This window comes from Zeus faber, assembly GCF_960531495.2.
Source record: "Zeus faber genome assembly, chromosome: 1".
Classification (NCBI taxonomy): domain Eukaryota; kingdom Metazoa; phylum Chordata; class Actinopteri; order Zeiformes; family Zeidae; genus Zeus; species Zeus faber.
In genome coordinates, this window is record NC_137193.1 from 55,006,887 (window position 1) to 55,151,065 (window position 144,179).

A 144,179-nucleotide genomic window follows, 5' to 3' on the forward strand; every position below is an offset into this window, starting at 1 on the left:
TAATATGAGTAGTATGAGTAGTAATAAAGTAGTATAACTCACCTTACTTATAATTTTGCTTTATTTTATATGGTTCTCTCATTGAAATTCAAATCTCTTTTTCAATTTGATCACCATTAGCAGCATGTAAAAGGCCGGCGGTATTGGCAATATGAGATCTTGTGAATATCATACATGTGTTGTTTTTTAGAGTTTGTGACACGTTTAAGTTTATTTCTAGATGTCTGGAGGTTGGCATAAAAACAATGGCATCGAGTAATTTGAAGAAGCCCTGATTTGCGGTGCAGCCGATGCCATACAGGATTGTGTCGTTCTACATATTAATGCATCTTACAATGGAAATTATAGCCATCCCAGGACACCTTTGTGGACAGCTTTGGGGCCACCTGAACTGCTTCTCATATAAGGGGAATTTTACCGGTTGGAAATGTCAAATTAAAGATGTTTTCTGTGCTAAGTTAGGTAGTTAGGTAGTACCTTAGTACTTGTAGATCCTACAGTGGGCCATGATTTGCGCAATACTGGCCCCCCTAAGTAATGCAAATAAATATTTTGGAGTAGTGTAACACCAATGCTGGTTCAGGGCTAAAGCTTAAGGTTCTTTGAATGTTGGATTGAGATACTGTAGTTAGATTGTACAGAAAACCCTGCTCAGCAAAGTGGTTGAAATGTCTTCTTGTGATGGTTTTTGGTATTTTTGCCACAAACTAATGTGCAGTGATTGCTTACAACCTGAGGTGGAACACCAGAGAATATTTATGAGGCTGGCTTGGTAGAACAACATCTATCAATGTAGGTTGAGAGGGAATCCGTTTATTTGGTCTAGTTGGTTTGGATATCATCACAGAAACCAATCACGGATACGATAATCCATAATAAACAACTCAACGAAAACATAGGGTGACCATAGCTTCCTAACCTTTCCATTCTTCCCCTTTTGGCTGAGGGAGGGCAGCAAATCTCAACATCAATCATGAATACATCCAGTACATCCAGAACAACCTAGTCGTATCTCTGAGGCGCCGGAGAAGAACAGAGTGTACGCAGCCTATAACAATCCTTTACTTAATCAAAACACTCCCAAAACACTGCTTCCTTTCTGACGCACGCTCCCTCCCAGCACTGGTGCCTGGATATTAATCCATTATGGCCTGCCTCTCCCTCTTCTATATGAGTGCTTTTGGTAGAACTAAGGGTGTCAGTTAGAATTGAGGGTTAAGGGTTAGGGGATATTATACATTTCTGTGTGAAATGTGCCGTTGTGACACCCTTTGAGACCATCAGAGACCCTCACCCTAACTTAAGAAATTTTACAATGTTACAACCAAGAAATATGTCTTAATTTGGAGCTTTGTCAGTAAGGACGGGTCATTGTAAGAAATGAACGGGCATAGTTAAACTTAATAACACACGAGTACAGTCCAGTCTAGGTAATGGACTCTTATTATTCAACTACAGGAGGTCAAGCCCATGACAGATCCTGAAGTCAAAAGGTGTTTCAATCTTGTAAATGTTAGATGTGTTTGTTGAGGAAATGGTATTGCGGGTAGAGTGTTGGTATAACATTCTCTGAGGCAATACTGTTGGGTGTAGAATTCTGACTGGGAAGCTGTGCACTGGAAATGACAGTGGGAATGTTCTAATCAGATTTCGATTTAGGTGTGAGTAGTAGGCATAGTTGGCAGAGAGAAACAAGGAGTCACTCTTAATAGACTCAAGCTCACTCATCAAACGTCACTTGGAAATGCAAACATAATTTGATATAGATAAAGCAATAGGGTGCATGTTAATCGAGAAGCTTTGTGCCTCCCCTGTTGGGGTGAAGTCCAAGAAGCCAGTGGATTCTTATAGGATAAGAATGAATCATTCAGAATCACAACAGATTTCTTAACTTCCTCAATAAGGTTCTATATTCATATCAAACAGTCAATACCCACCGACTCTCTGAGAGGAGTTAAGAAAGGCATAGTGATCTGTATATTACTCAAAAGTGGGTGCTGCAGGCAGGAGAAAAACAATCTTGTAATGACTTTACTACAGTGCTCCTCAAGACCAGGTCAGAGAAATGCCCTGCTGTAAATATATAACAATCTTACTGAACTGAGCAAGGCCCCCACGTTTTGATCAGCGGGACATCCCTTTCAAACACATAGTTCAGTGTTGTTGTGGCATGGTCATGGGTCATTGTGTTAAGGAGGAATGGGTCTTTTCCTGAGGGCTTTCTGGCTGAGTTCCATTGGCACAAGGCAGGCCCTCTAAGCTGCACATGCATGCCGATAAAAACTCTCCCCTCTGTTTCTCTACATACCGAGTGTCCTGCCGTTAGCGCACGTCCTGGATTCCACAGCACAAATGCAGTCCGGCTGGCCCACACACCGACAACTTCCAAGCCCCACGCGTGTGTGGATTTAAGAACAATGGATTCATTTCACTTCCATTTAACAAGGCATAGGGTTAAAACATGGAACTGGAAGTGGGACATGAGCAGGCACAAAGCACGACAGGCATGCTCTGAGGCCCCGCCATGGAATGTGCGATAAAGAATGCATGCAGGCAGCAACAATTGTGGGAAAAGACGCTTTCCCTTCTTATCTTGTTAAGGAAGTTCAGCCATTCGACTTTAAGGCATGCTTATCATACGCCAATCAAGACAACCTTGCCTGGTATTGGAGCTCATCTCTCAGGCGCAACATAAACAGTACTAAAGGAATATTTACTGTACAATTTGCAGGGTTCTATATTTGTGCAAATATTAAAACAATGTCAACAATAGAAAAATTGATTGTCACACATCCTTCTCTAATCCTAAACACATAGGGACCTGTTTGATGAGCCAAGACCATATGTTAAGACTACAGCAACCACTCATCCATCAGCGCGTTAACAGTTGTTTTTCATTCTCATATTTTGGGTAATTCTTGCGGTCCCCGGCAGACCCCACCTCCACGGTCCACACGGACTGCAGATCCTCGTGGTTTCAGCACTTCATGACTACTTTTAATTTTGACGATAAGGTAAATTGTTTGCAGATTAGGTCACAGATTCTTCTACAGTAAATGTCGGTAATGCGAAGCCTTCTAGCCCCCACGTCTATGACTGATTCACTCTCAGATTTTTCATAGCAATTACAAGATGCAAAATGTCAAGGTTTGTCAAATGGATGTACATTTTTTCCAAGTTGATCATGCATTCACATTCTGCCAAGGGATTTCTGCTGTGAAGCGCAAATGGCACACTAAGCAGGGCCACAAGCCATTGGTTGTTCCAGAAGAGCTTTTATGGACCAGAATACCAAGAGCCTACTAAGCAGGCATCCCACCTCAGGCCACATCACCCTGAACATCCTCCAACAGAACTGTGTTCAAAGGAATGTAAACTATTTTCCACAGACTTAACGACGTCAGGTAAAAATGTCAGCTGCAAAGCAGAGGTTTAGAGGGTACAGTGCGGTATTCTCAGTGTAAAGCAGTTTGGGATGACTTGAATACCGCCAAGTTCTTCCAGTGGCTCCAAGTTAACCATATTACAAGGCAGATGGACAACATCCCAAACACAGTTGAGAGGCAATTAATTAATTCCATACATACTTTGGAAAAATCTAGGTTTGGGGCCTTTAAGAGTACGCTAACCTGCTTTATTAAATACCTGTTGAGTTTATTTCTTAGTTAAAAGTAAAGTCTTCAAATAAAGTTGTCTTCAAGTTTGCATTTCATTGTAAATACAACTTATTCTTGAGTTGTGATTGCATTTTGGAAGGCAATGGTGTTTAGCACCAAGTATTTGAGGGAGAGTTTGGGGGATAAAACTGCCTCACTGTTGAGCCGACTATAACAATGGGCATAATTGCGCCCTCTGCAGCTCACTATGGCAGTCTGGCAATTAGCGATTTCACAAATACATCTGTTCTTGTTTTGATCGTTCTCGAGTGAAAAAATGTGATAACGTGGTGAAAAAAGAACTCCCATGGATCCTGATAGTAATTCTGAGGATCTAAGGGTCATTTTTTGACACTTTTAACAACCTTCATTTGTGAGGTTTCTGAATATCTGCACGATATGGGAAGTGCCTAATGAGAGCAATTTCATTTAGTAAAGGACTCAATTGGGCAATTATTCAATCATTGAGTAGCCTAAAGGAATTTTCCCCTCAGGATAATTACAGTAAGAAACTGCAGTGGGTCTGTTTCCTGTATGGCATCTAAATCTGCCTTATAACCCATTACCCTAGGCCTCTTAAAGGACTCTACACAAATCAAATGTTTTCTTTTGGGGGGGGGGTTACAGAGAAAGGAAGACAGACAGTGTGAAAAAAGGAGGAATGTCTGCCTTAGTCAAATCACTCATTTTTGTTTGTTGGCCCTTGCTAATAGCAAGGATTACCAAATACCAGAGAGAACCCCACTGGACTGGACACCTACAAATACCTCCAGAAAAGACAGAGCATATTTTTTAGGAAAAAGTTTATTTCCACATCCTTGCACTACCAGTGTCTTGTGTGATAAAGTATTAGTTAAAACAACAGTACCCCCCAACCCCTTCCCTTTTCAGCGTTGCTGCAGTCTTGTGTCCCACATGGTTGATATTAACATTCCACAGATTTCTCATGACGAAGAGGCAGGCTGGGGGGGAAGTTTCCTGACAGCGTTGGCATGGCTCTTGCATTCCTCTACTGAATCTGCTTGACAAAGTGTGAGGGTCTGAGGAGGGTACGAGGAGCCTGAGGGGGAGCGCTGGAGGAATGGACGGCAGCAAGGGAAATAAGGACTCCTATGCATTTTGTGTCCACCCTGGGATCCCAGCGCATGTATAACCACATGATATCACTTCTTTGGAACGCTGTGGCCTCCCCTTTTGTCCAAGCGAGAATCAGATGAAAAACATGTTCCGACACACCATCCCCCAGACAACATCTTCACACGAGTTGTTATGAGATGTATTTTGTTTTGGGACTCTCTGAAACACTAGCGATAACATGTTGGATACCTGCTACTTTTACACCTTCTACTGTAGGTCCAATACTGATTTCAGTCAAGTAATGGTGGAAACTGTTTTTTTTAAATGAAGGCAGAAAGTAAACGCACCCCACACACACACACACACACACACACACACACACACACACACACACACACACACACACACACACACACACACACACACACACACACACACACACACACACACACACACACACACAACTTGACTACTGTGCGGGGAGGCCTGGGTCTGGGCCGAGGCCTGAACCGCTGGGCAGGTACTTTGACACGGTCCTGGCGTTGTCCTCCCTCATGCCCTTGATATGACTGTCCAGACGCCGGAGCAGCTCCTGAGAACGTATGGTCTCCTCCTCCAGGAAGTGTGAAACCCCACCGATTGCAGGTGTCACTGTCAACAGCTCCTGGGAGAAGGACAACAAAACTGTAGGATGCTCTAGTGCAAATGGAACAGTACAACACAGTAGAACCTACCTCTTACAGATCTCAAAATATGTCACCAGTGTATGAGGAATAAAAGCCACACTTGTAGAAACGTAGAAATGTCTCAGAGTGAATGTTTGCTTTCATTTGAAAGAAAAAAAACCGCACAGAGCATCTTTAATTCATCATGAAAAATAAGAAACAAAACTAACTGAATCAACAGACAGCATGACATTCTGCCATCATCAGTCTCTTCGCTCGTGAAGTCTCACCCCCAGCTTGGCGTCTTCTCTGGCCAGAAGGTCCAAAGCCTCCTCAGAACTGGAGCATGGCGCTTCAACGACACACTCTTTTTTCCTGTCCTGTCTTTTCTCCGAGCTGGAGAAGGAAGAGGAGGGCAGAGTACAGTGCGACTGGTTCTCCTGCACTGCGGCGGCTTGTTGGGAGCCAAGGAGGCGCTGGATCTCCACCTCGTAGCGGGTGGCGTTCTCCTGCATCTGGGCCCTCACAAACTGCATCTCCTCCAGGTGGTTCTGATGTCCCGTATCCTCATTTCTGTGAGTACACGTCGTGTGCGTGAGAATTCAGATCGTGTGTGTGTTTTTAGCGTGGTTGAGCGTGCATGGGTGTAAATTGTGTACCGGTTCTGTGCAGACTGTGTTTGGCTGGCCCTGGCCTGGTTCAGGTGGGTTCTTTCATGTTTGTCCTGCCTGGTGTTCATCGACGCTTCGAGGCGGGCGTGTAGCTCCGCCAGCTCCTGTCTCAGGTGTTGGTTCTCCTTCTCTAAGATGTTCTGAGACCCACGGCTCTCCCTGAGTGATGAGGCAAGGGAGGGCTCTCCTCTCTGAGGCCAACAGTAAATAAGAAGAGGTGGAGACATATGGGTCAGAACAGAATACAGAAAGCAATACAAACAGTATTGTATTATGTAACAGTAAATGGCTGCTACCAAAGCGGCCCCCACCTTAGGCTGGGTCTCCAGGAGGTTGCTGAGATTGTCAAGTTGTAGAGTCTCCAGCTGCACCCGAGTTGCCTCAATGTGTGGAAGATGGATGACATGTAACAAAAAAAACACACAAAAAAACATTCTCTTGTTAACTGCCAAAATAACAGATATATATTTTGTTCAGGCCCCTTAAAAAGACAGTGAACACAATCAGACATGGAGCCATTTTTCTGCACTGTATGATTTTCCGGTGATAAAGGATCACCATTCTCAAATCACTAGCATATGGCAAAGTAACGGTGCTCTCTTGAAGGTTTGATTGCGATAAAAATGTTCAGGATTTTTGGTAGCCTATTCAACCCCTGGGCATGAAAATTTGTAATTTGGCTAATTCTGACAGAAATGTGCTCTAATAACCATCGTCCTACAAAAATAAACCCGATGTCCTGTCAGCATTTGAACACCTCAAACACCTGACTGTGACAGCAATCTTCCTGATGCACTTTCTAATGGTACGAGAGAGTTCGTCAGAGAAGCTGAAAGTCCGACGCAAACCAACCCAAACCCGCCCGCTCGCTTGCTGGTGTTATGTCGTTAGCAAACTATAAGTTCAAAATAACTAATCTTTTGGGTGAACGAACTGAACTGAATCATATCCTGAAACAATTTGTCCATCAGTCAGTTCAGTTGAGCTCTCAGTCAGTTAAGAGTGAACATGATTCGTAGTAAGATAAACATAATAAAATTACATGACATTACAAGGCAATACATAATTTAAAAATGCAACACAGTGCACAGCATAACATTAAAAAAAATAAACAACAGCCTACGTGGAACTCTAATGAATGCAAGACTAGTTCTCTCAGCCATTTTATCATGTAAGATTGAAAGTACTGCACTCACACCACCTTTCGGAGTTTAAAATGCATGGTGAGGCCTGCAAAGTGAAAAAATGCTCTGGCTGAGATGGTCTCAGATCCTTTCACTGCGAAGGAAAGGTGCACGTTCAGTGATTCGTTCACTGAACGTGCACAACGAACGTTAATCCTGAGTGACAGACAGTCGCTCAAGCCCACCCCCTCTCCCGCTCCCTCCCTCTCATGTCTTGAAATCTCGAAGTAGGAAGTAGTATCAAATAGTTTATTTAATAATTAGGTGTCGCGAGAATATACCTGCTGTAAATAGCAGCAGTAGTTTCAGTAGTAGTTTCAGTTGGCAAACGGTATCTTTATCCAACTAAATTCTCTGCTCACTGGCTTGTCCTTCACGAGTGGGACTACGCAGTCGGCACTCCGCTCAAGCACTGAACGATTTGACGAATGAATCCTTTGAACAAGTCTTTTTAATAAACCGATTCTAATGATTCCGTACACTGAAAATAACCGCTTTGCCCGTCACTGCCGCTCGCTCTTCCCCTCACCTCCAGCTCTGTTGCGTTGCGCTCCGCCCGCTCCACCTCGCCGCGGAGCTGGCGCTCGGCGCTGGAGGCCGAGCCGCTCAGCGTGGCGATGGTGATGTCCCGCTGGTGCAGCTCGCCGGTCAGCTTGGAAACCTCCCTCCTCATCCCCTCCACCTCCCCGCTGTGGGTCTGCCTGGCCCGCTGCAGCTCCTCCCGCAGCTGAGCAGGGAGAGGAGAGATGTCAGGTCAGGTCTCACCAATAAAACACGGTGACAACGTCAAAAACAATCAAGATAATAATATTAATAATATAACTTTTTATTTATACAGCACTTTCCAAGACAAGTTACAAAGTCCTTCACAAGAGGAAAAAGTTAAAAGGAATTACAAGTCAAATTACTGTAATACAGTTAAAAACGAAAAAATAAAATATGTATATTATTTAATGGTATTAGATATATACTAAAAAAGGGAAAATCAAATGCCACTCACATAAAACCAAAGGCAGAGTTGGATGGTCAGATTTAAAATTGTTAATATAAAAAACTATTATTTAAGTGTTCAAAGCATGTAGCAGAATGTTCCAGACTCCTTTGACACTGCCCGCAACATTATTAACTCTCACCTTTTTTACTTCAGCAAGAGTGCGCTCTTGCTCCTCCTTGATGTGCTTCAGCTCTTGCTCTTTCTTAGACTGGTCTCCCTCTTGTCGACTCACGCTCTCCAATCTGAGTAAAGAGGCGTCTCGATTGGAAATGCCCCGAGCGGAACACCGAACAGAAGCCAAAGAAACTTCTATGCGAACAATGGTGGTTTCAAAACCATTAGAAAGAACAAACAAAGTCCAGCACGTAAATGTAAACAAATGAGCGCTCACCTGTCTTTGAGTTGTGCTAGTTCTGCCCGGAGATGAACCTCATTGGCGAGGGCGCACTGCAGCTTGGTCACTGTCTTTTCCAGATCCTGTCTCAGGATTCCCACCCCACCACACCCCTGGGCTGCCACACAGTCCTCCAGAGAGCTGAACGCACATACTCATCAACTGAGTCCACAGAAAACTGCTGTTTCCCACTTTTGCATAACAGCGAGCGCCTGAAACGTATATCACAACGTATTAATCCTACTTATCGACAAGGAAATCATAAACACACCGAATTACTTGATCTTTAGCTTGCAGCGCCTGTTTAAGTCTGAGGACTTCTTTATTGAGCCGTTGCTGTTGAAGAGGACTTTGCAAGAAGGTGTCATGGAAGTCAAGCGAGGCCTGAAGCGGTTCTTTATCCTCCACGAGCACCTGTGTGACAAGAACATTTGTTCTACAAGTGATGGATAGCAGGTCAGCGTTTAAATGTGCAAACACAACAACAATTAAGTTATATTTTTAAGTTATAATGTATTGTATTCTTATAAACTTTGCTCTTTTTACCATTAAAATAGAACCGATTCAGACAAAAATGAGGAATAAATATATGAAATACAGTGATTGTGTATTTTAAATAGGCAAATGAGGACAAAAGGTTGGGGACCCCTGGTGTAGAAGGCCGCCTCTAGCTCTAGTCAAATTAAACTGCAGTTTGGTTTAATCTGCCTTCTTATCCCAGGTGGGTGAAGCTCGTTCCTAACTATCTCAGCTTGCTGTCGGTCTGGTGAGGTCGGAGTAGTACCTGGAGGTGTCGGAGACGCTCCAGCTCCATCTCCTGTGAGTGGACAGTGCCCTGAGCCTCTTCCAGCCGTGAGCGCAGATGCTGCAGCTCTAAACAGCACTCCTTGTCCCGCCTCTGCTTTTGCCAGGATTCATTCTGTGACGGGGGAGTGTGAAAAATACACCCAAGTACTTTCACTTTCATATACTATATGACTTAATTTCCTGTTCTTCACACCGGAGCCTCCTGCTGTTACCACTCTGGATAGCGCTGATGACACAGCAGACTCATAATTGTGCCCCGCGTTACAAGTAGATGGCATCAGAAAAACAATCAAAGGCTTATGTGGAAGAGGCTCAGTTATGGATACTGAACCTCAATCTTGCCGGTGAGACGGGTCAACCCTGGATGGTTCCCCTCTTGAGCCTTCACTCCTTCACTGGCCTCTTTGACTTGTTTACGCTGAAGTCTCTGATAGCTGCGTTTCAATTTACATAACTGGAGAGAAAGAAGGCATCACAACTTGAGTCGGTGTGTTTTGACTGGATTCACCCGTCATGGGTACACAACCAGAGTCATCAGCAAGGTGTGTGCCTCACCTCCTCACAGACAACCTGCAGTTGTCCTTCGTACTTGGTGACTAACCCTTGTCGACCAGCCTGGATATCCTCCAGCTGCTTGCGAAGCAGCTGAACCTGCGACATGATAGAAAAACACGTGGAAGCTTTATACAAGTACAGAAAAACAGAAGCATAGTGGTCATGTTTTTTTGATTAGGAAGGTAGATCGGTAGACAGACAGACAGACAGTCCGTCTACCAATCTACCTACCCAGACTGTTTGTCTGTCTACCTATCTACCTACCCAGACTATCTGTCTATCTGTCTACCTACCCCGACTGTCTGTCTGTCTACCTATCTACCTACCCAGACTCTCTGTCTGTCTGTCTGTCTGTCTACCTACCTATCTACCTCAAACATAAAATAGATATAGGTAAAAGACGAAATAGACAGATTTACAACAAAATTACTGAGTTAAGATTTGTTGATTGATAGATTTGTCTCCTGCCATTTATTCCGAACTTAAAAACAACAATAAATCACACAAATATCAATCCTGTCAAGTGTGATGAAGGAAAGTGTTTATCGTGGATCAGCTCAACTCTCACACCTGCCTCATTATTTATTTACCAATTCAACTTTTGGTTTCGAAATTTCCATGCTGGGACATTGGAGATTGGACGGGGTTAGTACACCCTGTCGAAATTATTGTTTATTGTTTATTTGGGGGGGGGGGGGTTATTGTATGTTGGTAAATGTTTACTTTTTTATTACTTGTGTTATTACTTCATACTTGTTTTGGTTGTGCTGCTATGACACCACACTTTGCCTGGGGATTAATAAAGTAAGTACCTAACTATCTCTGGATCTCTTTCTTTAAGTCTATTTTTGTGTAGCCTTCATTCCATTTTTTTATTTCCAGTCTCCTCTGGGTTGACTATGACGTCATACGGGACGGTCGCCCGCAGTGCGAGGTGCGGAGCGCTGTCTGAGAAACGTCCGGCGACGGACGCCACTGAGCGGTCAAGCGTTTTAAAGTAAACCCCGGCACTCCTCCTGCACCTCCAGGTCCTTCTCCTGGACCAGCCTCCTGGACGCCAGCAGCTCCTGCTCCCCGCCCCGCAGACGGAGCTCCAGGCCCCGCAGCTCAGCCTCCCACTCGGTCTTCCTCTGGTTGATCATGATGTCGATCTGCCGCATCAGCTCCTGGAGCTCCGGCTCGCACGACGACAGCACGGAGCTGGGGCGCGCACACACGGGCGGCCGGGGGAAACGAATCAACACTCGCTGCATCGCTCTTATCCTACACGAGCGTAACGCTTCGCCTATTAAAGGCAACGAACTGTCGCTGCTTACCTCGGCGATTTAAAATGTTCAGATCAATCACTGACCGGTCCCCGACATTAACTTACCTCATGTCGTGGTTTTGCAGGGACTCTAAAGAGAAAGCCATGTCTAAAGCAAATGGGGTAACGCTTAACTTATAATGACGAAAGAGGGTGTTGCCTTGATCCAACGCTAGCTTGGGCTCGTTAGCCTAGCTGGAGAATCGGGCTATTCGGTATTAACGAGCGACGGGCGATTAACGAGGGGAAGGGACATGGCAGTTGATCGGCAAAAGTGTCTTCACGTTGATTTATAAGGAAGTACAGTAACCATGTTTAAAATGTCCACTATGGCCACCGCAGAGCGACAAAGTTGGCTAGGCAACGCCGGGCAGCGAGCTTCCTCGTCATAGAAATGTCACAATAGAACCCACCGTTCTCTGTTTATATGTGGGGGCTGGTGTTTTCCCAGTTCCTCCAGTTCCTTCCGGTTTTCCTGATAGAGAATGCCCTTTTCAAAATGTTTAATTATTATATATTTTAATACTATAGGAGTTAAAGATCAAGAGATTTGGATTAATATTGGCATGTACACACACACACACACACACACACACACACACACACATATATATATATATATACGCACACACACACGCATATATATATGTATATATATATGTGTATGTATATATGTGTGTGTGTGTGTGTATTTCGTTATTGATTGATTGATTTATTTATGTAATTTATATAATACATACATATTTACATATATTTTTATTATAGAGTCACTACAAAATGTTCTTGAAGTTAGATCAGCCCAGAAGCCCTTTGGGAACCGCCGTCGCCCCTGTATAATCTATGCGCCTCAGTTCTATGTTCCCGAAGGCCCGCCTTGCAAATGCCCGCGCTAACGTCAGTTCAAGCGCTTGAGCGAAACTCGACCAACGTTAGTTCCCTTCATACGCATTTCCTATAGCGGTTGTATATTTAAAGTCGCAACTTGGAATAATAATACTTAATAAAGTCCAAGAGAGACTTCAATAAGAAAACTGAACACCATGTGACGTTGCTACTATATATATATGGCAACCAACCGTCTCACAGTTCAGCGACCTGTCCCTTTATATTGGGGAGGGCTGTTTTACAGTGCACGTGGCTCGTTGGTCTAGGGGTATGATTCTCGCTTCGGGTGCGAGAGGTCCCGGGTTCAAATCCCGGACGAGCCCAAATTTTTTTTTCCCCCCCCCCCTTCGATTCCAGTGCGTAATAAATACAACTCGCAATCCCCTTGAATCCACCACGAGACACGAGGAAGCGTAATATCATTCAGACAACACTGTCATAGTCATCACTAGCCACGCTGCTCTAGCGGAACAGTGGAATGGCTATCTCTAACAAGGTGTGTCTGCACGCTTATATGGCTCGTTGGTCTAGGGGCATGATTCTCGCTTTGGGTGCGAGAGGTCCCGGGTTCAAATCCCGGACGAGCCCTCGTTTTCGTCACGACATGTAGAAATCCATATGGCGGTAAGGGTTGGCCATATATGTCAAGATTTAAGATTTTTTTTTATTTGTCACATACATATACATACTTTCATACATATATGCAGTGAAATGTAATAAATAACCCTTTAAGATCCTATTTTATGCTCCAGCTCGCTACGCTGCGTTCATTGCAAACTCAACAGAGGTGAACCCCCGCCACCAACAACGCGTAGAGAGGATCACATGCGCCAGGCGAATGCATCGAATGGCTGCTTCTTAAAAAGTCCGGACTAAAAATATGTATCATATGCTCATTTGTCGAACCAAAGTCAACGTCAAACGGCTGCATCAGCAGGTTTGACATCGCTTGTCGCAGCCCCAGCCCCTGCCCCAGCCCCTGCCCAGCTGCCCCTGCCCCTGCCCCTGCCCCTGCCCCAGCCCCTGCCCCTGCCCAGCTGCCCCTGCCCCTGCCCCAGCCCCTGCCCCTGCCCAGCTGCCCCTGCCCCTGCCCCTGCCCCTGCCCCAGCCCCTGCCCCTGCCCAGCTGCCCCTGCCCCTGCCCCCCTTGCCAGCTGCCCACGGTCAAACACAAAACAACACCACAAACAAAGGAGCGCCAGGCGGGGATCTCCTCCTTTGTGCCCCTCCGCTGCAGAGGACCGGTGCGTCCCGCTCCCACAGCTGCTGCGCCGGTTGAGCAACGGGCCCCGAGCCCCGAGCTCCATCCCGCCCCCGCGGAGCACACGAGGCTTTAAAAGACGCGGTGGCTCCTGCGCCCTGCTCGCCGCCTGTTACCCCCTGGCCTCGCGGCTCATTCGTAAACCTGAATTTGGACGCACGCAAGACGACCCCTGGGGATTATTTCATGTCTGCAAAACTGTAAGTATATTATAGTTACATATAGTTATTACAGTGTTATACTGTATACATTTATATTTTTTTCCTTTGGTGCCTTACTTGAATGATGATATGTGTGTCCCTATAGTGCTGTTTAGAAGTACACCACATAAAGGGAAGTCAATGCTCAAGTATACAAACGTACATATCTAATGAGACATGCATAACATTTGTATTTGTATTTTTCTTATCAAACAGCCAAACAGGGACCAGTGTTGTAAACGATCATCACATCCAACCCTCTCGATTGTCAATAATCGAGCGGAGAGCAGCTCTCCCAACCGCCCGGGGAAGGGTCGTCGCCCCCCGGCAGTACAGCCCGTGACAGTCGGCCTATTTCCGTGGGGTCGCTGCCGCCATGGTTCTCTGCGAGGAGAAGGAGTGCAGCGTCTGCTACCTGTCGTACTCGCGGCGGGACCGGGTCCCCCGGGTGCTGCACTGCCGACACACCTTCTGCACGCTCTGCCTGGAGACCATGTCCCGGAACGAGGGCCACCTGCTGACGGTGAGCTGCCCGCTGTGCCGCCGGGTCACCTGCGTGCGCCCGGACCTCAGCCTGCAGGAAGCGCTGTGGGTGGACACCCGACTGTGGGACAACATACGAGAGGGCGCGGGGGAAGGGGGCGCGGGGGGAGAGCGGGCTTCGAAAGAGGCGGCGGCGCAGGAAGGCGCACGGGCTTCCGAGCGAGGCGCTCCGCCGGCAGAATGGTGGGTTTTGGTGAAGCGCACACTGATTCACACCCGTGCACAATGACATTGTTTTGCGTCCTTTCCCCAACGCTAACCCCAACCCTAACACCATCCCCGACCCTAACCACTGATCTAGATATGAAGACACGTGTAAGATAGAAAAGGGCACTATGAAGTGTGCTCAATTTGAGATCACTTAAAAAAAAAAAAATTCATTTTGGGAGTTTTGTTGTTTAAAAGCCTAAAAATAACCAAGCGGTGCGACCATGTTTAAGACAGTGAAAGGGCCTAGAAAGCTTTATTCAAGGCTCTACCGCCTGACATTTTTTTAAACAAATCATGTCAAAAATCTTACAAACGAACTCTCTCAGTGTAATAGACATACGTGAATAAACAAAATGCATATTTTTTTACAAGATAAACAAAATAAATGCGTGTATCTCAACATTCTTTCCCCCCCCCTTTAAAAACCTTCTTTGTCATTCACCGACACACAGAAGACAACACAGGACATTCTCATCAATAACTATTTTAATTGATAACAGTAATGTCTTGACTCTTTTGCAAACAAATGAAAATAAATGCTTATATCAGTCAGAAAAGCCTGTCTTGGTTCATGCAAAATTGGACCAATCTAACCCTAAAACCTATTGTAGCCCCTACCCCCAACATCAAAATTAGGAAATTCGGCTGTATAATGTTTGAACTTTTTCCTTTCCCTTCAGCCCGAGTCTGAGGCACTCGAGAGCAAAACTGAAGCTCCCAGCCTTCTTCAAAAAGTTCAGGCTAACCAGACAGCAGCAGGAGAAGATTGTGCCCGGCTGCAACGTGTAAGTAGCTAAAGAACGGCTGATTATTTTAGAAGGGTATTCACTGATACACTCAGTTGTCACACTGAACGTGGAGAAAAGACGAGGACCGATATTTGTATGAAAGCACAAATACTAACTTTTTATTTTTGTTTGTGTCTCTTTTTTTTCATGAAGGGAGATGAGATCCTGGCGTCGGCTGGCCCCTGAGGACGCTCTGTAGGGGCCCGTCTAAAAAAGGGAAAATTGACCAACAATTATTTGCCAAATCCCACTTCTTCTCAGGACAGAACCGACCTTAGCGTGAGCACAGATGCTCCATGTGGTCAACCTCTCCGTATTCCCAGAGGAAGGAAAATAAGAGCGAGATATATCTATGCACTGTGCGCTATTGTTTTATTGTTTGTGGAGTGAAACCGTTTGGGCTTAATTCTTATCCCAGCTGCTGCTGTGGGATTTGGTTCAGCTGTCCCAGTGGAGCCAGCATCCCACCAGTCAGGACCCCCTTGTAACAGATGGCCTCACGAGACAACCCCCCCCCCAGAATATTTAATATATTACCATGTTTTTGTATTTATTACAACTCGGACGGGTGTGTAATTGTTTTTAATAAACCTATTTTTTAGAGTATGTGTAGTCAGACTATTATTAACTTGCGCTTTGCAGGCTGAAAAAAACCCAAAAGAAAACATCGTCTTGGGAGAAGACATTGATATTTCGCCCATTTTATGACATGTTAAGTACTAAAATGGGTGACAATCAGTGCGATACCAGCGGGAGATTGATGAAAGCTACAATGTGGTGTAGTTTGCTTTTGCGGACAGGATTGAAAAAAACAAAAAAAACTATTACCTGTCACAAAAGAGTCATCTACCCGTGAAAGTGGATTAGGAACTCCATTCACGAAGCATCTGGCAAGTGTTTTTTTATTTTATTTTGTTTTTTAATTGAGAATGCCAGAATAATCGCACGTAGGAATTTAAAAAATAAACGGTCACATCTATAAACAAGGGGCTGCTTTGGTTGAGCTTGAAACAAAGACAGAAGAAGAAGGTCAGCGTTTGGGACGTTTACGGTCACGTTCCAAGGCCTTGTTGTTTGTGCGTGTTACAGAAGCGCTGATAAGCGGGGAGACGGTTTCCTGACAGACGAGTTTGGAAGCCAACAGGCTGAGACAGGCGCTTTGAGCTGCTCAACTGTAAAGATTAGAACACTGAAGGGGAAAATAATTCACGTTTTTGAATTCGCTTTTTAAGCTGCATATTCATTTTATGATTTTATCGAGATTCACAAGAAGTTTATCAACTTGCCATGAATCACGGAGGCCATTTCACCTCCACCCCCATCCAGCAGGTACAGTAGCTGGAGGGGGGGGGGGGGGACGGGGTGAGCAACACTTAATTTGAATTATAAGCTACAGACGCAGAAACAGCCCGTCGAGAAAAGCACTGAAATAGAGGTGTACAATATAGAGGTATGTTAGAATGGCTAGAATGCATAATCTGAGTGGTATTTTCAGCAAAAAAAACTTAAAAGACATGATTTGGGGACCTCAGAGACCTACACCAATCAGACACAACATTAAAACCACCACTAATAACCACTAATATAGTGCAGCTCCCCCTCGTGATGCCAAAACAGCTCTGACCCGTGGAGGCATGGACTCCACAAGACCCCTGAAGGTGTCCTGTGGTATCTGGCACCAAGACGTTAGCAGCAGATCCTTTAAGTCCAGGACATCCCAGAGATGCTCCATTGGATTGGACCCCAACCCCCACTATCCACATGATGTTGAAGAAAACGTGATTCATCAGACCAGGCCACCGTCTTCCATTGATCCATGGTCCAGTGCTGACGCTCATTTTCCCATTGTAGGCACCTTCGGTGAAATTGTCTTCACTGTCACTGCACTGTTGTCACAGAAGACTCGTCTATCTGTGAAAGTGGATTAGGTACTCCATTCATGAAGCATCTGGCAAGCATTTATATTGAATTGAAAATATCAGAGTAGCCCATGGGATCATCATACTGAGGGGGTCTGTCTTCCATTCTACCACATCCATAAATAACCCGCTGCTTTGGTTGAGATTGAAACAAAGTAAGAGAGAAAAGGAATAAAAGCTAAGAAACTCTCAAATCAAGTTCAGTGTTTGGGATGTGTGTTTGTGTGTGTGTGTGTGTGTGTGTGCGTGTGCGTGTGTGTGTGCGTGTGCGTGTGTGTGTGTGTGTGTGTTGTCTAGAGAGCTGACAAGCAGGGAGACGGTTTCCTGACAGACGAGTTTGGGGGGTGAGACAGCCGCTTTGGGCTGCACAACTGTAAAGAGCAGAACATAGAAAGGGAAAAATACAGTTGAATTCTCTTTTTTTCACACTAATATAACGGGCATTCATGTAAAAAAAGCAAAAAAATAAAAGCTATTATCAGGACTAATCCAACAATGATGGATCCAATGTGGATCTATACCCAATGTGTTTATCTGTGTCCTCAAAAATATTTTGTGTATTTACTTGTATTTTATTGGAATATATACAAAATCATGTGGATTGGCGTTCCACACACAGGGTTCCGTCTCTCACAGGAATCATTTTCCAGGACACTTTTCAAGATCTGCACCTGTATTCATATTAAAAACCCTGTCCACTCACAACTTTTCGCTTTATTTCTGCTGTTTGGTCCTCTTCTCGACAGAAACTGGGTGTGCACACACTCCTCACCCAACAGGTAAAACAAAAAACACCCAGAAGTGTGTGTGTACACACTCTTGAGTGTGTACACACACGATACTTAGTAATTTCCAAATTTCGTCAGAATGTTGCGGTGTAGTTAAGTCGGGCCAAGTCTAATTCCACAAAACACCTGACAGAGGCTTCCCAGCAAAGAACTTCTCTTTCTTTATTAACCTGTGCTGTCAGCATGCTGGGCATACAACAGAGTATTTGTGCCATTGCATCTAGGACAGAGTTGAACTGCAAGGGGAGTTCAATTTTTCAACGTACAATGAACCTCTATCAATCATCAAGCACTGCTGCAATAACTCTGTCCTGTGGATGATCAGTAGGATGACAAGAGCACAGCTTTTTGTGACACAGAACGACCACCAATCCTGCTTTTTAGAGAACGATCTTACCATGTTTTTGGTCTTTAAACAACTAATCATCATTACTACTCCAATAGGGGGAGGCAAATAAACATAAGCCCCTTTCCCACATGTAATCCGTAACAGTGCTGGATAAAAAAATATCCGGAGGTCATTCCCACAGTGGCTTACTTTACGGAAAAGTTGCTAATGGAGTCTGTTCCCATATGACTGTTACGGTACATTAAGTAATGCTTGCTGGAGAGGTGTCTAATAATCATGCGAGACAAGGCAACAGAATCGTTTTTTTAGAACAGTGCTTTGCTTCCCATCTCCCCACCCCGCCTACTCTTCCCTCCCCCGATGGGCGGGGGGGGGGGGATACAACAACCCTAACCCCATGTTATTAAATCAGTGTGATTATCTTCAACCTGTCCTACACTCTCTGCCACCGGAGAATGAACGTTCTCCACCCGTTCTACCTCTCCCTGTCCGCTCGCTCCCTCTGGCTCCGCGCTGTGGTGCAGCCGGCGGGCAAGCGAAGCGTTTTGGCTGTAAAATTTAGAATGACCGATCTCATATAGTAGCTAGTATAGTAGCTCTCATGTTTAATCTCCCAACATCCCATCATCTGTGTTTACCTGTGTCTCCTCTCTGAGGAAGTCACTTTCTTCTTATGATTGATTGGGGTTTTTTTTAAACCCAATTCACCGCGGCGGCCTTTCACGTCTTGCCTGAGCTTTGCATTCTTGCCTGGAAAGGCGGATACCGCCACCAACAATGGAAACAGCATATAGAGGAGCACTTGCACAACACAAACTAATTGAATGGCTATTTTTTATAGAATGCCTTCTAAAAATATATTTAGTATGGCATTGCTTAACAAAATAATCTTACCATTTCAAAGAGTACTACAACATGGCCTAATGTCGATGTTAACAGCAATATCTTGAACACAAGCAGCAAAGGAAACCTAATTTTAGTGCATGATTTGTATCACTTTTAAACAGGACGTAGGGTCATATGCAAAACTTACTTTTCAGTGCTTGTGCACATACATTTGGGTCTCTGATGGGTCGACTAACATACAAACTGATAAGACAACCCAGTCAGTTTTTTGGGGGCTGTCTCGGTCAGAAAACATTTGATTCAACACGCCAGCCAGATTTGCCTCCCCCTACGTCACATGGGGCCTCATTAGAATAATACTACCCTCCATCTCAGTATCTCCACCCACGGTTGGAAAGCTAAGTGTGCGAAGGTGCACCATTTTTTTCTTGCAAGCGCCGCCCGCTAGCATTATGTGGAAGGTAAGAGCTAAGCACGAAGTGCTCTGTTGTTGAGTGCACAGACCAGCACAAATCTCTACATCGGCCCCCAGACTCAGAGGACAGAAGAGCTGAGTGGATAAAGTTTATTTTTGATGGCAACGTCCAAAACTGTGACAAAAATGTGACAAAACTGCAGACAAGGGAAATGTAAGTACTTAAAAAACAATTGTGCTGCGTGTTTCTTTTGCTGTTTTGCACTAGCTAATGCTAATAGCTGAGGTCATATATTATATGTAATTTTCTAGAGTTTCTAAAGTTACTGGCGTTACTTGCTGCAGGATCCACAATAACATTTACGGTATTAGTTTATTAGTTGAATCGACAAGACGTGACGCCAATACGGAACATTGCCAGTAGATTTACGGTTTTCAGTGCAAGCAAGAAAGAGGCTTAAGTATCTGATACCATTGGTGTTATTAAAATACTAAAATGATAATCCTCATAACAATTGTGATTGGTATAGTTCGCCCTTGCCTTGCAGTTCCTAACAGACCTCCTCCAGCCCTACGCCCCGTCCCGGAAGCTGTGGTCCTCGGACACGGGTCTGCTCTCCACCCCTCGCACAAGGCTAAGAACCTTTGGGGACAGAGCCTTCAGTGTGGCAGCCTCCACCCTCTGGAACTCTCTCCCCACTGACATTCAAAATGCTCCATCCCTGGCCACCTTCAAAAACCTCTTCAAAACCTGTTCAACCAGGCCTACTGCCCCTGACCCTTTATTGGTTTCTTTTTTCTGTTCGTTATTTATTTAGATTTATCTACCCTATCTTGTTTTGGTTTTTTTGTTGTTGTTTTTTCCATTGTAAAGTGTCCTTGGGTTTGTGAAAGGCGCTAAACAAATACCAGTTATTATTATTTATTATTATAGCCAATAGGCGTTTTCGGACCGAACAATTGTGGGGACTCCCTGAGGAGAACTAGGAACTGGGCAGGTCCCCCTGAGAACTAGACTTTTTTATGATTGTATTCACACTGCACTGGAATGCTGAAGTGACTTAAGCCAACAAGGTTTCAGTGTGAGTTCCGTGTTGTATTTAGTCTATAAACCTTCGCTTATGTCACCTTATCAGTACACTAAAATCTGTTTCTGAACAAATTTGAGGTGAGAAATAAACAATCCAGTTGCTGCATCTTCAATCGTATCAGAGCTACAAGGACTCACTTAAAAGTTAGTTCCGACTTTCGTAAAGCAAGTGTTTGCATCGGCACCGCACGCAGTTTAAGTGGCGCACGTTAATTCATTCAATTGTGTGTGTGTGTGTGTGTGTGTGTGTGTGTGTGTGTGTGTGTGTGTGTGTGTGTGTGTGTGTGTGATGAAGTTCAACCATTCTCATGTAAACTGATGAAATTGCAAGTGTATAATGACATAGTATATACTATTTCCACTGTGCTCAGTGTCATTTTGGAGAGGTCCCATTACATTATATGCGTAATACAGCAAGCTAATGTTGAATAGTGTCTGGGTGATGCTGCAGAACAGCAATTACAGCACGTGGCCCCTTCCTGTGGCAGTAAGGAAAAGTACACTTTGAGTTTAATCTGATAAAAGAACATGGTATGGTACAATTCCAATGAAGTTGGGACGTTGTGTAAAATGTAAATAAAAACAGAATATAATGATTTGCAAATCCTTTTCAACCTATATTAAATTGAATACACTACAAAGACAATATATTTAATGGTCAAACTGATGTTCTTCCTTGGAAACACTTTCACAGAGCATGACATTTGATGCAGGACTGAAAGTTGTTTCGAAAATAACAACATTATGTTTATATTCGTATTTATATCAGTAGTAACAGTATCCTTCCAGTAAAAATTAATTCTCACAAAAATCTGCTATTGGCAATTGTTATCATGCAATCATTATAACATGGATGTATTCATATGTCTCATAACTATATTTAAACTATATTAAAAAAAATACAGTTCTCTCCAGAATGTGTGGCAACCCAGACACTCCTAAATTTACAGTTTGGCAAAGGATGGAGCAACAAGTCAAAACAACCCTGTGAGTTACTTTGTACAAGTCTGTTCCATGGAACCTGTGACTCACAGTTCAATAAACACAAGCTTTCCTCATATACAGAGAATGGGTTCATGAAGGGAGTAAGTGATTAATTAAGTGATTATGTTACATATAGTTGACTGTATGTATGACTTGTGTGTTTTCTGGGCTGCCATGCCATTGTGTCGGCTGTTGCACGGTGTTCTGTGTGTGTATGCGGAATGCTAGTTAAGCTATTCTATTAGCCATTTATGTTTATATAGCACTATAATAATAATTTCTATATCTTTTATTCTGTCTTACAGAAACCATTCATCCATTCATTGAATCATTTCCCTGTGCCTGCATCTACTCTCTGATTGGAGCTGCCATCCTCGATAAAGTGGTCCCAGCACTACTCGTCATAAACTCATTATCTATAATATTGGTCCTTCAAGCCGGATATACTGTACTACACCCACGACGGCGCCATGGCTTTTCCGCTGCAGGTGACCATCTGTGCGCGGTGCTTGGGCCCCCTCCCTGTCTCTCCTCGCTGGGAGCAGTTGATTTGGTGAGTCAATAGGACATAGCATCATCTGCTACTGTAGTAACCTGCTTGGCCAACTGCACGTGTGTGCGGGACCCCAATTGCCAGCCCCTGAGGGAAGGATCTGAATAACTAGAAAAGAGCAGCACTTACCCATTACAGCTGCTCTCCAGCCAATGGGCCAAAACCCAGCAGGCACGCCTCAGCAGTTTACCTATCAACCAACCAAATAGGCAGTGGCGCCGTCACCATACACACATGTGCCGGTGCAGACAGCGTATCAACCCCCGCTAGTCATCCCTGCACAGCCAGCGTATCAACCGCCGCAATACCAGCCGAGCTATCATCCATAACCGGTGTATCAGCTCAAGCCTGCTCCATCGGCTCAGCTAGCCTATCAGCTGGTGCCTCCAACACCTGATCCAGCACCGTACCAGCCCTGCCGGTCCAGTATTCCCTTAGCCCCAGTATACACCACAACAGACGCCATATGCTCTCCAGCCTCCCAGGCAGCGAGTCCCAATACCTTAACTACCTAACTTGGTCCATGACAGTGAAAGAGACTTCCTTGACCTGAAAATGGTGATGGATAACCGACTCAGTCCCCAGACTGAACTTTCTGAACACTTCAAGTACCGTGTACTTATGGAGCACCTGGTTCTGGATAAAGCCAGGCAAATAGCCCAGTCTTGCAGGCATTAGGCACAGTCCTACACTGCCGCTATGCAGACCTCACAGCAGAAATATGGGTAGCCACATCAACTTGCGCAAAGCAAGATTGCAGTGATCCTGAACTCTCCTGACCTCAAAGCAGGAGATTTGAAAGCCTTCCAGAGCTTTGTCCTGAGATTCAACCAGCCATGTCGATCAACTCCCGAGTAAGCTCCCTAAGCATTCAAGAGACGGCTTCGTGGAGCACCTACAGGCTCAAGGTCGCCTCAATACAAACAGCCTAAACCTTGTTAGGAGGTATGCTGAGTGAACCCAGGTGCAGAGAACAAGGCAGAGGCGAGGTGGCAAAAATAGAGGTTTACTCAAAACAAGTACAAAAACTGGGCAAAAACAAATAAGAAGTCTCGGGAGCTTGGAACAAGAGCGTTGTCATGAGGTTAGACAAACTCAAGACTGAGCGCCCGAGGACACAAACGACAGGGTCTTAATAGGGACGACCAAACGAGACACAGGTGAAACATATAACCTAATGAGGCAGGGTAATCAGGAACAGAAATAGGTGAAGCAGAGCAACCTTGAGAAGGCAGTACTGGCGGCATCTAGTGGCCGATGCCGGTAGGACCCCGGCGAACCCTGACACCCGTACAACCTTCGAGACCTCTCCCGCTGGCTCAGGGTAAAGGCAAAAGCTCAAAGACTCAAAGTCAAAGCTCAAAGTCCGCGGAAATGGCACAGCGCCATTTGATCGAAGGCCCACAGCCCCCCAAGAGAGATCAAGTTCCCGCACCCAGGCCTTGCAACCAGCCTGTCTCAGTTTATCATGGATTCAACAAGCCTAGATCTGACAGCTGTCAGCCTTCAGAGATGTTTCTGATGGAGGCCAAGCAGCAGGTGTCCAGACATCATCCAGTGCTCACCGGAAGAGATGCGGTTGCACCAACCACAAGCAAGATGCCTGCACCCTGAAGAGAGCATGCAATGAATGCCAGGAGGTTCACCTCAGAGTTCTCCATGCCATCGCAAGTGTGCAAAGCAAGGAGGAAAGGTGAGCCTCAAGGTGGCTGCGATCATTATTAAATGATATCAGAGCAAGTCACTGCACATCTACATGATCCTGGAAGGTGGGGCTGAACGCCCAAAAATACTTCCAGCTGCCACTTGTCACCAGGAACTCAAAGGTAAAGCAGAGTCCCTCGCCAAAGATACTGGCGACACTGGCGTGTCGGGCAACTTCCATGTGGCCTCCCTGACGCAGCCTTCAGAACAGCAGATGGTTAAGGGTGCCTTCACAGTGGGTCAGCCAGCCCAGTCAGAGCAATATTACACCTGTGACCGCACTTCAGAAATGCTATTGCGACCTGGGGGGCCTCCAACTGCAGAACTTCAGTACGGTGCTTCCCCTACGACTAATCAGTGCAGATTACACCCACCTCATCACAGCCAAAGAGCCTATCAGGTTTGGCTCCAGAGGTGGACCCATAGGACTGTACCAACAGGCTGTGAGCATCGTGGAACCACGCACAGAGATGGTGAAGGTCGGCGACACACTATGGTACGCCACGCCTCTGCTTCACGCTAAGAATGTGCTATCACTGAAAGCCAGTTTCAGCGGTGGCACTGAAAGCGGCTTTCAGCTGCTGAAGCCGCGCTGCAGCACAGTACACTGACTGATAAAAGAACCAGCTAAGGATAAAGTCTACAAAGCAGAGATCCAAAGGCTCATGGATGGAGGGTGTGTTATCAAGCTCGGTGCAGAAGAGGTGGATAAGTCCAGCAAGTCAAGGTTTATTCTCCATCATCTCATCTGTCACGACGGCAAGGATAATCTGGTCTCCGATTGCTCCTTTGCTTACTGCAGTCTCTCCCTCAACAAGACCATCGCTCATCGGGGTCCTCCTGCGATTCTGGCTGTACGCTGTTGCCATCATTGGAGATATCCAGGCGATGTTCCATCAAGTTTGTCTCCTACCTGAGAACTGGCCATTGCTGAGGTTCATCTAGAGAAACCTGCAAAGATAAGTGCAACCTAATGTCTACCAATGGCAGGTCTTGCCATTCGGTACAAAAAGCAGCTCATGCTGTGCAATGCTTGTGCTACAGAAGCCGTCAGAGACTACACTGATGGAAATGAAGACATCCTGCTACATGGACAACTGTCTCCAGAGCCTTTCAACACCCGAGTCTGCCAAGCTCTTTATGAAAAAGAGTGTGTGTTTAGCCTCGGGAGGATTTATGATCCGGCAGTGGGCGAGTAACTTCCCATCTGTTGTCTCCCATCTGCCTTCTGCTGCCAGATCGAAGAGCACATAGCTATTGCTAACCGAGAAGTGCAGCGAACCTCAGGACCGGGGTTTGGGCCTATGGTGGCATTGTCCAACTCTCAATTTGGCTCAAAGCCCAAGCCGATGGAGAAGGATATTCCCACCATGCGCCATGAATACAAGGTGCTAGCCAGCCAATATGTTCCTCTTGGATCCTCATCATTTCCTACACAATACGGGGCACAACTGGGATGACCCAAACCTCTGTCCTGACATCTTCGAGGCCTGGTCCATCTGAGAGAGGGAACTCCCTGAGCTGGCAAACATCTCCCTACACGAACATATGCACCACTATAGTCACAGACTACACTGCAAATCTTCTGTGATGAAGAGTCAACAAGATGACACAGACACAGAATGTTTCATTTATAACGGTGGCCTCAAAGCGCCAGCCGACGATGCCATGATAAGAGTTTTGTGCAGCGTTGACAGGATCCCTGCTGTCCTCCCTTGTTCATCGAGAGCTCACCATACAGTATGCATCACCCAGACCTTTCTCTGGATTGACTACACCACAGTCTTAACCTGGCTGACCAAGATTGCAGATTCAAGGTCCTGTAACAAGAGTCTCTGGACACCTGGAGGTATGTGGACACATATCCAGCTACCAACCAAGGGCCAAGGTCTCACCTGCGGCAAGACCTCGGCTTAGCTGGTGGCACCAGTTCGGCAGATTCAAGGACCTCCGTGGTCCACCCAACAAACCTCCAAGCTTTCCACCTCCACAGAGCCAGAAGATGCTACTGAGGACAAGAATCATCTACAGCCTCACACAGACAACTCTGGCACCTCTGTAGTTTCTTGATGATTTTGATGTATTGATGAAGAAGGAATGACCGCTGACGCTGACTTGAGTAAAATAATAGGTTTATTACAAAAGAACAGCATCAGACCAGACTTTCCAAGGTTCGCCTGGGAGAGAACCGAGCCGGATGGATTCTCTGTCGAAAGAAACTCGGCCAGGTGCTTTTAAGCTTGACCAGAGACAACGTTGACCATCTGATTCCCCTATATAGGTCACCATTCACATTTCACCTCTCTTATCACCGGGACCCCTGACAATGGGCTCTCCCTCTCTCTTGAGACCCCTAACACCATCTGTTAATAATTATCTTATACAATGGGTACTGTCTTGGGATGCCATACATTCCAAGACACCGCATATTTCCCCCCTTCGAGACTACACAAAGTCTCGACAGCGAGAAGAGTAATTGAACTTATGTCATTAATTGGCTTAATAGAAATCACATACTAACAAACACACTGATTATAATATACCCTTCTGAACATACTTAGTCGTAGCAATACAATAAATTTGTGGAGTGTGAGAGCGAAAAACCCATCTGGCAGCTTCCTTTCTTAGTTCTTTCATCAAACAATCCAGGCAGGAAAATTCTCTCACGGTCCCTCTGCCCCAGGCAACCCCCTATTGCACTCCAAATCAATTAACCGTAAAGAAGAAGGGTTTAGAAAACTCTACAGGACGTTACATATAAATGCATACGTTCAGAACCTCAGAAATAAATCAAAAGTTTTGTCCAAAGTCAGGCTGGTCGACCCATCGGACCTTCCAGTGAACCTTTCCCTGCCTACCATCAATGTCCCTCAAAACCCCACAAAAAAAGAAAACACCTGAGGTCCCAATGTATTCATTTCACCCTGTTACAGAAAACTTCAAAGAAAACAATATTAAATCAAAGTAATATGTCTTGCTAAAAATATCTACTGTCGAGTACAGACTTTTCATCAATAATACAGGTTACATTGTAATAAACAAACTCCAATTTTATCAAAACATGCATAACACATATGTATGTATTGAACTGTTGCAATTTAACACCATCAATCTTCAATGCTATTTCACTCGACACTCCTGGTCATGATGTCCTCATTCAGGGTCCGTCGTCCATTTTCATCCTCCATCTTTGAATGTCCATGTTTGAGTGTTCAAGTCCATTAGGCTGTTAGGATCTCTGGACACAGCCACCCTCTGACTGGTCCTGAAAGAAAAATTCACCAGCAGGTATCTTGCACACACATCAAATACAGTATAATAATTTCACTTTTGCATTACATTTTAACATCATTCCAATATATGATTAACATTTTCCTTTTTCCCCTTTGTCCATGCATTTTCGCAGTTAAAAAAAGTTTTGATTATATGACGGAATCAGATATTCAGAATGAATATTTCTCTACTAGTGTTAGCTCCTAACTACACACCATTAATGCCAACGGAAGCGCCTCTACCCAATTCAGACCTGTGTGCTGACAGATATTAACAATGTGATTTTTCAGCACACCATTCTTTTTTTTTTCACAAACACCTTGGCTTTGCGGATGATAACCATCTCCTAGACGTTGTTTAATTCCCAATTTTTGCAGAATTAATTTTACTGTTTTATCCACAAACTCTTTCCCATTATCTGAAGATATGCAATCTGGAAGTCCCCACCTTCTTATGACCTCACGACACAAGAACTTGGCTTGGCAACTGACTGAGCATCTTTACGCTTGGTTGGAAGTGCTTCAGTCCACCGTGAAAATCTATCCACGTCAACTAACAAGTATCTTTTACCTCCTACTGGTCTTATCATGTCAAGAAAATCCACAACCAACTCACGCATTGGACCTGTCGGAGTTAGAATTTGACCAGGTGGACTCTTCACACCCCTCTGAACATTGTTTTTAAGACCGATTGTACATCTTCCTATGACATAATCAATTTGCTCAAACATATACGGTGCCCAAAAACCATACTCTTTCGTGATTTTTCTTATTACCTCCCCCCTTGCAACATGGGCTAACCCATGTGCTTCCTGAATCGTCAGACCTAGTAGGTCGGGGGGTGCTACCATCAGTCCTTCATGATTTCTCCACAGACCAGTAGGCTCTTGTGTGGCCCCTCGGTCCAACCAAAATTTTTTATCTATGGCTGACGCCGCTTCTTGCATCAAGATCATATCTCTGAGCGTGATTTTATCGTCCAAGTCCACTTCATGGGTGACAAGAAGAACTTTGCCTCCTTTGTTTGCTCCTGTAACGGCTTTTGCTCAAATCCTTCAGCCACCATACATTTACATTTATATTTAGTCATTTAGCAGACGCTTTTATCCAAAGCGACTTACAAGGGAGAATAACATTCAAGCTACATTGCGACAGAGATTAGTGTAACAACAACATTAGTGTAACAATAAATACTGCTAGGTAGTGCTAAGTAGGTAGGTAGTGACATTAAAGTCATATGTGGCACACTTTTCTCAATGTCACGCTCTTTATCAAGATAATCATCAGTGTTTATCTTCATAGCTGCTCCTTTACTTCCTCCCTTTCGCTGCTCCCCCTAGGGGCGCCACAGTGCATTATCTACCTATAATTCTTTCTATTCTGCTCATCTATAAACCTTCTCTTTTGCCTTCTTCTCCTCATTCTTCTTATCCACCAACTGTATTTGGTTGAGTTTTCTGAGAGTCTCCTGGTCCTGTTCCATATGGTCATGCTCCTTTTTCCTCCGCTTTAGCCAACATCCATCTGACGGCTGGGTCGTATCCTCCAATAGCTTTGTCCGAGTCACTCACACTCTCTTCTCCTATTTCCAGGCTTCTGACTTGTTGTCTGTTTCCCAAACAGTTCCTTCTCTTGGTACTGTTGGAGCTCGGATAAATCTTTATGGTTGTTGTAGCCTTGTCCCTCTCTAATATTTGCTCATCCTCATCTTTGAAGAGATAGTTGCCCTCCGTTGTCATCACTGGGAGCTGGGGATAAACATCAGTGAACTTCACCTCCTTCTTATAAGGCGGGGGCTTCTTTACAGATACTGTATGTGAAAAAGGTTGCGGTAATCTTCTCCATCAATTTTTCTGCTTCCTTTTTATTTTTTACTTTATTTCTTGTCTGTGCCATGTCTGTGTCTCCTTTATGAACAGCTGCAGAATGCCAAGTTCTGTTTGTCTTTTCTCCGTGCGTCTCATTCCTCTTTTTCCTTTCTTCTGATTTACTTTATATGTGGATACAAGCACCTGCATTGTTTTAATCACATCCGGGTTAAGAGTTTCTTCAGCTGGCCAATGCCAGGCCACCGCTTGCTCCCTTTTCCTGATATTTTTGCAATATCTTTAATAAGGGGATTATTCTTTCGCACTACATCAATAGGAGTGATTACTTTTTAAATTTTTGTATCCATTTCTTTTATTGTAAATTGAATTGATTTTACCAACCCCAAAGGAGACCAATGGCTTCCCACTTATAAAAGCAACTTCACTTGTTCATCATCTGATGCATCTGATCATACTCATTTATCTTAAATTACAACCTTTCTTTGTTTATGTGACTTACCAGCTATCTGGAAATATGCAAGCATTGCTCCACTCCATAAAGGTGGCGAAGGTGTCCTGTGGTATCTGGCAATAAGACGTAAGCAGCAGATCCTCTAAGTCCTGTAAGTTGCGAGGTGGGGCCCCCATGGATCGAGCTTGTTGTTCCAGCACATCCCACAAATGTTCGAAGATTGGCCCTTAACCCCGCCCATCCACATGATGTACAAGAAAACGTGATTAATCAGACGAGGCCACCTTCTTCCATTGCTCCATGCTCCAATTCTGATGCTCACGTGCCCATCGTAAGTGCGTTTCACAGTGGACAGGGGTCAGCATGGGCACTCTGACCAGTCTGCGGCTCCGCAGCCCCATACACAGCAAGCTGTGATACACTGTTCTGACACCTTTCTACCATAGCCAGTATGAACTTTTTCAGCAATTGGTGCTACAGTAGCTCTTCTGTGGGATCGGACCAGATATGGTAAACTTCCCACGTGCATCAATGAGCCCATGGGCACCCATGACCCTGTCGTCGGTTGTCCTTCCTTGGACCACTTTTGGTAGGTACTAACCACTACATACTGGAACACCCGAAAATACCTGCCATTTTGGAGATGCTCTGATCCAGTTGTCTAGCCATCACTATTTGGCCCTTGTTAAAGTCACTCAGCTCCTTACACTTGACCCTTTTTCCTGCTTCCAACACATCAACTTCAAGAAATGACTGTTCACTTGCTGCCTAATATATCCCACCTCTTGACAGGTGCCATTGGAACGAGATGATCAATGTTCTTCACTTCACCTGTCAGTGGTTTTAATGTTGTGGCTGATCAGTCTAAATACATATAAACATTTATAATGAATGAATAAATAAATAAATAAATAGTCTTTTAAAAACAGGCACATCAAACATTCCAAACATTTAATTTTCATGATTGAGATCGGTGGTGTTTGTATCACAAGACAGACATAGATATTGACATATCATTAACTATACTTTGTCACCTATCAGTGGTTTTAATGTTGTGGCTGATCGGTGTATATTATCACCATTGCAGTCTGGTTTCAGGCCTAACCCCTCCACAACTACTGCCCTACTTAAATTCACCAATGTGTTCTCTGCTGAAGATACTGGTGAACTCACAGGTGCATTTTTATTGACATAACTAAAGCTTTTGATTTTGTTGATTACAATCTGATATTAGATAAACTCCATGCTATCGGCCTTTCTGAAAATGCGAGTTCTGTGGTTCAATTCATGCCCTCATAACAGAAGAAGAGATTAGGTGTCAGGGCTGGCAAACCAGAACCGCCCTGCAGTGAGCTTAGTACGCTCTCACTAGAGACAGATCCCACAATGGGTCTCATCCGCGTCGATGGGCGCTTTTGTCGCATGGACATCTCCTGTTCTACATGCGGCCAGCCCATAGTTCCCGATCCTTTCCATGCAGTGACAAGACTCCTCATCAAGGACGTGGACGCAGGCCTTCTCCTCAGGCCTCAGTTTTTCTCGACGAGAGACGACTGCTTCGGGCCATACGTCGTCAAGATCAGATGGCGCAGTGCGAAACGTTAGGTAGTCATATTTAAATGTCTCACCACTTGATGTGTCCACGCCAACACCTTCCTCCTAGCATTGAGGCCCCTGGAGGCACCCCTTCCGAGGTCCTCTCTGACCAGGGAACGACTTTCCCCCTCCTCCATAAATAAACACATTTCAACGAATTTAATTAGTCATGTGAAATTAGTGCCTACTAAGGCCTAATTTTGTTACATTTTTGAATCATTCCTTTTCTGCCCCCCCCCCCCCCCCTTGCAATTCATCCATGTTTTCCTTGTTTAACTCAAAGGATTTTAGAAACAGAACAGATGGTGTAAAGCCAAAGAGAGAAACAAAGTGCAAAACTTTGGTAATAAGACATCTTTATTGATCATTGGGAGAGGCATGCTCGATATCTGTACAGTGTGGATGGAAGCAGTCTGTTGCTGGGAACACGTCGCCCGTTACACAGTGACATTCAACGCTGCGCCACCCCAAATGTCGGCCCGTTTCTAGGAATGTTTTTTTCGCGGTTTCGCTCCTGTCGCAAACACATGGAAATTAAATATTCTAAATCAGACGGGGTTACCAAAGTATACAGGGAGTACAAAAACAAAAAACAAAGACGTTTTCAATGGCAATTGTTTCAATGATAAAAAGAAATACCCCCCCCACTCCCAAAAAGTGCTCTCCATACAAGGCTCCATCATTGATATGAGCAGTACATTCCTATGTTTGAGGGTAATAAATACACAGAAACAGAACAGAAACAAGACAAGGCAGCCATTTAAAAGAGGTTCCATACAGTCACATATCCTTTTCGTTTTGGTACAGGTGATGGTGTGTACGTTGAACATGAGCCTCAGATTAAATATTATCATCCATATTCCCACAGCACAACCCCGAACGGAACCAGCTGAGCCCAGAGCCAATGTCGATGTGAACCCAATTTAGGCCATTTACTCTCTCGTACCGATGCTCGTATCACTGCAGAAGACACGGTGTAAATAATCAGGGTCAGGGAGGGGGTAACAATGATATTTGGATATAATTTAGCAACTTATCCTGTCTTTGTAAATACTAAAACCGTCCACAGGTTGTGTACCCTAGTCTAAGAACAGCTGTGGTGGGAAAGTGTCCCCCTGCTGTAAAACATGTGAAGTATTACTCATTTATCCTATTCTAAAATCCAAAGACACGGCACTCTAAATGTTATGAGGATGATTTTTTTTTCTGTAAGATTTGCATCATCCCCTAAATTTTTTCCCAAACATTACGTTTAAAAAGTGCAGTCAGATTATCACGTCAAAGACAATAATCAAAATGAAATAACAAAAAGCAGCGTTGATCTGATCACTGCTAACATACGACGCCTCGGTCCTAAAAACAAAACAAAAAAAAAACAACAAAAAGGACCAGATTCACTATAAATGTCAATGTTAACAGCGAATATTTAAAAAACACAAACAGCAAAGTAAACTTTTTTTTCATTTTTTTTTTTAGTGCGGGACACGTCACTTGACGTTACATCACATGATGTTTTACAATTAAACAGGTCTGGGATCATGTGTGTGTGTGTGTGTTTATTTACAATGAAGCGTTTTCGTAACGTCCTATTCACCTGAAAGGTCTACTGTACGTGTGCAAAATTTGACATTTCATCTTCTCTTTGTTCTAAAGGAATGTAACCCTTCTCTCAAGATCACAAGGTCACGCTGTGCACGTCAGACTATACCGAGGTCTGGACTCACAAAAAAACCCCCCAACAAAACAGAATTATATAGAATACAAGTCTGTAAGTCGCCACAGGGTGAACGCTCAGCATTTTAAGTGTTCCTCCGCTTTGTTTACTGCGCTGCACGTGGATGACTGTTCCTCACAAACCACCCAGATGATCACAGAATCACACGCTGGGGTGAGCGTGTCTCATCCATTCCACCTGCTGTAAAACAAACAACGCCCTCAACGCGGTTCTCTATTACCAAACTCAAAACGTGGCGAGGACATGAGTCGGTGACACGCCTTGGCACTGGGCCTCTACCGACCACTGCATCATAATGCTGCATGTACAAAAAGCCACACACTTACACAAGTGAACACACACACACACACACACACACACACACACACACACACACACACACACACACACACACACACACACACACACACACACACACACACACACACACACACACACACTCAAAAGTACAAATCCAGTTCGATAGTATTGTGAAGCAAAGGACATTTAACTACTTTTGTCTTTTCTTAAGAGAGTGCATTCGATCACTGGTGGAATATTAGCAATGACATTATCAAACTTGTGTACACCGGTCGACAGTGCAATGCAGTACTATGCCCAAAAACTATGTTCACGCATGCGTTAGGATACTCAGATGTTAGTTATTTTAGCTTGACCTCAGTCACAAGGAGAGAGAGAGAGAGAGAGAGAGAGAGAGAGAGAGAGAGCTCGGTAGGTGACATCTTCAAAAAGTAACCTTCCAGAGAGGGATTTCCCTGAATTTATAAAAATACATAAGAAACAAAAGGAGGCCTACCGTCCTACCTAGAAAGTGTGTACTGTATATCCGTATGGTCTTTTCTCAGGTCTTTCTCTGTCTTGGAGATTTTTAAGACTTTTTGGCAATTTCATGAAACAAAGCAGATTACAGACATCTCTGAACCCAATTTCATACGTGTGATAATTCCAACCGGTGACCGATGTTCAGATTATAAAGGCCAAATTCCAACGTGCAAGCTAATCTCAACGTAAACCAATTGGAAGAAAGAAAAAAACAACAAAAAATAAAAATAAAATAAAATAAACAAGCATATGGTGTGAAATATGTGTTCCAGTTTGCTGTCAAGTATTAACAGGAGCATCCTCCTTCGGTGGTTGGGGGCTCCTGCGGTTTGTCCAACTTGATGTCGATCACTGGAGAAAAAGGTTAAGGTTTCACATCAAACATAAAATCAGAAATATCGTAAGAATGAAGAGTCGTAGACAGAGCGACAGAGCCACATTCTTTCAACAATTTTGCAAGAATGCATCTTATCTTATGTCATCCAAATGAAATGTCCTGAATTGTTCACCAGGCTGAGCGTGTCAACAGCCTGTAGTTTCGCATCACTTCCACTAGATGGCTCCATATAACTACTGCTGCTCCGCTCCAAAAGACACATTTGGGTGTCAACTGGGCTGGGGGATCAGTTATTAGTATTATTTCAGCGGTATCGTCATGAAATAATACCATTGTTATATTGTATTAAACAATTATTTACTCCATATTTTTTAGTTTCAATGATTTCTAATGAGAAGATATGATCTATATTATGTAACAATTTTATCTGAATTATTCAACCTTAATAATTAATAAATGAATCAACCTCATTTGAATTTGTTAATATAGTAATTCTGATTTTAAAGCAGATATTTGGATATTGAATAAATAATATATGTAATTAAAATATATTCTCTTTATATTTTATATAGTGTATATTTTTACTTTGTTTTTTATATAGTATTTCCTTTTTTGTTTTTACAATACAATATTTTGCTTTGCTTTTTGCTTCACCATTTGATTTTTATTCTGGGGATTTTCAGATACTAAAATAGAAATTGCTATGGGATTGGGAATATTCCCAATGCAAAAATCCAATACCAAGAGCCACACCAAATTTATGGTAGAAGTTTCTTCCATCCAGTATCCAGCAAATGTAATGGATCGGCATCAGCCCCCAGTTAAGGTCTTGGACTCTGAATCGCATCAATATTGGAAAAGTGCCATCGGCCCTAGAAGCAATAGCTGCCGTCTGAATAGTGAGAAATGCATCTATTCACACCGTTCTGTCTGAGAATTAATGAAACTATGATTCGGACGGAATGTGCCGGTGACTCCTGAAGAATTCCATTTGGGAAGCAGTTACAGTCTCGGTGGGGTTACTCCGAGGATTACCTCCCCTCCCTCTCAGTCGCTCACTAGATGGTCTCTGCAGTGAAGATAATAGGCCGAGTCCAGGCACCAAATTGTTCCACCGTAAAAAAACAAGAAAAAAAAACCCAACAGAAAAGGAGAAACAGAAAAGGACCACAGGTGAAGGGGACTCAATGTCGACTGTAAATCAATATGAGCCACCGAGCTCCAATTTGAAAACAGGCAATTACGAGAGAGAGAAAGAGTAATAAATACTGATTAAAAATATCCGTTGAAACTCCCGTCTCTACGCCAAATAATCTTTCTTGGAGACGTCGGGGAGTCGCAGTATGATGCAAACAAGGGAAAAACACAAAAGAACAGAGGAACCCTGAGGTGACCCGCGATGACCTGTCCTTGCGTGACCCCGCGCAACAATGTTAACAGCATCCCCGTGTTGTAAATATATATACAAACATTTTAGATTTACTTTCCATCAGCCCTTTACGGCGGCATAAACGTTGCGGGCTGACGGTTCCCTCTTTTCCGGCAAGATCGATACCGGTCAGAAAAGCAATAACAACACAGGAGCCGTTCCATTAGGGGCCGGGGTCCGCTCCACACCGTGCACCGCCATCCCTAGAAAACAGTCGCCGGCCCCTCTAAATCACCTTGATAACGTCGTAAACCTTAAAGGCTTCCCGAAACACCCACCACACACACACCCACCACACACCCACACCCACACACACACACACCAATGAATTATCTCTCATTAAAACGTTGATAAAAAGGAGGAAGTGGTCATGGAAGCCGGAATATGGGGGACACTGGGATTTTTTACCCCCCCCACTTTGAGGCATTACAAAGAATGTTTTTTGCCGAGAACGTCTCCACCAGGTATGACGGTAATAGAACGTTGTGATAACGTCTAAAGCCTATCGCTGTTGTTTGTGGCCACACAAAGTGTCTGTTGCTCGCTCAGCTCCACCTCCAGCAATTTGTGCCGTGATCTCCACGTCCACGTGCCTCGTTCCTTACACACTGACACACTGTCCGTATAAAGACAATGTGTTTTTATTTTACATGTAGTTTATCGGGTTCCGTTTCCTTATTAAAGGTTTCCTTAAACAAATAAAGGACCGTGCGTAACGGGACCCTCCCCCCACCCCCACCCTTTTCACTTTGTGTCCCCCCACTACAGTACGTAGTACAATCTGGCGCCGGTGACGATGGTAATTGGCTGAATGTGAGCGACTGGAGATGGGGAATATTTGGGAAAATTTGGGAAAAATGGGGACGATGAGGTCAAACAAATCAATAAATTCAGTGTCATGGTGGAAAAAAAAGATCCACCAAGGTTCACAAGACAGGAGACGAATGCGGCGCTGCGTTTCAGGAGACTATCTGGCGGCTCGACACGGATGGAGTAATGAGCTCTATGAACTGAGAGATGTTTTGATAAGTCGCCCACCGTTTCCATGGAGACGGCACCGACATCTAGGATCTATGGAAGTGAGGACGGGTGTTTTTGTGAAGTCCGAAATGAAGCATGCACGTGTCTACCCCTGATGAGGCCTTTAAAACTCTTAATAGTCTTAATTTACATAGTGATGGGGGTGTACAGAGTAAATTTGTTTTAATTAGTTCCAAACCGGGAAGAGGAGGAGGCAGAAGAATTTCCTAGTCCTAGAGACCTGAATGTGAAATGCCTTTCATAGTGAAAATCTGAAAAATCACATTTGAAACATTGGGGGAAAACGCAACATGGTGCTGAAACGTTACCTTAACAAATTGCTTTTTTTTTTTTTTTTGTTATAAACTTGACTGCACAGCATCAATGTATAGAGCTGTTAGAATTCCAGGGCGAAGCATAAAGAGGCAGGTATTTAATGAACTAAAGACCAAAGCAAAAGCCTTTCCCTTTGGCGCATTAGAGAAAAAGCTTCCGGTAAATACTGACTGGCCCATTCAGTTCTCAGACCTACCTTTCAATAGAATTACATATATTTGCCTTTTTAATATCAATAAAGTCTCTGAGGGTGAAAGGTAAGCACTGTTTGCGAGGTTGTTTTGGGATAATAAACATGGAGAAAAGCTAAAAAAAAAACAAGCGAGCCGTGACCCCAGATATGAGCAGATGGGAGATAGAAGAGCAGGAAAGATGTCACCGGGCCGACTGGAGACAGACAGACAGCAGCACCAGATCCTGGTTATTCATCACAGAGAGAGACACTCAACCTGAACATGTCACATATCTACTGCACCGCTTCCAGACGTGGATTTACAAACAGGTTCAGATAATCCTCCCCTTTTTCAAAATCACAAAACTTTCAAAAATACATTACATTATCATGATTATTATTAGTAGTAGTGTTTTTATTTGACAACTGCATGGAGTTGTTCAAGACTAATAACTGAGATCAATAATTCAAGAGAAATAATGAAATGTATTGGAAAACATGACTCATGAAAGGAACAGCGCTGGGAATGAACGATCAATTCCCCTGGGAGATCAACGAATGACGGAAAGTGCTGTATCCTGTCCTGAAGGAGAACAGGCAGAAGGGTAAACGCGTATCGATGGTTGTTGATAAATTAAATATGGATGGTCTGTAATACTGAGACTCCTCCACCACACCCTGGTTATTCTGATCATAATGTATGCATTCTTGTAATTCTGGTTATTATATACTGCAAGATGTAGGAATAGGCATGCTATCTATGTCAGGATTTAAAATATCGCTCACTCTCATCTCACCTTCCTAATTCCCCCCCCTCCATACTTCTCTCATCATCTCACCTCCCTAATCCCTCTCTCCTTACTTCTCCTATCACTCTTACTCTTTAATGTCTTTCACTCTATGTATGTCTAATCCCGCAATGTTCTGTGTTTTTCTTTGTCTACTTGTCATTTGTTTGTGTAGTTATGTATCCCCACAAACTTCCTACAATACTATGGCAGTTAAAAGGAATGTAAAGGAGGAAATCCCAGACTTTTCGATGGGAAAGCATGGGAACGGTAGTATAGCTATTGCCTTGGATGCACTGTGCCATCACCCCCTAAGTAGCTTCAATGACACCCATTAAGTTTGTAAGTTGGAATGTGAGAGGCTTGGGCTCACCTGCTAAACGTAGCAAAATCCTAACTCACCTCACCAAGATGAACCCCAGCTTCTGTCTACTGCAAGAAACCCACCTCACTGCATCTGAGCACCTCAAACTCAAAGCTAAATGGGTTATTAATCAGATGTTTTCCGCATCATACAACTCAGAAAAAAGAGGTGTATCTATATTGATCAATAAAAGTATCCCATATCAAAATAAAACCACAATATCAGACCCAGAAGGGCATTACATAATGATTAATGGGATTTTAGGTAACATCAAATTAACCATAGCTAATATTTATGGCCCCAATGAGGATGACCCAAATTTATTTCACAATATATTTTCAAAACTCTTAGAATTCTCTGAATCAATTATCATATTGGGAGGAGACTTCAACACAGTACTGGATCCAAATTTAGACCGTTCTCAAGCCAGAAATATTCCCAAATCCTGGTGTTCGTCGGACACTATAAAACAATATGAGTGATCTTGCTCTTGGGGATTGTTGGCGATCAAATAACCCACATTCTAGATAATACATATATTATTCACCACCCCACCAGAGTTTAGAGTCTAGAATCTACCTTTTCTTGACAAGTAACTCCGCACTGTCCAAAATCACTAATCCAGAAATCTACCCTTGTGTAATTTCCGATCACGGGCCGATAAGTTTCAACCTGATAAATGAAACAAACTGGAACCCTCCCAGCAGGTGGCGGTTTAACACCTCACTTTTGACAGATAAAGAATTTAAGCATTTCTTTTCAAGAGAATGGACTTCCTTCATTGAACTGAATGACTCCCCAGAAAAATCACCATGCTTACTTTGGAAAACAGCTAAGGCAGTTCTAAGAGGTAGTATTATTTTATTCTCCACTCACAAGAAAAAGAAAGGACAAGAATGCCAAAATCAACTCGAACAGCGACTAAAGGAGTTGCACTCCCAACAAGCCCACTCATCTTCTGAGCAAATCCGTAATGAGATCAGGACAATTACATCTCAACTTGATACTATCATCCATCAAAAGACACAATTCCTTATGCAACGAACAAGAGCAAATTATTTTGAATTAAATGACAAATCCGGTAAATTTCTTGCCAATCAATTGAAACATGATAGAGAAAAAAACACTTATAACAGCCATCAAAGATTAACAGGGTAGAATAACATACTCTCCGCAAGACATTAATAACATATTTAGAGACTTTTATAATAACCTATATCACTCAATAAATCGAATATATATCAAACATTCACTCATTCCTTTATGATATTGACCTTCCTAAACTTTCAACGGAGCAGGCTACCACCTTAGATCAACCACTTACTCTTGAAGAACTCAGGAAAGCGCTTTACTCTATGGCCAACAATAAATCACCTAGATCAGATGGCTACCCAGTGGAATTTTACACTTCACAATTCAACAATTCACACTTCTGGCCACCTATCTCCCCATTATTCTTCAGAATGGTTACATAGGTCAAGTCAACCTCCACCATGCCTCCACACATGAATACTGCTCTCATTTCAGTTTTGCTCAAACCCAATAACGACCCAACCCTCACCTCCAGTTACAGACCCATAAGCCCTATTAATTGCGACCTTAAGATTATAAGTAAAACACTACAACAGAATTGAAAAAGTAATTCCATTTATAATTCACCCAGACCAAACAGGCTTTGTCAAAGGCAGACACTCATCCAGCAATATGCATCATTTAGTCTGATCAGAATATCTCAAAGGAACAACTTTAATACTATTATTGCCTCTTTGGATGCCGAAAAAGCATTTGATAGAGTTAATAGGACATATCTCTTTTCAATCCTCAACAAATTTGGCTCTGGAGAGTCCCTCATTTAATGGATCAGAATCCTCTACAACTCTCCATCTGCTTCTGTCATCACCAATGGTTACACTTCACAGCGTTTCACTCTACAATGGGGCAAGACAAGGATGCCCGCTCTCCCCTTTACTATTTGCCATCTTTATTGAACCCCTCGTGGCGGCTATCTGTCAAAACAGTAATATTGTAGGCATACAAACAGGAAACTGTTCACAAAATCAGTTTGTGTGCAGACGATATACTGTTGTACATACGGAACCCAATATCAATCCTACCGGAGGTGTTCAATCTTATATCTAAATTCTCAGCTATCTCAGACTATTTAATAAATTGGACTAAAACCACAGTCTTACCACTCAGTGAGGGGGACTGTAATGCTGCAACCCAGAAACTTCACTTAACCATCACAACGGGCAATATTAGATACCTTGGTATTGATATCTCCTCCAATCTATCAGATTTGTTTACCCCTAACTTCACTCCATTGCTCAAATCCACTGAAGAAGACCTCATTTGATGGAACAACCTACCCATCTAACTAATTGGTAGGATAGCAGCAATGAAAATGAATATACTTCAAAAATAAACTATATATTTTCAATGACCCCAGTGCAACCAACAGTACATTGGTTTAATACTCACTCAATAGCCAACAAATTTTATTGGAAATACAAGAAATCGAGAATTCAACTAGCAACACTTCAGAAAGAAAAAGACTGTGGAGGCCTAGCAGCCCCAAACTTTAGATACTACTACCTCGCAAACCATCTTCAATTTATAATTAAATGGTTACAAACAGAGCAACAATTGGCCCATGGATGGCGAGACATTGAACAATCTGAATGTCAGGAGTTATCATTATCCGATCTCCCATTCCTTACTGAATCGATAAGGAAACATAATTGCTTTAAAAACCCATTTATCGCAACAACTCTGTCAGCCTGGTGGAAATTCTTCAAACTCAGTGGTCACACTATCTCCAAACAAATTCAAGCCAATCTGGCACAACCCAGATTTCTTGGTTAAAAACAGACCAATAATCTTTAGGTCTTGGAAAAGACAAGGAATTACTCATCTGGAACACATTTTTGAAAACAATTCGCTTATATCCTTCCCAACCTTAACCCAAAGGTATAATACCGGTGGCCACGGCTTCCTTCTATTCCTTCAATTACAGCAGTCTCTAAAAGTTAAAATCAAATTGACGAACGACATCCTACAATCACCTGAAATGATTGAACATCTCACTCATATCGGTCACTTGAAAAATCAATTTTCCAGAATATAAACTTATATTAAAAACAGATGACACCTTATCTTTACCTACAAAGAAATGGGAAAGAGACCTTGCTTTTCCCACCGATATCAACCTGTGGAAGCTTACACCTTTTCTATGACCCGCAACTCCAAAATGAAACTCATCCAATATAAGATTTTGCACAGAGCCCATATCACGGAACACAAAATGTTCAAAATGGGTTTTGTGGATGTAGACATTTGCTCCCCCCGTTCCCTTGATACCAGAGATGACTCATGCCTTCTGGCTCTGCCCACCTATCCTAGCATTCTGGACCAACATCACCAAGAAGCTATCAACCCTTCTGGGTCGCAGCATTCCAGTCTCCCCATCCACATGTCTTCTCGGTGACCTCTCCTCAGTCGACCCGCCACTGAAACACCACCAACCCATCTTGATCGCCTTAACAATGGCCAAGAAAACAATATTACTCAATTGGAAAAAGAGAAATAATCTCACCAAATCCCAATGGTTGCAGTTATTAATAGATAACATCTCAATGGAAAAACTATTGGCAATATCCCAAAACAATGTTGATTCATTTAATGAAATATGGGCTACTTTTATCACTGACATAACTCCATCATTTAATACTTGAGTCTTCCTAAGTCGTGCAATCTCGTTGTGCTTTGGGGCATGTGGGGGTCCTCCTGGTCTGCCAGGGCTCCGAGGTTGGGTGGATGCCTGGGCTGCTCTGGGGACATCCGTGGTGCGTGGGCCTGTGTTCTTGGGGGATCCTGGGGCCCCACGGGGGAGTTGGGTAGTCTGGGTGGTGGCGCCTGCTCCTTTACCTCCTTTTCCTGTCATTACACCTGGCTGCCAGGGTACCTGCCCTCCGACGCTCTCGGTGCGCGGGGCGCTCGTCGCTGGGGGGTCGGGCTGTGGGTGGGGGTGCCGTCTGCCGCACGCTGTTCTGTAGTCTGCATGCTCGGCGGCTCGGGGCTGACCAGGGGACGGATGGGGGTGCGGAGCTGCTCTGACATGGCGGAGGCGCATGGCGGACGCTCTGCTCCCTTGGCTGTCGCTGTAGGTTGGTTGCCACCAGGTACGGGAAGTGGGCGCACTGGGGCGCGGTTGGGTCCAGGGGTAGGGGGTCTGCGTTGTTGTTCCCCGGCCTGCTGCGCCCCTGGATCGATCCGGTCACGACTCGCCTATCTCGCCCAGTGCCAAAACTCATACTCAGCACATACACAATAGACCGAGGGCTTGCGGGATGGGCGGGGTGCAGGCTATGTGCATAGGGATGCGGCAGGCAGCTGCCATCTTGCCTGTCACGCTCCTGCCCAAGCGTGCTTCTCGTCCGTCCCAAAATTTGAATCCCTCTCACATTAGCTTAGAACACATACACTCGCACACCAATCCTACTCCGAACACTCCATCGGATCAGGGTCTGTGGGACAACAGGAGTGCGAATGATTCGGGTTTGACTTGCCTGAAGGACTCGCACCCCCAACCACGCAATTTTAACTGCAATTACCAACAGCACACATTGAGCACTGGGGTTTTTTCCGGGGTGGCCGGTCGCCGGGGTGTGGTTGGACGGGGTGCGGTCGGGTGGGCCTCAACTCCCGGCCTGGCTGGAGTCCTGGCGGCTTGTGCCTGGTGGCTTGGGATGTGCTGCGACCTGGCGGGGCTGTGGAGAGCGCTGCCAGATGCCTTCCGGGGCCCCTGGGGGGACTGCTTGCCGTTGTGGGTGTGGGTTGGGGTGTGGGTGGTGGCTGTTGGCCTTTTGCTTCTGCGGCGTGTTCTCTGCCGCGGGCGCCCTGGGTTCTGGGGGTTGCGGAGGGCCTGTATACCTGGCAGCCTGCCGGCATTGCCGGGGCGGGTGTAACATTGAGGTGCCCCGCACTGGGCACACGCTGCTACGTGTATGGGCACTTGGCACTCACGCCCGGTCACGTCTGGTCGGCTACAATGGGACGGGCCTCCCCCTTGTGCAGGCCGTGGGTGGGCATGGGGGTCCTGCCGGCTCACCCGTGGGGCGGGCGGCTTGGGCGGGGTGTCGGTCTGTCCATGTGGGGCCGTGATCCGGGCCTTGCGCCCCTGGCCCTGGTTCTGTGCCGGTGGCTGCGTCTTGTGCCTGCACCCGGGGGTTGGTTGTATGTGTGTGCCCCTGGGGTGCGGGGTCTCCTCGTGTTCCCTGGGACTGGGTCATGCTCCTCGGGGCTGGGTGTGGGGGTTGATCCACGGCCCTCTGGCTTCTCTGGGGGCCCGGGGGTCTTTGTGGTCACAGGGCAGGGTACTCGGGGCTTTCCTGCAGCCGTAGTGTGTCCACGGGACTGCGGAGTTCGGGGGGGCTTCGGGGCCCCTTCTGCTGCTTGGAGGCGCCGCGACATATTACCGACCTTCTACACCAATGCCAATCGGGATAAGTCATGTACACTCACCGGTGGACATCTTACTCACACACACACACACACACACACACACACACACACACACACACACACACACACACACACACACACACACACACACACACACACACACACACACACACACACACACACACACACACACACACCTGCTTCAAGTGCACCCCAGCAACCTCCCGGTTGCATTCCTCTCCTTTCCTCCCTCATTTGCTGCCATAATAACGACAGGAAGAGGCCACGTGACCAGTTGTAGTTAGTTTTCCTGGACCTAATTCACTGTTTTTCAATACATGTTGTCATCCAATGTTGATGTTTTTGTGTAAAAGTTGTTTGTTTCTATGTTTATTTGTCTCACTGTGGTGTTTCTCCCGATCTTGGAGTAGTGATCAGTTTTTTATAGACCCAAACATAATCAATAGTTCTCCAAAGAGGGGGGTTGGTGGTGGCTCTCCATAACCAAAAACTGTGCTCTTGTCATTCTACAGGTCGAGCACAGGACAGAGTTATTGCAGCAGTTCTTGATAATTTAAGAATTAATAAAGAGTTGCATTGCAGGTTGAGAACTTGAACTCCACTTGCAGACTAACTCTGTCCTGAATGCAATGGCATTCAAGTACTCTTGTGTTGTATGTCCAGCATGCTGACAGCACTGGTTAAAAAAAAGAAAAAAGAAAAAGAAAACATGACTCATGTCCCATAATTGAGTATAATATTTACTTCTTTTTATGAAATGCATTAAGATTGTTTGTGTTTTTATTATTAGGTTTTGATTGCTTCCTATTTATGTGAAGCACTTTGGGTTGTATGTTGTTTGTGAAGACTATTATTTAGTTATTATTATTTATTCTTTGCCGTCCCCCATAATCCATGTGAATACAGCGCTAGAATAGGTTAGGCTGCATTCACGTGGATTTGCAGTGTGACAATCGGTGAGACAGTGGGAAAACAATCTTAATAAGGATTTGGTATTAAAAAACATAGTAAAAATAATATGGTATGGTAATAATAATAATAATAAACTGAAATGTTTTCATACACCATGCTTTTCATTCCTTAATAAGATATTACTAGTAGCCTTATTTTAAAATGCATAATGGTTTGATGTTAGAAAGGGAAGTGGCTCTTGCGAAAAGTTTTTGTTCATGTGGCTCCTGAGCTGGCAAAGGTTGTGTACCACCGACGAAGACAGACAACCTATCAATTGATGCTGCGTTTAATGCAAACTCAGAAAACTGTAACTCGTGCTGTGTTTCACGAAACCCCGAAAAACAGTAAACGGTCACAGAAGGAGTTTTCGCACTGCAACAAGTTTTAAGAACCTCTGGAGGAACCGTCCCTTTCTTTTGTCTCTGCACTGCATGATCCTGGAATGATCGTAATTGTTAAAACACAGCTCTTGAGGGACATAATTGACGTAAGTGCACAGTGATGGGTGCAGACGTAAGTCCACGGTGATTGGACACATGAGCCAATGAAGCACTGGTAACCAACATACAGTACGTACTTAAAAACATGTTTAAAACGTTAACAATATCCGACAAAAATAATATGCTTGATTTAAAGTAAACATGTCTTTATTTAGCCCTTTGATAGACTGGTGACCTGTCCAGGGTGTACTTCGCCCAATGACAGCTGGGATTGGCTCCAGCCCCCCGTGACCCCAGGAGGATAAGCGGTATAGATAATGGATGGATGGGATCGGTGTCTTTATTTATACACAATTTATTTCCAAAACATTAAATCTACATAAAAAAAAAAAAAAAGAAGCGTCCCTCCACCCCAACCTCGATGTGGACACGGCGGACTCGGAGTGACCTTTGATCACGACAGGTTTTCCAGCCACGGAACCTTGGAAAACTGTAATACGTACCTAACATGACTAAACTGGACCCAGTGTATTGCTGCCTGCAGCTATATTTAGGGGACATGCAGTGTTCAGTCTGTTGAATGGAACCTTGTTGTTGGGAACTTTTACACGGAGTGATTTCCTTCCACAGAGACACCGTAAGGCAGGTCTCTGTGGACTACAGGTACCAGACAGCCACATTCTAACTTTTTAGGAGAAAGTAATAACACGCAACAAGTGTATCGGCTTGTAGTAGTAATTCTGGACCTGGACCCACAGTGCCATTACGTCAGCCAATGCTGCGTTCAACGGAAACTCGTTTTAGTAGTAATGCTGATGTAAAGACGAGCCACAGCATGAACTGATGCTACGTTGCATGGGAACTTGAAAATTTGTAATTGGTGTCGATGCGAAGGGAAAACTGCATGGACCCCGCATATTGCTGCCTGCAGCTATTATTATTATTGATTGCTTTCTTTGAATGTTAAGCACTTTAAGTTTCATGTTCTGTTTGTTGTTGTTCATTCTCGATAAAGGACTCCCTTTTAAATTTTTGTCAAAGGATACTTCCCTCTTTGCTGGTCTCTTGCATACTCTCCATCCCAGGGAGTGCAGCCGCCACGCGTCGAAAAAGCTGCCGGAAGAGAAAGAGACGGAGGAAGGTGTGAGAAGTTCTCCACAGAGCCAGGGACTGCACACCGAGAACATTCAGAAGGAAGGATCTATCTCCGGCTCCAAGCCCAAATCACCTCCCTCTGATATAAAGCTCACAGCGTGCATGCCTCCTAAAAGCCTCCTGGCAAAAACGTGCACACACGTGCACGGGCGCGCACACACACACACACACACACACACACACACACACACACACACACACACACACACACACACACACACACACACACACACACACACACACACACACACACACACACACAAATTATCTCTCATAAAAACGTTGATAAAAAGGAGGAAGTGGTCATGGTCATGGAAGCCGGAATATGGGGGACACTGGGATCTTTTACCCCCCCACTTTGAGGCATTACGAAAAATGTAGGACGGAGGCTTTTTCATCACAGCTACTGGGAGTCCAGGCCATTAGCAGCTCCATTACAAACTGACTGAAAAGTCCATTTGGTTGAGGGGGTTGAAAATGTAGATCGCATAAGAACCTACTGTGAGGAAACTACAGTATGAAGAATAATGTCATTGCCCAAATCAGCCTCCTTAGTTTGAAAGGCTCGTCTTCTTCTTTGACCTTTGTGTTTTTTTTATTCGTTTTTACTCTCTGCTCAGTGCTTGTGCTTTCTCACTACGGGTTCTTTGTGACATCTGTTATCAGTTGCATTATGTCAGGGATTATGCTCATTATTAAGATAGACCCACAAAAAAATACTGTAAACTGTAAATTTGTAGAAGGGGTTCAATATGATCAAAGTCCTGAAATTGGACTAGAATGCCTTGTTATAATGCATTATGTAAGAATGCCACATTTTGTAATAACTTGCCACAGTGTTATACATTTGCCCTTCATTGTGTAATTACACCCGACTTTTGTCACACTTACTACTCTTGAACGCAATAAGTGATACTTTTGCCACATTTAGACATAAGCTATTAGATGCTTACAGTATTCATAGGTATTGCGGGGGTTGATTGATAAAATACTTAAGTGAGACACATACAGTACATTAAGACAGCAGTTTTGGTGTGTTATTACAAAATACGTTGAATTATTGCATATTCATCATAAAAAGCTGTAATACCCCCATAATACCTAATAACCGCCACATGCACTACCATGTGCACAATCTTACAAAACATTTCTACAAAATGTATGACATTTTGGCAAGTTATTAAAAAATGTGTTGTTATATTGCCAAATAAATGTAAAAATAATACTAAAGCTTAATACTTAATCCTCTCACCTGTTTGACGTTGTACCCCGTCTTAGCGCTGGTTTCGATAAACATGACGCTCAGCTCCTTGGCTCGCTGCTCGCCTTCCTCAATTGTGATTTGCCTGCGAACGAAGAAGGAAGGGGAAGCAAAACAAATAACCAGTTTAAGAGTTTATTATTCCTCATTAGGCTTGAACGCTGGTGAAAAACCCCTGTAGAAACAGACTCATTGCACTGTTTTGTGAGAAATTATATAACAGCCAATTTGCACGGCATGGCACTTGATTTTTATTCCATTTTGTGTCGGGTGTCCGATGCTACGAAGTAATGGACAGAGAGATGAAGTCGTGCTGACGACGCAGCCCCCGAAAAAGCAGGTTGAGTGTGAATAAACGCAGCAGCTGGTCTGGTGGAGACGAGTGTGGTGCTGTGGAGTCTGGTGGTGATGTAATCGCTCTGCCTCCTTTGTTCCTCCCAAGACAAAGAGAACCTCAGCAACTACGTCGTCACTCTAATTCCCTAAAGTTGCCCCGACGCTCGCTCAAACCCAAACACATGAAGGTAGGACACGACACGCGGCAGCGGTGATTTGATCAATCGGAGAAGTCGGGGAACGCAAGGAAAAACAAAGAAAGAGTCAGGCGTTCTGATGTGTTTTCTGCTGCAGCGTTGAAACTTGAAAGTATTTATTGTACCTAACACCACCATGACGGAGACGTGCAACATGCTGCGGATATTTCTAGACGCATGTCCGCACGTTCTAACTTAACGGCCACTATGGCTTATTTACCTGTCCCAGCAACACTGTCGCAAGAGCAGCGGCTTCATCCCACACTCTCATCCTTCATAGTTTAGACAGTTATACCAGGGTTGGAAAGTAATTACATGGATTTAATGGCATTACATGATTAATATGACAAATAAAGGGGACTCTCATCCATTACAGTTACAGAGAACCCTAGGGTAATTGGAAGTGAATTTAATTTTGCTTGGATTACTGAAGGTTACATACTTATGTCGCATCTAAATATCAATTGCGTTTGTGAGATAAAAATCTATTCAAAACTGGACAAAAGAGAGTCACTAAGTTCCGCTTCAGAAGCAGTTTGGAAGCAACGTTTTATATTAGAAATGAATTGGTTTGGATGGTTGGAACTACAGTAAAGATGTGACTTTCAAATGTGTAAAGTAGAAAGGTGGCCGACCCCGCCACCAACAATAGAAGCAGCATAAAAGAGGAGCACATACAAAATCCAAATACATTTAATGGCTATTTCTTGTAAAGTGACAGCTAAATAAATATGGGATGAATATCAAATATGGGATTTTTCCCCGCTAATTAATCTTATGGATTGGCAATTTAAAGGACTAAATACATAGAAGAAACCTGACCCTCCAAAAATATTTAGCAAATACTTTGGCCACATGCCCAGGTTTAGAATTACTGCACATTTTGAATGTAAAATAATTCCAGTAAAAGAGTAAAGAACATTCCGCCGGGTGAGTGAAAGGTACCCAAGCTCTTAAACAGAATATACAATTATGTTAGTGGGGGGGGGCGCTGAGAACAGCGCACCGTTGCACCTCTATCTTATTTTGGGATTGGCTTTGATGCTTCTGACAGCACCATCAACACACAGAAATAAACAGTGAAAACATATCAAAGGGAAAACAAAACACTCCGCTCCACCTACAGACACCTACAAATAGATTGCACTCCGTTTGTCAGGGAAACAGAAGAGCATCCCGCACTGATGTCATCTTAAATTTACCCAATCACTCCTCGGGAGACCCACAACGTGACCCTTTTTCTGGGGGACACTGAGATCGCTTTGCATGTCAAATTATGTCTGTATATCAAATTAGGTGAAATATGCAAAGTTATTTGCACTCAGAAAACAAAGTAAAGTTTGCATGCAGGTGCTGACGCTAAAGATGAGGTGCAATCCCATTGCATGTATGTGTGTGTGTGTTTGTTGTGATACACTCATGCAAAAGATTTCGCAGAAACAGCCCAAATAGCCCAGATAATAAATTGGGCCACCAGAGATGTGGATGCTAGCAGGGGCTGGTGCTGAAATTATGCCGTGGGGGTAATTAAAGCCCCGATCCAAAACATCATTCAGCTTCTCATGGATGCGTTCATTATTAAGGTTTCAGGGTAAAAGAAAAGTTTTGTTGTTTTTCTTGCAAAATCAGTTTCTGCAAAACAACTTTTATGGTTATATTGTTCCTCTGTGGACCCGTCCTTTCAAATGTGTTTCCCACTTACAGGAATCAACCAACAATCAATGCTTCCTATCATGACCAGTAGTTCTCTGATGGGTCCCAATGAAAAACTGGGTCATGCTTTAATTTCGAGTGGTCCACAGGTAGAAACATCCACTTTGCCAAATTTATTTCCCTGGTAATATTATGAGGGCTCTTTGCTTTTTACTACTGTTGAGATAAAACTGTATTTTGGAAATGCTTAGAATGGTTTGCCATTGTTTTAAGCCCTTATTGCACAAATTTTGTTTTTAAATAAACAAAATTATTATTATTATTATTATTATTATTATGATGATCATCATTATTGTTATCATTATTGATTTTATTGTTATTATTATTGTTGCTGTTGTTGTCAATTATTATTTCATTTTTCAGTTATTATTTTTTGGTTTAAAAAAATCAGAATGGTTCGGATCTTAAAATTACATTTGGGTCATGACATCATGACTAAGGACAAATTTGAATCTTGAGGCTGGACCAGTTGAGAACCACTGATCCAAGATAGCTTATCATTTCTTATCAATAAAAGTGGAGCTTTATTTAAACAGGACTGGAATATTACTGAATGATGAAAAAAAAGGACACTCGTGAAATGCTCATGCGCAAATTAAAATATTGCCACAACAAAAAAGATCATGATATGATATTTGTAGGCTATATCTCCCAGCTTCACACCTAACCCCATGGAATTTATATTTTACAAAAGGGTTTAACAAATGCTGACACGTGGATAGCAGCATAAATAAACGCCAGATTAAGTAAGGAGCAACAGGCCGACTGGACGGAGACGTATGGAGCAGATTTTCCGACTCAGCTGGGCAGCATGTCGTTATTACTGTATTCATATCGGTGTCTGGGACCTTTATCTGCTGTAACGGCCGCCAGGAATGTTTATTGACTTATCCAGGCTGGACACATCCTGGAAACTGCCGTCAGCAGCACTTTTCCTGCCTTTCCAACGATCAATTAAGCTGCTGGATTGCAGCGCTACACTGGTGGGAATTCATGCTGCAGCACAGGAATATCCAATACATGTTAGCAGGTAGGAAACGTTACTGGAACCGGGGCAAATAATAATGACAAAGCTGGCTTGTGGATATAACATTCATGCATTTTTCCACACAGTGCTGTGTTTTGAGGTGAATAGATTTGATAGGATCGTGTAAAGCCTACTTCACACCGAATATGACAAATGACAAAAACAGACCGGCAGTCCATTCCAATGGGGAGTCGGATTCTGCAGGCGGAAAACTATGATCTGCTGCTGTGCGGAAGGCTCCGAGATACGTTCAAATTTTCCAACAAAATAAAATAAGTCATGTATATAAAATAATGATGTTATTAACGTTAACCTAGGATGTCACCATATTCACTATTAATAAATCTATTTTTACTTTGCAAACACTTTATAAAGGGAATTTTAAACTGTCATTCATAGAAAATGGTCAATTTCAGCTGCTTAAACTACTCACTGTTCTGACCAAAAAACATTTTATCTACACCATTTTGTGATATGAAACTCAGGCGCAGTTCATCCGAAGGCCACTAGGGGCGAGATCCGACTGTCAGATGCCATTACGGACTACGGTGTACAACTTAGGTTTACGATGACGTGTTTCTGAAATTCATACTCATGACCAATACAGCCCGAGAGTTGGAGGACATCGTTTTATTCCGAGCTACACCCAACAAGATAGTTCTGAATCCCTTCTGAGTAGATTTATGTGTTATAATAATAACAATAATAACAATAATAATAATAACAATAATAATAATAATAATAATATTATGTATACTTTATTTATCCCTGTGGGAAAATTAATTCTCTGCATGTACCCACCCCAGTATCTGATGTATCCAGGAGCAGTGGGCTGTCACCCGCGTGGCGGTGCCTGGGGAGCAGTTGGAGGGTTAGGTGTCTTGCTCAAGAACACTCCAGCACGCTACCAGCTGGGGATCGAATAGGCAACCTTCTGATTACTAGACGACCTGCTCTACCGCCCCCGTATGAGAGGACCGTGTCATTTATGTTATTTGTCTTTTATCACCGCAGGGAACTTGAATGGCTGTAAAAATTTTTTTTTTACAAAAACAGCAGACACACGTACGGTTTATTCCTGTTGAAAATGTATTATGTCCGTATACAATTTTAAGGCGTAAATGTCAGTTCTCCACAGTGCTCAGGACTAAATCAGGTGACATCAAAAAAAAGAGAAAAAAAAAGCCAGCTATATTAATGTAAGAAGAACCGATAGCTAATCACTAATTTTCATTTCCCCACTGGTGCATGTTAGTGAAGATCTGTGTCTTTATGTTGCAGGGTTAATTAGGGCCCACACACTGGGGGTAATTGCAGGGACGGGTTGGAGACCGTTTTTGTGGAACAACAAAGGAAAGATAAGTTCACAACCATATGGCTCCTGTACGATTGCAAAACACGTGCACAAGCATCTGGAGGTGATTTTTCATCGTTTTATCTCCTCTCGCACGACGAAAACTGCCCAGCTCTATTTTCCTTGAAGGGGGTTAAAAGATGTATGACTCAAGTCTCTTCATATAAAGATATAAAAGCATAAAAAATAAAAAAAAAACAACGAGATACAGCGAGCGACTGCAGATGGAGATATCGAGCAGTGACAGGATGGGTACCTCTTATCTGCCAAGTCTGTTTTGTTTCCGACCAGCATGATGATGACATCACTTCCTCTCTCCGTCCGGACGTCATCGATCCATTTCGACGTCTGCTGGAACGAGTTGACATCTGTCAAGAAAGACAAAGAAAGACTTGAATAACGGCTCGCTGTTCTTATTCAATGTCAATTAAAACAATATGGCTGGAAATCTTGTGGAAACATCCTCTGCGGATGTTTGGCTTTCTAATTTTGCTTCAACTGTTTGCTTCAGAATATGAATTTTTGAAAGGTTTATTGTTGATAGTTCATTTTTTTATTTATTTCTTTATTGTTTGTTGTAAATGTTTTGCTTCATTGTATATTGCCAATTCAATGTCTTTATTTATTTTATTCTTTTTTTTTATTACTTAATTATTGTTGCCCATTATACGTTACAGTTTAAATTATCTATCTATCCATCCATCCATCCATCTAATTTAATTTAATTTACTGTCTTTCCTTGCAAATCAAACCATGCAATTCATTGGTCCTTGACCTGGAAACTCTCAGAGAAAGCCAAAAATTCTGACAATACGACCGAGCCCAGCACGGTTGCGCTGTGTTGTATTTTCTTTTTCCTTTGCTGCCGTTTCACCTTGCCACGCTCATTAATTATGCATGGATCTTGGCATGCACACGAAAGGTCATATCACATTCCCTGACCGGGGAACTGATGAGCAGAAAACACACAGGACAAACATTTCTAAGGAAAAAGCAACTGACAACGGACTGATGACGAAGACTTCAAATAAAATGGGTTATAAAATACAACAATAATGTAAACTTGCCTTGGTTCATTTACAGTACGTGGAAATAGAGCAGATTTATGCCACAGATTTGCACAGTCAACAACATGCATAATAATTAATTATTATTATTATTATTATTATTATTATTAATAATAATAATAATAATAACAATAATGTTTTTTTTCTTAGCAAAGAGAGACGTTGTTATAAAAACCCACATAAGGCCTCCACGGGCTGATTTCCACGCAGTGTGTTAAATGTTTCTAATTGTGTTAGTGTTAGTCTGTGTTATGTTTTACCTAAAAACGGGTTGGCACCAACAACCTCACGGCTCCACAGACTAAAACGAAAGCTGAGAACAAGCCTAAAAAGAGAGTAACAACGCTTCATACGAGGTCTTACAGATCGCCAGCGCCTCCTTCTTACATGCAGAACCTGAAAGTAGTCTCAAATAAAACCTTAAGTATTTGCGGATCTCATTTAGACGGTTAATGAAATTTAGGGGGGTCCCCGCTTCTTCTCAGAGAGAGTGGAAGATCATTCTATGATGTGTGTGTTTTTTTCTTCCTTGTCCTTAACATCATTTGAAGCCTGGGTAGACGGTGTATCAAATCTAATCTGATTGCAGAGAAGATGTTTCTTTTTCTATAAGAATAATGGAGAGGATATTAGTGGAATCTCATCTTGGACGCGGTCCATATCGGCCATCTTGAAGTCATCCTGCTTCGTTATTAAGAACAGCACGAGTGAACGGCCCGCGGCGGGGGAGACGATGAGGCCGTCCCTCCAGATCTCCAGCAGCAGAACACATGATTGGCTCATCTTCCACCGAGAATGATGAGTTAATATTGGCAGGTACACAGAGGGAATGAAACAGTGAAGATGTTATCTGCTGCCTGTGTGTGTGTGTGTGTGTGTGTGTGTGTGTGTGTGTGTGTGTGTGTGTATGTGTGTGTTATGCTGTATAATAGGATTTAGAAACCTCCGTTTCTGTCTTCATGGTTCTTTCTTTATTAGCGTGTCTCTGTTTGTCTGCCCACCCCGCCCTCCACCCTCCAAACATTTTTCGTTGCAACAGTCAACAAAAATATCCCGATATTTTTGTTGACTGTTGAAAGGAAAAATGTTTGATTTTGCGGCGGCTTTATCAAAACTTGCAGCGCAATTTGCCTACTTTTGTTGTTGTGGGGGTTTTTTTCTGTTAAATTACAGGAATTGGAAAAATTGCAAATAATTTTTTTATTTAAGTACTACAAATTAAGAGTCATATGACTTTTACGATAATACCAGCGTTAGAGTATTCAGATTACTTATAATATTCATAATAACTATAATAAGTAATGTAATGCATTTCAAGCAATCAGTAATCCGTTACTGTTCAAATTAATTTCCCTGTTCCATTTGTTGCCACAAAAAAAAAAAAAAAGTTAAATCCTGGATACATTTGCATCAGGGCTTCTGTCAGAAAAGGTTGGTGCCGGTGTTTATTGAGCTTAAAACCAATTGATAGGAAGGCTATATAAAGAATTACATCATCAAGGCATGTACATTTCTAATATTTTTTATTAAAAAGTAGTCTACTTTTGCTTATACATTATATTCCAAATAAAATAAGTCCCGTCAATATTGACAGGACTTATTTTAAAAGGAAATAAATAATAAAGTTTGTGGTGTTGGCCGTCTTTGGCAGCACGTCTCGTTGTCATATTTTCCACAATTACCGTCTGCTTTGGTTGAGAACTTAAATATAAGAAACCCCCCCGCCAAACTATGGATTTACGTATGTGTCCCTGCTGTCAACGCTGCATCATCTTTCTGCTTCTCCTCTGAGTTTTGGATGCTGCAGCCCTGTCTCCAGTGCTGGTGTGTTTACAGTGTGTTTGTATGTGCGACCTACCCATGAAGGAGGGGGCGGGGCTTCTTTCTATAGCAAATAACTTGATTGGTTTAGAGGTGAAAGGTCAGCTTGAGATCGTCCAAATTGATTGGCTTTGCGTTTACGCGCTTGTGTAACTCAGCTAGAGAGACAGTGGAGAGGACAGCCCTTACGTTGTGGGTTAGGGTTAGGGTTAGGTAAAGGGACAAGAACACCACAGTGAAATGGCAGTTTTTTATTTTGGTAACGCAGAAGTACTCTAATGAGAAAGTTTTCTGAGTAGGTAATGCTGTAACTTAACCAGTTACTTTTTAATGGCAGTAATCTGAATGTCAATGTTACCCAACACTTGATAATAGGCATTCTGTGTATTACCGAAACAACTAGTGCTAATCTTTTTTAATTTTGTAACTATAAAGACCATGGGCTTAAAGGCAAAAAAACAAAACTAAAAATACTGTGCTGTTTAAGTCCACAAAATAAACGTACAATTAACCATTATCACCGCATGAGTGTAGTACTGTAGAAATTGTGCAGAAGCAGGCAGTGACAAAGGCTCGATCTTCCCAGCTAAGATTTGGCCATTTACTGCAAAAAAAAAGTCTTGGTCCATTTTTGCAAAAATGCAAGCTCTTAAGATTAGTTGAATTTGCATCAATTATTGCAATTGCAACATCTCTAAAGGACTTAATATTTTGTGTCCCTGAAGTTGTAGTCAGCTACACGGACGGGAACGCTCACTTGTGATGTCGTAGACGACCACGGCGACGGTGGAGTCCCGGATGTAGCTGGGGATGAGGCTCCTGAAGCGCTCCTGTCCTGCCGTGTCCCACAGCTGCAGCCGAACCTGCAGTGCAGACCCACAGAGCCGAGGTTATACAGCACACAAAACACCCACACACACTATGTAACTACAACATAATTAACAGTAACAATTTGATAACATGTCAGGGATGACTACTGGTTCTTTTATAAGATATTGACACACAAGAGAAACAATCAATAATGATGTGGATATTAGAACAAAGCAGGTTGAGGCTGATTGGAGCACCTAGAAACAGTCTATGATGTTCTGAAAACTGCATTACTTCACACACACACACACACACACACACACACACACACACACACACACACACACACACACACACACACACACACACACACACACACACACACATAAACACACACATACACACACATGTATTTGCCACGCGTAGGTTTTTTAACGCAGCTGGCGATGTAACAGAAGGCCCCCCACGCTGAGACTTTCAAGGTCATTCTGCTGCATGAGAGATTTTTTCCAGGAAAAGAAACAGGAACGCAGAAAGGCTTGATTGTATAAATTTACATATTTTAACCCGCGCTTGTTCCATCTGACATGCTGAAATGTTTTGTCATACGGGGTCCAATTCAAAGCATTATGCGATGAACATTTAGGACTTTTTGTGATGTGTGATGGGGTTGTAATTGGATGCTCACCGTTCGGTCTTCCAAGTACATCGTTTTCGACAGGAAGTCAATTCCGATTGTTGCCTGTGGAAAGAAGGTAGGCAGCTGTTAAAACTCATTAGATAGATAGATAGATAGATAGATAGATAGATAGATAGATAGATAGATAGATAGATAGATAGACAGATAGACAGATAGACAGATAGACAGATAGATAGATAGATAGATAGATAGATAGATAGATAGTGGAAACACATTACAGGCACCAAAGTATTCAGCTGCTGTATGTGAATATATTATGGCTGACCACCTCCAGCTATTTGGTGGTGTGCAGTGGCCCCCAAGTGGCAAAGTGATTAATAGTTAAATGTCACCATTATTTAATTGACAAGATGTTATCACTATTAGAGACTTTACAATAATGACCTCATAGTTTCACTGTTATCTCTTCATTATAGCATAGACAGGTACTGAGATTTGGACTGAATCATATCCAACAGTAGAAACCTTTTCAGATTTGGGGTCCCTGGGAGAAAAATCTTTTAAAAAATGGGATCCGTGGCCTAATGCTATTCAAATTGACGGTCCCTGATATGAAAAAGGTTGAGAATCTCTGTCTTAGTGGGTAATGCAGCCCCTTGTAATAATTAATATTATTTATTTATTAAAGTTGTGGCAAGTCTAAAATTCACATGAATATCAGAAATCGTCTGGAGTGTAATGATTCATTCTGATTTTAGTACTACTACTGAGTATATGTAGCAGTTCCCCTACCACACATCACCCAACTGGCTTTTCCCGGGCTCCCCGACACAGGGACGCAGGCAAGGATGGTGAAGAACAAACCGGTTTATTGACAAGATGTGACATGCCAGGAGCAGATGAAACAATGTCATGACAAGAGCTCTCCTTCCCACGTGTGTGTGGGGATGGGTGATTTAACCCGTGCTCATCGATTGCTCTGATGAGCAATAGGTGCACAGCCACCCGATCCCGGACCTAGACCCAAGACAGGTGTGGCTGCTTAAATCACACCACCCCCACACCACAGTCTGGCATGAAGACATGACGATAACATGAACTATCATTAACCACTTCCTCCAACCACATTTTCACCAAAACACCCAGCAGATTGAACAAATGATTCAGTTCTGATAGTTTTCTAAACAAAGACACATTTTTCTGTTAGTTAAAAATGATGCATAGCAGCTCACAGGGGAGTAACATAATAGGTCTTTTCGTCTGAAAAACACATATTCTGAATGTTTTTAAACAACAGGTTCAGACCGAGATGAGACGGCTCAACATACCGCTGATGCTGCTCGAAAAATTTGGATTTTAGTTACAGGCACGGAAATGTTTTAGGTTTAGAGTTTGTTTTTTTTAAATAACAGAGCTGCTGTAGATTCCCCTTCTGGTTCGTTGATTAAATATAGAATCCCACACAGAGAGCTATACATGGAAAAATTTGATGCGGAGGAATTATTCATATTCCCGTTAAATATTAACCAGCTCGCACAGTTAAATAACGTGGAACAGCCTGGTGGACCGCTCAACTGTGACTCGCGGGGAGGGGAGACTCGGTTTGCACAGAAATAATGTTTTGGGTTTTTGTTATATACAGCAATAAAATAATTTCACACATGACAATAAAACGAGTCCGTTTTCAAGGGCGTGTACTGTAGAAATGTGTTGTAGAGATTTCGGATTCAGAATCTCTGCCTTGAGGCAGCAGACGTTATGATGCTCAATGTACCATTAATTCATTAAAGGTTGGCGCAAAACTCTCATGAACCATTGTTTTTGTTTTATTATTAAAAAAAATTGTGCTGGAGGCCATTTCTTATTTTTTTCCCATAAATTGCATATTGAATCCCGACTGTTGTATTGTTTTTAAGCTGCAAAACAAATTGCCTCAATGAGTAAAATGACGTTTTTCTAATGTAATAAGGCCTCAAGAAATTACGTTTATAGCCAAGCGTGGAACGCTGGTAAACACTACTGTCTGGAAAAAAACCCACAAAATATTAATATAAGATAAAAAGCCATTTCGGCCACTTAGCAGTGACCATTGTGATTTAGAACACAAGATGGACGATCTCCATACGTGACAAATTTGGTTTAGACAACATGGTGGTAATGGCTTAGTCTCCTTAAACTGAATTACTTCTCTGCATTTACAGCAAAACAGTTTTTATAGAAATGTTACTGCACTGCAGTGCAAAAATGAATTTTTTGCTTTCAAGTCCTTCTTTAAGCACTATTTTTTAATTTTCAAGGACTTCACATAAAACAAACAATCAATTTTAAATGTGATCTCTATGAATTAAAATCTAATCTTATCTTAGTCTCACTGTCTATTATTTATATTAGTATTTATATTATATGTATATACTGTATATCTCTGTATATATATATATATATATATATCTGTATATCTCATATCTGTTAGTTGCATTGCTATCTACTATTAAGTGTCTATTTCCAACCATGCTGGATTAAATGTACATTTCCCTGGCATCATCCATGTCGTCAAAGCGTTTCTGGAATTTTTTTTATTATGCAACATTATATGACTTTTCAAACCCTTCAGCACAAAAGGGGCTATTTTCAAAGTATTCCAGTGCTTACATTTTTTTAGGACAAAATTCAAGCACCTCAAGGACCTGGTAAGAACTCTGATCCAACAAAACTCAAAACCAATATCTCCCAATTGTTGTACTTATATTATAGCAGTGGAAAAAACTATTCACCTGTATGAAGCTGTCAGCAGGCACAACATCAAACACTCACACGTCTAGAAAGCAATTGAGGACATTTATACAGCCAGCGGTGGGACAATTCTTTTACCCCATGGGCCCGGCACTTTATTGTGTGTAGACCTTTTGGGAAAAGGTCAGGGGGAGAAAACGCCGCCAAGTATTTGGTGACCACCAGTCAGAACTGATGGTGTTTCAATCAGCCCCAAATAAGGCTGAATTAACCGATACACTGACTCCAGTGAGTGTCCAAAAATAAAGATATACAAATAATATACATGGTATGAATGACACTAAGAAAATATATCTAAAAGAGGGGCAGGTGTGATAACTGATCTCTCCTGTGATGTTGTCGTAAATCCTTCCATTGACTTTTAGACTTCTTTTAAATTTGTGGAGTTCTCAACATATAGGATGAGTGGCATCTCCTTGGCCCCGGCGCCGTCACAGCCAAGTGGCCAGGCCTGACTGACAGTTCCCGCTCTGCTGGCGCACGCTGAGCCTTTTAGCGGCACGGGGCCCTGACTCCGTCTCTTTTCGGCTGGGCGGCTGCTTGATGGGACTCTGCTGCTTTAGAGGAACCAAATCTATTTCGACTCACTCCCCCTCCTCTACCCGACTGGAGCTCCAGCCATGTTCTCTTTCATCTTTCTCACGGTCCATGCAATCCATGGATAGGTGTACTGCTTGTACCACTTTGGAAGGTCACGCAGACTCGGTCTCTCTAGACGTGAGTTTAAAAAATACAAAAAAAGTGGCTGTTTGAACTTAATGACTCTGATTTGTGTTCAATGTGGAGCACAGCTTGGCGTGACATTCACTCACATACACATTTCACTGTCATTACTGGGGCTATTCAGATGCCGTTCCAGTTCTAAGCAGCGGAATAAACTAAATAAAGTGATGCAGGCACTTATAATGAAAACGTAAAAAGGTAAAAAAAAATATCCCAGATGAAATAGATTGACGCACTACCTGTCACTGAAGAAGTGACATGCACCCCACATGCACCACAACAAACAAAAAAAGAGAGAGAGAATAATTGAAAGCGAGAAAAAGAGGGCATTGGAGAGATTGAGCGATAGGGAGATAGAAAGCAAAATTTGGCTTTGATCCGCATCCGCAAAGATAAGTCTACACTTTTAACAAAATCATTAATCCACCATCTACCGTAATAAACCCCCAAAACAAAGGACAAAACTGAGCAAAGGAATGATGTGGTGGTTTCTTGGGCCTCTGTATTCATACCTGGCTTTGTCTAAATTTAAAAACAACCTCATTTTAATCTGTCTATGGACTGTTATAACTATTTGGAATGGTTGCTTTTATAATTATATTGGCAGCAATTATCATCAGAAGTCACAGAGCCAATGAGGAGGTTAATAAAGCGTCAGATTGTTTGAATCTGGGTTTAAACGCGGCCTCTTCACTGCGAGGAAGGAAGCAGGTGGACACCAAAGGAGGGTGATGATGATAGGGAGCTTTATGTCCTTGTGGCCGTTAAAGCCGTGAAAATGGCCATTTGCCTGGAGAACCGCATACCCCCCAATTCTGCTGGAAATCGACAGCGCTCAGGGCGTGTGTTGGTTTTCATGGCCGTCATTTATTCTGACATATTCAGGCTGAAATACAGCAGCGGCCTTGGAGCCGGAAAGGCTCCCTGGGGCCTGAATATCTGGTGAAATACAGAGACCCACATTCAAATTATTAAGAATGGACGACGTCTGTGTCCACCACAAATGATACATACATTTTTAACCTTCCTTTTGTGTACAGTATCAACTTATTATGTTTTATGCGTTAGTGATATTTAAGCTCAAAATTGGACTATCTTGTGGTCCTGACCTGCACAGGGTGATTTATTCGTCACAGTCTTTAAAATCCTTCAGGTGGTCTTTATGCGCTGGCGTGCCGTGTTGAACTAAAACGTTGAACAGACGTTGTTTAACCTCTCAGGCTGAGGGTGTCAGGCTTTATGTACGTTGTCATTACAGCCATTCTGTCAGCTTTTAACATCCTTTCAGACCAATTCTTGAAGCGTTTACTGCTCTGGCGTGGGTGGGAAATAGATTTTACATTAGTGCGACACTCGCGCCTTTGTGCGTGATTGTCTAGACAACGACATCACCAATCAGTCATTAACAGATTAAAAAAACCCAACAAAAAAAAACAGCGTAATCAAACAGGGAAGATCCTTACATTGGGCTCATGCTAATTTCTTAGCAATGAAATAGATTTATTTTATTTCTCATCCCAGAAAGGAGTAATAGTCGGGAATTCTCGGTAAACATTGTGATCACCTCAACGCCCCACACGCAGACACACACACCCCTAACTGCAGAGAATTTCCATTGAAGCTCGCCTAAAAATAAACCACTTTAAGGTGTTTTTTTTTGAGGTTTAGAAGATTGTACAAGAGAAATGCAGCAGCTTTGGCGACAACAAAAGCCCCATGTACCTGAACAGGCAGAGCAACGTGTCCGACTGTAATTATTCGCAGCTTATGAACACTGGGTTATACTGTAAGAGGATAGGATGGCAATTGTGTAAAAACAGCTCCAAAGTGCCACGAGAAACCATTTAATCCACGCACAATGCACCATCCAAATCTCATTAGTGAGAGCAGAGCAGTATTTTACAGAACATCGATGAATGAACTCGGCTGCTTTCTTACTTTGGGGAAAAGCAATATACAGCAAGATGAAGATTTTTTTTTTTGCACAGGGCTAACACTTAATTAATTGAATTTAAAATACAATGACTTTCATTTAATATATAAACAAATGAACAGAAGAAGAAATGCATAGCTAATTGCAATTTAAGGACTACAGACTTTAAAAAAAGTCTTGAATGCTTGTCATGTTATTACGTCCAAACATACGTATATACTAGAGATGCACCGATCTAGTGTTTTTCAGTTACAATCCAATTCATACCTGACGATACCGATTCCGATACCAGAGCTCTTTTTCCTTCTTATTATTAGTGTTGTTTAGGGCTGCAGATATTCCTCTATCCCTCTCGCGTTAAGCACCGTTATGCAGCGATCTTTACTCCAAACAAAGCAGATAAAAACTCTAGATGTATTTAACTTACTCCATTTCCTGCTGGTGCTCCGCTGTGGAGAGGATCGCAGATCGCTTTGGGAAAAAAATTCCGCCCGCGTTCTCACGGCCCGGTAGCAAATGCTCCACGGCCCGGTAGCAAATGCTCCACGGCCCGGCATGATCGGCGAGCTGGGTGGGAACCTCTGCACTGCAGGATATTCTGTTGGTCGGGTTTTTTTTCCCCACTTTCATCGCCACATCTTAAAGTCAAAGGCGCACTCTCCTTTGTACACACAGTGAAACGCCGGAGGAGAGAGAGACGCGCCACTGGGCTCGTGCGTCTCCCTCCCGCCGACACGACTTCTCACACGTGTTACCGGGAATATTTCTCTCAAATGTGCGTTCACTGTGCATCAAACTGGACGAACTTAGATTGAACTTTATTGCTTATCGTATCTTAATTGAACCACTATCGTTAGCTAAAGCATTAGCTGTTTACTCAATTATTTATTTATTAAAATAATAATAATAATAATAATAATAATAATAATAAAATACACAATCCTATGACAATTTCAGCATTTCAGCACGAGTGTTTGTAGAGTTGAGATCTTGAAGAGGCAGGCCATTCAATTTGCAAAAAAAAACGGCGGGTTCATGGGCCAGCACAAGCTATGACACACACACACACACACACACACACACACACACACACACACACACACACACACACACACACACACACACACACACACACACACACACACACACACACACTTTACTTTAATTGTGCTGAAAACCGGGACATCCGACAGATATTTTTCGGCACACGGAATGCACAGCTCGAAACCGGGACGTCTGGTGACCGTATACAGTATATACTTGTATATCAACCCTCTGTGAGAACACAACGGAGAGAACAATACAGGGAGATGTAAGTAGGGAGAGCTTAGAACAAGATTTTCGGAAACACTCAAAGCCTTGTTGCTATCACTGTTTCAAAACACACCAGATTAGAGTCCCAGAACCGAATCCATGACGAAACAAGGATCTGGAGAAACCTTTGAACCCTGGGCCTGTCGGTGGCTCTCTCAGCCACTTTTACAAGCTCTGATTATTAGTTTAAGTCAGAATTGCTCCCTTTTTTTGGGATCATTAAACTGGCTTGATGGGATAGCCGAACAGAGAATAACCAGAGATTTTATACAATGTCACAGAAGTGATGGATTTCAAATTATCCATGCATCATTTTTGGGGTTTTGGGTTAAAAAGGGTTAAAACTGATAACATGTAGAATTTAATGCTCCTAAAACTGTCCTCACTTCTCCGACACTGCAATCAGGGAGATCCATAAAGAAATAAATGAAGGCTCCTAATCCTATTATATAACACGTGCACGCTGTTTACCCAATTATTTATTTATTAAAATAATAATAACAAAATACACAATCCGATGACAATTTCAGCATTTCAGCACGAGTGTTTGTAGAGTTGAGATCCTGAAGAGGCAGGCCATTAAATTTGCAAAAAAAAACCGGCGGGTTCATGGGCCAGCACAAGCTATGACACACACACACACACACACACACACACACACACACACACACACACACACACACACACACACACACACACACACACACACACACACACACACACACACAAATGCATACAAAAGATATATGCAGTGTACAGGGCATAATGGTCCGTAATGGCTTTCTATTTTATAACTTTTTCTTATTATCACATAACTAGCTACATTTTGCTGAAATGTAATAATAGCTTTATTAAAAAACACTTTTGTGCCTGATGCTGCTATTTATATAGAACCACCAGAAGTAATATCCTGTGCATTGGAAGGAAATATGATTATGCTGCATTGGAGAAAAGGACGCGAAATAGTCTCAGCCCAACAGCCTGAGGACCCAGAGTCCTCGCAATCTAAAACCGCTTCAAGGTGTGTTGAAAAGGTGTGTTTTAAATCCGTGTCACACGTACAAAACACACTCCGACACACAAAAGGGACACCCAGAGTGCAACTATTCACATTCTCACGGCTCCATTTTCCCCCATTTCTCTTGTTTTTCTCCGCTCTGTGACAACAAGCTGCTTAGCCGCAAGAGAGCATGTGTTACAGTCATTATTCTACAGCTAAGGGGCATGGTTAGGCACGCAGCAAAGCCACTAGCAAACTAAAGCACACTCAAATATACATTTTTACAACATTAACATCTTGGTTATTAACAACTTGGTGCATAAATATAGATTTCAAATTGATGTGCGATCAAAGGTGTGGTAGATCAATACTATATAACAGATTCAAACGTAGTTCAGCCAATCAGAGTTTATGAACCAAACCATCCATTTTATAAGACGCTACAACCAAAGTAGTCATATCCAAATGCATTTTAGGAGCTGCTCATTGGATATTCCAACACATGCTGCTCTTTCCTGTGTTCTTCTTTCTCCCTCAGATCAATGAATGGCTGTATGTTTCACTATAGGGGGGTAAAGAAAAGCACACTGCGCCAAAGACAGGCAGAGGTGTTTTTTTTTTTCTACCACCTACCTGGTACGTGTTGTCAAAGCTGTCGTACATGAACCGTGTGATCAGAGACGTCTTTCCCACTGCAAGAGAAGAGAGAGAGAGGGAGAGAGAGAGAGATGAGAGGCAATAAGTGACTTGAGTGTGGTGGAAGGGAAAGGAGTCTCACCGTGGTGCTACAGGGGAACGGCCGTCGCGATGGCTACCAGGGGAGCTCATTACCGGGTGGGAGGGTTATCCCAAAGTCATCAACGATATCAGGCCAACAGGTAATTACACTGCCACACCAGCTGGCATTAGGTATATCCTGAAAACACTTAAATTGGTCATTTAGCATGTTCCACGGAGAGAGCAGGAGAGAGGAGATGAGATGCATGGAAATGTCCTGGTACCTGTCAATGGGGAGCCCAGGGGGAAAAGGTAAGGACATTTTCGATCCACCTTCATCTGATGCGATCACACAATTAATTCACAGCTGAGGCTTATTTACATATTTATTTAGATAGCGGTGCTAAATCAGGAGAATTCGATTAAACAAGCTTTTCTATGGGATATTTTCTTTGTTTGCGTTAATCTGAAAGTTTGTACAGCCGCTTAGAAACTAGTAATTGAAAATAGCTGGGCAATTAAGATTTAGGTTTAATTTGTGTGCATGAGGCGGGAGTTTCACTTCAGTTTTCAATCTTATGGAGTAATTGGACTAATATGCGTCACATATCCCACAACATAATTTCAGCAGGTTGTTTTTCTCTCAAAGAGATATGCACAGAAATCCACAGTACATAAACGCCACTTTTCATTTTCCTTGTTATATCGGGAAGGCATGATGAGGAGTCAACAAGTTTTTATGTGCGTGCAACACAGTATTTTGTGTCAACCGCACACAAAATGTGTGCCTAAACTACGAGGGATCCTTCATGTTTTTTTGTGCTTTTTAACTTTTTCTTCAATGGCTCATTGCCATTCACACAGTCTCGACATTTGGATCCAAGACCTTTATTTGACCGAACAGAAGTGGCAGAAATACAGTGAGAAAATGACCGGCTATTTTAAGATCTGTTCAATACTTAATGTAGCGTTTTATGGATCTTAAGCCTTATTCCATTCTGGTTAATGGCTTTGACAAAAGACTGATGGCTCAATGAAGTGGAACTCGTAAACTCGTGGAGAGAGGTTTTCTTCTCTGTGCTTTCACTGAGCGGCACGTTGATTCCAGCAAAAGGAAAAGGAGTCATCACCAGCACATCCTCCCTATATTAGCAGCACCCCAGATGGCGAGCGGAGAACCCAACCAGTATCAAATATCCTTCTCTGAAATTCGAGTGGCAAAGTGGTTTGGTTTCAGCTAATCAAGTTAAATCCTCCTTAGAGCCATCGATAACATCTACTGCAAAAGTGCTTACTACAACATAATATATCGCGTTTACAGTAGTACTGATCCCCCTTCCCTGAAGAACCTGGCACCTATAAGCGTGGTGTCTCTGCCTCAATTTCTATAGTTTAGGTGGAAGAAACAAGCAACGACGAAGATTATACCTTCCAAACTGATAAATATTCATTACAATAAACACAAAACTCGCGACAAAAAGACAGAAGCCAAATAACTGAAACTAATACAGTAAATTTGTTTGATTCTCATCTTGTATATGTATAATATGTCCATATTTTTGCTCGAGACGCCCACTTGCTCAAAGCCACTATGGTGGCATTAAAACTTTATCGCACCTTAATTCCCGTTCACATTCTCCTCCCTTCTTCAATCTGAGTCATCGTCTCGAGGGGAGCTGAGCCGGTGGGCGTGGAGGGGCAGCGGAGACACAGAGCGCTGTTCGATGGAGAGGACCTCTCAGCTCCAGTGCTTAACTCTGAGCGTGAGAAGGCCCATTTACGGAGCACATCGGGATGTGAATTCTCATCCAGCATCCTCACCGCTGACTCACTCCCCTCAGCCACTCGGCAACCTCAGACAGACCCGTACAGGCCCATACAAAACAACGCACTCAACACGCTGACAGTCGCCGCTGAAAACCTTTCTCAGAAAAGACTGACACACTGAAAGAATTTCTACAGACGTCTACGTAAAAAACGCAGGGTCATTCTACTGGGATTTCCAAATTATTAACACCGAAGAGATGTGTGTAGAGCCGGCTCTGTTTAATACAAATCAATAGCTTTAAGGACTTAGACGAAGGACTCAGGAATGTGGACAAACAATGCCATTCTAACAAGAGTTAAGGCTCCCAAGGCTTCCCCCCCTGTGCCTTGCATTGTTAGTGCTTCTGTCCAAGTATCTCATTATACCTGGGACAAGAAACGCACGCCGGTATTTAGAATGAGCCTCAATCACTGAGCAGGGTGATCGTTCTGAGCTATGTGAAAGTGAAGCATAAAGGTAAGCGTTAGCACGACACTCACCTCCCCTGCACCAGAGCTGTGAGCCTAGTGAAAAAGGGAGCTGCTGTGATACATGACGGGGGCCTCTGAAACATCATGTCCTCCTTTATGACCAAATGAATGAGCGGGGGGGGGGGGGGACAGTTACGATGTGGACGTCAAAAGAGTGACAGCTCATGGCAGACCCTCATCTACAAGCAAGACTAGGTGGCGAGCTGGTGACATAAATGCCCTGTATCAAGTCAGTAAGTGCGGCGCTGCAGGTATAGGAGCTCCGTAAAGGACGAGTCTGACATTTAACAAGAGACTTAAACCCTTATTCAGTGAAATGCAAGATTCTTTAACATTTTATCTTCTTGATTGATTTCGAAGAAGGGTGGAGACATAGCCTTCACAGGTTTGCAGATTTTTTTTTTTTTAATCAAAACACAGTGTCCACTAGTCCAAAAATAGTGGCATAGTGATAGTGATAAGGCAAGAGAGTGAGGTTTTCCATCCACCAAAGTTGGATGCTATGTGTACACATCACCAACACCAACCAACAATACCCAACTGAATGACCCCTTGAGGTAGGTTGGACTAAACCAAACTACAGGGTCGTTTCTTTTAAATACTCAAAAATCATTAGAATAAATAACTGTATTTCCATAAAACCTATACCACAAATGAATATTTTACATAATAATGAATAATTAGATAAATAGAAAAAAAAAAAAAAAAAAACATAGAAAATATAATCATACGCCGCTACCATACAAATAACTGCACCCCCCTTTAATAATGCAATGTGAACTGTAAAAAGGGTCCCAAGCCCCCAGGGACCATCAAAGAATTCTGAAAATAAATATATCACAATTTAAGTCCTCTTATTCACACAGAAACCACAATTTTGATATGGCACCAGTGTTGAGGAGTTGTCTTTCCTCCCCAAAGTTGTATCCCGTCATACACTTGACAACAAAGGGTAGCAAAACCATCGGTATATAATAATCTTACTCAAACTCATCTCAAGACCCTCGGAAAACCTGGGTGGAGAACATCTTGTTCATTGATGTGGGGGGGGGGGGGTGGGGGGGCATTGAGAAGGGTCCTTACACCTGCCATCGACAGTCTGTATCACAGCAAACGGGTGACGTCACCCTCGCTGACCACGGCAGCCTGATGGGTGGCCGACTCAACCAACCTGTTCTGCTTGTACCATCACCGAGTCCTCTCGTTCTGTCAGTTTTGTTTTCCTTTTATTTAATCACAAAACAAACCCTTGCACGCGTATGGTACGTCTCTACGTAATTACCCGCATAATACTTTTTTTTCTTTTCTTTGGATAAGTGGCATCAAGTGACACAATTCAGCGGTGAAATGCTCATCCATTCCAAGTATCGCTGTTGACTACGTTACGATGCTGACCACATGAAGCTACACTCTTTGTAGCCCGAATGATATAGACAGCGTAGCCAAAAGCCACATACCTCGTGTATTGCTTGGTATATTCCTGCCTGGTGGCTTTCCAATCGCAGCTTGACGTCTGTGCTTGTTGTGTCGAAGGCTCCGCAGCGTGACATAGCATCGCTAAAGGCCAATTAAAAACGAAGGAACAGCTGCTGCGATAGAAGCCGCTAACTAGAGAGAGTGGAGCAGTCAGGAGAAACCTAATGTATGTATCACCCGCATTTCACAGCCCTCAGTGACAGCCACAGAGTATGCACGGTGCACTGCAGTATATTTAAGGGAAGCCTTAAAGGATTTCTTTTTTTGAAGTTTTGAATAACAGCTTGAATCGCCGTAGCGCGGGGCCATGTGTGATTTAGGTTCACCGTAGATTATGTTTCAGTGCTTGAGCTGAATTAAGCTCTCTTCCATTATAACTGAAGGGTCTCATACAGTGCCCGCTGAATTATCATGACAAAACATCAACATGTATCTATCCACCTATGTATGTGTGCACCACCCTTGCATAGCTATGTTATCAACTATGTTACCATGTCATGTACTATGTTACTATGTCATGTACCATGTTATGTACTATGTTACTATGCTATGTACTATATTATGTACTATGATAATGTTATGTACTATGTTATGTACTATGTTACTATGTTATGTACAATGTGATGTACTATGTTACAATTTTCTGTACTTTGATACTATGTTATGTACAATGTGATGTACTATGTTATGTTATGTACTATGTCACTATGTTATGTACTATGTCACTGTTATGTACTATGTCCCTATGTTATGTACTATGTCACTATGTTACATACTATGTACTATGTTACTATCTGATCTAATATGTTACTATGTTATGTACTACGTTATGTACAATGGTACTATGTTATGTACTATGTAAATATTATGTACTAGGTTACTATGTGATGTACTATGTCACTATTTATGTACTATGTTATGTTACTATGTGATGTACTATGCTACTATGTTATGTACTATGTTAATATGTTATGTACTGTGTTACTATTTTATGTACACTGTTTACTATGTTGTGTACTATCTGATGTACTATGTTACCATGTTATGTACTATGTTACGATGTTATGGACTATGTTATGTACAATGTGATGTACTATGTTACTATGTTATGTACTATGTCACTGTTATGTACTATGTCCCTATGTTATGTACTATGTCACTATGTTACGTACTATGTTATGTACTATGTTACTATCTGATCTACTATGTTACTATCTGATCTACTACGTTACTATGTTATGTACTATGTTATGTACAATGGTACTATGTTATGTACTTTGTAAATGTTATGTACTAGGTTACTATGTTATGTACTATGTCACTATTGATGTACTATATTATGTTACTATGTGATGTACTATGCTACTATGTTATGTACTATGTTAATATGTTATGTATTGTGTTAATATGTAATGTACTGTGTTACTATGTTATGTACTGTGTTACTATGTTATGTACACTGTTTACTATGTTATGTACTATGTGATGTACTATGTTTACATGTTATGTACTATGTTACTATGCTATGGACTATGTTAATATGTTGTGTTCTATTTTACCATGTTATGTACAACGTGATGTACTATGTTATGTACTATGTTACTATGGAAAACAAGGTTCAGAGTGAAAGTGACACTGGTTAACTGCACCTGTGCCTGCTTTGGACAGGAAAAAACCCAACTACACAGTCTCCTATTGACTAAATTTGGTCTCAGAAAGTTGAATATGTCATAAACCGTTATCCAAACCCTTCCTTCCAACCTTCCAGCAACACAATAGGTGTTCTAAGAAATAGAGTATACTCTAAGTAGTGTAGTATGTGTGTGTCTAGTCTTCACGCAAATCACAGTTGCATTGCTAGATTCAAAGGACACTTTGATGCCCTCCCCAAACCTTCAACCCTCAAACTTCCTTATGACTATGAGGGAAAATAAACAAAGTCAAAACTACTAATTATCCATAGAACTGTTGTAATGAAGTAATATTTCAATTCAAGAAAAGGATAAGGTACGAAACATCAAAGGTCATGCAGGTCAACAAGACGTTGACTATTAATATTCAGTTCAGTCTCTGTAAACACAGTTCTAATCATAGTAAAATACTTGCTGTCTTTTCCACAAAGATTAGCTGGGACAGTTCGCCTGTCAATCAGTCTGATAATCTCAAACTCCACACAGAGGATTCTCTTCACAGGTGGCTGGGCCCAACCAGAGACCACAATCTACAGCATCCCTGGAGTTTATGCAGACAAAATGCGTCTCGTTCAGTACTCCATCACTGTTACCATGGAGAACGTGGAGGAGCTTCAGGGACAGCAGGGATTGGCGTTTCCGTTATCTGGTAACTGCCGGTTTTTGACTGGGAAAATCTGTTGAAGTCCGATATATTTAAATCGCTCCGGTCATAATGTCCAGTGAAAATAATTCCCTCTCAGCAAAATTTGAATTAGTGCTGGCTAAAACAATAATTATCGCCATATTTTTTTCCTCAATGTTGAAATAAAACAGACCTTGATCATTTTGATGAAAAATTCCACAGAACCTTACATTTCTGCGCTCGGCAAGTTGCAATGGAAAGCAAGCCAATCAGTTTGGACGATCTAAAGCTGAGCTTTCACCTCTGAAGAATCATGTTTGCTGATGTAAAAATAAGCCCCGCCCCCTTTCACGTGGACAGGTTGTAAACACAGTACACACACGGAGCGGAGACAGAGCCGCAGCGTCTAGAACTCTGAGGAGAAGCAGAAAGATGATGTGACGTTGGGACACATACATCCATGGTTTGGAGGTTTTTTTGGATTTTTTTGATTTCAAGTAGTAATATTCATAATATTTATTTATTTTTAAAATAGCGTTAACTGACAGGACTTATTTTATTTGCAATATTCAATAAAATAAATATCTATCTAATCGACATGCCTCGATGATGTCATTCTCTGTGTAGACTGATTATCAATTGTTTAAGCTCAATAAACACAGATAATATTTGACGGGAATCCCTAATTTTTCCGGGAAATTGAAATCTCCCAGGACACGTGGACCAGCACCAATTGTTTCAAACGGAAACTCTGGCAGGGACCACATGGCCCTGCTCCTGCCCAAATTAGTCTGGGCTTGATGACTGAAGGCTACTTGGTGAACCATGTGAAAAAAAATGCACTGGTGACAGGAGCACTGAATGCAAGTCCATCGTCTTTGACACTCTGATGGTCAAATACAACCTCAACTTGAATAGACCCCCAAGCTCAGGTTTCAGCAATCACGTGACCCATCCCTGCCTGCCCTGTGCCCTCCTACTGGCCATCAGAGGTGTGAGTGGCAGCAGTCCAACCAATGACATCGAGATGTACATTGTCCAAGCAGACCTCAGGGTTAATGGGGCCTCATTCATGAATATGTGCAGAGAAATGCGCTTACTTTGTGCGGGATACGTAAAGCCAGAACCTGATTCAAGTTGCATGCATACTGACCATATTTGTTCTTAAACAGGTGCGTATCTTGATAAAACAGATCCAGCGATCTCTCTCGATGCACTCTTCTGAAGCTGCATGTCAATATCCATAAACATATCCGTAAAGTGAAATAATCCATTGTCAAACTTGGTCGGTGATAAATATGACTGCCTTATAGCCGGCTTGTTTAAAGTTAACCAACTATACATACAATGGAGTTCATTTAAGGACACTAGACTTAAACATATAGAAAAACACACAAGTGACACACTGAAGTGAAACATTTCCCATGGCATGCATGTATCTACCCAGTGCCAAGAAGCCAGGTAAAGCCACTGCTGGGTGGTCACTTGGGGTAAGGCATCATGCAATACCCTCGGGAAAATGACAGCCAATCAGAGCATGCTGACGCTTCCTGGGCCCGAATCCCACTCACCAGGAGGAGGATAAAAATAAACGGTAGATGCCTTCCCTTGCCTTGCCTTTGCACGACACAGGGATGACAGTTCGGCACAATGCACACTAGGAAGAGTACAGGAAATCTAATATTAATCAGCAGATGCAGGAAGACGAAGTGGATATTTATGACCACACAGATTTGGAAGAGAGAGCGTCCAGGAGGACTGATATTGACTCTTTATCTGTGAGGTTATTCATAGTCGAAGCACAGTCAAGGTTGGCACACACATCTTATAGGAAGGACATGCACCAGATGGCCTCTAAATGAATTCAAGTTCATTAGAATTTTTCATTTCCACCCTTATTTTCTACTTACATTACATGTTGTTGATCTATAAATATGATTTCCAAGAGAGAGATTCTCCTGAGCGTTCTGTTCGCATCCACGTTAGGAAATCGAGGTCAAATTCATTCAGTTGTCCAAACAGTTTCAGCATAATCTACAGTCCAGCAAAACCAGACGCAATGCCAAGGCATTCTGTCCCAGCAAATTATAGCAATAGATTAATACATTTGAAAATTATAATTGTGATGGTATAATATGCATCAGCATGACAGCACTTGTTTCCATCTGTCCTCTACTGAATCTTTGCTCAATCGGTTCTATGGAGATACTGTACTTTTTCCTCATCACTCACAGCCATTAGTAGTATTTCCACATTTCAAAAATTTAATTATAGATGTATATTTTCCTTACCTTGATATAAGTCTGAATAGCGCCACTCCCTTGCATTACTAATTTAGAGTTACAAAACACAACTTAGCTAAACTGAACAAATTTCTCTGCCTATTAGTCGACACAATTGGGCTCGTAAATAAAAATGTATTAATTAAAATACCAGGCCTTGCTGTGCTGCTTGGCTCTGTGTGACTTTGTCACCTTGAATTTTTCATTGCAAAAAAAATAAAATAAAAAATAAATGTAACATATCCCGTAAGTGGAGTTTCTGTGGCCAGCAGCCTTTTGTGCCCAGTATAGAAAGCTACTTCTCTCTTCCGAGACACTGTGCTTCTCGGGTAGGTTTGATTTAGGTGAAGTTTAGAGAAAGATATCTTTCTGCCAAAGCCACAGGGGATCATCAGAAAGCGTTTTAGTGCAGCATCTGAGAAAATAGGGGATGGAGCAGTGCTTTATATAAAAAAACCTTTAAGGGAGCCTATTTCAATCTCCTTAAGAGTCTGGCTCAATATGTTACTTTACTGTATAAGTAACTGATGAGGAAACTGGGGACAGAAGTACTCACATAGACTATTGCCTGACTCCACTAAACTGAAACTGTAAAGTCATGTGCATATGGACAACAACAATGATTGTCTAATAAAAGGTATATAACACCTGGACCACCACCCCAGCCCCCCTTACTTCATTTTTTTCTGGGGTGTCAGTGCACGTATTTATGTGGTATCCGTTGACACATTATTTATGATTACCACTCTCAATGGATCTGGACCAAAAACAGCCATGTGCATTCCAGGCAAACTCCCAAATACCATTACAAGCAATGCAGTAGTGGATACTTCAACCTGCAGGGAAGCCAAACCTAAAACAAAATGCCGTTTTTGAGTTTGAGACCTTCCTGACTACAGGAGGGCAATGCCAAATGACTGAAAAGCTTTGTTGTCTTTCACAGAGAAACGTAGCTATGGGTGTGGCCTTTCTGAAAGCATTTCAAGGGCATTTTAAGTGCTCGGAAACAAAAACAAAACTGCTGTTCTTGTGAACGGTGGCCATGCATTTGAAATTGGCATCTCGCATCAGGTTCAGAATCAGAACCGGTATTATTTCGCCGGGTACATTTACAGTACGTATAAAAGGTTATTCTCGGAGGTTAATCTCTTCCGTCTTCCAAGGGGATTTCTGTAGGCCCTCTCATCACAAAATGACGATATATGATCAACCTATATGATAACTTCTCCAGTAAAAAAACAGAGAAATCTAAAAAAACAGTCACTACAGGTTATTGTGACTAACGTGCACATTTTTTCAACCCAGGCTATTTTTGGTGGTTAAATTAAGGAATTAAAGTACTTTTAGTTTTCGATGAATTGAATACATACTTTTTTTTTTTTAATTGTTTTTTTTAGCTGATTGATTGATTCACTTCATAAATATCAGAAAAATAATCAATATTATCAATATTGAAGAACAATGAAAATACAGTATCTGCACATTATTCGATCAAACGTGTGACGACAATCAATTTGATGAAGTAGTGAAGAGGAAACGGCATGACGTGTGTGACATGAGTTATACCTGTGGAGGCAGTGCAAGATGAACTCTTTTCAGGGCACATTCTTTTACCAAGATCTCTGAATAATGGATGAGCCATGCTTTCAATTTCAACAAAGGCTGAGTCTCCCCCGCACAAAAAAAACAAAACAAAAAAAACCAAAACACTTAAACGCCATTTCTTCAGCTCTTATGCAGTCTAATGAGGCATTTTGCCACTCACAAAGGCAACACACATATACAGACTGTACACACTGACACGTACTGTACACCGAGGTGTGACACCAGGTTTGATATATGCGACTCGCGGCTACAGCGATTGCCTTGGGAGCGGAGACAGAAGTTATATGTCTGTCATTTGAGGGCAGAGGGCTTGAGAAAAGGCCAGCTTGACGCTTTAATGTTTAAATTAGATTTCGCTCTTACAAGGCTGTTGGAAGCTGCAGAAATAAAAACCTGCATGCCCACGCCCACCCTGTTCAGGAGATCATGAATGGTCTTGATCTTGACAGTAAATGCAGCTTGAAGATGCAAGATAATTATTACCACCGTAACACTCACAGACTCAGGCTAATTGGGCAATAGTCTGCTTCAATTTAAAGAATAAACAGCAAAACTCTCAATCCTAGACACAGATATTGATCAGCATTAGTGGAAAAAAACCTATACAGAGGTAAATGTAGGAGCAACAAGCCAGCAGATTATCAATGTACTTCACGAGGTGTCTGCAATAATTACCATTGGTCAGTTTATACTGAAATGAGTGATTAGAACTACAGAGACAAAGATATTCACTCTAACACCTCGGCAATATCATTTCTCTATGCAACTATTTATTAGAATAATTAAATTGAATAAAACTTACCACAAAATTGCATCTAAAGTATCTAATAGAAGATGCTATATTGCCAACATTTACTTCTAATACTGTTGGAACCTATGGCCAACGTTCTAGCTTCTTTTTTTTACCTATATGCAACCTTTCCATGTTGCCAGGTCCACTTCAGAGTTCTAGTTAGAAGCTTTAAGCCTTTTAACCCGAACATAACCCTTTTATATCTAGTAATTTACCAAAGCCCATGACACTAAAACGTCTGCTTAGATTTGTTCTAGCCTTCTCTCATGAGTGTAACTGGGCACTTGGGAAAATAATTCAGGAATGTACCCGGGGTGATGCAAACTCAGCCACACACAATATGAGAAGCTAAAAACTCCAGAGTCACCGCCATAACATTTAGACTGAAAATGGATTATCCAATAAATTCTAATTAAATAAGTGTTGGGGCAGGCAAACTATTGGCATAGAATGAGGTTCACATAGGTCACTGCTTCCCTTTCTACAGGATTTAATTAACAAATTAAAGAAGCCCTTTACTATACTTTTGTTCAGGTCCAGTAATCTATTTTTTTCTGCTGATTGATTGCACAAATATTAGTTTAGATAAATGGATGGCCATATGGGGTGGGGAATGTTTTTGCACAATATGTTATTCATTCTAAATAGCTTTCAAATCACTAAATAATGTGTGTATGTTTTTGTTTTCTAATATTAAACTATGATAAACATATAATAATAATAATAATAATAATAATAATAATAATAATAATAATAATAATATAGTAGTAACAATATTAATAGTAATATAAAATAGTAATATCAATATTCACCGGATTTATATATGAATAACACTTATTCATGCACAAATGTTTCATTTGTAAAAAAAAAAATTGCTTTGGCTTAAATGAGAAATTATTAGTGATGGCTTCAACCCATGTCATGGAATCTGCCAAATCATTCTAGAATTTAATTGGTGTCAGAGGTCTGTCAATATCTGCAGATAGCCAGCCTGGTGCCCGTGCAAATCAATCCCAGATATTCATATGTTGCACTAAAGATGTAATTAGCATCATTTTCACTTCCAAATTTAAACAGAGTAGGCAAAAAAAACAACTACATAATTTAAACGTCACATCCACAAATAGAACCTTCCACGTGCCAGTATAAGTACTTCGACACCTAAGTAACTTTAAATGCAACCAAACTCCCATGGTTTGGAAAGATAGTTATGCTGTGTGGTTCTAATTTGAGCCAATCAAGTACAACTACTGTGATAACCTGGGTTCAAAATGTGGATGGTGCTGTTCTTGAAGTTTCATGGCAGAATCAGTGGAAATAAATAGTTTTTGCTGTATTATATCAACAACTGGACCAGGGTAAATCACTGTCTCTACCACTTCAATCCAATCCAAATTAATGTTTTTGATACATTTTCAGGTGCACATCGAAGTCCATATGTAGAAATTGTATTAAAAAAGTATTACATTTTCATGTGATCGAACCATAAACAAAGTCATCTCTTGGGATAGTATATACAGTATGTATTTTCTGAGTTGGTAGGTTTGGGGTATTAAGTCAGAATCCAATGCAAAGTGCTAAGCTGTGAAGTAAGGAGAACGGGTTCAGTAGTTGGTGATTCCTCGTAGTCCCTCCCAGACTGAGGGAGATTGCTTCGCAGGCGTCTTTTAATGCTGTCATTTGGTCTTCTCAATGGCTTTTCGAAATGTGGCTCTTTGCCAACACAGAACTCTCCTTGTCTACACTTCTCAATACTTGCTCCTTTAATACAGGGGTGAATATGTTGTATTAAGAATATAAACAGCAAAACACACTATTGTCTGATAAAAATTGCACTTGGTGGGGCCAGACGTACTTCTGTCTCGGTTAACTTGTCGACTTTGAAGAGGAGGTTGGGCCGTACGTTTGCTTGCATGTACAAGACCACAGCCGGCGGAATACAGGCTCCAGCAGCCCCTTGATGAGGGCTCACCTGGCTTTGTGGAGAAAGAGTAAATACTCATGGAGACCTGCTGAACTCTGTGGAGTGGCTCGGCTCACGCTGGCTAAATGACAGCCTTCACCCACAGCAGGGACTTTATTCACAGATCCGCTCAGCTGTCCGGGCAACTGGGATTCCGTTTAAATGGGATGCAGGCTGGCTCTCTGTTCCTCTTTCTCAGTCTCTCTCTCTCTCTGTCTGTCTTCTCATATGAACTTAATGGTTTCTCTCCACTTCTCTTCTGTGTGTCCGTGTGCCATAACCAGACATTTATTATGAAGCTATAGCCGCCTTTTTGAATATTGAATCCTCAGTCTGAAACCCTTCAGTCGACTGAGATTCAAGTTTTTTTTGTCAGTCGGTGTGCATTATAATAACTGGATAAAACAGATAGAAGCTTGTGTGTGTGTGTGTTTGTGTGTGTGTGTGTGTGTGTGTGTGTGAATCGTTTGCGTCCAAACACAGATATGAACACAGCTCTCTGTTCACCCCCAACGCCGCGCCCCGTTCCTCCAAGTAAAACAACTAAAAACATTGTGGGGATGGGGCACGGAGGCACGAGAAGGGATGATTTAACGGTACTACTACTATTACCAATACTGCTTATTGATCCGGTACTTTGGCGGTACTCTTATTGCTTTTTTTTTTGCTTTTTTTATAAGAGAAAAACTAATACAAATGAAGAGCAGAATTAACTGCTTTATTTTCTGCTCATTACGCATGGAGAGGGGGTGATCAGGGGGCAATCTGTGCTGGCCGTGCCGGTGTCACTCCTTCAGAGCAGGGTCTCACGTGCGTGTGTGAGAGGCAGGCAGAGGAAGCCGGGCCCGTCCCCCTCGTGCATATCTCCATATCTCCGGTGATGGATAATGGCGAAAAATGCTTCTTAGACTAATATCTTAATATTATTGCAAGTTAGAAACGGGTTTGTGGCGTGGGGATGGTGTGGTTTGAGCAGCCACACCTGACCTGGATCTAGGTAATTGGGGACCCAGGATCAGAGTGGCTGCATACCTGTTGCTCGTTGGTTGGTCTAATGGGTAGCAGGTAAAACCCCCATCACCACACACAATCAGGAGAGGGGGCTTGATAAGCCCCGGAGCAGATGGACACAGGTCATGACAGGGATCCTCTCTCCTGAGTGAGTGTGGGGATGGGGGTTTTACCTGCTGCCCATGAGACCAACCAACGAGCAACAGGTATGCAGCCACCCTGATCCTGGGTCCCCATTTTCCTAGATCCAGGTCAGGTGTGGCTTCTCAAACCACAACATCCTCACACCACAGGGTTATATAGCCTAGATAAATAGAAAATCGATTTTCTTAATTTCTCCAATACAGTTAACGTAACCCAAACCTAGGCTCGAGCAATTGCTCGTGCCCCCCGACCCCCCGCTGAATAGTCTAATATTCCCACTGAACAGCTGAATCCAATTCGACTGACAAAATTCAGATTCTGGTACAACCATACAATTGCAAAATAAAAAAAATTGCCACCACATTTAAACAAATGCCGGATGAGATTGTTGCTTAATTCTTGCTCATTTCCCTCAGCCATTTATCATGAAGAAGCATCTTTGGCCCTTGCTCTTTGTAAAGGCTCTTGCCACATATTGTTGTCAAAATCTTCATATTATAATACAAGAGAAACAAGCCAGATTATCCACAGAAATGAGCAGGTGGACAGGAGACTGATTTGCAATCTTGTTTTCCTTTTGGCCATAAGTATATAAGTGTTGTTCTTTCCCATGGGCCTCTGGGAACACACCAACTCAGCTGTGCAGCATTAAGTATAGAGCCCCGTCACTTAGTATTCCTCTCTTATACACCAGTTCCTACAAAGCTAAAGCTTGAATTCACCCTCTGAAGTCAGAGAACTAGTTTTATTATTAAGAAACCAGTACTCAACAAAATTGACCAGACTGGCATATTCTTCCTCTTTTTTTTTTTTAATTGGTAAAGCTATTCCAACCTTGGGAAAATATTCTGAGTACTACAACCGTATAAAAGTAAGTCTTTGTGGCTTTGAGTTACTGCGGATAAGTTACTCCATCGGTTATTCACACCGTAGCCATCTCGTAACAAGGCTCATCACATCGTATGCAAGCTACTACCACTAACTATATATACTAATTTATCTTATTAGGATACTGTACATCCCTTGAAATGCATCATCTCATTAAGTTATCGAACATGTTTACCAACTAGAGATGCATCGAGGGTAATAATCTTGGCCGATTCCAATTTTCTGACCTGCCCATTCCGATTTCGGCCAATGCCGGTATATCTGCTGTACATCAATGACAAATAAATCATGCGATCTGATCATGCTCACATGATAAGACAGCTGCACATACTGGCTACCACTGCACTGAGATTGATGATTTGGACACTGTGTGTTTATTATTGTTCGTTATTCACTATGGAACAATAACAGAGCATGGAACGGTTACTGAGTTCCAATAAAATAAAATAAAACATGGAACGGTCACTGCGTTCCAATAAAAAAAGAATATGGGACCGTCACCAAATTTCAACATAATGCAACCAGTAAAACTCACTGAGTTTTAGTAGGTCACAACATATAACTGAGCCAACTGTCCAGTTCAAACTTCAAACAAAAAACATGCATTAAGCATGGTGAGGGAGGGAGGACTTCCAACTAACACCTGAATCAAATGGAACGACTTGTTTTACTGAGTGACTGATAAATAATAGATCTAATCTTCTTTGTTTACCTTGAAGTACCTCCAAACAGCCGACATTTTCTTCCTTTCGCTCTCTCTTTGAGTGTCAATTACTTAACTACGTTACATTACTTTGGTATTGGGTTTGAGTATCAGGGCATTTTTACGAGTACGCGTATATGAGCAGTGGATCGAGCGTGTAAATTTGACTGGCACAGGCTCGGAAAATATATCTGACACTGATCGGCCGGTCACCGGCCATGGCCGATCAAGCTGAAAACCGGCCGATTCCTCTCACCGGAGGATGGGTGCATCTCACATTTTATATGTTAATGTTACGGTCACATTTTAGTACTTGATTATTATTTCCCATTTTACCTCAAAATGCAGTGTTACGCCTCATGGATAATAAAGTACCGCTGCACTGCGTATCAGTGGATATGTGAGGAAGGGGAAGGATACAGAACTACAGGTTGTAGCATCTAGTCCAATCCGCGGAATGTAATTTAAATACCCAATAAATGTACAGTTTTGTATTGATTGATTCTTTCTATTAATTAAATGACAATTATATATATATATATATATATATATATATATATATATATATATATATATATAGTGGTGTGCGGATGGGGGGGGTTTGAGCAGCCACACCTGATGCTCGTTGGTTGGGCTAACAAGCAACAGGTTAAAACCCCCATCCTCACCCACACTCAGGATAGGAGCCCTGTCGTGACATGTTCCATCTGCTCCTGGCTAATTCCACCTCGCCTCCTCTCTACAATAAACTGATGTCTACAATGCATTTTCATCTGTGTCTCTGTGCCAGAGAGGCCTGGAAACGCCACTTGGGTGGTGTGTGGTAGACGGAACTGCTACGAATTTTTCTTTTTTTGCGTTGTTTCAGCTGGCATTTCGCACCTGGGTATTTTGACCAAGAATTCCGTGGTTGGAACACAAAATGCATGCAGGTTGGCAGGTGTAATAACACACTACATGTCTGAGCATATACCGTAGGATTGGCAAAAACACCATTATGCATTTGAGGGGTTGTCATAGTAAAACAGCCACCCGTACATTTGTTATTCAAATACAGAGTGTCATGTAGAGACTCAAGGACTCAATGTACAGAGGGGCTGGGATGGCTAGTTGGAGGGACCGATGCCGGATGCCATATGATCAATTACGCCCCATTAATAGGCAGCTGAGTCGATCAATAGCAGATCAAAGCTGTCAGGGAGCTGTTTCCCCCAATCCATCAGGAAAGAAGAGCACTCGCAGGGAAGGGCAATGAGATGTGAAATAAAACAGACTCACAGTTATCTTCAGATGCAGCTAGATTACTCAATATTAAAGCAGCAGAATTAACGGGCCCTGGCTTTAACTGGCTTGGGAGGAACATTGGCACCATATCTCCAATCCCTCCAACGGAGTAAATCCTACAAGGTGAGGAGTTCATATTTATGGTGACTTCAGACCTCTCATCATGCCACACACCCCAAATCAGTTCCAGGCGTTTGAAAATGGATCAGGGATGAACCAAAACCACCTTTCCACGGTCTGTGCTAAATCTGAGTCTAGATCGAATCCAATGCTTTTACTGAACAGTACAGCGAGGAAGACTATTCATTTGAGATCACATTTGGCCCAGGCTGACTCAATAGCATTACGCATTCCCCGTAGATTTTCCGACCACACGTTCATGTTACAACCTCATGATCCACCATATCCTCAAAGTGGTCTAATGGGTTGAAATCTGACGGCTGTCCAACTCGTGGTCCAGTAAATCTAGTTAATTGAAGATGATGTGAGCTTTGTGACGTGGAGCATTATCCTGATGGATGTATGTACAGTATGCATTTGAAAAAAGGGTAGACTGTGGCCATAAAGGGATGCACATTGCAACAGTGCATTTCTAGATGCTGTGCAATTCAAATGACACACAACTGATAGAGATGTTTTTGTACCAAGAAAATGTTACCTATACCATAGCACCACTACAACCAGCCTTACCATGCATTAATCCATACACCACATTCTGACCCGACCATCTGCATGTCAAAAGAGAAAATGGAGATTCATCAGATCAGGTTATGTTATTCCAATCTCCATTTTGGTGATCACTTTCCGACTGAAGCCTTATCTTTATTCTTAGGAGTAAGGAGTGGAGCCCAGCGTGGTCTTCTCCTGCTGTAGTAGGTGTCGACCGATATGGTTTTTTCAGGGCCAGTGCCGATAACGATTATTAGTAATCAAGGAGTCTGATACCTGATATTTGTGGCTGATATACATTTGCATTCAAAATTTACAGCAACACAAACTCCAACACAAAACTTCCTTTACAAACCTTTAAACATATGTTGAATTTAATAGTAGAAAACAGAACATTTCAACTTTAAATGTTGAAAAATAAAATGCAGTGGGCTCCTAGCTCCATTTCTTGCAAACCGAACTGAAATTTGAAAAATAAAAAAATAATAAACAAAATAGATCCCCAAAACAGGTACATTTTACCGTTTAAAAACAGTGTTTGTCAGTTTTTTTGTCAGGTGATCTGATCATACTCAGGTGATAGGACAGCTGCACATACAGCCCCTCCACTAGCTGCAGCTGTATCCACAGCGCATTCATTTCATAAAGTAGCAGCAACACAGCACAACGTACCTTAAAGAGTAGCCACGTGGTACCCTGTGGAATTATTTTAAGACACCGAGCTCGTTTTCTTGTCAGAGCAGCAGCAGCAGCATCAGAGCCAGAGGAGCGCATTTTGAAATTGTATTTATTTTGTAAGCAATCATATCAGACAAAATGGAGGAGGATTAGAAAAATGATGAATATCGGATCCAATTATTGGCCTGGCCGATAATCGGTCGACCCCTACGCTGTCACCAATCTGCCTCAAAGATCAATGTGTTGTGTGTAGGGATGGGCATGATTAGTCGACTAATCGATTAGTCGACTCGGGCAGTGACGTCGACTTCTGAGAAACTTTTCATGGGTGTGGCAAGAGAAACTCCACCCGGACTCTAATAAGTGTAGCACACAGAAGATCCTGCTTGGAGGAGAGAACGATGGTGGCAAGACAGTGTTAAGTGGCGTTCTTTTACACAATTTGAGAAAAAAGTAGAGTGCTCGTTGTGTGGGAATAAGCTGTCTTACCACGGTTCTACTAGTGTGATGAGGAGTCATTTGCAATTTTCACCAATTTCATTTTGTCATCTCTGTTAAGAGTTGTATTTGTTTGGTCACTGTAGCACTTTGCCTATTTGGAAAAATAAAACAATAATTTTAAATAGCACCTGTAGTTACATTATTTATGTACTGGTAACTGTTTTTATGTGCCGTTCATGGTCTATGTTGGGGGTTGGGTGATGACGTCGCGACTAGTCGTCTGATCAACTGAAATTCTTGTTAGTCTTGTTAGTAAAGCAATGAAAATGTCCATCCCTAGTTGTGTGTTCAGGGACCCATGCACATTCTGGACACCACTCTTGGAAACAGCTGTTGTTGGAGCATTTGTGGCCTTTCTGTTAACCTGAATGCGCCTGGCCATTCACCTCTGGCTTCTCTCAGTAACAAGGTGTGATCGCCCACAGAGCTGCCGCCCACTGGATGGTTTCTGGTTCCCTATAAACAGCAGAGACTAGACTGTGTGTGAAAGCTGCTTCTGAGATGCATTGACCACCACGTTTGCCAACAACGACCAAGATCACACATCTTGCCGAACAAAATAAGCAGATACTGACAATGATGTTGCTGTGATGATGGGAGTCAGCATGTCTCACACGGACTGAAAAACAAAGACACAGTTAAAATGGACCGTTAAAAACGAAAACATCATAACTTCTTCATACGATTATTGACACAGTATTAATGTGATTTAGCCTGGCACGTCTATACTAACTTTGGGCAAAAGCAGCCGATATATATATATATGTGGCCCAAAAACAACTGAACAAGGGGTATTTTCATTCCATGATACATAACTGAAAAGCACAGCTTTCTCCAGTCCTGTACTTTAAAACCTACTGTATGACATTACACCTGCCTCTGGTGGACTGGGGAGCATCCCGGTGGTTTGTCACCGGTCAAAGAAGGAACTGTTTCTGTTCTTTATCCTTTGACATCCCTAGCACTGTCACTCAGCCTGGACTGTCCTGGATGGACTGGACCAAATGCTATCATCCTGATCTGCTCCTGTCTCAAGAGGAAGTGAAACACCTCTGAAGTGTGTTCTTAGCTTTCTCAGGGCGATCACCTTGTCTAGTCTCTGTTACTCGGAATCCTAACGTGACACAGATTTTCTGTTTCCTATTTGCTATGAGAGCTGTTGCCAGGAGACACACTGAGTGATGCATTGAACTACCAACTGAAACCTGCTTTGTACTACATGGGTACGGTGATTCAGCAGTATTTTGAAGCATGGGCTACGTTGTGCTTCTGCAGTGGCTGTGCACAATGAGAAACGGAAGGGGGCATTTACATTCAGTGGGCAGGATTTTGTCGTGGCAGACATGTCGATGCATCTACAAAATGTATTCCCATCTTTTTATCTAAGGTGAAATCAAGCATGAAGTCGGGGGGATTAGCTACAAACAATTGGCGTGCATAAAAGACCACGCTAAAGCTTCACCCTACGCCGAGGACACGAAGGAGAAAATGCAAACCGTTAGTGACCTGACCACTCTAATCAATGTTGATTGCTTTGCGTCCTGAAGTTATCAAAACATGGTTTATGATTACACTTGCACACAGACATGGAAGCAGCCACGTCGAGCTCTGAGCTTTGTCTCTAAGATCTTTCACAGCACTCGCATGTACGGGCAAAGTAGAGAATGGACAGAGACGCATCCGGACGAGACTTGATGGCGGCTCATTTAACAGGAAAAGTTTCATTTTAATGCAAGCATGGCACAGAAGTTGCATTTCCAGGAATGCCTTTGTCTAAAATGCATTGAAGTAAATAGAGGCTAATTACAGACATAAACCATCTGCTAAGTAGATTATCTGCCTCCACAATTCCTATTATAACCAATGAGGAGTCTGCAGCCAACAAAGGAATCCTTCAGCAAAACAAATTGTGAGCGAGTGCTTTTTTGTTTTTTTTTCCTACAGCATCACAGCTCACGCCCCTGATTCTGACATACTTGAGTCAAGCCGTGTGCATTAATAAATGATAGCAACAGACCTGATGGCATTCACGCCTGCCTGGGCACCGGCTGCAATTACGGCTGACATGTCAGCGAGCTGCGGTTTCATCAGAGAGGACCCAATCAAATACTGGAGACTGGAGCTGCCACCGTCTAGATGAGGACAGGATGAAAAATAAAGTCCCCCCGGTAATGGGCTGTACTCTGCGCGATAACATACTCTCTGCTGTGGACTTATCTCCCCCAGACGGCCCGGGACCCCCTCGTCCAGCTTTTATTATCCAACGCGGTCTCCAGTGGCTAACTAGCTCAGCACCTCACCATTTCACCTGAGCACCACCAAAGATGGTGCGAGCAGTCGAATCAGAGCATCTTGGCCCTGTATAACTGCTATTACACTCATTGCTGTGTAATTTTGGAATTGGCTAAGTCTACAGGAAATGTTGGCATGACAAGTTCGTCTGAATCATTGCAGAAGTATGACAAATACATAATCATTTTCAAAGTGTCAAGATATTTAGCCTTAGTTAAATACATCAAATAACGCACAGCTTTCACTGTCACAGCCCAAATGATAAGTTTTATGCTTCAATGCAGACTGGTTGAGATGTTTTTTCTGCCAAATCCCCCTAAAAACTGCTAGGGGTGCACCGATTGTGAAATTCTGGACCAATACACCAATGACCAATGTTTAAAATAACAATTTGGTCGATAGCCAATGCCGATACCATTGTTGCTGCAGAGAGCCATGTCTGCGTCTTCCAATCGATCGCGGATGGCGTCTTTCTCTCGGATGGATAAAAAAAAAAAAAAATGCTGAAATGGGTCGTCGTATATACTTCGGCAGCCGTAAATATACCTGGGTGGCCTGTCCAAATAAAGTCTATGCGTGGAAAATACTGGATAAACATCGGCCACTGCAATCGGTGAATGTCATCTTATTTGCAGATAGGCCGATGGCAGTCAACAGGTCGAATATCGGCTGATACCAATGTACAGCCGATAAATTGGTGCATCCCTAAAAAAAATGCATATATTTGTTGAACACAACAAATAAACTACATATCAAAAGCAGCTAAATGCAACCTACTGATCATCGACTATTCTAGAGACTAAATAACTTTGAAAATCCTACACCTACATTTCCTGAGATGCCCCTAATGAGACCTGGTTGATTGACCAGAAAGTGGGAGGTGCAGCTAAATATGCACATGACTAAAAACACTTGGGACACTTGGAAGTTTATTTCCAGTGATATTTGAAACACAAAAATCCTGACTTTCTGTATTTTTGTTATTGCAAAACAACTTGATAGGTGTAATTTAAGCAACAAGGCCAACACCTGTGCCTTCACACAGACCTTCATACGAGTCATGGATGTGGTCACCGGCTCCTTATTCTGGCTCTCAGCACTATCGGCACAGTGTGGTTCAAGGCGTGGAAGTGACCCATTGCATCAGATCAGAACCTCACTTATGTATGTCAGGTTTGATTGTCTTTCATTTTGAACGCCTCCAAGCTATATTATATACATGTACCATGGGACATTCTCAATAAACAGTACAGTACAGTTTGGTGGATGGTCAGTGTCCAATGTCTGTGGCTTGGCATTTCTAATAATGTACTAAGAAATATAAAAGATGTTCAGCCACGTTGCTCATGTTGATAGAGTAATTGATACAATCAGTGATGTGCCGTACCCAATATAGACACGGATATCACTGACATACCAGGCTAAAATAGGGCATCGGCATTTAGGGATAGAAATACAGGTACAATACAATAAGATACCAGGGTAACATCAAACACATTAGATACTGAAGAAAATGTACTTATTTTTCTGCTTCGTGGACAAATAGAAGCACGTTAGGGGTCTGTCATAGAGAACATTTGATCAAATGTCAAATATTCTATTGATCCCAATAAAGTTATCTGTATAAAAGTTTGGGACTCTGAATTAGTATAAACAGTCAAAATGTGGTATCGGTATAACCCTAGTTATGATATCTGGACACTAGCTCCTTATGTTGTAATGATGCATTCAAAACCCTGGGAAGTGTAGCAGCAACATCGGTGTCATATAGCTGTTGTACTGCAGTATAGTATTGAACTGGAATATCCATTACTGTTAAAAAATGTAAACTAAATATGGTATATGAGCAATAAGAAACACCAAGGACCGGATGTCACTATTGACTAATGGTTCATTAAATTGCCTAGTCTTCTTACCGGAATGCTGTACAGTATAGGACAATAAATAGACCTTTATTATTACTAAAGACAAGACTACACTTAACACACAGTATATACCATTTTCTCTCTCATCCAGCATTATCGTGACAATGAAAACTTAAGAAATTATGCCACATTCAAGCCCAAGGGGAGGAAAAAAAAAACATTGTGATTGACTGACTGTGGGTGGGGGCGAGAAAAGCTTGGGCTGGAGGCATGAATCATAGATGAGTTGGTGTTGGACGTCACACAAAACAGTCACATAACACATTCAATTTGGATCTTTTTTGGGATCGTCATCATCTTTTTTTTTTTCCTTCTTTTTTTTTTGATGGAATTAAAAGGCAGGCTGGAATTAAATCAGCCAATGCCGGTGAAACAATAGCAGTGCAGAGGGTGCAGCCACACAAGTTCTCTCCTCGCCACTGACAACCTGGGTGTGTCTCAGCACGCACACATATTCCAACTTATTGCCTAACACAATGAGATCATCAATATCGAGAATCAGGCTCCCATCGCGCACACTTCATCGTCATATCGACATGAAATGACCAGATCATCACATTTGATCATGCATTTTAATGCCATAGGGAATTGGTGCTTATGCAAAATAAACCCCGAAGCATCCCCATTCAATATTGCATTACTTGTGCAATATTGAATTTCAAAGCAAAACATGTTTATCGGAAAGTGTAGGCTGCCAGTCGATCGTGGTCGAATATTGGATTATATACATACAATCATATATTTGTTTTGTTCTTAGATGAAGACTATTATTTCAATATATCATTTTTTTTTCCGGTTCAATTACATATATATTTTGCACATAGAGATTGTTTAAAAAATATTGCATAAATATTTTTCTAATGTAGATTAGTATTATTTGTATTTGTTTTTTCTTCCTACTATGCTTTGCACAGCCTTTTGGAGTTTGCCCCTTTTATAGCTGCGTGGGAGGAAGACTCTTGAACACACGGAGAATGCACGGAGAGAGCGAGGGGGGGGAACAACAACTTATGTTCCATGGATTCAATTGTCCGCACGCTCTGAACTTGCGGACCCGTCGCGCCGCCGCCGCCGCCGCCGCAGCAGCAGCAGCAGCAGGTGCAACGGGTTCAACTTCTCGGGAGGATTCCGCGTCACTTACCGCTCTGCTCCCCCAGAAAGACCAGTTTGAATTTCCTTAACGGGTTCCCAAAGTCACTGGTCACAGACATGTCGGAGAGCTTCTGCTTATATGACGAGAGGGCTCGGAATGAATGATATATTTTTATTTTTTTTCTTCTTCTTCTTCTTCTTCTTTCCCTCCCACCAGCTCGGCTTTGTAGCGGTGAAGGTGCTGGATCTCGCCCCGCTCAGCCGCTCCGTGACCGGAATGCTGCTGCCGCACAGGGTGGCTTCTTCTCGGGGGCTTCTGCGCATGCGCGGCCTCTCTCGCTCGCTCTCTCTCCGAGAAACTGTATGAAATGACGTCAGAGTCAACCGGGAGGACAGACGGACAGACAAGAGAGACAGACAGACTGATTGGAGACTGAAATAGTGGTATCATTTTTTATTTTTTATTTTATTTACCAGCGACTTATTCATTCAAAACAGAAATTAAGTCTACAGCGGGGAATACCATAGTGAGTGTATACATCTTTTCAATGAATCATATGAGTAAAGAGTGTTGTATTAAAAATCAACTGTGCAGTGGTTAAAGTGTGATACAGGCAAATAACACTGTGTATAATGTATTCCACAGTTAATAAAGCTGTCACACATGTGCCTCAGTTTTTGAGACGGAAATCCATATATGAAACTTAAATATTAAGCTGGAGTTAATGTTGCCATTTGCAACCAGAACATGTAATGAGTGAAGGTCAGCCTTCGGAACAAGCAGTGAAAGACAACAGATAGCATCCTTCACATGTCCCTCCGGTCCTGTTGTCTTTTAAAGTGGTAATCCATACAGTAAGAGTGTCGGTGTTGGGTTGATGTTTTTTCATCCGAGGGCGTTGTTCTTTTTATGAATGTTCAGCCCAGTCGACAGTTCACTGACCCAAAACAGTTATGCTGCTTCATCAAGTTCTTATTGTTCAACAATTGAAACTTTATATAAAGCCACATACACATAACACAAATACAGTGAAAGATTGTTTCTTATAAAGTGCCACTTTAAAAAAAAGGTATCAATATATTCTTTATAAACAGCAGAATCTTACGAATACCACTTTAACTCATTTCAGGAAAAAAATAAAAGTGTCCAGCGATTGATGTTGTCGGTCCTGTATTGAATTGTGAAAAGATTCCACATCCCAATGGGGTAAAAATGGAAACTTCAAATCGAACACCGGGTGGAGGTAAAAAACGGGCTCCAAAGCCTTGATGGTGACCGTTCGTTTTTCATTTCGTGAGAGCGTGGTTCTTCTCAGAGGTGAGTTGATCACCTGGACGTCTCCAGAGATGTCAGCCAATGAGAGGCGGCGTTACAGCGGTCCCTCCAGCCGCTTCTCTAAACTGTACTCCCTGGTTCGCCGCACCTTCCACCCGACCAGCATCAGGAAGACGATCCCCATCACTTTGAAGGCCACATGCAGGCCCAGATATCTGCAGGAGCAAGGACGTGAAGCAACACAAAGATTTGACAGCATGAGTTAACTCATTCCCTTTTTATGTCCATAAAAAATATAAAATATTAGAGTATGTTGATATTTTTTTAACCTGTTCCTCAAGATGTTGTTGTCGTAGTAACCGCAGCTGAGCTTCTTCCCGCACATGTGCTTCCACCAGATACATGACGTATCGATGGCCATCCCGAACAGAGCAGGAGCTGGGAGCCAGGCTGGCAACACATCCACAAACAGTTTAGAGTCCCTTAGAAGTTTATAACACCTTAAATAGGCTCAAGGGGGCTCTCCAACATTTGCTTCAAAAGAACAAAAGCAAAGATATGTAAAATGATTGCTGATACCCAACATATAAATAATAATATAATAATCACATGATGAACTATATGTATATTCCCTTACCGAGCACTCTCATTAGCAAAAACTGGACTCCAATAGCGAATGACTTTTCTTCATGGGGAACAGTTCTAAAAACAACACAAAATAAATCACAATGTTCATATGAGGAAAATAACAGCAATTATTACTTAAAATACGAAAAGGATTCAGGTAATTGTTTGTTTGGAAACCATTTGACCTTGTAACTAATAGTTAGTTCCAATGTCACCCTTAATGTCCACCTACAGTACAGTACTGGAAGATTGTAGACTTGATGTGGTACCTGAGGACCATCATATAAATGGGGTTGTGGGTGAGGCTGGCGATCAGTCCTGCCAGGGAGATGATGGAAATAACGAGCGGCAGGTAGTGAGGGCAGCTGTTGGGACAGTGGCGAGGACTGGCGCGGCCGTGGCCCCCGGAGACACACCTGCAGCTGGTGTACGCCTGGGTTCAAAGAGAGATAAGAAGGGAAGAAGAGAAGAAGTAAGAGAGAAAGTTAAATGCGTCACTAATAGCCGGGAAGAAGTCAGATCCACAATCAATGCCGTCTTTTGTTTGGCTCTGATTCTGATGTGACTTTTCATTTTTAAAATGCAAAAAAAAAACAAAAAAAAAAAAACATAAAGAAATGATCCTAAATTGTTTTGGAGTGTCTGTAGAATAAGCAGGATAATGCCCTTCAAGTTGTCCCTTATAGGCATTTAATGCACTCTGCCCCTCACAACATCAATTCAAGTGTGAGCTGGCAGATTTTTAACCTTTATATGAATTGAATATCCATAGATGCCATTAAATATTAATTGCTATACTAATACGAATACTAGTTACTAATAAACGGCGGTATGTCCAAAGATTAATATCTTTCAGGCACAATACAAGGTATTCAGATACTTTCACCTCCAAAAAAATTATTCGGGGCTTCTCTGCTATTCCCTATAAACCCTTATTATAAGTAAACAACACTGTGCATATTAAACACAAGATGATGCAGCACAAACGTGGAGCCCAGTCCTACAGGTCCCACGTCAGCAAACCTTCCTTTTAAATTCAGATAAGTTTTAGCTCATAGGGCATGTGACCGGTCGCCTTAGATATCATTTTTTATCAGCAATCACAGTAACTATAAATAAGAAACTGATCAAACCCAGTACCTGCCACAATTTAGCCATCCTGAGTTTCTCGACCACTCCTCCCAGCGTCAAACCGTGTGGCTCTCTCGTCTAACCTTTAGAGGCTTCCTTAAGCCTGGATAGGCCTCCAGCAAGGGCAAATAATTAGTCTGTGATTACTCGGGATTAATCCATGAAGCCAGCTGCAGCCGCCACTGTATGCGACTGAGTCATATCGACTAATAGTCTATTATGAGCCTCCTAGAATCCTCCTACTCTGCGATTACTCACAGGGTCTAACAAATTTAATACTGCGGCTCTGATCCTCTTAAAACACCTACTATATACTCTGCTAATTAAATATCGATTTTGGCATCGATCGTGAACCTCACATGTTGCGTTGGTGGTGATGCAATTTCTCTGCCCGTTTCCTGATGATCCAAATTATTTAGTAAATAGGTGAGAACAAACAGAGCAGTCGGCACCATATGATGTATGCATGTTTTATATTTGGTTATTAAACTAGTGAAATAAAGAGTGAATGTTGAGCGGAGATGTACTAAAAGTCTCAATACAAGACTACAGGTTTAATTTTACTATAATGATATACCTACTGAGTAATAAATGTCAATATTTAAAGTTTCCCACTTTCCGACGTTCCACTTGTCATGTGGAAATGCCACAGCTCATTAGGGAAAAAATGTCTTTATAGGACCGATAATACCGATAATTCACAAGACCGCAGTAATATACATATAATTCTATACTTTTGGGGTCTGGTAATCTTTGATCTCATTGTACTCTTTCTCACCTGCACCCTGTGGGTGTTGTTGGGGTCTCTGGTGAAGTTGGTGCAGCCGGCGTGGCACGGGGAGATGTACTCCACGCCGTCAGATCCACACACTGGGTTGAAGGCTCCGGCCGGACAGGAGCAGTTGGAGTAACACTGGGACAGAGACCTGGGGGAACACAGAGAGAAAAGGACAGCGAGGGAGAGCGAGAGAGAGTGAGCGAGAGAGGATCTTAGGACATGGCTGTAACCACAGAGGATTATAGAAGAAGAGCACACAGCTCGGGTCACTTCACAGTTGCAGCTGAGGGAGGGCTATATTGACTTAATATCTATCTTTTGATATGAGACTAGATATCTTCTGGAATTTTGGTTATGGTTAAAAGTTCTATTTACAGTATAGTTTTTAAGGCTGTATTACAGTAAAGCGATGCAAATGTCTGATCTTCATAGACTGTTTTAGAAGGTTTTAACCAATGCCTCTAGCATGGATATATTACTAAACATTACTAATGTTTGCTTCTCTTGTGTGTAAATATTGTATGAGAGAACCAACTGTCATCCCCAAAATATCGCCAAATGATCAGTATTGAGGTATTTTTATTCTCTCAATATCACCCATATAACTACATAAATAAATAAATAAATAAATAAATAAATAAATAAATAAATAAATAAAAAATACGGGGTGTTGCAATGATATTTCATTGCATATATGTATGAACATATGTATGTGGCAAATAAACTTAGGGGGGACAGTAGCTCAGGAGGTAGAGCGGGTCGTCTAGAGGTTCGATCCCAGGCTCCTCCTGGTAGCGTGCTGATGTGTCCTTGAGCAAGACACCTAACCCCCTAACTGCTCCCCGGGCGCCTCTGCATGGCAGCCCACTGCTCCTAGATACATCAGATACTAGGATGGTGAAATGCAGAGACATTTCAAATTTCCCCATTGTGGGACTGATAAGGGTTTATTAAAAAAAAAAAAAAAAAAACATATTAAGGAGAAGAATTTTGGGATAGAAGGAAAACTGTAAGCTAAATGTTAGAATGTCATTTATACATGATGAAGCCTCATAAACAGAAATTTAAAAGGCCCCAACATCTGTTCTTACCTTAGTTGTTGGTGCCTTGTTTAACTTAAGAGCTGTCAAGTAGTTTGTCAAGACTGGCTTTTAACACGGAACAAGATGGCAGCTGATTTAAATCTTTCATTCAGTTATTATGACTGGAAAGCTTGCTTCAATCAATATAACCATTGAAGAAAGATGTGAGTAAAACCATTTCCAACATTCAATCAGGGAGATGCAAAGACCCATGAAATGCGCAAACAAAAACAAAACAAAAAATAAAGAACACGGATCCCGTCTTTACCCATGCTGTCCGACTTGATGGTAATTGACCTCTGAGACACTCTGGGTGGGACAGCCCATGAAGAAGAGAGGGATGAAGAGCAGCGCGGAGATGGTTAGCATGATCACGGAGAAGCGTGGTATGGCCTTCATGGAGAGACCAGTTCTCTTCATGATTACTCCACCCAGCAGCATCCCCACTGCGAGCAATGGCAGGTTCACAGCACCTGGGAGGCAAAATAAGTTCCATTGACTTCCAAGTGGATGGACCAATTTTGGGTCAGACATGTGACACTTCAGAAAAGGCCCTTTCATCCTGCTCGGTATTTGAGAATGTCTCTGTGGTGCTGGTAGTAATGTCTCCGCTGTTGTACTGTTTTAGCCACATTTCAGTGATTATCTCTCTAAATGGTTCTGCACTTATACATTTTCGAGCTGCTGCTGCAGTGAATATTGAGTGCTTGATGTTAAATGCGAAATTGGTATGAAGCATCTGTGGCTGCAAAGGTAATGAGCCATCATTGCCTACCTGGAATTCGCTTTCCCCTTCCTAGCAAGGCAAAACAAAATAGTTGTAGTCTAGTGCTGAGCACCTAACTGAGAAAGAGCAGTTACAAGAAGGACTCGCTAAATAAAAAAACAAAAAAAATAAAAAAAAGAATAAGCTTACTTTGAAAAAGGATAATTCAGCGCATCTGAATATGAAATAAGATCTGAAATGGTGTTTATGGACAAGCTGGAACTAGACCTGGGCCTGGAAATATAGGGCTCTGAACAAAGGGATCTGAGAACCAGAGTATATTTATAAAGTAACTGAGTTAGCATAGTAGCTCTAGTGACACTAGAGTATTATTTTGACTACATCTTTCTCCCCTTGAGCATATATGTATGACCGTATGTATGTATTTGTAATATATACAACATATATACACAAATATTCTCTTGAACTTGAACTTATATAGCATCTTGTGGCCATGTAAGTTCTTGTACCCACCTATGAGCAGGCTGCTGTATGTGGGTGAGGTGCTGTATTGTCGCTCCAGATACTTATTCAGGAAGGTGGCGAGACCTGCGATGACTGAGGAAAAGCAGCACTGAGCCAGTACCAACATCAAGAAGAGAGGACTCAGCAGGAGCTGAACAAACAGTCTCGGGAACACTGCAAAGACACAATTACAAACCAGACACAAAGACAAGGTCACCAAACACAAAAAGATCAGATATTTCCAATGCCACGTGGGACAATACTCACTCTTTGTTGAACAGAGCATCTGAACATTAAACAGCGGCCTCTGAACCAAATTAGAACACAGACTTGTACAGAAAACAAAAGGGGGGACGGTGACAAAGAAGGGTACAAATATTAACCTGATAGAAATTCTAAGGTCAGTGTTTCTCAAATTATCAACATTTCTATTTGATGAAATCAGAGGATCATTAACAGACCAGTGTGATTAGTAATGAACTCACTCTTGAGGAAATCAAGCAAGGAGGTCTGATCTGACTTCATTGAGTCTTCATTTTTGGCAGTATCAACTTCAATCACCTGTGAAACAGAAAAACTAAATTGGAATCAAGAGAATATGAAATTCCTGGGTTGATTACATTTTATTTCCTAAAAATAAGGAAAAACAAGACCAAAGATTTTTTGTTTAATTATTTATATTATATTGCCGGGTCAATGCCCATGTAATTTGAATGCAGTTCATTAAGTGCCTTCTAGCTATGTGATTTTTTTAATGTTGGTTACAAAATACTATATTTGGGTCTTTCGGTCTGAGGATAACTGAACCTATGCAATGATAAAATAAAGCCAGCAGATGTCAGTACAACACGAGGTAATAAAGGGACGTGAAAGTTGGACATACTTCGCCTTCCACAGGCATTCTACGAGGGAAGAGGAAGTAAGGGATGGATGCTAGTGCCAAGCTCCCGGAAGAAATAAGCAGACCCATCCACCAGGCGCCCACCCAGCGGGGGTCGCTGATACTCAGCTCCTCGTTGACTGCTGCAGGTCAGGGGGAGAACAGAGCACAGCAAGACCATGTATGAACCCACTGGTCCATGGATTCTACATTTATTGGTCCACCGAAAACACTGTGGACAAGCCAGTACCTGATCCAGTCGTGTTCACATCCACATAGATTCTCAGCATGATGGAGCCGAGCAGGTAGCCAAAGGCCGGCCCAAATACAGAGACCGAGAAGAGAATTGCTGTAAAGAGAAAAGCACATAGTGACAGTGAGACTCCCCACGCTAAAGTTACAAGGACTGTCCTCGAATAATTCAAATGCATTACCCACACACTAGTTTCTGGAATAACCCAATATACAGTGACACCATGACCCCAGGTTAATGTCCTGGATGGTGTTCTGTTTAAGTTCTGTTTATCTAAACTATTAAATCTACCTCTGATCTACAGGTTATTCACCTATGTAAAGGGGGGAGTTTCCGTGCCCTGCAAAATCATCCACGTAGGAAATACCAAAGGGCTGGATGGGCACCGAGCCCATGCCAAACAGCAGCTGAGCAATGGCCATGATCAGCCACAGGTTGTTGGATTCAGTCAAGCGCTTGGTCTCATCATGGCTGCACGATTCCGGGGAGCTGGAGTTCAACTGCGGGTTGCAAATGTCGTGGCGATCTGGAGGTTTAAATGCATGGGGGGAGTGGGGGGTGGGGTGGGGGCGTTTAGGCATGGGAAAGGAGGGGAAAAGTTTTATATCAATATTACTCTCTGGTAATTACCACAATGAATGAATACAGGACATCTGACTACTTTCATTTCCTGAGGATTTGTTGACCCCCTCATTGGGTGCTCTGTGTGAGGCCAGTGGACTTTGTCTCGCGGATGGGAAAGTTAAGGAAGGAACAGGAAGAATGTTGGTGAACTGCCAGTTTTGTAATTTTAATCTACCTGGATTGAGTTTCCCAACAATGTTTGCGTTTGAGGACACCTGCAGGCTTTCCAAACACTGCAGCCCCAGCACTCCCTTCCTCTCCGCAGCAACAACACAGGAAGCCAAATACTATACACAGCAATGGCTCCTATCATTTACTGACTTTGTTGTGAAGCAGGTACTGTAGGTGCTTCTCGGTCTCGATCAGTGATTTACTTCCAGTAAAGTGCTGCCATAACACACTCATATCAGCATAATCCTTTATTGCATACTCATTCAAGATCATAATCTTGAAACGCGTAGCATCATGTCATCTTACCGTGTAAAACGGAGTCGTACTGGTAGGGCTCTGATAAGAAGTGTGGTAAGGTCAGGATCATGGCGCTGACGGACATCACTAGTCCTCCGATCCCGATGAGCCGGGGTCGATGCACCCGACTCCCAAAGTAGCTCACGAACACTATCAGCACCGTGTTGCCAACCTGAAAATACACACAGACGTTCGGTGCCAGCTCAGAGCTCAATCATTTTAAAAATGGACTCCTTCTCAAATCGATATGAAAAAGCTAAGTGTCCGGTCAGGCTCCCATTTTGAACAAATATTTGCCGCGTCTTTATTCAGACCAGACATAGTGGGCACACATTATGTAAAAAAAAAAATGATGTGAGAAAGTGGCAAAGAATAAAACATATTTAAAGTAAAACAACCACCAAGAATGATATATCAGGTAGATTGCGTTTTTATCTCCCCCATTAAATCTCACCTCAAGAATGATAAAAAAAAAAAAGAAAGAATAAAAGTAAATAAATAAATAAATAAATAAATAAATAAATGCATATATATATAAACATTTTAAAAGCTGTAACCTAGGAGACTAAATTGGCAAACCGATTGATGCTGTGATTAAACAGAAGCCGGTGGAACATGTAAACTTCCAAATTTAATTCATTTCTTGTGAACCACGGTCAAGCACCCTTGAAACCCTTTCTGATAGGGCATATAAATCTTGTTCTGCAGAATGTCTGTTATGCGTATCTTTGAAATTATCATGATCTCCGCCTTCATCTACCTTCCCCTCCCCCTCCTTACCTGTCTCATTAATCCACCGCCATTCACCTGCGCACACAGCTATTCCCGATCTGTAATCTAACCCCTATATATGCCTCTCTCACCAGTCACCCATTGCCAGATTGTCTTCGATGCTTGCACCAGACTCTCCAGCGTCCTCCGGACTGATTCCCCGCTACCGACTCTGCCTCGCTCCGACCACGTATCCTGCCTGCCCCCTGCCTGTCTTCCGTCTGCTCTACAAATAAAAGACATTACCAAATATCCCTGCCTGTCTTTGTGCTGCAATTGGGTCCTAACCACACCCGTTACAGAAATGAATTTCTCCTGAGCCGTACAGGGAATGTTGGGCTAGCTCGTACCTCGTGCAGAGAGGAAATGGTTCCTGAGGTGTAGCTGTTGAGGCCAAAGCGCCTCTCAATGGTGGTGATGGTGCTCTTGAAGTAGGAGCTGTAGAGCAGCTGGGTGAGCTGCAGCAAGCCATGGCACAGCACAAACAGCTGGATAGGACACAGTGGGATTTCATATTTATGTATACTGTATATACCCATCAGCTACAACATTAGAACCACTGACAGGTGAAGTGAATAACATTGATCACCTCGTTCCAATGGCACCTTCAAGAGGTGGGATATATTAGGCAGCAAGTGAACAGTCAGTTCTTGAAGTTGGTGTGTTGGAAGCAGGAAAAATGGGCAAGCGTAAGGATCTGAGTGACTTTAACAAGGGCCAAATAGTGATGGATCAACGACTGGATGAGAGCATCTCCAAAATGACAGGTCATGTGAGGTGTTCCCGGTATGCAGTGGTTAGGAAGGAAAACCGTTGAACCGACAACAGGGTCATGGGCGCCAATGGGCTCATTGATGTGCCTGGGGAGTGAAGTCTAGCCCGTCGGCCCGATCCCACAGAAGAGATACTGTAGCACTAATTGCTGAAAAAGTTAATGCTGCTATGATAGAAAGGTGTCAGAACACACAATGTATCACAGCTTGCTGCATATTGGGCTGTGTAGTTGCAGAGTGTCCGTGCTGACCCTGTCCACCACCTAAAGCACACTACAATGGGCACGTGAGCGTCACAACTGACCCCTCGGGGGCGGGACTTGGCTCTGGGCCTGTGGTCCGTCCTTGGCATCCGCGGCCCGGGTTCTACACCTGCGGCACCCGCATCACGCATCACGCACGCTTCACTGCACTGCAGGCATCTTATGCCACACATACAACGCATCCCCACGTGCAGGCATAAGATGTCTTCATATGGGGATGGGTTGAATGTGTGCCCTCCGGGGGTTCAGTTTCTCCTCACGCTCCCTGGGACGGGTTGTGTGGGTGTTGCTCCGCAGGCTCCCAGCTTCTCTGGGGGTTGGGGGGTCTATTGTTGCTGCAGGGCAAGGTGCTCGGGGCTTTCCTGCGGTAGTGGGGTGTCTATATGGCCGCGGGCCAACGATATAATTCCAACCTCATACACTTCAACTAATTGGGACAAGTACTGTGCACTCACTGGTGGACACATTACACACATTACACACGCACACACACACATACATACATGCGGACTCATCACAGGCACACACACACACACACACCGCCAGCACCTGCTTTGAACACGGTCCTCTACATCCTCCTGTCACAGCCCTCTGCTTTTCTCCCTCATTAACTGCCATATCTATGGCAGGAAGAAGCCACGTGCCGAATTGCTGTTCCTATTTTCCTGGACATAACTAATTCTGTTTTGTCGATAAATGTTGTCATATGTTGCTGTTTCTATGTTTTTTCTTGTTTGTTTCTTTATTTGTCTCACCCATGGTGATTCTCCCCCTCTTGGAGTAGTAATAATGATTAGTTATTTATCGGCCAAAAATGGTAAGACCGTTCTCTTAAAAGGGGGATTGGTGGCAGTTCTGTGTAACCAAAAGCTGTGCTCTTGTCATCCCACATGTCATCCACAGGACAAAGTTCAGTAGCAGTTCTAGATGATTGAATAAAATAAAAAGTTGCATTGCAGTTTGAGAAGTTGAACTCCACTTGCTGATGAACTCTGTCCTAGATACAATTGCATACAAATACTCTGTTGTATGCCCATGCTGACAGCACAGGTAAAAAAATAAAAAAATAAATAAGTGGACCATGGAGCAAATGAAGAAGGTGGCCTGGTCTGATGAATCATGTTTTCTTTTACATCATGTGAATGGCCTGGTTCGTGTGCCTAGTTTACCTGGGGAAGAGATGCCACCAGGATGCACTATGAGAAGAAGGCAAGCTGGCGGGGCGGTGTGATACTCTGAGCAATGTTCTGCTGGGAAACCTTGTGTCCGGGCATTCATGTGGATGTTACATTGACACGTACCACCTACCTAAACATTGTTGAAAACCAAGTGCACCCCTTCATGGCAACAGTTTTCCCTGATGGCAGTGGCCTGTTTTAGCAGGATAATGTGTCCTGCCACACTGCAAAAATTGCTCAGGAGTGGTTTGAGGAACATGACAAAGAGTTGATCTGGCCTCCAAATTCCCCAGATCTCAATCCAATAGCGCACCTGCGGGATGTGCTGGAACAACAAGACCGATCCATGGGGGCCCCATGGACTCAAAGGATCTGCTGCTAACGTCTTGGTGCCAGATACCACAGGACACCTTACGAGGTCTTGTGGAGTCCATGCCTCCACGGGTCAGAGCTGTTTTGGCAGCACGAGGTGGAGTGACACAATAAAAGGCAATTTAATGTATGTATTATTTAAGTGTGTTTGTGTTTGTGTGTGTGTGTGTGTGTGTGTGTGTGTATGTGCATATAAACATATATATATATATATATATATATATATATATATATATATATATATATATATATATATATGTGTGTGTGTGTGTTTGTGTGTGTGTGTACAATAGGGATGGCACGATACCGCGGCAGTATTTTTCTCTCTTTCATTTTTATTTTTCTTCTTAGCAGCTGTGGCATAAATACATCCATTAAATAACTTTAGGTGATGCTGAAGATCTCTCTCAAGTTTGTTGCGTTTAAGTTTCCACTGCTGGTGTGAAGTATTTCCACACAGCTGATACTGTGGCAGATCCCACGCACAGGTGCCATGCTGAATGACTATTGCTTATTGTTGTTGCCATGGTAACATTGCTATCACAGTGCCTATTACTTCTCTTTACATCACATTAAGTCTCCACAGTAATGACGCCAAAGGTTTTTAGGTGATATTTCAGTATTTCAGACTTGAGTTGTTAGAGGACCGGATTCCTACATTTTTTTCCTTCCAATATCCAATAGCAACCAATTAAATTTACTGGGTGTTGGATTGGTGCCATCTCTAATTTTCAGAATAGGATTTCTATTTAAAAAAATGCTAACCAAGTGTTAAACCTAGTATTAAGTATTAAGGACAGAAGATGGCCGTTCTATAAAAATGGCCTAATAAATCCGGGAGATAAAATTGAATCCTGCTTCTAATAAAAGAAACTTAAACTTCTTTCCGCTTGAATGGATCTATTTAAAGCCCAAATAACCATTTTTAGTTTTAATAAAATGAGAATCATTAGGCCATAAACCTTGTTATAAAACAATGGACCATATCAGTGATTTATTAATGCATTTTGGGCTGAAAGCATTCTAACAGTAATATCATAAACTGTGTGGAAATGTTTAATACACTGTTGAACTTAACCCAACTCCGCTGGTGGGATTTCTCCCCAACCCCCATCCCCAGTGATCTGGAAAAAGGTTCCACACACACTGTGTGACACTCGTTGCACACTCTTCAAACAAACCCTGCAGCTCCAGAAAACTTAGATTCATTAAGTGCTCTAAAAGGGCATGTTGAGATTCGGAGTGAATTTGCTATGAAAACACAAGTGGTTAATCCAAGCCTCCTGTTATTTATTGGCTGCCAGGCCGAGCTGAGGAAGAATAAACGCCCCGTTGATCTCTGGAACAGCTAATGTTCCTATTAAAGCTCGGCTTTACGGTATGTTAGCACACACAATAGCTGTTTTTTTGCCGCGCCGCTAATATTTCACCCTAGTTTTGAATCAAACAGCCTTTAATTGTCGAGATTTTTTGATGGGACGTGTTTGCTCAGGCGAGGAAATGAGGCCCTTTGTGCGAGAGTTATATTAAACCAAATGGGGTCAAGCTCAAATTCAGCCTTGTTTCTATCATTGTCAAAAAATAATGATTCAGGGCCAATATATAACGTAAATCTTATGATGATATTGTACATCCATTGTACGGTCAATGTGTCGATTACTCTTTAAAAAGAGATGTACCTCACGCCAAAACCTGGGTGGGATAATGATGTTTGCATTTTTTCCTAAATGCATCCAAGTGAGTATATAGAGCGTGTGTGTGTGTGTTTATCATGGTGAAGTATTTCTGAAAACAACTGGCTTCTGTTCATGAATCACGGTGTCATATATGACAAACAAACCCCATTTGGGCGAGAGCGCAAAGTGTGTCTGTTTGCCCTGACTACGGCGATGAAAGGCTAGAGATGATCCCTCTGGAAGTGAGATACAAGGTTTGGTGTTTACTCACCCTATCAATAAAAATTATTTAAAAACCATTGATGCCTCGTATCGTCAACCTTCTGCTGGTTTAAAGATACTGGAACCCCACCCCACCACCTGTCCCTTAAAGGGGACATATTATGCTCCTTTTCAACAAGTTAATAGGGGTGTCTGAGGTCTCTAAAAAATGTCGTCAAAGTTTTTTGCTGAATACACCTCATATCAAGCATTCTTGCCATTCTAGCATGCCTCAAAACCATCCTGTTTCAGATGCGCTGTTTCAGTGTGTGTCGCATGGTGTGATGCCTCCCTCCTGAGGCCCTTTATTTCTGTAAGTCAATGGGGTTTGACTATTTACAAGTAATAGTAAATGTTCACTTATTTCCCCTTAGCAGTTCACAAAAATTTGTTTCTGAAAGAATTTGAGGCGAGAAATAAGCAGTGCTGTTGCTGAGTCTTCACTCATATTAGATCTACAGTACAAGGCCTCATTTAAAAATCTGTTGGTTGCCCTGCTCCAAGCCTGTGGGGGACTGTTTGTTTCACTCAATTAGGAAACGTCGTAAAATAAAATAAATAAATACATCTTCAATAAAAACACATTGATTTTAACACTCCATCATAGATTCCGGGGCGGATGCGAGTTTCCTCGACCAGGGGCTAGCAAGCCAGCTAGGCCTGACACCCGTCCCTCTCCCCGCACCGCTCGAGGTCAAGGGGCTGGATGGGTCGTATCTGACCCGGATTACCCACCAGACAGCTCCCCTCAAGCTGCTACTCTCCGGCAACCACCGTGAGTCTTTAAGGTTCTTCCTTATTGATTCCCCACTGAACCCTGTGGTGCTGGGGTACCCCTGGCTCCAGACCCACAACCCTCAGATGGACTGGCGCTCGGGCAGCGTGAGCTCCTGGAGCACACACTGTCATGCCCACTGCCTCCGCTCGGCCCCAACCCCGCTGCCGGGCGTGCTGCAGCAGGTCCCCAGGAGCCTTGACCTGCCCTCGGTTCCATCGCAATATCTGGACCTAGCCCCGGTCTTCAGCAAGCAGGAGGCGCTATCCTTACCACCTCATCGCCCCTATGACTGCGCAATCAACCTCCTGCCAGGCGCCCCCCTCCCCTGCAGTTGCCTGTATAACATCTCCCGGCCCGAACAGGAGGCCATGGAGACTTACATCCGCGACTCTCTCGCTGCCGGGATTATTCGCCCCTCGTCTTCTCCACTAGGTGCAGGGTTCTTCTTTGTTGCGAAGAAGGACCGTCCTTGCATTGATTTCAGGGGACTGAACGATATCACGATCAAAGACAAGTACCCCTTGCCCCTGATGGATTCAGTCTTCGTCCCCATCCAGGGGGCCACCCACTTTTCCAAGCTGGACCTCCGCAACGCTTACCACCTGGTTTGCATTCGCGAAGGGGACGAGTGGAAGACCGCCTTTAACACCCCGCTCGGACACTTTAAGTACCTTGTTATGCCCTTTGGGCTGTCTAATGCCCCAGCGGTCTTCCAGGCCCTAATTAACGATGTCCTCCGGGACATGCTCAACTCCTTTGTCTTTGTTTACCTCGACAACATCTTGATTTTCTCCAAATCCCTCTCCGAGCACGTAAAGCATGTACGCCTGGTGCTGCAGCGCCTCCTGGAAAACCGTCTGTTTGTTAAAGCCGACAAGTGTGTCTTCCACGTTCCATCCATTTCATTCCTAGGGTTCATCATTGGCCGAGGGAGGCTGGAGATGGATCCCAAGAAGCTGGCCGCCGTGGTGGAGTGGCCAACCCCAGCCAATAGGAAGCAGCTCCAACGGTTCCTCGGGTTTGCAAACTTCTACTGGCGCTTCATCCGTAACTTCAGTCGCATCGATGCTCCCCTCTCAGCCCTTACCTCCACCGCAGTGGCCTTCAAATGGACCCCCCCGGCCGAGGCCGCGTTCCTCAACCTCAGGACCCGCTTTTCTTCGGCCCCGGTCCTGGCCCAGCCCGACGCCAACCTCCAGTTCGTGGTAGAAGTGGACGCTTCAGACACGCCAGCGCTCCCCAACCGATGGTAAGCTCCACCCCTGTGCCTTTCTGTCCCGCAGGCTCACACCACCCGAGCGCAACTATGACGTGGGTAACCGGGAACTACTGGCTGTCAAACTAGCCCTGGAGGAATGGCGCCACTGGCTTGAGGGAGCAATCCACCCCTTCTTCGTCTGGACCGATCACAAGAACTTGGCCTATATCCGGACGGCGAAGCGGCTCAACTCCCGGCAGGCCAGGTGGGCGTTGTTTTTTGGCCGGTTTAACTTCTCCCTATCCTACCGCCCAGGAACCAAGAACACCAAACCCGACGCCCTGTCCCGTGTGTTCGCGCCAGAGGAGAAGACGGGGGATCCTGAACCCATCCTTCCACCCCTGTGCCTTGCCGCCACACACACCTGGGAGATCGAGTCCCTCGTCACCCAAGCACAGGAGCACCAGCCCGACCCAGGACCGGACCCCCTAACCGCCTGTTCGTCCCTGACTCTGCACACTCCCAGGTTCTGCAGTGGGCCCATGCCTCCCGCCTCAGCTGCCACCCCGGGATCACCCGCACCCTGGCCATCGTCCGCCAGCACTTCTGGTGGCCGACCCTGCTCCCTGACACCCGGTCCTTCGTCTCGGCCTGCCCCACCTGCGCCCGGTCCAAGACCTCCACCCGACCCCGCTCCGGCCTCCTCCGCCCATTACCCATCCCGACTCGTCCTTGGTCCCACATCGCCCTGGACTTCGTCACCGGTCTTCCACCATCCCAGGGCAACACTACCATCCTCACGGTGGTGGACCGCTTTTCTAAGGCGGCCCACTTCCTCGCCCTACCATCGGCGAGGGAGACCGCAGACCTGCTGGTGGCCGAGGTGTTCCGCCGCCATGGCATTCCGGCAGACGTGGTGTCAGACAGAGGACCCCAGTTCACCTCCAAGGTCTGGCGCGCCTTCTGCTCGGCCCTGGGGGCACAGGTCAGTCTCTCCTCCGGTTTCCACCCCCAGACCAACGGCCAGACGGAGCGGGCGAACCAGGAGGTGGAGGCCATGCTCCGCTGCCTGACAACCACCAGCCCCACCTCCTGGAGCGACCAGCTGCCATGGGCCGAGTACGCCCACAACACCCTGGTGAATGCCTCCTCCGGCCTGTCGCCCTTCCAATGCTCTCTGGGCTACCAACCCCCGCTGTTCCCTGCCCAGGAGGCTGAGATCGCCGTACCCTCCGTCCAGGCCCACATTGGTCGCTGCCGGAGGACGTGGAGGAGGGCCCGCTCTGCCCTACTCCGGGCCTCGGTCAGGTCCCAGCGGCAGGCGAACCGGCACCGGTCCGCACCTACATACGTCCCCGGACAGATGGTTTGGCTCTCCACAAGGGACTTGCCCCTCAAGGTGGACTCCCGAAAACTCGCTCCCCGGCATGTTGGCCCCTTTCCCATTGAGTCAATCATCAACCCCTGTGCCGTACGCCTCCGTCTCGCTCCCTCCGTGTCCACCCTACCTTCCATGTATCCCTGCTCAAGCCAGTGGTTTCCAGCCCTCTCTCACCCCCCACCACCCCCCCTCACCATCAACGGCCACCCGACCTACACAGTGCGGCGCCTGCTGGACGTGCGGCGCCGGGGGAGGGGCTTCCAGTACCTCGTGGACTGGGAGGGATACGGCCCGGAGGAACGCTCCTGGGTCCCCCGGAGACAGATCCTGGATGCCTCCCTCGTCCGGGATTTCAACCGAACTCGTCCTTCAGGCTCCAGGTGTCTGCCAAGGGGCGTCCGTAGAGGGGGGGGTACTGTTAGGCCCACGGCCTCCCAGCGCCACTAGGGGCCGCCCTTGCCCATCTGCACACACCTGGGATCAATTACCCGCACTGTATTTAGCCCCAGCTTCCTAGCCATTCCCTGCCAGACCGTCAACTAGCTTTCCCCGAGTTGCATCGCGATTGGCTCCCTTCCTAGTTCCCAGTTCCAAGTTCCTAGTTTATGTCTTGTTGTCTCGCCTTCCCTTCACCTGTCTGTCTCCGCTCGTCGACCAGGACTCTCCATCCAGCCTGGTTCCCCGTCTCTCCACCCGGATCCTGGACCCCATCTCCTGGTCATCATCGTCCCTGCCCTGCCCTGCTCCATCCCCTCCCGACCAGGTCCCCCCGGCCAGCTCCACCGTTCCGGTTAATAAACATCCCTTGCCTGCCTCCCCGTCTCCCTGTGTCGTGCGTTTGGGTTCCTCTCTGTTCTGGTCGTGACAGCCGTGTTCTCTGGAATATCACACTTAAATAAAGTTAAATGGCTCAAATAAAAACTGTGGATTGATATAAAATTTGTTTTTTTCTTATAATTTATTGCATGGAGGCTTTTGTGGTGCTTGTAGTGTGGAAGCCGACGAAGAATTTGGACACGGTGGTCTCATGTGCCACGGTTGGCCCACTGCGGCTCCAGGTTATAACTTATATACGGTTATAACAAAATTAAATATGAATAATTAATACATATAAAAAAGAAACACTTTTAATAGCAGCCATAGCAATTTGAAAATGTAATTCTGTTAAATTGTGATGTTGGTTTGAATTAGATTGATTGTTCAGCCCTATTTCTATTATTATTGAGGCCCCATACGATGTCGGAAGGGGTCGCAAATCTGAACAGCTTGTTAAACCAGATGTTTTATAAAATAAAGACTTTACAAAAAAACTGACTGGGTTGTCTTATTTCACAGTTTGTGTGTCAGCACTGAAAATTTGTTTTTCATAATAGATCCCCTTTAAAGCTCTGCAACCCTCTCACTTAAGCTCCGCCCAGTCTGCCTCATGGTTTTTTTTTGTCTCCGTCAAGGGGAATAATGGAGGGAAGTTGGAATTTGAATTTCCAACACTTTTCACATCAAGGGCAAATATTTGAGCTGTGGAGCTGGACGTTAACCTGCATTTCCACCAGGAAATCCCCTACACTACAAAACATCCGTCAGGAAATCAAAAATGAGAAAGGAAAGGCTCAGTAGCAAGCGCTCCTGATGTATCTGAAAGCAGCCATACATAGCAACAATATCACTTCCCTTCCATTGTGGAGCGATCTTAAAACACTTTGCTGAACAATGGAATCATCATCAAAGGTCTCAAAATGACCTCCCAGCGGCCTCATAAAGATGTTTACTATTTGCTCTATAACACTCAATTATAAACACTCATAATGCATTATGGGCTTCATTTCCATTCTTCAAGCAATTCATGTGTTGAAGTGAAGTGAAGTGATCTGGCCTGCAAAGGAAATCATGTGAACAAGAGCTTCAGGTCGCTGAAGGAGGAATGCTGTGGAAAAACATGAAAACCATAGTTTGTTTGATATAAGCTGTGCTGTTGAGGTTGGGAAAGCGTCCATGTTAAAATATGAACGTTACAGGGCGTCTACATATCAGTATCGAAGACACACCTTTGATATGTAATATAGGTGCAGCCCAGAGTAGATGAGGTCAAAGTCGCTACAAAAAGGCAAATAAATGATGAAATCGTGCAAACAAAGCGCACAGAACAGCATTCACTCATGTTGGGAGGAGACGGATGCCTTCGATAGCCTCGACTGGGGCCAGGAATGACGAAGTGTTTTAAGTGTCTTGTGAAAGCACCGCGGCCAATTTTCTTTGTCAACATTACTCGCTGGTCACCTAAGGTCAGCCTGAGTTGGAGGGAAAGACGCTGGAAAAAAAAACACAAGCTGCAGGTTTGGAAAGTAGACATGAGAACGAACATGAGCTTCCAGGCCCCAAAGCACTGGTGCAAAGATCATGTTGATCTGGCCTCCCTTCAGCTGCGAAGTGAGAGAAACCCAAAAACAAGTGCATGGGGAAGGGTGGTTTTGTCGAGGTTTTCCTCAGACCCGGATGTGTGATTGATGTTCATTTGAGCATCTCAACTACCCGTGAATCTCATACGGCCAGGTATGTGTACAAATGAGTGCGGTAGAATGGACCGGTGATGGGCTGAACTTTACAAAGACCGTCTTAATAACAGGGGAAAGAATTTGGAGAATCTCTCGGTCCTATTTGGTTTTGAGAACAAGCCAATTTACTTTTGTTCCCCTGTTATGCAAGCGCTTTTTATGAACACTTATTACAACTTTTCCATGGCTGCACCAACACAACATGCACCGTGGATCACTTTGACTCCTCACAAGCAGTAAGTTAACATAGATTACCTCCTAGACAGTTTGTACACGGGCAAATGATGGTTGTTGACATGGCAAATTATATTAAACCAAGAAACAGGAAAAACAAGTGCTACTTTTGCAACATCCCAGCAGCGCACATCAAAAAACAATAGGCAAATGAATAATAACAAATAATAGAATAAAAATTAAGAAATATAAAAATGAAAAGTGAAAGGTGTCAGAATCTGGGGAAAAGGGGAAATATTAACTAAACTTCACAGTTAACTATACACAAATAATCTCTTGATCTTGAACTTAAAAAATGGATAATATGGATAATGGAAAATAAACCTGAACAATCAATCAACAATTCATATTCATATTCCCATTTAAACAAATGGCAGCTCAATGCACTTTAAATTAAAATACATTGGACAAAAAAAACAGCGTACAGGCGGGGCTTCATAGTTAAAATTCAATGAGAGAATATTAAAAATGAATATATTCGAAAAGAGGGTAGAAGCGTTCTCAGGACTTCAGGGAAACAAAAGTCTCTATGAGGTTGATAACGCATTCCAACGCCACTTCCCAAGTTTACTTTTAGTAATCTATGCAATCCTTGTATGAAATAATACTAATATATTCACTGCGGGAGCAAATGTATATATATATATATATATATATATATATATATATATATATATATATATATATATATATAATATCTACTGTAGACAACAGGGTCTATCACATGAAGAGATCACCTTGAAGAGATGTTTACTTTCCTCTCAAACAGTCATATAAACTGCAGCAGCTTCCTACCTTGATGTTGCAGAATGTTGAGGCAGGTTTCTTCATTTTCTTTGGTGGAAACGTGTTTTCCTCGTCCCGGGGCGAAAGGAGCGCGGCGTCAGTGTCTCCGTGTCCTCCTCCTCCGAGGCTGACGCTCTTTTTATCAGCGTGACGTCACCGGACTCAGCCCACAACCTCCACGCGCGATTGTTTTTGTCGTCGGAGGCACGCGCCGCTTTTCATCGGGAAGCCTGAATTAGTGAGACTCTTTGTTTGAAAATATATTTATTTTTCAGGTAAGGCGGTTGTTTTTTAATTTGGATTTATATTGGTTTAACATGTAATATAACATATGATATATTCATTTATGCAACATTACTCACAACTCCTATTCCTAGAAGAAAAGAAGAAAGAAAGAGAAGAAACAGTCTTTATTCATCACGCAACACACCACACTACAACACATGCTTGCACACACACACACATGCTTTGAATGGTGGCCGGTGAAATGGATTCTCTGCGTTTAACCCATCCTGGCTTGTCCTTCCTCCGGGGCCACAGCCAGGAGCAGTGGGCAGCATACGTGGACGCGCCCGGGGACCAGGTGATAAGTGTCCATCGCTGGTCAGACGATGATGGGTGCATGTTTTTGAGGGGGTCCTTACTGACGTGAGGTGGAGGAAACCCCATGTGAGCACGGGGAGAACATGCAAACTCCACACAGAAAGGCTCCTATTTGGGAGATAACCCGCCGGAGCACGGTGCCAACAGCGCCTAAAGTGCCACAATTTGCCTCTATTTTAACGCGATCTACATTAAACGTGTGTATTTTACGGCATTTTAGGGGTTTAAAACGGACGTTTTTTAAAGCGTTTTTCCGTAGGGTAATGAGCTTTTCCTTCTGCCAATAAGTTTAAAGTTTGTGTAACCAATCAGCAAAGGGTAAGGCCAAGCCAAAGCAATGCATCAATGAAAGGTGCTGCCATTGTTGTGCTGTAGATCTGTGTTGTCTTTATGAATTGTACTGTACAATCAGTGGATTATGTGACAGCAAAGAAGCCTCTTTTGGACATTCTTTCAGAATGCCATTTGGCATTCATAATCACATTAATAATGATCCAAATGACTGTAGCCTATGTTATATATAAATATATATTGTGGTGAGCTTACACCATCGAATAAAAGTATTATTCGCGACAGAGAATTCTTTTATAAACCACCGCCTGAGGTCCATCCAACGCACGACCAACAGGGGCAGCTTCCATTTATTTTTACTAAACAACAACACACCAATCGCCATGGCCACAACCGGCTACGTCAGTCAATGTCACGGTCCTGTCCTCAGTCAGCAACAGCAGTCTACGCAGTTGGGGTCACCCCCCCAACACAAACAACACAAATCAACACCAACAGAACATCCCAAACAACTGAAAACACATATAGGAACACACAGGGTCCCACTACATCTCCAGACTCATAATCCTTTGCGTCGAACACAACATAAAGCCACGGCCTATCCCCTTGGGTTGCTACATTGCCCCCACCTGAGGGGTCAGTCACCCTCGACAACCTCATCACCCAATACAAAGTCTGCGAAATGTCCTGGTGGACAACGCTGACAGACTGGCCAACAGACTGGCTGCCGGCGTTCCACGGAGGATGTCTGTGTGGGCACAGTGTGCCGGTCAGGGCATGGGATCCTGTGCTGACCCTTATCCCCAGCAGAGGGGAAGCCGATATGGGGGCGATAGGGAGCGAGTCTGTCTTTGTGCATCACCACCACGCGCCCCCTAGCATGCGCACCCTGTACACCGCCTCAGTGATTTCCCCAGTATTTCACCAGGTCCCTGCCAGTGACTGCACAGCTTGGGGGACACCCATTTAGTGCAGGTAGGACCGAACACCCACACCCTGTCCCCAGGCACAAATGCTTGCCCGAGACAGCGGGTGGCATAGGCCCTCTTCTTCTGCACCCCGAACTGGCCTGGGGCTGGCGGGTATACTCGTGGACTACCCGCAGGCGGTCCGTCAGCCGTCAATAGTAGTCCAGTTCTGTGCCTGTGATAATCTCAGGCTCAGGCGGGGCCTCCAGCCAGGTCCACAGTTCGGTAACAGTAGGACCACAGGACCAGGGGCAGGTGACGGTCCCAGTCCCGCTGGTGTCGGCTGGTGTGAACGGCCAGCTCCGTTGCCAGGGTTCGGTTAAGGTGCTCAACCAGCCCATCTCTCTGGGGCTGCAGCGGTGTCATCCTCTTCTTGCTCACCTGCTGGCCGTCTGCACATGTCACCAAACACCTGGGACTCAAAGTTCTGCCCCTGGTCGCTGTGGAGCTCAGTAGGGACCTAGAAACAGGCGAACATTTCCACCACAAGCCTTTCCGCCGTTGTAGGCACGCTCTAATCCAGTGCCGCGTATGCCTCACGCCACTTAGTGAAATAATCCATGGTGACAAGCACGAAGCAGTGGCTGGAGTTAGTGACAGGGAACGGGCCAAGGATGTCCACCCCAACACACTCCATCGGGGCCTCCCGAGGTTGCAGCAGTGCACGTGTAGCTTGACATCCTGTCGGCCCCCCCAGCCAGTAGAACCATCCACAGAGATGTTGAAGAGTCTAAGAGTTCCCATAGTGCCCGTCCCCGCTGCACCGAGGACCTCGGGATGGAGCACACGAAGCACCAGCAGCTGGAGCAGGTTTTTCCCCCGTCCGGGGGCCTGCCATCAACGATACACCACCCCGTCATGGAGTTCGAGGTTACACCACTGGGAATGGTAGACCTTCACTTCAGGCCGGGATGCCGATTCCTCCACCCACACTGGTCGCCGTCCCACACAAATCCGCACCGGTTTCATGCCCTTCATAATGGCTCCTCCCCCATCACTGTCCTCATCTGGACAGCAGTAGGTCAGAGCTGAAGATGGTACCCCCCTGGTGTCCTGCAGGATTCCTGGATGGACGAGGCTGATGTTCAACGCAGTGTCCACAAGGGCTTGACAAACCTGGCCATAAAGTTCACTGGTGTGGTTAAGGCAGCCCAGCAGGGCCAATTGGCCTTGGAGGGGAGTCGGTTTTGGGAGCAGGGTTACCCTAGCTCGGCAGCTCCCCTATCATTTCCCGATGGTGGAGGGAATGAGGCTTGGGTGCAGGTGTCGGGCAGTCATGGGCTATGTGACCAGACTCGTCACAGAGATAGCAGCGGTTGGTGGCCCGTGGTGGTCGTTGCGAGGGTGTAGTGAGGCGCACATGCTGGTGTAGGCGCTCCAGTGACAGCGGCCACAGGAAGGCATGCAGGGCAAGTTCCTCCTGGTCTGCTGTGCTGAACTGTCGGTAGCCACGTTGAGCGTGGAGCCACACACCTGATATGAGGGTGCCCAGGCTCTCTCCTTCCTGCCTATAGCAGCTGGCCAGCTACTCCTTGCTTTTGTCCGCAAACAGACGCTGCCCAAAATGTCTCTTGAGCGCTGTGATCAGGGCCTGGAAGTTGCACTGCTCTGATAGCAGTACTAGTCTAGCATTACACTGGTGCCATCGGGTCAGGCAGGGTGACCCGTCAGCTGGTCCATCTCCCAACACCAACAGAATATCCTGAATAACTGAAAAACACAAAACGGAGACCCATTTTTTGTTTTCTATTCTGCTGCATAAACAAAAAGTAAACACACACACACACACACACACACACATATGAAAAGTAGTCTGTACGGTCAAGAAGGGAACGATTGGGACAAAGGGCATGCCGTGAGGGGCTTTTTTAGATTGGGGGCTATACAGAAAACAGCCCACCCCTAACGACGCCACTGGTGTACAGTGAGAAGAGAAGAGGGCCAAGCACAGATCCCTGATGGACAACAGTCTTTAACCAATGTTTCTTGGACAACTCTTCCTTCCACGACACCCAGTATGGCCTACCCCAGAGGTAAGACTCAAACCATCTACAGTGGGGCAAAAAAGTATTTAGTCAGCCACCAAATGTGCAAGTTCTCCCACTTAAAAAGATGAGAGAGGCCTGTTATTTTCATCATAGGTATACCTCAACTTTGAGAGACAAAATGAGAAAAAAAATCCAGAAAATCATATTGTCTGATTTTTAAAGAATTTATTTGCAAATTATGGTGGAAAAGTATTTGGTCAATAAAAAAAGTTCATCTCAATACTTTGTTATGTAACCTTTGTTTGCAATGACAGAGGTCAAACGTTTTCTGTAAGTCTTCACAAGGTTTTCACACACTGTTGCTGGTATTTTGGCCCATTCCTCCATGCAGATCTCCTCTAGAGCAGCGATGTTTTGGGGCTGTCGCTGGGCAACACGGACTTTCAACTCCCTCCAAAGATTTTCTATGGGGTTGAGATCTGGAGACTGGCTAGGCCACTCCAGGACCTTGAAATGCTTCTTACGAAGCCACTCCTTCGTTGCCCGGGCGGTGTGTTTGGGATCATTGTCATGCTGAAAGACCCAGCCACGTTTCATCTTCAATGCCCTTGCTGATGGAAGGAGGTTTTCACTCAAAATCTCACGATACATGGCCCCATTCATTCTTTCCTTTACACGGATCAGTCGTCCTGGTCCCTTTGCAGAAAAACAGCCCCAAAGCATGATGTTTCCACCCCCATGCTTCACAGTAGGTATGGTGTTCTTTGGATGCAACTCTGCTTTCTTTCTCCTCCAAACACGACAAGTTGAGTTTTTACCAAAAAGTCATATTTTGGTTTCATCTGACCATATGACATTCTCCCAATCCTCTTCTGGATCATCCAAATGCTCTCTAGCAAACTTCAGACGGGCCTGGACATGTACTGGCTTAAGCAGGGGGACACGTCTGGCACTGCAGGATTGGAGTCCCTGGCGGCGTAGTGTGTTACTGATGGTGGCCTTTGCGACTTTGGTCCCAGCTCTCTGCAGGTCATTCACTAGGTCCCCCCGTGTGGTTCTGGGATGTTTGCTCACCGTTCTTGTGATCATTTTGACCCCACGGGGTGAGAACTTACGTGGAGCCCCAGATCGAGGGAGATTATCAGTGGTCTTGTATGTCTTCCATTTTCTAATAATTGCTCCCACAGTTGATTTCTTCACAACAAGCTGCTTACCTATTGCAGATTCAGTCTTCCCAGCCTGGTGCAGGTCTACAATTTTGTTTCTGGTGTCCTTTGACAGCTCTTTGGTCTTGGCCATAGTGGAGTTTGGAGTGTGACTGTTTGAGGTTGTGGACAGGTGTCTTTTATACTGATAACGAGTTCAAACAGGTGCCATTAATACAGGTAACGAGTGGAGGACAGAGGAGCCTCTTAAAGAAAAAAGTTACAGGTCTGTGAAAGCCAGAAATCTTGCTTGTTTGTAGGTGACCAAATACTTATTTTACCGAGGAATTTACCAATTAATTCATTAAAAATCCTACAATGTGATTTCCTGGATTCTTTCCCCCCATTCTGTCTCTCATAGTCGAAGTGTACCTATGATGAAAATTACAGGCCTCTCTCATCTTCTTAAGTGGGAGAACTTGCACAATTGGTGGCGGACTAAATACTTTTTTGCCCCACTGTATCTGCCACCAAGAGCTCCTACAATGAGCATGTGAGCATCAGAACTGGGTGCGTGTGCGTCATTTACCTGGGGAAGAGATGGCACCAGGATGCACTATGGGAAGAAGTCAAACCGGCAGGCCAGTGTGATGCTCTGGGCAATGTTCTGCTGGCAAACCTTGGGTCCTTTACATTCATGTGGATGTTACTTTGACACGAATCACCTACATATTATCTCATCTTATCTTATAAACATTGTTCAAGACCAAGTACACCCCTCCATGGCAACAGCATTCCCTGATGGCAGTGGCCTCTTTCAGCAGGATAATGCGCCCATGTCCATGCCTCCACGGGTCAGAGCTGTTTTGGCAGCAGGAGGTGGGCCTACACAACATTAGGCACGATATATTTTATATTCATTCTTTACTTCTTTATTAAGTAACACAACCGTGTTAGAAATTGTAAAAAATGATAGATATTTGCTTTGAAATGTAGTGGCGTAAAAGATGAAGGAAACAGAATATATACATACTTATCTTTATCACAATTTGCAATACTACAGCCTTTCACCAAAGACAGATGTAGGCCTCCACAAATCCCATACATTGTAAAAATGTTTTTAAGAGTCCATCCAACTTTTTTGTATAACTTTCTTAACCTTTTCAGGTTTTTGAGGATGTAACAACTTATCAGTGGAGTAATGACCACAGTAACATAAGAACTTGAGGATTTATGCAATCAGTGAGAAAGATGCATATGTAGTTAAACGACTAAGATCGCTGGAATTTGCCCAAATCCAGGTAAAGGTGTGACAGGAGTTAAGGAATCTGTCACTGCACCGGCTGCAGTCCATCGTACTTTATGCCTTACACATCATGGTTCTGCATAAATAACAATGTTCGATTACCCAGTCATAAGTGTGTGTGTTCATTCTGTGATTTCAGAGGGGGAAAAAAACAAACAGCATGTGTTTAATAATTGTGATGTGAAAAAATGACCGAGAACCCATTACCATGTATTCGGAGTGGGTCACCCATATTTGGGCATTTATGCTAGGAAAACATAGTTTTCCGCAATTACTGTTCACATTGAATGTGCAATCATTATTCAAAATTAAAATCCCTCATTGTGCCATGGTCGCATTATTTTCAATGTTATTTTGACCTCAAACAGTGCTACGGGGCTCCCTGACAGTGTACAGGCCACAGTGACTATCAAAAGCGTAAAAGCCCTGACTGCCAAATAGTTCCCTGCAGGAAATGCAAAGTCATTAAAACTAGATGATTTATTGTGTTAGAGTAAACCGTAAATAAAAGGCTATTTGTCTGGCTTTCAACTGCATGTATCGCCCATTCAGTGCAATTTTTTCCCAATTTCAACTTTTTCTGGACATCTTTTTAAAATACTTTTCCTTAACAAATCAGGACTAAAACTTTTTTTTTTTTTTTTTAAATCTCAAACCTATTTTGCTTCCTTCATCACCCATCTGTTCCCTCTACCAAACTGAAACTTGGTTAGACCAAGATAACAGTGCAGCTGTTCTTATTGAGTCGACCCAGGCCAACTTCGGTTTTTTGAAAGACGCTAGAGTGCATAGAAAAGGAGGTGGAGTTGCCATTCTGTTTAATGATTCCCTCAAAGGAAAGCAGATATCTTATGAAATATAGGTAATAAAACATCTGAGCGGACAAAAATGACATGTGGAATTCCCTGAGGCTCCATTCTGGGGCCTCTTCTGTTAAACATCTACATGCACCCACTGGCTCAGATTATAGAAAACAACATTTATTACCATAATTACGCAGACGATACACAAATTTACATAACCATATCACCAGGGGACTATGGTCCAATACAATCACTGAGCAAGTGCACTGAACAAACAATTGGATGTGCCAGAATTTTCTCCAATTAAACAAAAACAAAACTGAAGTAATTGTTTTTGGAGCCAAGGAAGAAATGTTATGTTAAAATCTTAAAAAAACAAACCAAGCCAGAAATCTTGAACTTGATCAGACCTAAATTTCAACAGCCACATCAAAACAATTACAAAGTCAGCCTACTATGACTTTGAGAATATGTCAAGGACTTGTGTCTCAGCAGAATTCGGAAAAACTTGCCCGTGCATTTATCTTTAGTAGGCCAGACTACTGTAAGTGTCTTTACAGGTCTCGCTAAAAGATGGATCAGACGGCTGCAGTTGATTCAGAAATCTGCCGCCCGAGTCCTTACTAAGAACAAGAAAATGAATCATATCACTCCAGTTCTCAGATCTTAACACTGGCTTCCTGTCCATCAAAGAATTGATTGAAAAACACTACTGTTGGTCTATAAAGCACTGATTGGTTTAGAGCCAAAATACATTTTTTCTGATCTTCTGCGACGTTATGAACCATCCAGAGCTCTCAGGTTGTCTGAGACAGGTCTTCTTTCCGTCCCCAGTCAAAACTAAACATGGAGAAGCAGTGTCGAGTTTTTATGCACCACATATCTGGAACAAACTCCCAGAAAACTGCAAGTCTGCTGCAACTCTCACCTCTTTTAAATCAAGGCTGAAGACTTATGTTTGCTGCTGCCTAACCAAACATACTTTTCTTGCACTGCACGGTCACTTTTATGACTTGATTTTATGCATTCTACATATTCTATTTCTTAACTTTATAATGTGTTCTTTCCTTTTACAACATGTTTATTTTGCACTTTGTCTTAATGCTTGTGATGTTTTATGTAAAGCACATTCAATTGCCTTGTTAAAATGTGAATACTAGTGGCTTTGTGCGCACTGTATTAAAACAGCTTTGGCCGATCTAGAACAGCGATTTCAGATAACTGAAAGATCTCCAGACCGGGTCTTTGGGGCTAGGATGTCACTGTGACAAGGTAAAACACTATTCGGGGAATAGGCAAAATAATTGTTACAAACAATAAAACAAGGTTTCTTTGAGTCTTTTCTTGTACTGCGACTTTTATACATTCTATGTATTCTATTTTTTTTTTTAGCTTTATGCATTCTATGTCCTTTGCACTTTTTCTCGATGCTTTTGATGTTTAATGTATGGACTTTTAATTGCCTTGTTGTTGAAATGTGCTATATAAATAAATAAACTTGCCTTGGCAGTGTAAAAAGACACCATTTTCTATATTTAACAGTTCCTGTTTAATGTGTGAATATTTATTGAGGGAGCAGTTTAAAAAGATACCCATAACTCAACATGCAGTGACCATGAAGACACAAGGCGTGAGGAAAAGATTAGACCGAGTTAAGCGTCTTTGTGTTTCACAGTGATTATTAGTGTTTCTAATTATTCACAAGTCATCGTAAAAATTTAAAAAAGATCCTGTGAAAGGCTGTGTTCTGACACAGAACAAACATACAATACAAAATAACGATAACCCTGTTTAGACAAAGAATTCCTTAACATAAAGAAAAAAAAAAGACAGCCCAAATGGGACAGAGGAGGGCATTTTAACAGCTCGGGAGAACCATCACAGTCCATGCAGAGAAGACGACAGCATTTTAATTGTCAGAGGTTCCGGAATTTTTTTGAGAGCTTGAGATGGAGTAGCCGTGCCATCCTCAAAATGTAATTTTGAGAAAGTCCTTCAGGCGGGTGGAAATTGGAACAATGGGAGTGTCTTCCAGAGAAGTCACATCAAACGTGGACTATCGTACCAAACTAGAGCAGAGCAGCTTGCTGAGACTATAGGAATATATACAGATGAAGCCCCAAGTCTGCTGTAGTGACCAAAATGTTCTGCTGTGGAGTCTCCAAAAGCAACTCAAAAGTCAGTCTACGACCAGCTTACATTGTTTTTCTCTATATAAAGAACTGTAAAAATACTGTTGACAAAACTGGATCTCAGAGGGTTTTGAATTGATAAAACATTGGAATTGGGTCGGCTTGGAGGACAGTGCCCCAAATCTGTGATGTGATGTGCTGAGAAGATTGGAGTACCCTGGGTCAACTTGGCAGGGTGAGTGCACCTGCCTGTTTGTCTTGATGCTTTTAAAGCACAGGAAAGATTAAATAAAGTTCTTACTCAACTTCGGAAACAAAATAAAAAAATTAGCTATGTTGTAAAAATGTAATTTAACTATGAGAAAAAAAAAAAAAAAAAAAAAAAAAATTGTACAAAATCCAAACATTAATTTCTTGAAAGTCTGTTCCTTTCTTTAGATAAGGCACAATTTGATACATGTATTCCACAAGGTTAGTGCTGTCCACAAGCTTCCGGTGTTTGTAGTTGTTCACAAAAAAAAAAAAGTCGAATTCTTGTCTTTTACACGTAGGCCCCCAGCGCCGCGTGGAACTCTGTGAGACACTGGACTAGCTGCTGGAACTTGGGCCGCTCCTCTGGATCCAGTGCCCAGCAGCAAGCCATCACTGCAAACCTGCAGAGAAACACCACCAATGAGCCAAAGGTCTGTTTTCATTTTAACACTCCAAATATTTGTTTCCAATAATGGTTTGTATGGAAAGGAAAACACAAGGAACGACTATTTCCCTGTTCTCCACCGTGTGCGTTGAGGTGTACCTTACATAATAAAGAAGGCCAACATGTCTACAGTGCACATAGGGTCATGCAACTGAAACGGAAAATGAACAGCGGCGATAAGGAAAGGTCATATGACGCCATTAATTTTTCATCGCTCAAATTTGTTTTTCTTCTTCACCTGTGGCACTTTGAAAGGGAAAGATTGAACTCAACACCTATTCTTTTAAAAGGAAATTTAATCAGTTGCAAAAAGATTGGGGATGTTTCCTGGGTTTGTTAAAAAATAATAATAAAAAAATAAAAACCTGCTTTTCCATGAGTTACTCTAAAAACCTTTGGTGGGGGGTGTCAAGTGCAACTGTCAAGCAAAAGCAATACATATTGATAGCACAGTCCCTTTCATCACTGTCAACACACTTCAAGAAAAAGAAATGTAGTTTGCTTTGTTCTTTTTTTTTGTTTTGTCTTTTGACACTAAAAACTACCAAGCGGGCAAGTCAAGTCAAGTCAGTTTGTGTCATGAAAGAGGTTTTATGATGATGTACTAAAAGATGTACTTGAATGTCTGTACTTTTGTAATGTCTCACAGGACAAGTATTACAGTAATAGCAGTTTACATGAACCTGGAAAAAGTGTAAGTTATACTCTACTTTGGGAGTTAATTATAGGGAAACAGTTTGTTTACACAGACATATTCCACCTCAGTAAAATATTAGCCGGATACTGACTTATGACTAAAATGGCTTGACATACATTGTTTTAGATATTTAAGATGCTATAAAGGGTTAGGAAAAAAATGTCTGAAGTTTGTTGCTGAAAATAAAAGTCAGATTATGCATTCTAGCCATTCTAACGTGCCTCTATAACCGTCTTGTTCCAAAACTGGGTGTTTTTTTGTGGGAGGAGCCACCCTCCCGAGGCCCCCAGTTCTGTGAGCCAATGGCGTTTGAGCATGGTTTCCAGGTTTACACCGTAACTTTCACTGATTTCAATTATCTGATTATTACCAGTTGCTGAAACCTCACTCATATTAGAAGTACAAGGCCTCATTTAAAAGTTTGTTCCGACTTTTGTTGCCGTGCTCCAAGCCTGTGGGCGACATGAACAATGCACACACCGGGATTGTTTGTTTCATGTAAATGTCTGAAATTAAAATAAAATAAATACATCTACAATAAAAACAAATTTTTTATGGGTTTCGTTTGGATTAACGCACGCATCGGATGGAGCAGATGATCATATAAAGAAATTGATGACGAGCTGTCATCAGCTCGTGCAGAGTAGAAAAAAAACGTTGGAAACGGAGCGTTTGTTCACAGTGATTACTTTGCCATAAGTTTACCTCATTATTTGACACTTTGGCCATGTCTAATATGAACATCGCACATTATATGACATTATATATATATGACAGAAAATAAGGAAAAGCATAATAGATCCCCTTTAATATTGTCTATACTATTTCCACCCCATAACATGTGTGCGTGTCCAAGTCTCTGCGTTGTGGTCGGTTTGGACGAGCATTTCAAAAGTAAAACGCGCACAGTTAAGCTTGAACTTAAACAACGTACAATTCGTCCGGGCAGTTGATTGGTTGTGCTATTCTGTATCCGTCTTTCAGGTAGGCCGACATCTCGAACGGGTCGATGTCCACGTAGGGGGTCTGACCCAGAGTCATCAGCTCCCACAGGGTCACTCCGAAGGCCCACTGCAAAAACAGGACACAGCACAGACCTCAGGAGCCGCAGAGCAGTCGAGCAGCAGGGAGCTCATTGGCAACATTTTCTGAAGATGAACCCAACGAGCTCACCAGCAGCTGCGATGCCATTACTCAAATATTTGCATCGATCTCCATGACTTTTGTTATTAAACATGCGTCTCAAGTGTTCGGGGGCACAGAGAGCTGCCAAAAACATTCATCGAACAGTGGTCCAAGGAAACAAAACAAGAAAACTTTGCAGAAAATGTCGTTGAAATATGCAATTATTTCCACATTTTTTGATAAGAGCTTGCAAGTAATCAGTAGCGTGGTTGGTTTGGAGAGAGGTCTTTCGAGCAGAGATTTGGGGTTCATGCCTTGGAGCAAGGCACTAAGCGGCCTCTCCTGCCCTTTCTCCCCTCTCCCCCCTAGAGAAACAGCTTCCACGAATCTGAGCCAGTAAATTTGGCTGCAATTATCTCCTACTTATCCAAGCTAGAGCCTCCCGGGGTTTTCTCCGTGGGACATGACTAACAGCGAGTAAAGAGCCCCTGCTGGGGTGGCAGAGGACCTTTAAAGGAAACTTGGTGATGAAGAGTGGGGGCTTCTGAAGAGGGTGAACCATTTACAGTTCTTCTCCCACCCCGCTCCCCCATCCATCTCCTGCCGGCTGTCAGCATTCCCAGGGGGCTCTCCCCACGCCAGCGCACACTGTCTGTGCAAGCTGAGCTAAAGCCTGGAGAGCCTCTACCATACTGGAACTCCACTAGAACTCAAAAGGATGAAGCACTGCGGCCCTGGTTCGCCTAAACCCTAAACCCCTGGATTTCCACTCCAGCTGAGATGACATATAGTAATGTATAGCACTTGTTCTTTAGTTACGGTAAACTAGGGGGAGGTGACACAATTCATCAAATTATGTTCAATGAATAGACTTTGTTCATTCTGGCATTACAAAATGAAATTCAAGGACGCTCACGTGCTTTGCAAAACAATTTCTATTCACGCGAAACTAACTTTCAATGTGATCTTTATGACTTAAAATATAATTTAATATCACTGCGCGCACACACACACACACACACACACACACACACACACACACACACACACACACACACACACACACACACACACACACACACACACACACACACACACACACACACACACACACACACACACACACACACACGATGGTTTGAGCAGCCACACCTGAGCTGGATCTAGGTGATTAGGTCAGAGTGGCTACATACCTGATGCTCGTTGGTTGGGCTAACAAGCAACAGGTTAAAACCCCCATCCTCACCCACACTCAGGATAGGAGCCCTGTCGTGACATGTTCCATCTGCTCCTGGCTAATTCCACCTCGCCTCCTCTCTACAATAAACTGATGTCCACAATGCATTTTCATCTGTGTCTCTGTGCCAGAGAGGCCTGGAAACGATGCCCCACGCTCCGGAAGGGAGAAGGGGGCAGTCTGTTGTCGCCCTGGGGAAGGAGGCCGGTCGACCGTGCCGCTTCGGGGAACCAAGTCCTCTGGAAGGGAACCCGTTCATTAATTTTTGGACATTTGTTGGTTTAAAGTATGGGACCAACTTTTCAGAATACCATCTGACATTCATTAAAATATTTCACAAATACTCAGTCTATAAATAAATAAAATATTGAAATTTGTTGACTATGGTGGTAATTGTTAGTCACAGTCCTACTGTAAGTGTAGTTGGAGGTGGGTAGTGGCCAGAGTGTTATGACCTCAGCAGGAATGTAGGTGGGGTGTGGGGCATGCCGCCACTGGACCGTGTGTTTCCAAAGCTCTTTTCATCCTGAGTGTTCATTGGGCATCCTGATTTGGGACAGAGGGAGCCGTGTGTCTGCTGCATTGTTTTCGACGCCACACCTTCCTTCCCTCTCTCACGCAGAGCTTGACCTTCTGACCATCGGTGTGCCGTTTCCTGCCATCGCCCTGTAGTCTCCGCATCACACAGCAGTTCCAGTTAGACCGCCACCACCTTGGCAAAGAGCTCGAGGGTAAACGCTTTCTGCCTAACACCAATTTGGCGCTGTACCCAAGGACCAAGTAGGGCTGGTCAATAAATGGATGTTATCGTTCAGTCATCCGTGCTATTGTATAGTCATTAAATTAGGACAATGAAATAAAAAAGGGTGTTTTACTGGAAATTATAGTATAGTACTACAAATAATTTGGGATTTTTTTTTTTAAGCAACCCCAGTGGTCAATTTAGTGTTTCCAGCTCCATTACCTCTTGTTACAGGGAGCTATTGTGCAAGTGTTCCCTGTGATTACTGTGATAAGTTCTAGAGCAGGCTGTAATGAAGCGAGAGAGCAGAGAGAGTGACCAGCATATGATATAATTATCTCAGATAAGTAAGGTTTCAGCATTGCGCAGTGATAACAGGTCGGATTTTAGCAATATTACTAAGATGGAAAAATGCCGTCTTGGTGAATGTCAGGCAACGATCACTCCAAGGTAGAGAGTTTAACAATTAATCGAATATCGATTAATTGCTAATAAGAATTAAATCGATTAAGATCTTGTCTTATCGATAAGAACTGAACAATCTGCGTTCTTGTCATTGTATCAACGGGAGTCTTTGTGGGGCGCAGGGCGTTTTGAGAAAAAAATAAAAATACCCAGCCACGACAACGGTCTTCGATTCACACATAAAATTTTGTAAGCTTATATCTGTTTTATCCTGTTATTGTAATGCACACTGACTTACAACCAACCCCCCGCCAAAAAAAACAGCTTGACTTGAATCTCAGTCGACTGATGGGCTTCCGACTGATGATTTGACTCGTCGACTTTCAAGGGTCAGCCCTACATTTATTAGTCTCTCTTTATCTATATGTGCAACAGAGTTGATCTGCTAAGTAACACCCGGCCCATTGCATCGCAGAGGACGCCAAAGATTGTAAATATTTAACTTGCACGGAGATGTGTTGTAGGTACCGCTGGATGTGCAAACCAGCTCAGCGAGTCTTGCCTCAAACTTCTCCATTTTGAATTTAAACGAAATGAGGAAAAATGCTCCTCGCACCAAGTCACAAAAACTTGGAGGGGGACGACATTGTGTAGGTCCCCACGTGCCATGGTGCCACCCCTTGGCGACATCATTAGCTTTTATGTAATCAATTTATTGACAATCGCTTGTTACGGTTAACGACTATCGATTAAGAAAATTCCTTTAAATTTGCATCCCTACTCCAAGGTTTTTGGTGGTTGAGCTTTCAGGAATAATATAACCATCGATACTAACACTTCTCCCTTACAATAACACATATGATAATAACTTCTTCCTCATTGCCCGGCCCTAATGTGCAGCCTGGTTACTGTCGAGCGCTGTGAGCAGGTATATTTAATGTTGCTGTCCTCACCACATCACTGGCGCTGGAAAAGTCGTTGTTGAGCAAGCTCTCCAGGGCCATCCACCGGACAGGACGGTTCTCATTGTCCCCGAGACAGTGGTAGTCCATAGGAAACAGGTCCCGGGCCAGGGCGTTGTCTGTGATTTTCACTTGCATGTTGTCGTCAATGCTGCCGGGGGTAAAAGAACAGGACTTCAGGGCATCATTCTAACGGGCTAAGGGCCGAAACACTGTAAATAAATACAGTGGTACCTTGATTTACGAGTCCACTAACATACGAGTTTCCCGAGTGACGAGCCGTCATTCCGTCAATTTTTTGTATTGATTTGCGAGCAAAAATGTGAGTTATGAGGAGCGAGCGTTAGATACGCTGCCGCTAGTTGGCGTGGCGAGCTAATCCGGCCAGCATCCCGCATCTCACTCGTCCACTTCACGTGGTTACCTGACGGTGGACGCATCTCTTTTGTGTTTTGTGCTCCCGTTGTGCTTTTTGTGCAGTTATTCTGCCAATTTTTTTTTCTAACCATGGGTCCTAAGAAAGTAAGTGCTGAGAAGAAGAAGCGGATGATGTAGATTTAATTAAAGCATGAAATCATAGAAAAACATGAGCGAGGTGTGCGTGTGATGGAATTGGCAGGGCAGTACGAGCGTAGTACTTCTACGTTATGTACCATACTGAAGTAGAAGGAGGCAATAAAGGGTATTACGCCAGCCAACGGCATTAAAATAATGTCTAAGCTGTGGACCGCTGTCCATGAAAAGATGGCGAATCTGCTGTTGGTGTGGTTGACGGAGAAGCAGTTCGCAGGAGATAGCGTGATAGCGTTTTATTATGTTTTTATACAATATTTGTTATTTATAAATACATTTCTCTCACTTAAAAACACGTAACAAGGGGGCTGGAACAGATTAATGGCATTTCAACTAATTTCAATGGGGAAAATTGATTTGCTATATGAGCAGATTGAATTACGAGCTCTGTCACGGAACAAATTCAACTCGTAAGTCAAGTACCACTGTATTGGAGGGTGGGGGTTGTAGTGGATGGAAGCAGAGTCATTGACACTCACACACAGTTCCTGGCAGCGAGGTCTTTGTGGATGACCTCCCTGCGAGCCAGGTAGCTCATCCCACACGCGATCTGGATGGCCATGTAGACCAGGTCCTGCTGAGAAACAGCCTAAAACAAACGAGGGGGGGGAAAAAACATGGTCAATACAGAGCAAGAGGATTGAAGTGAAATCGATGACTTTACAATCTGTTTTTGTTATTTTTTGCTGTTTTCAAAAAACATTTTGACTATTTAATTATTCCCGATAGCATAATGACCTGACCGTGAGTCAGAGGAAATGTTACACAAAAGGTTCACGCTTAGGTCTGACATGCAAGGGAAGGGGGGGAGGAGAAAAAAAAAAAAAAAAGGTTTTCTTTTTTTTTTTGTTCTTGCAGCTCTGGACAGTGGCCAAAAGAGCCAATCGCAAAAGACTGGCAGAGCAGGGAAACAAACAAGTCAAGTCAGGCAAACCTATAGGGTGCTTGCTTGTCTTATCAGCTCCTCAAGAAGCCAACGCCGCTTACACGTCTGAGCTGCAACCGGGAGACTAATTGGCGAAGCTCGACTTTACTCGAACTGAATCTTAAGTAAATATTCCGTACACCTTAAATCACAATATACAGAAACTGATGTAGTAATCCTCCTTAGGCAGCTTCACATCCTTTATGTACACCAGCCTCTCTTTATGCAATCCAGGACGAGTGGCTTAGACGCACACTGCAGTGATTCATGACTTGTTTTACGTGCTCTCTTCTAATCCGACCGTGACTCAACCTCATTAATTTAAACTCACAACATTAAGAGCAAAACAAGATGTTGGCACACAGTGCCATGAAGAAAACTTTTTAGGCATCGACCCAGGCGATGCTTAGCCGAGGGATTGTCAATGTCCAAAATTTAAGAGTAAATTGGAGTCAATAGCAAAATTAATTGTAGCTATACTGGACGTTGTTTGGACTTGCAGACACCTTCTTAGCAGACCTTCACTTTGAGAATGTCAGAACAGCTGTCAAGCAATGCTCTATCCTAGTCTTCCAGCAAAGACCCATCCAGACACAAATCCCAACAGTCTTTGTCAGCCCATTAAATTGCCAAAAGTACATAATGACATTATTTAGAATTAAGGTGGTGATGCTACCTGAAACTCAACAGAGGAAGCTTTGACGGATGCAGAAAACCTGTAAGCCGTGTCTTGTGATGAGAAAAAGTGTTTTGCTCATCTGACTTAATGCTTACCTCTCGAGTTTTGGGAGTTGATTGAATGGTTGGATCTACAGTGTGGCTGTGTCAAATACATTAAAGAATCTAATTTTAATCATTGACCCAGTGCAGCATTCAGAGCCATGGGGGGGTTGGGGTCTGGATATTGTCTGCACTGGTCAAGCATGGGCCGGGCTAACCTGTGGGTTGTTGGCCTCAGCCAGCTTGCACTGTCGCAGGAACAGCTTGAGGTTTCCCCAAGCCATGAAGGGCAGCAGCACCATCGGCTTCTCGCCGTCCTCTGTGCACACGTGGCTGATGGGCAACAGGTTTCTGGAAGAGGAAGAGGAAGCGTGAGGGACAACAATAATTTTGGAAGACGGCGCTGGGGTGGTTCCAGGGTGACAGCTTGCTAAGGTGGAACGTTCTGACCGTTGCCAAACTGTGGAAGAGGAAGTGTCCGAGACATTGCCATCATCGCCCCTGAAGCCTCCAATAATATGGAAAGAGGAAGGCGTAGGCTGACTACTATGTCATTTACAGAAAGTCAGAGAACCAAAAAGTACGGCCAGTTTCTTAAACACTTACTATATTTAATAGCAGTGTTTCATTAAAATTTTGCAAAGAATTTTGACACTCCCATATAAAAAAGGCGATGGGCATAGTGCTGTCATGAAACAATTTGTACACCAGGTGGAGAGTCAAAATACTGAAGCAACTTTGGCGTTGGATTAAGTCATCTAGAATAGATGAAGTAACTTTCGTTCTCAAAAACAGCCAACAACAATCTAGCGACCATTTAGGCCATCTGGCATCATTCATACCAAAAAGGCAACAATAAATGATTACATTATATTCACATAATATTCTGTTCACTTTCCATACAGGCCCCACTGTGTGCCCAAAAAGCAAACTGTGATTCAAGCACTGAGAGCTCTCAACAACAAAGGTTCAATCAGCAAACACTGGTAGATAACCATATAATGGCAAATACCAATTTATTTTGTGATTCTGCTTTTCTACATGAATTCCATATAATATGCCCATACGCCATTCCAAAGAAGTGCCATTCCAAATGTAAACTTGCACAATACCACTGAAACACATCTATGATGTATACACAAAGACATGAAGAATAAGCAATGCTCTGTGCTGTTAAAGAACTTCCACGTGGGAGCTTTGTACAAGTGGTGATCCATTATAACAGAAAATCTAGCTCTACGCTTAACATTTACATTACATATTTTAATTTCAGTTTGTTCCCACTCACCTATGATGGAGGCCGCGAAGCTTGCAACTTTCCGTCAGCATCATGGTCACCTGCACCTCGGAGGCGTGATCTGAGGTATTTTATGAGAGACCATAAGATGAGATACTGTCCACTACACCGAGATCCAAATATTCAACTGATTGAGAGGTTTTACATAAACGGAGAGAACATGCTGGATAGTTTGGAATCAGAATTTTTGCCAAGTGATGAAATTACTGGCAGATTTTAATTATGTCGGGTCAACAATTTGTTCAGAGCTTTCATATGTCATAGATATGCTACTCTAACAGTTATGCCATTTGTAGTAGGAAACATGGGAAGAAAATACTTTTGCAAAATTGATTGGGGCTACGTTCTTAATCTCTGCCGTCAGCTTTAGCCACCGCTCGCCGCTAATGGGAACCAGTATTGTTTCCTGCGTCAGGGGCACACAAGGAGGAAGTTAAGTGTTTAGCTGAGACTGGCATCAGGATACTGAACGCTGACTGGCATCAACCTGAGTAAACATAGAAGGAAAAGAGCGAGCGGCAGAGAAATGGGATAGAGGCTGCACACAAAGAGTCTGAATCACCATTTGAGCAAATACTGTATGCAGTATTTGATGTGGCAACATCCGTGGCATCTGGCAGATGAGTTTTCAGATAGTGATCTGAATCCACTGGTAAGAATCAAGGTCAATCTGATGACAATGCTCTGTACTGACTTAAACTGCCAACCCTGTTGTTTTTATTGCACACATTAAGATGGAAAGAACAGACAGAAATTAAGTATTCTGTGCTACAATAGTACCGTGGTACCCAATTGTTGGATGGAAGTATCCTAAATAACGGACTATTTCTTTTGCGGTGTCCAAAAGGTGGTGTGAAGAGAAATTGAACGCGTCCAAAACAGTTGATTCGTTTTTTAAATTTTTGCTCTAATGAACGATGGCAGATGAGCGCAACTGGTTCTAATATAAAAAGTATTCCTACTCTTCATACTAACACCCGGAGGCCCATGCATGAGCCTTTATTTGGGGAAAATGCCAAGAAGCAGCACAGCATGCTAATAACATGAGTGCCCTTCTGACGCTTCGGCTGGTTAAGTATAATGAGGGAAGACAGGGTGGAGTGACAGCTCTAAAATTTTATGGCAACATAAGTTGTTTTTTTTTCTTCGCCGAGGAGCTGTTCAGGCTGCGTACCTTTCACTGTTTTCACAAAGACCTGCTTCTCCTTGCTGGGGTCCTTCTCGTCCAAGAGTACGCCATGAAAGATACGCCCAAATGTGCCTGTGAAAGACGAACCATAGATTTTGTGTGAGCAAAAGGGAAAGAGCGAGCTCCAGACCCTCTCATTCACGGACAGAAATGTCAGCTTGTTTACTGGAAGCTGTGCCTGGGCAATCAGTGAAAAGTTTGGAAAGGTTTACAGCCCGCACGCAAGCACACACACACACCTTTTGAATAGTAACTGCAAGGTTCGTACCCTGACTGGAAAGCCTTATACAAACCTTTAGCCTTTAACAATGACAAAAAGCATTTAGTGGTTTTGGCTTTCCAGGGAGCAGTGTGAAGAGATTAATGCTCACCTTTGTCTAAACTGACACCACATTGCCTCAGTGACAGAGGAAGAGTCTAGGCTCCATGGAGGTGAGATTCAATTTTACCGTATAAACTATCAATGTAAACAAAATAAATCCATAACCATGGGAAAATACTGCCCTGGGTTTTAAGAGTGTTGAGCAATTACAGGGTTTCCCCTCCCACCGGTACCCGCCTGTCAGGCCTGTTCAGACCTGCTGGCTCTGAAGAGCAGAGGCAGACGCTGAGAACATCTCGTCTTTGGAATCTCACCGACAACAGCCATCTCATAAACAACACTGTTCATTTAGCATTTCACAAAAGATGTATCAAGATCTTTTTGTCAAGGAACATGCCACGTAATCGCATGACGTGCACTAATACGTCAAGACATGAAGTGTAAACAATAATCTGACTTAAAGGAATCGTCCCTGTTTTGATCAAACAAAGCACATGACTGCATGACCCAAGAGGCACAGAGGAATGATTATTCATTAACAGAGATATGCGTGATATGACAGCACCACCAAATTGATTGTTTTTGGGGTGGGGTACTTTCTTGAAAAGAGCTTAAACCCTAAAAAGTCACATAAGCAGGTCAGCTGCAACAGCATGATTATTTCAACAAAAAGTTCATTATTGTTTATGAAAAAAAAAAAGAAAAAGCTGACATTTAATAAAGAATGGTGGTGCATATGGCCCAGGGTAACATCTCACAAATAAAACACACACTACCTTACTCTTAGATTCTGATGATCTTTTCACAGTTATCCAACAAGTATACAGCTTTTATTAACACAGACCAAAACCAGAACCCAAAAATGAATTGGTGGTAATGGTTGGCATTTCAATAAGACTTTCAGGACCAGAGGAGAACCAAACAATGCTAAATTTTGAGGTGGTATATTGCCGCTGTACAGTGATTATAGAAATCATGATCATCATCTCACGGCTTGAGAATATTTAATTGCATTGCTTCAGTAAATCAAATGCAGTAAATCAATGTTTCCAATTTAAATACTGTGTCCCAAAGTGACAAAGTAAAACAAAACAAACCTGAAAATGGAAAAAAAGACAACCATCATTCAGCAGACAACAACAGAGGCCTATGTGAGTGCCAGTATGTGGACTCATAAAGATAAGGAATAAAATACACTCAAAATGACTGCAAAACCTCTATTTCCAATTAATGTGAGCTGATGCCATTTGTTTACTCGCATCCTTTTTCTGAAGCATACTAAAGAGTATAATTTAGGTGTTTTCGCACTGAACAGTTGTGGGGACTCCCTGAGGTGAACTAGGAACTGGACAGGTCCCCTGGGGAACTATTTACCTTCAAGGGCTTTTTTCTGGTTGTATTCACACTGCACTGGAATGCTGAAGTGACGCTGAAGTGACGCAAGCCAACAGGGTTTCATCAGTTTTGTGTCGTCTTTACTACGTAATTTGAGGTGAGAAATAAACAACTTCGCTCCTATTAGATCTACAAGAGGTCATTTAAAAGTTAGTTGCGACTTTCACAAGGCAAGTTCTTGCATCGGGACGGTGCAGGGATATTAAGGGCCGCACGTTAATTTATTCATTTAACTTTGGAAAATAAAATACATGAAATAAATACATCTACAATAAAAATACTAATTTTATTGGTTTTTATTAGTCTTTTTTTTTTATTACGGCTGAGTGTCCGTGGGCTGGTCCGCACCCAGAGCCACACGACTCGATCTGTCCAATCTTGGGGTGCAGTCTTCTTGGTGCAGAAATGTTTACTACGCAACTCCTTGCACAAAGTTCAACTTGGTGGAGTTAACATTCAGGAAGCTGTGTACATTTACAGAAATCAGATTGAAACGCTTTGCATTTTCATTAATAGAGGGAAATTTTGCGCAATGTGTGTCTTTAATTTGGTACTTGACAGAAACTGCTGCTTCTTATTTTATGAGTTTCAACGAATTCCAATTGTGATTTCTTAGTGATGATCTTGGCTTCTATCGGTTGCCTCTTGAGGCCTGACCTAATCAAAAGTTACTGCACTCTTACTCCAGCTTTTAAAAAAAATGTTTGCTTTGCGAGGACGCGTGTTTTTGTAAGATTTCTCTGGGGGTGATGTGCTCATGATAAACTGACTAATGTCAATGGACTGTTATCACAACAGCCGTAGCTTAAAAAACAAGATGATCATTTTAATAGATGTGACAAATATTCTAAAAGTCAAATATACGACAAAAAAAAGCATATACACATTGAAAACACACATTGAGGTAATTTGACAGAAAACTTAAGTGAAGTGAACTTAGTGAACTTAAGTGAAGTGGCCCAGACTCTTCAGAGCAAAAAAAACACAGTTGCCTTTGGTGCGCATTCAGAGCAATACAGGGTAAGATCACGAGCTGTGAGGTTTAGTTTGTGGCGTTTCATAGTTATTACCTTACATTGCTTTGAGCTGTCTACACTTTAATAATTAGCTCATTATCATTTGTTACAAAATTATATTATATTAAAAGTCAGGTGGAACAGCTCGAGGAATAACAAAAACTGCTAGCAAGATACCAAAACTAGAGAATTTCTTTGTTTGTTTCAGTATTTCAGTATCATTTTTAATGATGTGCCCTTGTAGGGTTGGGTATTACAAAATTAAAATACCAGTACCAATAACCAGTACCTCAAAGTGATACCAATACCAATAGAGTATTGGTATACCATTTTTCTCCTACTATACCAATCATGTGAATGGAAGCATTCATTTGGATAAAATGCCACCACTCCTCCCCATCCAAATTATTTTTACACAAATAAGTCGAGAAGTTTTGAAAATGTTTATAAAATAACTGAACAAACTGTGCAATGAAGTATTTGGGCAGTGTAATTTTAAACAAATAGCCAGTACAGGAGGAATGATTACAGCGAAGAAAACCTCTGTCACTGTTCATATGGACACCTGACTGTTGTTTTAAGACAGACTGGAAAACTTGTGAACATATCCTTTAACAGAATGTTATAGCTGCTGCTGTGGTAGTGAGCCAATCACACGTCACATTAAGTCAAAAAACTCTTGCGGTGATTTGGCCGCAAAAATACAAATATTCATTTTTTTTACAGAGTACAAAACTGATTGAATGCAGGAATAGCTTAACTGGAGCAGTTTTGTATTGGGTTATTTCATTCGATACCTTAAAAAGGTATTGAGTACCAATACCCAGCCCTATACACTTGTTAAGCTATTCATGACTTTTACTTTGTGCACCTGTGTTTTCTGAGAAATAAGAAAGTTAAAAATAAGAAGATCAGCAGCTTCACAAATTCACTTTGGGTTTGTCAAAAATCACACAAAAAAACGAACTCAACCGTTCATAGCAAGCTTCCTATTGTGTGGTATTCCTTTTTCCAAGAGCTCCATATACATATATATTTAATTTTTTTAACTGTAGAAAATATCCAGACACTGCCAAACAGTCACAGGATTTATTGCTGTTTTGATGAAGAGAACCACAGAACAGCTCGGGGGGGACGCCCGGGTGCTCTAGATTAATTCATTCTAGTGTGTGTGTGTGTGTGTGTGTGTGTGTGTGTGTGTGTGTGTGTGTGTGTGTGTGTGTGTGTGTGTTACCTTCGTGCAAAACATCCCGCAGTGTGACTCTCTCCCTGGAGATGGCGATGTCTTTAACCTTGGCTTTGGCCTCTATCAGGGTCACACTCCTCAGGTCATTCTTCTCTATGCGTAGCGACGGATAGCCTGTCAAAGAGGGAGCGCAAACATAACACTCATGTTCACATCGTCTGTTGTAAAGATTTTTTTTTTTTTTTCCCCACACACACACACACACACACACACACACACACACACACACACACACACACACACACACACACACACACACACACACACACACACACACACACACACACACACACACACACACACACACACACACCTTATCATTAGAAAAGTGGATTTATTTTTATCATTTCATAATGGCATACCACAAATGGAGTTAGCATAACAGTATAATTAATGAAAGCGTAAACCTGTTCCCGGCAGCACACCTCCTTGGTATACAACTTGTCAGCCAAGACAGATTACACATTTACAAATCGAGTGTGGATGACTGCTTGATTCCTGGGCAGTTGCTCTACGAAAGATAAGTGTGGTTTGCCACCATCAAAAAAATAGGAACTGTAGAGCGAGCGCTTGAGCAACCTTGGAGGCATTGGCAATAAACTGCCTGCCCTGTTGGACACCCACACCGGTGGTTCTCAACGTGAGGTCCCGGGACCACCCAGGGGCCCTTCAAGAGGCTTCAGTGGGTCCCCAGCAAAATGATTAATAGTCAAACTTCACTGTTATTTAATCTACAAGATGTTAGCAACATAAGAGAATGTGCAGTCATGACTGTTTTGATCATACTTTTACGGTTGTCTCAGTGTGGAGGTTTGGAATACATCATATATCACAAGAAAAACAAATTCTTCGAAATCTTTTAAGATTGGCTTGGAAACTAAATCTTATCAAATGGTGCATATCATATTAAGAGTCCTTGATATAAAAAACGGTTGATTATCACTGGCCTACACAATCCGTCCCCGGAGGATCATGCAAACTGATGAATTACTTGTCTTAATATATTTATTTTATAATAATGGGCTTAAATCCAATCATTAATTTTAAGAGGCAGGGTATCAGTCAAATCAGGTTAAATGTTAGTGATACTTGAGTATGCCTTGAATTCATTAATGGAAGGAAAAGACCTGCTGAGGTATTTTCAGTAACAACTAAACACTCAGAAAGTACATATTACCACAACCACATAGTACATGCACAAGGTTTAGTGCAGCTTTCTGCTGCCACCTAGGGGTCAAAGTGAGACACAACCTGTAAAAACAATAACATTGAACGTTGAATTTGACATTAGGTAAAACAAAGTACATTAAAACAACACATTTGATGAAGATATGACGAGTTTGCGGATGTGAGGGGAATGATCAGAACACTGAGCACCACAGGAGAAAGATGGGGGTGGACTGAGAGCTTGTGCCAGAGATGATGGGATGTCCAGTCGCATGATGTATATCAGCAGTGACAGAGATCATGTGATGTCAATGTTGTAAGATACAGAAATAGCCTTAACCTTGGATAAGCGTAGAAATTAACACTGAAATAAAAGCAGGGCATCTGGTCATAGAGAACTATGTTAGAATGTTTACAGGTTTTGCTTTTTCCCCTCAGGAGCTGTGTTGAAACTTACTTTTGCTTTCGTGTGAAGGGGCACCGGGGTTTGGGAAGGAGGCGGCAGTAAGCTGGAGTATGGGTGCAGAACCAGGGTGATTGTCTGATGGTGAGAGGGGTAAGAGGGGAGGGAATGAAAGGGCGGGAGAGGGTGAGAAAGAGGTGGTTCAATGGGAAGCCCACTCAAGTTACAGCATGACCTCATCTAATGGATGCAGGATTGTAGATCGTGGAGATCTAGGAATCCACGGACGAGGCATCCATTAAATGAGGCATGCTTGCAAGTTGGGTAAACTTACCCATTGGCGGTTGGGTAACGAACGCAGGATGATTGTGCTAATTAACACATTTAGCAAAGCAAACATGAGACAAAAGAGAGAAGATTGGGAAAACAATACACATGGGATGTAGGATGGTGTCCACTAGTGGGCGATCGTGTTAAATAACATCTAGGACAAGACATTTATACTTGATGAGTGACCCTACTAAGCGTTTTAGGGTGAAGAAATGGTTAGACGCACTTTAAATGTGAGGAGCATGCTTTGAAACAAAAAAAGAAAAAAAAAAAAAGAAAACAAGAGCTCAAAATGAGTTGGCAGTTGTTTTACACAGATCCCCACGTGCCAGGTTACATTTTCGGGGGCATTCTACAGACCAGTTCCACTTCATACCATACAATGCAGGATCACATATAATTGCACTGCGGGCTGACCAGGAGGAGGTGGTGCGGGTGGTGGTCTGACTGTTTGACCACACGCCAATAACAATCAGAACCACTACCACTACACTATTTGTCTGGCCCCCATCCATTTATCAAAAAGGGAAAAGCAGAAAGACACAACCTGCCCTCCTCGGATGCAGATGATTAATTAGAATAACACATTTGTTGTGTGTGTATATATATATATATATATATATATATATATATATATATATATATATATATATATATATATATATATATATATATATATAATAATAATATATAAACAAAACACATATATACATACATACAAGCAGATATAATATATTGGAATGAGATGAGTGGAAAGTAAAATTATGTCGCGAAGTTCGCACATCCAGTTAAATTTAAAACATAGCCTGGGGCTCAGGGGGTCTCTCTAATTTTAGGTCAACTAAGACTTTAGTGCATAAAGAATGACTAGCTTATGCACCAGCGGAGATTAAGTTTAGACTCTGTTTAAGACGCAGCGACACAGGACGGCTCTATCTGGCTATCACAGAGTGCATAAAGAGTACACAGCAGCCGCCTGTGCTCCAGTAACAGGACAAAGAGGGCAGAACAACAGCGCTGGAAATTACTTACCCTATGATTCCAGTTAGGCTGATAAGGTCATTCATGGACAATTATCTTATTCGGAAAGGAATGCGCATTTCAGGGTGAGTGAGTTTGCCCCAAAAAAAAAAAAAAGAAAGTAAGTGTAATTTGAATGCAAGGGAGCACCAGCATCACTTCCCTGAGAAGCAAGATTCCCCTTTGCTCAATAAATGGATTTGTTTCCACAAATAAAATGGTAGTTATTAAGCATGAAATATAATAAATATGCTGTTTGCAACTTTATCTTCTGAGGCAGGCAATTGATTTTTTTAGTTGACAAAAAACACCCATCCATTCCAATTTTTTACCGAGTTAAAGATTTGTGTCACGCTCACTCTTCCAACAAGAAGCACGACCCCGACTGTACAGGTTATTCCAACCTAGCACCTAATAGGTATATGGAATTATATAATATGTGGAAAAATAATAATATAATCCAGAGCATATAATACACACATACATACAATTGGATTTATTTTTGTGCAAATAAGTTCTGGTATTGACTTCACACATGTTGCATTTTTGACTGTTTGTACCACCAAATGCAGCCTCACCTGTATAAGCAAATTTAAGTCCAAAACTTGGAATGTGATAAGTAACATTTCCATATAAATATGGAGATCCAATCCATATGAACATGTAAATAATTTTACCTGTAAAAAGATAGACATGTAACCCAATTTCAATGTCGAACGAGAGACATTTCAAGCCCCCCCCCCCACTCCCACTGTGCTGATTTATACACCGATATTTCCATGTTCAGCACTTCTATTGCACATTTTGCTGCTTGCTACAGTAGTCCATGGCAGGATAACAGTGCAGATTTGATGGAGAGTAGGCTGATAAGAGGGATAGATATCTTACTGGTGACAGGGGCTGCGTTGTTTGGAGTGTCGGCCCTCAGGTACTGCGTAGTCTGGGTGGACGGCTGGGACAGACCCTGGGAGCTTCCGCTGTCGCTTTCACTAAGGTATTGAAAAGAGATGATGGTGGGGGCGGGGCAGGGACACGCACAGTTATTCACTTGGGAAGATGAACCAGACGCCTATCGGTGAAGTAGTAGTATTCTTAACTTAATGAAAACTAACCTCCAAAATGACTGTGACCACCGGGATCACAGCTGACTCTGCACTTTACATTTTCAACGTTTCAAGCTATATGGTCCAAGGGGATAATCATGAGTTTCCATCGTTTGCCGTAATAGGATATTTGTGTCCAACACATGGATTCCACCGCGGCAAAGCTCACAAACCATGTGATCTAATCAAGCCAATTCTGAGAAATATCATTAAAGCAACTCAATTTGTTTCATATATTACATTATATTAGATTCCTGTGGCAATAACGGCACAGTTCTGTGATAGGAACATTGTTCTGGGAGGATTCAACCACTAAACGCCGACCTCAAATCTCTTTGTCGGGACAGAGTTTAAAAGATGCGCTGATCAAATTACAAACCGATAGTGCAACAATGACTTGGACCTCAACCGTGAACTGACTGCAGCCGCCCTACGAGTCTATATTTAAGGATGTGTCGAACAGGAAAACTCAAGTACGGGTTCTAACTCCCTTAAATCTTTTTCACTGTAAAGTTGAGCTATTTGGGTTTCAATGTGACATTAATACGCTGCAGTGCAGACGCAGATATCAAAACAAACCAAGCTGACATATATTAGGTCCAACCTCGGGCTCTGGGCTGTTTTTCATCTGCTTGATTTAAACTAAAAGCTCCTGGCTTAGTCAGAATATAAACAATAGTGCATGTGGAGAAGAGTTGAAGATAACATGGCCGACCTGTCCTCCATCTCCACTCTCTTCATGCTGTGCAGGTGGAGGATCGCCAGGATGATGGCCACGAGGAAGATGACGATGCAGGAGACACTCACGCTGATGTAGAAGACCCGCGTTGAGGTGGTGGGGGCGCTGACGCCATCTACTGGTGAGGAGAGTTCAGCAGTTAAAAAGGTCAGGACAAAAACAACAAAATAGCCGTTGGAGAGAGAGCATGTGCTTTTAGGTTGCTGCAGATGGAATTTCTCTGCACGACATAAGAAAATACTTAATCACAGGTATGGTAGGTGGTCGCGGAGACATGGAGAAATGGAGAAACCTTGACAGATAGCGCGGTGATGTAGGGGGTGGAAGAGGAACAGTGACCCGCACCAAGTGCTGCACTCAGCGATAATGGAGGCCCAAAATACCAGAGGCTTTGCCCGGGATCCAGTGTCTGAGAGCTTTCCTCACCATCTCACTAAAAGCCTCTGAGGCCCCCTGGTTCCTCAAGCCCACCCAAGCAGAAGGGAGCTATCCTGGACAGCTAATGGTGCTTTGTTACTGAGGCAGCGGACTCACAATGGGCCATCCTAAAGCCCAGGCAGAGCCAGAAGGGGATAGAACGACCGGTCAAGATGGCGAGGGGGGGGTTTAACGGGAGGACGCATCCCCCCCACTTTCTCAGCCCTGGATAATAGAGCTTGGTTACGGAGAAAAAGCACAACGCGTCGAGGCACCCTGTGCTAATCCTGCCTCCATGGCATCCGGCTGAAGCGCACAGTGACAGAAGATGCATTGAGTCGTCAGAGACTCGGAGGAAGGAAAGGATGTAGCACAAGCAATACTTACATTCGGGCCTTTGAAGGGTGCTATTGTTGGAGAGTGGGGGAATCTTTGGGTCAGAATCTATTCCTGTCACAGTGAGATTGGAAAATAGAATTAGATATACTGTTGTCACAATGGTACAATTGTCTGAATCAATCTAAATGTCAAAGTGGTGACAAATTGAAGAGCAGACTCAAAGCAGCAGCACTGAGGCGTTCTCTCAAACCTTTTTCATTTTCAAAACCCGTTACATAGTAAGCGGCAAAGAACGATGTAGCGATATTATGCAGCGCGCGGCGTCTGTTAATCCTTAAGTATGGGGGACGGATAATAAAAAGGACGACTTCTTTTGTCCCGTGTATGGGTACGCCCCATCGATGTGGCTGAGCAGGAATGGCTGCTTAACGTATCATTTTAGCACAATTGTGGCGTATACAAACAGTATGTTCATGCAGTGCCGCTAATTTGACTCATGTGCTCAGAATAGGACGGATATAAATTTCATTCCAGTGTGCATATGACAAGGAACCTCTTGGCCGTGTGTAATTATCTTCAGTGGGTTTGTAAATAGCATGGAGCTGAAGGCACACTGGTACTGTGCATTTCCCACTGTAACCGTTGGAAAGCCAATATGGTAAAAGTCTGATTCCCAGGGCTGAGGTTTAGGAGTGAGAAGCTCAGCCCAGACTACCCACAGACATTCACAGCCATTCAAAACACACTGAAAATGGAAAATTTAAAGGCTTTTTCTTTTTCGTTGTTTCTTTTATATGACAGCATTCTTTGCTTTTGTTCATTTATGCACAATGAAAAAAAGCAAAGAATTTTTAAACAAATCGAATAAAAATGAGAAATTTGACACCCAAAGCTTGTCACCTGAAGATATTCCAGAGAGGAATTTATGAAATGTTATCTGTGAGCACAAATTATAACAAGGCATCTGCAGGTTTCATCAAATTCTAATGAAAGGTTTTCCTGCTAGTTTTAGCTAGAGCAATTTCGTATCAAGAAAATAAGCAGGACATAATTAATGTTAACCGTGATGCAAATATGTATGGCCATAAACAATTTGAATGGCATACCTTTTTTTTTTTTTTTTTTTTTTTTTTTTAAATACAAAGGCATTCATGTTTTTATTTATTTTTTTTTTAATATCAGTAGCAGGAACATACTTTTATAGCACATTTTCCTCCTCTTGAAGTTGAGAACTGTGAAGTTGTTGGCATGGATGGTCAGATTAAGCTGCACCGTCAGAACTGCCTCTCCGTCCACCTTGCCGGAGCAGAACAGATCCACTCGAAAGACTGCAAACAGACAAACAGATTGACACACACGCAAAGTAGTTCATTTTTGTCTCCATTTAAAAATATTTGATGGATTAGGCTAATGGAAGCAGCAGTGTAATTGACTGGAACAGGGACATTTAGCACGTATATAAACATGGTATTTATGTCTTATGATAAAGTAATCCAGGGGATCCTGGTTCATGTAACTTCTGCTGATCACAGCTACCATTCTCAGGTTCAAAAACCTGATGCTAGATAGCTTAAAAAACAAGATGTAAAATCACTGCAGCCTTTGACATTTGACATTGGATGAGTCAATTCAAGGATAGGGGTTACAGCATTTCTGAAAGTGCTGAAAGATGATCAGAAGGATGTAGGAGGCTCATAGGGAAGTAAAACCAGCGGGAGGTGGTTGACGAACCTGAGGTGATGTGTGGCACTTCCCCCTCGCTGGAGATGTTGCTCTTTGGTTGGTTCATGGCTGCTGAGTTCTCCACATGGAAGCCAAGCCTGTAGTCAACCTGTAGAGAGAGACATTTATTGTTATTATTATTATTGTTGTTACCCAAACTAAATCAGCACTGGTTGGCACAAGTGAGTGAGTGCGGTGTAAGGCAATATAAACCCAGCCCACCTTGTTCTTGGAATACCATGTGAAGTGAAGGCTGTTGGTTTCACTAGGCACCGGCATTGTGAACGAGAGCGCAAAATTATTCACCACATCATCACGCACATAATAGAGTTCTGCGTCAAGGCCTGGGGGAGAGGAGATAAAATATATTTTATTTGATTAGAAAATGCAGGCATCAGTTTTAATTACAGTGCAATTCTAATCATTTCAAAAACAGGGGGCAGGAGGAATAGCTTCTGGGATTGCACTATTTACAGTTGAGTATTCTGGGGATATAGATGATCAGTTTGACAAAACACACATGGTATACAATAAGTACAAGGAAGATAAATAGATTCCCCCCCCTTTAAATTATCTTGGCTAAGTTTTTACTAAACAGCACAAGCAGTTGTAGCAAACAAACAGTTTATTTGTAAATGTTGTGTTTAAACAACATCACATAAACAACATGAAATTGTCACAGAATTCTAATAACAAAACATGAAATGGACCAGATGTCTGATACTGGTATCGCCATCTGTGTATCTTTTTTTTTTTTAGGCAGAATGAAGCAGAAAAGCAAGAAGAAAGACAGATAGTAAATATCTGTTAAAATACCACACTGTAACTGGGGGTTCCCTCTGAAGGACTGACAAACAACTTACGACATCTGCTAGCACTTGAGAAGTCTTAGTGCCCAAGTGAAAACACATCAAATCACTCAAGTGAAACACCCCTAAAATATGACTACAATTTCCTACCGAAGGAAAAAATGGGAAGGGGGAGAATAGAAGGAAGGTAGAGGAATGCTTTCCATAAAGAAAACAAAAAAAAAGATCTTCTTGGATTGGTGTACAACACCCAGAGGCGATCCTGCAGCACACCAAAGTCAACACACTTGTCAGGCTGGCATGTAATGTTTTCTTCAGAGTCAAGATAAAAATGGCCATAAAAAAAACGTGATGCGGCTTCTTAAGTGTGGCTGTTAATGCAGGTAGCCAAATCACAGACAGTGGCTTGGGGCAGTGATATCAGTCCTAGATGGTTCACTGTCTGGAGCCCATCTATCAGCCTCAGAGGATCAAGTTAAAAGAGACAGGAAGAATGTGCCCTGGCTCCCCCCATGCCCTGGAGCACCGCCTTACAACTGTGGGCTCAAAGCCCTTTCTCACATTGGCTCAATTAGAGACATTCAGACTGTTCCCACTGGAGAATACTTGGGGAATGGGTGGAGGGTGTGAGAGACCAGTGTCCAACTAATTCCAAAGAGCCAGACAGAAACTTGGGTCAAGCTGGTTTGACGCCTTAAGATGTTTGACACTTTAGGGAGGTAAGAGCTCTATGGAACCGTATTCCTCAAGACAGGGATTCCCAACATTTTTACTCAATCAAACCTGATTCCATCTATGATGAAAAGGCGTGATTTCTTCCCCAAAAGTATGTATTTGCTAGAACCTTACTAAACATTGTTTCTTTTAGGGAATACATTATGACATATTGTCATGGGGTTTGTTACAATTTAATTAACATATGGATTTTTTAACCAACATTTTTTAATGTTGGTTAAAAAAAATGGGGTCCGGCCCTGTAGTCTGGGATTAACTGCTCTCAACCCATAGGACACTACTGAATTGGCCAAGCGGTTGTGGCCCTACAGTAACACTGTCTGAACAGCAACAGAAGGTGCATTCCTCCATGTGCAAAACACCAGGCACACAGTTCACAGGCCGGCAGTCACACTCACTTACACACTGCCTGAGATTAGTGCTACAATAATTGCCTTCCTCATGCTTAACTCTGTGTGACTCCCCTGTGTCTACATGTGGACACGGCTTTGATACTAATTAAAACTATGCGGCGAGGCGTGTGGTAGAAAACGAGGAGGGGCTTAGCACAGTCCAGTCACCTGCTACAGCTCCTCGATCAGACCGGATAAACTGAGAGATAACTTTAAACTGTAGGGATGCACTACTACTTTGTGTTGCATCGCATTACACACTCCTTTTCAGAGACAAGCTGTAACAGCTGATCACCTGTGTCAGTAAGTTAAAGGGATAATCCATTTCTTTGGTCCATCTTATCTGCTAGGTACAATGATTATCAGCTGTGCACCGGCTGTTTAACTCAGTGAGTTCAGTCAGTTGTGTTTTGTCGACAATAATGCTGTCATGCGAAGCATTGCAGTCCCTACTTGGCAACCGCCAACTCACCTGAACCGGTATTTCCAAAGCAAGCAGATTAATAAACGGTACGTCAAAATGGTTCCAAATGTGGCTGCATTTAAAAGCATTATTTTTTAAATGTTGTAATTATAACTTGTCATAACGATGCGAGATGAATCTCTTAAAAAAAACTCAGCTTTTGAGATGCTGGAAGGTGTATTTCCATAATTTCACAGGAGCTAAGCTCACCGTTTACCCCTGCAGCCTTGCATTGAGCTAACAGAGCTATAGCATGCAGCCTGTCACTATCTCAGTCCTAGAAACAAAGGGATGGAATTGGTATTGACCTTCTCGTCTGAATCCGGATAAGAAAGAATAAAAAAAAAGTTCCCGAAAAAACAAACTTATTCCTTTAGGCATATTGAAGGATGTTGAGCCATGCATTGATCCCTCACCATTTATTTGGCCTCTATGTTCTCAAAAAGGAAAAAAAAAATAAATAAAAAAAAAGATCATTTGATCACAGAAGATCATTTTGGAGCCTGACCACATCGTCATGCTGGTTTGCATGAGTCACAATGTCAATTAGCTGGTTACAAAAGCCCTGTGGTCTACCACATATCTTCGAAAACGCATTTGCTAAGTAGCTACCAGCCACATCAATACTAGAATGTGTACAGGGGAGGAACAACAGGGGGGTAGGGGGGCCCTTTTGTATTTCAATAAACCTATGACTTTGCTTTGACCACCAGATTAAAGTTAACAAACTAATTTCAGCGCAATAACATTATGACACATTAAGTGCCCGTGGCTACACCTCTCTAGCTTATGAAACCTACCTGTATGGAATATACAGTGCAACTCTGGTCCAGCACAGAAACACGTTCAAGACCTTATTAGGTAGCACATCATTATCATTGATTTATAAATTAACATGTGCAGGCTTCAATTGTTACTAAAAATACACTGATCAGCCACAACATTAAAACCACCACTAATAACTTCTAATATTGTGTAGGCCCCCCTCATGGGACCAAAACAGCTCTAACCTGACGAGGTGTGAGGTGTTTTCGCACCGCAGGAACTTTTTCATAGTTCTAAGAACTTTTGGAGGAACACTCCCTATTTTTGTGTCCACACTGCAGGAACTAGGAACGTTTGTAGTTCTTGGAATGCAGTTCTTGGAGGACTTATTTAAGCTCCTACTCCAGGGTAGGGACTAACCGGTACAAGAGTAACATTCAATGATGAAAGAGCATGGTGACTGGTCCAGACATAAGTGCATGGTCCCTCACACTGAGGACAGTACGCCCGGTTGAGTCGCATCGCTCTGGGTGCAGACCAGCCCCCAGTACACTCCGTGGTAATGACCCCTGGTGGATAGGGGTCATCATGGCTACTCTGACCAGTCTGTGGCTACCAGGCCCCATTTGCAGCAAGCCATGATGTACTGTGTGTTCTGACACCTTTCTATCATACCAGCATGAACTTTTTCAGCCATTTGTGGTACAGTAGCTCTTCTATGGGATCGGACCAAACGGGCTAGACTTCACTCCCCACGTGCATCAATGA

General features: G+C 43.0%; 5 protein-coding genes across 8 annotated transcripts in view; 1 reads left to right on the top strand and 4 right to left on the bottom strand.

The window, feature by feature from the left end:
- Positions 1-4,493: 4,493 nt before the first annotated feature.
- On the bottom strand, positions 4,494-11,681 carry cep63 (centrosomal protein 63). 2 transcript variants are annotated; one of them, XM_080003220.1, is made up of 13 exons: positions 11,376-11,681; positions 11,026-11,203; positions 10,004-10,099; positions 9,780-9,902; positions 9,426-9,560; positions 8,913-9,055; positions 8,639-8,782; positions 8,387-8,489; positions 7,783-7,980; positions 6,381-6,449; positions 6,058-6,260; positions 5,689-5,971; positions 4,494-5,397 (listed from the first exon to the last, which is right to left on the bottom strand). In XM_080003220.1, the coding sequence occupies exons 1-13, from the start codon at positions 11,414-11,416 to the stop codon at positions 5,203-5,205; spliced, it is 1,911 nt and encodes a 636-aa protein (XP_079859346.1). In that variant the 5' UTR covers positions 11,417-11,681; the 3' UTR covers positions 4,494-5,202. The 2 variants fall into 2 exon arrangements, with proteins under 2 accessions (XP_079859346.1, XP_079859345.1); XM_080003219.1 differs by lacking the exon at positions 11,376-11,681 and having other exon boundaries at positions 11,026-11,318.
- A 1,894-nt stretch (positions 11,682-13,575) lies between these two features.
- LOC307228106 (uncharacterized protein) lies at positions 13,576-15,394 on the top strand (the record flags this gene model as incomplete). Its single annotated transcript, XM_079997630.1, has 4 exons — positions 13,576-13,654; positions 13,871-14,380; positions 15,088-15,192; positions 15,349-15,394. Exons 2-4 carry the CDS (start codon positions 14,031-14,033, stop codon positions 15,392-15,394), a joined length of 501 nt encoding a protein of 166 aa, XP_079853756.1. The 5' UTR covers positions 13,576-13,654; positions 13,871-14,030.
- Positions 15,395-33,802: 18,408 nt separating this feature from the next.
- Positions 33,803-88,948, bottom strand: rab6ba (RAB6B, member RAS oncogene family a). Its single transcript, XM_080016571.1, has 8 exons — positions 88,700-88,948; positions 64,647-64,705; positions 56,302-56,355; positions 55,561-55,666; positions 52,172-52,283; positions 47,280-47,373; positions 45,919-45,985; positions 33,803-33,899 (listed from the first exon to the last, which is right to left on the bottom strand). Exons 1-8 carry the CDS (start codon positions 88,767-88,769, stop codon positions 33,835-33,837), a joined length of 627 nt encoding a protein of 208 aa, XP_079872697.1. The 5' UTR covers positions 88,770-88,948; the 3' UTR covers positions 33,803-33,834.
- A 190-nt stretch (positions 88,949-89,138) lies between these two features.
- Positions 89,139-109,281, bottom strand: slco2a1 (solute carrier organic anion transporter family, member 2A1). Its single transcript, XM_080017761.1, has 14 exons — positions 109,233-109,281; positions 98,122-98,259; positions 97,010-97,172; positions 96,222-96,434; positions 95,906-96,004; positions 95,659-95,798; positions 95,261-95,336; positions 94,785-94,949; positions 93,813-94,017; positions 92,463-92,610; positions 90,823-90,986; positions 90,564-90,628; positions 90,256-90,376; positions 89,139-90,141 (listed from the first exon to the last, which is right to left on the bottom strand). Exons 1-14 carry the CDS (start codon positions 109,266-109,268, stop codon positions 90,021-90,023), a joined length of 1,854 nt encoding a protein of 617 aa, XP_079873887.1. The 5' UTR covers positions 109,269-109,281; the 3' UTR covers positions 89,139-90,020.
- An 8,588-nt stretch (positions 109,282-117,869) lies between these two features.
- ryk (receptor like tyrosine kinase) overlaps positions 117,870-144,179 on the bottom strand; it is a 37,975-nt gene continuing 11,665 nt past the window's right edge. The window contains exons 2-16 of one of the 3 annotated variants that reach the window (XM_080005043.1): positions 140,470-140,591; positions 140,257-140,356; positions 139,722-139,853; positions 138,574-138,636; positions 137,746-137,884; positions 136,816-136,916; positions 134,632-134,715; positions 132,996-133,121; positions 129,014-129,100; positions 127,831-127,900; positions 126,761-126,893; positions 125,377-125,486; positions 124,316-124,475; positions 120,788-120,924; positions 117,870-119,112 (exon numbers count right to left, since the gene is read on the bottom strand). In XM_080005043.1, coding sequence (XP_079861169.1) covers positions 119,001-119,112; positions 120,788-120,924; positions 124,316-124,475; positions 125,377-125,486; positions 126,761-126,893; positions 127,831-127,900; positions 129,014-129,100; positions 132,996-133,121; positions 134,632-134,715; positions 136,816-136,916; positions 137,746-137,884; positions 138,574-138,636; positions 139,722-139,853; positions 140,257-140,356; positions 140,470-140,591 — 1,676 coding nt within the window. In that variant the 3' untranslated portion in view covers positions 117,870-119,000. Of the gene's footprint in view, positions 119,113-120,787; positions 120,925-124,315; positions 124,476-125,376; positions 125,487-126,760; positions 126,894-127,830; positions 127,901-129,013; positions 129,101-132,995; positions 133,122-134,631; positions 134,716-136,815; positions 136,917-137,745; positions 137,888-138,573; positions 138,637-139,721; positions 139,854-140,256; positions 140,357-140,469; positions 140,592-144,179 lie in introns of all 3 variants that reach the window. The other 2 variants (XM_080005042.1, XM_080005044.1) reach the window with 2 other exon arrangements.

Coding starts and splice junctions, on each gene's coding strand:
- slco2a1 (XM_080017761.1), bottom strand. CDS start 109,268: ATGAAGAAACCTGCCTCAACATTCTGCAACATCAAG. Junction 95,799..95,905: donor TGTGAACACGACTGGATCAG/GTACTGGCTTGT, acceptor CCTGACCTGCAG/CAGTCAACGAGGAGCTGAGT. Junction 94,018..94,784: donor ATACAGCAGCCTGCTCATAG/GTGGGTACAAGA, acceptor TTTGCCTCCCAG/GTGCTGTGAACCTGCCATTG.
- cep63 (XM_080003219.1), bottom strand. CDS start 11,256: ATGCAGCGAGTGTTGATTCGTTTCCCCCGGCCGCCCGTGTGTGCGCGC. Junction 9,561..9,779: donor GTCTCACCGGCAAGATTGAG/GTTCAGTATCCA, acceptor CCCCCGTCACAG/AATGAATCCTGGCAAAAGCA. Junction 7,981..8,386: donor CTCTTGCTGAAGTAAAAAAG/GTGAGAGTTAAT, acceptor CTCCCTGCTCAG/CTGCGGGAGGAGCTGCAGCG.
- rab6ba (XM_080016571.1), bottom strand. CDS start 88,769: ATGTCTGTGACCAGTGACTTTGGGAACCCGTTAAGGAAATTCAAACTG. Junction 56,356..64,646: donor GCTTTGACAACACGTACCAG/GTAGGTGGTAGA, acceptor TTCTTTCCACAG/GCAACAATCGGAATTGACTT. Junction 45,986..47,279: donor CGGGGTACAACGTCAAACAG/GTGAGAGGATTA, acceptor CTCTTCCGGCAG/CTTTTTCGACGCGTGGCGGC.